The sequence below is a fragment of the Caretta caretta genome, chromosome 15 (genome assembly GCF_965140235.1).
Source record: "Caretta caretta isolate rCarCar2 chromosome 15, rCarCar1.hap1, whole genome shotgun sequence".
Classification (NCBI taxonomy): domain Eukaryota; kingdom Metazoa; phylum Chordata; order Testudines; family Cheloniidae; genus Caretta; species Caretta caretta.
In genome coordinates, this window is record NC_134220.1 from 29,153,099 (window position 1) to 29,283,391 (window position 130,293).

Here is a 130,293-nt window from a genome sequence, read left to right on the forward strand (position 1 = left end):
CAGCAGAGTTTAAAACACTCAAGTAAAATGGCAGTTTCCGGTGATCAAAGTAATTTCCTTAATTTAGCTCTATATAAAACTGAAAGAAATGTGATAATAGCCTTAAGACATGTGATTAGGTTGAGATAATCACACCCTGGAGGCAGAAAAGGCTGGAGACTGTATAACGTTCCAGGACTGAGACGAGTTAGCAACACAAGCTTCTACATTAGCCCCAGTTGTTCCAGCACATGAACGCTCTTATACACTGAGAGCCAGTGATTCGCGTCTGTGACGCTGGCAGGCCAGATGCCAGCTCTTGCCCGGCCTGCAGACATTAGCTAAGAACCGATAAACTCCTAGCTAGAGACCAGACCAGGTCACCTGGACGTTAGTTTTGCTCAAAATAGGTACTAGTCTTATAAGAATGTCTTTAGGGTTGTGAGTCTATGAAATTGTTGTATGCTGATGCATGCATTAATCTCACTTATCTATATGCCACTTTATCAGGTAATATTTAAGTGTTTGTAAAAATGTTTGCTCTGAAACTGTAAACCCCACCAGGCAGGAGAGAAGCATTCCCAAGTGTGAAATACCAGTTTGCCAGAGGTGGTGTCCTCTTCTGCCCAACAAAAAAAGGCCCATAGATACCAGACAGACCATCAGACTTTACTGATTACTACCCCCAACGATGAAGAGGAAACATGCATATGAACTTGTCCCATCCTCTTGATGGGAAAGGAATAAAAATCCCTGAGAAGAAGAAACTGCATCTTTTTGGCTGTTTGAACTCTGAAGAGCCAGTGACTCTAAACTAAAACCAGAGATCCCCAGGAGCTGCCTCCTGGTTCTGCTCTGAAAGACACTTTGAACTGACAGATCAGGACAACTCTGTCACTCTTAGGATTTAGATGTGTGTATATGTTTGCCTGCTTTAACCTGTAAATAACTCTTATTTCTTTTTCCTAATAAACTTTTAGATAGTTTATTACAGGATTGGCTACAGGCATTGTCTTTGGTGTAAGATCTAGGGTACCAATTGATCTGGGGTAAGTGACAGGTCTCTTCAGACTGGAAGCAACCTGAATGTGGTGTGATTTTTGGTGTAAGTGACTATTTATCACTAAGTCCAGTTTGTCTGGGTGGCAAGACCCTCAGGAGACTATCTCTGACTCCATGGTAAGACTGTTATAGTGATCCAGGAGTTCACAGTAGTTACTGGTTTGGTGAAATCTAATTATAGAACACATCGCCAATTTGGGATGTCTGCCCTGTTTTTGACCAGCTTGCCACATTAGCTGGAGTTAACACTCACTTTAATTCAAACACAGCACTTGTGATTGAGATTAATAGTAAAACAAATTTATTAACACTAGGACATAGGCTAAGTGAAGCCAAGTAAAAGGAATAAAGTTAGAAAGGGTTACAAGCAAATGAAAGTGAAAACAGGGATCTACTAAGACACAGGCTTGGTTCAAGATGGCTTCTCACCTATATTCAGTTTCTACAGATTTCAACCTCTCCCCAACCCTGGGGTTAAAGGACCCATCTTTCTCAGCTTGCAAGAGCTCTGTTCTCTTGTGTCTGTCTAGTGATGGATGTCAAAGATGGCTTCTGTCCTTGCTTATAGCCCCTGAAGTTTAATGACTTTGTTCCAAAAGGCAGGACACCCCCTATGCTGTTCTTCCCTTCCTGTACGCTTCCTGTCCCTCTGTACGCAAGTGGAGCTTCCATTGTTTTGATTCCACTGTATTTAATCTACCTATGAGACCAGTACATAGCTGCCTTCTCTCCTGTCTGGAAGTGACCATGTTTCTCCTTGTTTGGCCACAGACTTTAAACATAATATAATTGAGTATTCAGATTTCCTCATATCGAGTTTGTACAGACATTTCACAATGATGTTAATCACCAGTATGTCATGAGCATTCAGAAAAGACTTCACCTTATACACTTTGATCATACAGTAATATTGTATCCAATCAGTTGATTCAATTGTTTATCACTTGAGGTCCCCCCCATCTTTATAGACCAGTAAACCTTTGAAATGGATTCTTCAGAAGGTTACCCCTCAAAGTAAACTTTATTCAAGCTGTGAGGAAGGCAACATGTCTGGTGCTAAAGGAAACTCCATGCTCTTTCTTCCTGCGCTGGTGTTTGCTGACATGCAAATTCCTCTGTTTCCTGCCATCTCCTCCCCCTGCTGTCTTGATGGTCCTGTTAAATGGAGGTAAACACCTGTTCCTTTGTTTAGGCTAGAGCGGTTTAACAACTCCCCCACAACATGCGTAGTTTAAACACACTTTAGTCATAATTCTAGCATATATCCACAATGCTTAATACCCACCACATACATACATCACACAAGAATTAGTCTTCAAAAGATACCTCACCAGGCATATTTTGTACAACAATCATTACAGTCGTGTGTAGGGTGTGAACACAGGGATGCTTAGTGTCACACCATGTCTGCAGTTTTATAATTCACCAACCTCTGCAGCCTTTTAAAAAACCCTGTACTGGGAACATCTCTTCTCTTTGCCAGGCTTTCTTGAAGGATTAGAAGATTAACTCTTCAGTGCCTGGGGTTGCGATTCCTTAACACAGCCACTCTCAAACATTTATATTCCATGGGCTGCCTGGTATAGAGCCCCGCATAGACCCTACTGCCCTCCCACCACTTCAGTCTCAGTATCTTTCATTCACCAGCAGAAGGTTCCACTGAGATCACATAGCTACCCTCTGGGAACCACTCTCTGAGCACAACCAGCTATTTCATGGCTGCATCAGAGTTCAGAGCTGCCTGCCCCAGCCATTGAAGAACAGGATTATGAGTATTTAGGACAGGGATGGACAAAACACATCCCATAGGCCACTTGAGGCATGGAGATCTGCAGATATCCTCATCATCAACACAGTGGTGCAGATCCCAAAGACCACAGGTCCCCGCATTCTCAGCTACATCTTAGAGCTCAGCAGCCAGGCTGGGACCAGTAGCAAACATGAAGGCAGCTGCAATCTGCTCTACTTTTATACAGCACACCTTGGATTCTCAGGCAAGCAGCTAACGTGGCTGAAGTCCCCTGATCTAAGCCAAAACAAAATTGGACTTTCACGATCTCAACCTTTCTCTTTTCTTCCCTCTGATATTTAATGCCAGCTCCAAAGCCAAAGCGGTGGGAGGGTTGGGGAGGGCAGGAGGATGTTGATGTGAAAAGAAGGCAGTATGGCACTCAGCATTTTAGTATTAGTAGAGGGCAAGGTTATAACTGTTCTGTGACTGCCCTTCTCCTGTTGGCCACGAAGGGACAGATCTAGCTAGCCTCATACCCACAGTGTCTATCTCTCCGGACATTTATATTCCCTTCAACCATGATACCCGAGTGCCTTATGTTCCAACTCAGATCTAGAGAAAACAGATCCAACTCTACTGATTTCAGAGGACTTCCACCCCCTTACAAAAGATCTGAATAATGCTCAAAGTATCTAATTCCTACCTAACTCCTGGCCTGACCTTATCTTCCTGGCACTTATTCACGAGCAGGTTCTGCATGAACAATTAATTCCATGCAGAGATCATTTGAATGTTAAGTGACCTTTTTATTTCTTTTGCCCTTAAAGCAGAAGAAGAAATGACAGCCAAATGGGCAGACTGGCCACAGGGTGCTGCACAAAGGGCTTTTATTGCCTGCAGTGAACACAAACTGTAGCAAGTCTTTTGAAGCCGCCTTGAAGGAGAAATGACAGAGCAATAATACCTTAGAGCAAAGTAATGCTTTGTTGGGGGTTACACCTTATTCCTTGAGTGCTTTACAGCTGCTCCACAAAGGGTTGACTGTCTATTAATGCTGTCCCCAGCATCTATTAGGTTTGGCCCTCTTACAGCACAGTTTGGAAACCTTTAAATCTGTCAAGGAAGTTCAGTTTCCTTCTTTCTTTTTAATCCTTTCCAGATTGGATTAGAGCCTTTCAGACTGGAAGGAAATAGCCACAGATTTTAAGGGCATCTAATCTGAACCTTGTATATCACAGGCTGTAGAATGTCACCCCATCATCCGTGCACTGAGCCCAATGATGTGTGCTGGGTGAAAGCAGCTCTTCCAGAATGGCATTGTGATCTGAAGACTTTGAGAGATGGACAATCCACCACTCCCTTTGGAATTCCCTTGCTCCTGACGTTGACTTTTCCATTCATAAACAACATCTGGGGCTTCTACAGTGCATTCCATCCAAGGCACTCTAAAAACACGAGTTAATTAAGCACCACCACTCCTCTGTGTGGGAGGTCGCTATAATTTAGAGATGAGGAAACTGAGGCATGGGAGGTTAAATGACCTAGCCAAGGTCACAGTGCAAGTGAATGACAGAGCCAGTAATAGGACCCAGAAGTCCTGGTTCTCACATGACCCCTGAAATCTGCTCATCATTTTAATGCATTCCAGTAAAACTCATTCTCTCTCCTCTCAAAGGCTGCCTGAGTGGTGCCATTATGATGACATATTGTAGGTCCATGCAGCCGTCATCACCACTAGAGATAGACCTGAAAGGGGATGTTCAGTCCAAACTCCTGAGTTTTCGGGAAATTTGGCTCTGGGTCTAGATTCAGAGTTTGCAACTCAGCTTCATTTCTTACAGTGCGCCAAACTGGGGCAACAGATCCACTTCATCGCTCCCGACCACCTCTGCTCTGGCCACCACCAGAAAAACCCTGGGGACCCAGATTCCGAACCCAAACATTGCAAGATGGGCCCATCTCCACTCAGTCTTTTAGCAAGTGTACCCATAGGTGCCCTTAATAATGCTGTCGGAGGCCCAGGCAGAAAGCAACCTCAGCCCTTTATGGTGTTCAGCAGAGGCGAGAGCTCCATAAAGGATTTTAGTCATACTGCACTGCGCTCCCCAAAGCAGCCCGACACATTCGGGGAGAAAAAGCCATCAGAGCGGAGCGGACCTAGCAAGAAAAGCCTCGAGCCAGATACAAGTGATTGCCTTTTGCAAGCTCTGCTGAACTCTGGGAGTCCCTATGCGCTGAGCTAGCCATAGCCTTCAAGCAACTTGAAGCCAATGCAGATGCTCTGTGGCCCACACCAGAGGTTATGTTATTCTGCTACTGATCTGCATCCAGCATCGCACTGGGACACGAAAGGCCTGGTCTCCACACTCACTCCCTGCTCTTGGCAAAACAGTGTCTGAGGTCAGTCCTGAACGTCTGGCATGTTACATACACAGTGCAGGGTAGACCTGTTCCTGAATTCAAGCAACACCTCCGAGAAGTGTGTCTCAGGGAGCACAAGACACCTGGGTTCAGCGAGATTAAGGCAAGATGAGACCATTGGATGATCTGGTCTGAGCTCCTGCATAGCACAGGTATAGGGATCCAGGTCCAGTTCTGCCACTGACTCCCCGTGTGACCTCGGGTGAGCACGCACCTTCTCTGTGATGCAGTTTCGTCACTGCAGTATAGACATACCCTACATGTCCCCATCTGGAAAATGGAGGTAAAAATACCTGCCTCCAAAGGGGCCTCATGAAGCTCAATTATTGAATGTGTCTAATGCACTTTGAGCCCCCTGGATGAAAGTTCACGGGAAGTGCAACACATAGAGGAATAGGAACACAGGTAGTAAGGAAGGGGTGAGCCAGCTGTGCCTTTCCCCTCGTCAGCCCTCTAACATCCCATGTCAGTTGTTTGGGTTCTGACCCTCCCTGTGCCTCTTGTATTCTCATTGCATGTTGTAAGGGGCTAGCTCTGGCTACTGCTGTGAGCCTGCTTAACTGGATTTTCCCCACTGTTGAGTTCCCATTGCACGGATGAGTGACTGCACAGAGAAGCCATGTGCCTTGTTCAACATCACACAGCTAGTCAGTGGCAGAGCTGGGGAAAAGAACTGAGGAATTCCAGACACCCAGCAGCCGGCTCTAAACATTAGCCCAAATAAGCCACCAGCCCTATGGCACAGGACACAGCAGCTGCCATCCAGATTGCCATCCTAAGACAAAGTCAGCTTGAGAAGAGCATTCAGTTCCATCTTCCGCCTTATAGTATTGGCAGGAAACTTTAATTCAGAGACTCCCCTAGCCCCCACAAGCTCAGATCTGTCTCATACAGAATATGAACAGTCCAGCAGCTTTTCACTGGTTACAGTTATTAAATTCTCAACAAGCCCAGGAGATCACCGTGGAATAGCTGGTGAAGAACCTCCACACAATAATTTGTGATCCATTGAAAACACCACACTAATAGTATTTAGGGGGAAAGGAGCTAATAGTTGTATGAGATCAGACCCCATTCCATGTTCGGGTATGGGTCAGTGTCTTCAGGCAGGGGCCAGTGCTGTGTCAATCCTTGAAAAGGAAGAGGCACTGGCAAAAAATAAGGGGGAAATGCTACTGATCTGCAGGGCAGGCCATGACTGCGATATTGTCGCCAATTAGCTTAATTTCAGATCCTCCAAAGGTATTTAGGAGCTAATTCCGGAGATCGTTCAAATCCTGATATCTTTACTCAGTCCGTCCTCATGCAAACCTCCCCCTGTGCCATCTCTTGGGCCTTGAGTGACTTTAAGGGGAGTCTGAGCATGCAAAATCAGGGTATGAAGTGACTCGGGCTCTTAAGATTTGGCCCCCTGACTCCAATGGGATTTTTATTCAGTCGGAGTAACTGAGTCAGGGTCTCAGAATGAGTCAACATACACAGCCCTCCCGCTGGGGAGCAGCATCACACAGGCACTGAAGATTTCCTTCTGAGCTGAACAGGAGACCTGACCCGACATGTGGCTGGCTGAGAAAGGTGCCATGCTTTTACAGAAGTACTATACTGAGCTTGCAGGGGCACCGGCTCCCACAATTTTAATCACCAAGTTTTGCAACATTTGGTGTTTTTCTTAAAGCCCCTTTTCACGTGCCCGTGAGAGAATCTCTGCTTTCATTTTAAAACAAGGACCTTTCAAGCCCCGATGGTTGTAGAAAAAAAGCTAGAAAATCCAACCCGAGTGCAGCAACCAGAAGACAAATAAAATGAACTCAGGGTTCATTCATTTTTTAACTGCCCTGTGCCCACTGAAAAGCAAACCACGCCAAGTGGGTGAAAATAAACAACTGCTTCTAAGATGTGGGCCAAAACCAGCCCACAACAAATCAATTCATTAAATAAATTCCATGCAAGAACTTTAAAATAGAGCATGGGCAGATTCAGAGGAATCAGTTAACACAAGGTAGCATCTGGGCTAGCTGAGGATCAATGACTGCCATGGAAAATGTGTTTCTAAATGACTTACAATATGCAGTAGCTTTGTTACAAACAAAATACCCATCCCACTATTCTCTAATTCTGTCTCCACCAGGCTGATCAGAAGAGACAGAGCGAGAGGAACAAGGACATAAGAATGGCAGCTCGATTTCCTTGTATAAGTGTTTCTCGATTAGCAGACTCTAATATTAATTCCCTGCAATTCTCTGGTTCCTACATGTTTTGGAAACTTTCACAATAACTGTTTAAATGACTCATTTATCAATTAAATGTGCGATTTTGCAAGGTAAATTAAAACCCACATTCTTGTTTAATTAATAGGACTGCTTAATATTAGATAAATTAGGGATACTGTTGATGAGCTAATTTGTTAAAAGAAGAGCCCCAAGTCTTCCATTCGTTATTAAACTTTGACAAATTCTTTAATCTAAACGTGGAATTTTTCCTGCAGAAACACTAGCATTTTGCAAATTCACTGGGCTGATCTATGCCTGTAATGCACCTCATGAAGCCACTGCCATCAGCACAGAATCAGTGCTAAAAAATGGCAAACCATGACCTCTCCATTTGCTCACACTTATGGCAACGTTTTACATCCACTTGACCCTCACTTTGCAAAGAGGTAATTGGTGACACTCGGTGCAAAGCAGTGGGGAAATCAGTTCCCAAAGGTGCTTCACTCCCCCAGGGCAGCCAAGTATCACAAAGGCAACACAAAGCTGCAAAGGAGTCAGGTGGCTTGAAGAAGCCTGCTCCATTCTTGGAAGTGTTTTTCCCCAAGCTCACAATAAGCAAGCACAATCTGTGGCCACCCAGATGTCTGAAGTCACATGGATGGATCTGGTGAGTGAATTTAATGCTGGTGAAAAGTACCAGATTATCAGCCACTGGAGAGTTAAGTCCCATGTTTACTCACAGTACCCTGTTAGTATAGGAAATAGAAGGACAAGTTTCCCCATTATATCAGCTGCTAATGATCCTCGCACGTCTGTCCTGAACATACCCCCCTCCCTAGAGGCGTGGGTCATTCAGTCTCCATGACTTGTTTTCATTTCTAAGCTTTTTACAGACCTTCAGCATCCTTTGGAGTCTCCTAGTGAATGTTTTCATTAACTCCACTGCCCTGGTGTTCATCCACTGCCCACGCATCCTCTTCATTCAGTGATGCTGTCTCCACTGAGATCAGTCTGTTTCCAAATCACCCGTTGCCACAGCATCTAGGCACCAACATACGTTGCTTTAGCGTGCTAGCTTGTCACACAAGAGTGGTGTTGACCTGGTGAAAGTTATTCCATGAAGTTCACCCCTGAACTATTGCAGTTTCATTCCTGCTGCTCATGCACCCCTCAAATTTTGGTTTTCCACCAAATGCAACAAAAAATGGCTATTTTTGCATCAAAAATGTGCACAAATTCAAATGTTAAAGTTTAAATCGTGAAACGCCATCTGCTAAAAATGGTCCCGCTTTTGCTCTGACATTGGCCCATTTTAACTGGAAAAGGTACCGACTGAGTGATCTTTGGTGTCATCAGCTATTTTTGAGTTTCTAATGCTGGGCAAATGAACTCCAGTCATTTCACTTTTTCTTGTGAGTGTTTTGCTTGCTTACTCAGCACTTTCTTCTTAGCCATGTTTCTATTCACACTAGTCTGTTTTCTTGCTGCAATTCTACTGCCCTGTGTTTGACTCCTGGAGGTCCCAGTTTGAGCCTTGGCTGCAATGATGTGCAGTAAGTCCAGCCTCCATAAATTGTCTACGACCATTATAGTGCCTGGCCACCATAGGGCAGACATCATCATCCCCGTGGTCATAAATCTTTTCCTGTCTGATAAATCTTATGCACAGTGGCAGCTTGTGCTTGTCCTTGCATACAAGGGCGAGGACACCTAGATGGTAATCAATGGACTGAATTATATGGTGCATGTGACACCCATGAAAGGGTTAATCAGATATCAAGCCTCAGTGGATGGCAGCCTCCTGCCCTCCAGATTATTGATCAGATAATAGCAATATATTCTGATGATGTAATACTCCTAACTTTTGTTCCATTGGTCAAGCGTGCTATCAATTAATAGCCTGCCAGGGATTTGTCGGGGTCAATTTCTATGAACAATGGTTTGCTCTGCACAAGTGGAATTAGCTGGGGGCATGCGTGGCTCCCACTTAGTCTAGCTTGCCTGTGTATTTAAATTAGCCCCTCTCAAATTAAACAAGTTGTTTTTCTAACTTGCCACCAGACTCTCAAATAGGATAATCCAAAAAAAAAAAAAAAAAAAAAAAGTTTCTGAACTCTGATGTCCAGTCTTCAGTGGCAAGCAGAGACGATAACTTGGCCTCCTGACCCTGGAAGAGAAGCTCAGAGAGAAGATGACATTTTTAAAGATCCCATGCAGCTGCTAAGTGCATGGCTGGCTGTTGGGATGAACCACTGCCAATGAGCACAGAGCTCAGAATTCTGGCAGAGATCCTCGTCACAGCCAAGACCTGCAGGATTGTAATTTTGCTACACATTTGATGGGCAGTGGGGGACCGCATTAAGATGTAATTCTAGGCTCGGTTCCTCAGGGTATGTCTACACTGCAATGAAACACCATTGGCTGGCCCATGTCAGCTGACCTGGGTTCGCAGGGGCTGCTGGGCTACAAAATTGCAGTGTAGATGTCCTGGCTCAGACTGGAGCCTGGGCTCTGGGACCCATAGGGCATATCTGAACTGCAGTGTAAAACTAGAGTTTGAACTCAGGATCAAGCCTAATCCCCCTTCTGTCATTACACAAATCATGCTAACCCAAGAGCTTGGACCCAGAGTCCTAGGACCCCATGCAGGTGCAGGGTCAAAGCTTGAGTCACGCCAGGACCCAGGGTTCAAGCCCTGTTGCTTTCCAGTATAGACGCAGCCCCACTGGACTTGTGCTCTGGGAGTCAGCCAAAAGTATTCGACAATCCCAAGGGCTGACTTGCTTTGTCCTCTGGACAGTCAAGTTTCGTGGACCATCAAGTTTTCAGTACACTGCACCATGAACAAAGGGCTAGAGTGGCCACATTTCGGGAGGGCGCGAGGAAGTCTGGGATATGGGTGGTTGGATTCAGTGGCATGGGGGGAGGTACTAGTGCAATGTAGACACTGGAGCCCCAGGTTGGGGCCCAGTATTCAACAGTTCCTAACCTGGGATTACAAATGAGTGTAGCTCCTAAGGCTCAGGATCTGCTAACTCTGGGCTTGCGTTGCAGTGTAGCTGCAACCTGAGGGAAAGATCTTAAAATACTTGATGTGGCATTCAAGGTGGTTGCTTTAAATGCAACTTCAATCACAAGCTAACACAACTAGAAGGGTTCATTTTGCTAACAAAGCCACCCCACCCACATGCTGCTCTGCGTGCACCAGTCTGGAGAGCTGCCAACTGCAGGGTCTATGTAATTTTAAGACACCTGCAAACCATCAGGATCAGCAGTCACTGATGCCCATTTGACAGGGAACATAGTGGGTTGTGGTTTCCAAAGAAACTGGAACAGGAAAAGCAGCAGGGAGGAAAGAAGGTCTAGAAGCCGAAGCCCTAGATTGGAGCTCATGAGACCGAGGTTCATTTCCCAGCCCTGCTGCAGACTTTTTGGGTGAGTCACTTCCGGTGAGTTTCCGTTTCCCCCAACCTGAATCTGTAAAATGGGGATAACAATCCATCCATGCCTCACTGGAGCATTACAAAGATAAATTCATTCATGTTTGTGAGGCACACAGCTATAGGGTCATGGGGGCATTATAAATGTGATCGACCAATGAACCAACCTGAGGGCTTAAATGCTCTGTAGATCCTGCACTGGCCCTCTACCTGGAGTGAATTTCAGCCTTAAGAAATATCTCTATGGTGTCTTCAGAGGCTCCCTCTCTAAGACAGCACAGGGCAAAAAATTCTTCATGCATAGTTTATTCCCTAAATTTTATCTCTTTCCCTCTTTTCAAACTGTCCATAAGCAAACTGGGAAACTCCCTGGTGTTTTAGAATCATAGAATATAAGGGTTGGAAGGGACCCCAGAAGGTCATCTAGTCCAACCCCCTGCTCGAAGCAGGACCAATTCCCAGTTAAATCATCCCAGCCAGGGCTTTGTCAAGCCTGACCTTAAAAACCTCTAAGGAAGGAGATTCTACCACCTCCCTAGGTAACGCATTCCAGTGTTTCACCACCCTCTTAGTGAAAAAGTTTTTCCGAATATCCAATCTAAACCTCCCCCACTGCAACTTGAGACCATTACTCCTCGTTCTGTCATCTGCTACCATTGAGAACAGTCTAGAGCCATCCTCTTTGGAACCCCCTTTCAGGTAGTTGAAAGCAGCTATCAAATCCCCCCTCATTCTTCTCTTCTGCAGGCTAAACAATCCCAGCTCCCTCAGCCTCTCCTCATAAGTCATGTGTTCTAGACCCCTAATCATTTTTGTTGCCCTTCGCTGGACTCTCTCCAATTTATCCACATCCTTCTTGAAGTGTGGGGCCCAAAACTGGACACAGTACTCCAGATGAGGCCTCACCAATGTCGAATAGAGGGGAACGATCACGTCCCTCGATCTGCTCGCTATGCCCCTACTTATACATCCCAAAATGCCATTGGCCTTCTTGGCAACAAGGACACACTGCTGACTCATATCCAGCTTCTCGTCCACTGTCACCCCTAGGTCCTTTTCCGCAGAACTGCTGCCTAGCCATTCGGTCCCTAGTCTGTAGCTGTGCATTGGGTTCTTCCGTCCTAAGTGCAGGACCCTGCACTTATCCTTATTGAACCTCATCAGATTTCTTTTGGCCCAATCCTCCAATTTGTCTAGGTCCTTCTGTATCCTATCCCTCCCCTCCAGCGTATCTACCACTCCTCCCAGTTTAGTATCATCCGCAAATTTGCTGAGAGTGCAATCCACACCATCCTCCAGATCATTTATGAAGATATTGAACAAAACCGGCCCCAGGACCGACCCTTGGGGCACTCCACTTGATACCGGCTGCCAACTAGACATGGAGCCATTGATAACTACCCGTTGAGCCCGACAATCTAGCCAGCTTTCTACCCACCTTGTAGTGCATTCTTCCAGCCCATACTTCCTTAACTTGCTGACAAGAATACTGTGGGAGACCGTGTCAAAAGCTTTGCTAAAGTCAAGAAACAATACATCCACTGCTTTCCCTTCATCCACAGAACCAGTAATCTCATCATAAAAGGCGATTAGATTAGTCAGGCATGACCTTCCCTTGGTGAATCCATGCTGGCTGTTCCTGATCACTTTCCTCTCATGCAAGTGCTTCAGGATTGATTCTTTGAGGACCTGCTCCATGATTTTTCCAGGGACTGAGGTGAGGCTGACTGGCCTGTAGTTCCCAGGATCCTCCTTCTTCCCTTTTTTAAAGATTGGCACTACATTAGCCTTTTTCCAGTCATCCGGGACTTCCCCTGTTCGCCACGAGTTTTCAAAGATAATGGCCAATTTTCTTTAATCGAAATTCTTTCTGCATTTCCCAGCGAACAACATTTGGTTTTTAGTAGAGCTGTTTGAAAAAACAGGATTTCCAGCCCAAGGGAAATTCCCATATTTGTTTTTCAAAATATCAAAAATGTTCACAGAACAAAAATGTTCTCAAAAACATTGTAATTTGTAAGTGTCAAAAGGAACATTTTTGACATTTTCCAATCACAGCAAAATGTTCCTTTGAGAATTGTCCCATTGGGGGGAAAAAAACTGGAAAACTTGGTCAAAATTGATATTTTCCCCCAAAACCCGTTGATTTTGATGAGACTCCAGATTTCGTCAGGAACATTTTTTGACCAAAATATTTCAACCAGCTCTAGGGGGAGCTTTTCAGAGAGCAGTTAGGCTGCTAACTCCCATTGAAAGTCAACAGTTAGGTACCAGTCTGCCAAACGTAGCTTTGAAAATCTTCACCTGAGTCTCTAGATTGTTTGCCGATTGCAAAAATCTTAAATCCATCCTGTGCTTGTTAATTACATGAGATGCAGAATGTGGTTTCTTCTCGCTCTGTGGATGGTTTTTCCAAAGCCCCGGGCTGCGTTGACCCAGACATTGTTTCGGTGCCTTACCAACATTTCTTCCGACTTCTAGTATTTTGGCAGAGCTGCCAACAGAATTATGCCCCGACTATCGCATCTGAAGGCTACAAACATGCCGCTCTGTTTGCCAGCCCCTGAATTTATAGACAGTAGCTTGGCATGGAAATATTTCTCCACCATTTTCCTTCACAAAAATTTATTTCTGCTGCCTAGGAAGAGCATGAATTCTTAGCAACCGCTGTGCCAGCTCTGTCTTTTGCAGAACAACGTTCAGGCCTTTCTTCCAGGGAAAAGGGGAGGGGGGAAAAAAAGTCTATGGACACTGTTCAGAGAGAAACTTTAGGCACATTTCTTTAAAACGATGGAGGAGCTCATTGTACATGGAGGAGTTAAGTGAGCTAATTTGCTTTAATAAATGGGTTGTGTTAATTGAGCTCATTTGTGTAAATTAATAAAATTCTAGCAAATGGACAAAGCTAGCAGAGCTGTTCAGGGGGAGAGTTCAGGGGAAAAAGGATTTGTTCATGTTTGGAGGAAGATTCTTTTCGCAATGGCTTGTAAAAGGAATGGGTGCACTGAACAGCAGGAGTAGCTGGGACATGGGGGGGCAGGGTCCCCATTCAGCATGTGTTTAAGTGCTTTGCAGAATCAGGGATCTCCAAATATCTTAGGGGAAAAAACATTGATGTTAATATGGGCAAAATAGTGATAGAGATTAAAAGGTTTGGATCCTGTCCCAGCAACCTTCGCAATCCAGCTCCCCCCACACACACACACACCCCTACACCTTAGGGGCAGAATGGAAGCAGGGAGCTAGAGGGAAAAGATTCAGCCTGCTTTTGTCAAATTCCTCCGCGTGTTTGACTTAGAAATAAAAGGCTTTGTCTCTCATTCCCACACAACCCTAAGCCATGAAGTCCCCCCCTGCTCCAAGAGCTCTGACCTTTGACTGCTGTGCCTACAGGCAGGGTTTTCCCAGCCTGCGTTATGTAGCAGACTCTGCAATATAAAAAGATGAACCCATTTTTATTTTATTTTCTTGTCAATTGCACCTGGGTTCAGGACGGCATCTCAGAATGCTGCCCCCACCCCTTCTCTTGCACATCCTAATCTCTTTAAGTGCTAGCAGATAATCACTCTGGTAACCTTTGTTCCTTCCTACACTGATGTTGCCAACTACTACATCACGCTATTTCACGCTCTTTAGACTACACAGCACATTTCAACTAAGCCACTGCTTTATGGTCCTAATTTATATTCTGTAAAACAGCTCTGCTACTTCTGTTCAGGGCTGCTGCCTACCTGACTAATGCTACCCACTCCCAAAGACACATCATTGTCAGAAAGAGCGGCGAGAGAGAAGTGTAGTATGGGGACCGAAGACCGCAAGCAATTGATACCGCTCCAACCTTCATGGGACACCAACCCAATTGTCTGGGATGAGTCCAGGAGGAGAGGAATAGGGGCTTATAGCCAGGGTACCCCACAATCACCAAACCTGTCATGCTCATGTGTATCTAGGCCAATTTCCCCCCTGAGCCCACTAGGGGGAGCATTACACCCAGCAAGGTAAAAAACAGACCATGGGGCAAATTTTCTGCAGGTGGGAATTGTTGCAGTATGCTGAAGTCAATGGAGTTCTATGGAGAATTTGACCCCACCGTGTGAAAATATCACCAGGAAACCCCAAGCCTGTGGAGTTTATAACAGACCCAAGCACACTAGTCAGGCTGGGACATGTGCAGCTGGGTTGGAGAGGTCACTGAAATCAGTACAGGTTGAGGGACAGCACTGAAAGGCTAGCTTGGGATTCCAGTCAGGAAGGGGCGCGGGTCCCACTGGGTTATGGTCAGGAACAGCTGCCCTCTCTCTCTCTCTGGAGAGGATGCCCATTTTCCACTGAACAATTGGCGACATTCAGCAAGTGTTTCTGGAAAATGAGCCCCTTCCGAGCTCCACTGTCACGTGTGCCAACACACAGTGTGTTAACGGAGGGAAAACAGCTGGGTATCAGCTAGCTTTGCATTTCCTTGGGAACACGCCATTCACCTCTTGCCATAATCCCCAAGCCAGAAACCAGCAACCTGCTCCGATTCCCTCTTTTCCCTCTGCTGCTGAAATGGAGACACCCTGCCATTTGTGCTCAGAGCTTTCAAACCGACGCTGCTGCCGATCCTTTGCTGCCTCTTTACAAGCCCTGTGGTGCCTTAGAGCCTCCTGTCAAGTTCCTGGAATCAGTGCAAAGGATCTAGCTAGCTATTTATACCATGTTCGTTGCCCTGGTACCTGGCACAGTTACCAGGTGAACTGCATCTCTGATCCGTCCTGGTCTCTCCGAGACCACCCCTCTCGGCCTCAGGCTGTCATCTCTCATGTGGGATGGAATCACACAGGCTCCATGTATCAGCCATGACCACCTCACCACTTCTGACTTATGTCCAGACCCTGCAATTCTGGTCCCTCCAAAGCAATGACAGTGGTAACCAGAGACCAAACCGCCTCCTGAAAGCAAAAGTATCACTTATTCAGAACAAACATTTCAGAGAAAATAAATCTTAAAAACAATACACCAGCTGATACACATGCCTGCTTTTCCCTAAGGCTTACCATCCCCTGCGGCTGGGAAGGGCCAAGGCCTTCAGACTCCTTCCATAGTTAGCAGCTGCCTAGGCAGCTGCTAACAAGTGACAAACCCTGGTGTCTGATGAAGTGAGCTGTAGCTCACGAAAGCTTATGCTCAAATAAATTGGTTAGTCTCTAAGGTGCCACAGAAACCCTTCACAGGAACCAAGACACTTTTTAACTGTCTGTAGCCCTTTGATCTGGTAACTCCAGTTCTGGCCAAATTAGGTTGGAGACAGGATCTTTGAAGCCAGTAGCTTGGTCCATTGTCTTTCAAGTAATGTACTTATATGGTCTGATCTGGGAAGTCATTGTGTTGCCACACCCTTTGCTCTTCAGACAGCCCCCATTGAATTCAAGTGTTCTGCCTATGGAATAAACATTCTGCTACCCCAGTATAAGTTAACAGTCTCTCTCAGTAACTAGGTGACGTATCAGTGGTCTTAGATTCTTGTGCAGCAGTTCCTACAATAGTCATAACATTCTTACATATCAGCTCTCCTTCCGTCACAGTGCCTCTGCAGCTAAGGATTCTGGGTTGTGTCTGAGTAGGAGCTGAATGCAAAGTGATGGTGTGAAATTGCTTGAGAGACATGCCACTGTGGAATATCTCAGCAGGTCCCCAAAGTCCAATGCTGTGCATAGTGACGAATCTGCAGGCATTCAGGACGTCACGTTGCCACCGAGGATGGATGGACGGCAGCACCTTGAGATATGGGAAGAAGGTATTGACTGCAGTGAGCGAGACAGAACCTCCCCATACACACACACACACGCTAGAACCTAAATCTAATCAGCACAGGGAATGATCAGACTTGGGACTGCAGATGTGGGGAGAAATTGCTCACGCTTGGCAGAATATATGGAAAATAAACCACTGCGGAATGTGCTAAGTGATGAATATCTTCTTACTGGCTGCACTTTATTTATACAGGCCCACTACTGTAAATTGTGCATTACATTAAAAAAAAAGTCTAATTTACTCCAAATGGGCTGTGCACCATTTTGTCCTCCAAACCAGATCAACCTAGAGTCCAAGTCAATGGTGCCCTCATTTATTTTCGGATATTTGTGCCTACTGCACTAGCCATCACGTTATCAAGTAACGACAGAAAGCCAGGCAGCTGCCAGCAGAGAGGCTCTGAGAGCCTTTGTTTTAAATGGACTGTGTTCCTGGGATATATTTGCTTTCAGCCCTGGGGCGGGAACAGAAGCTTCACGTTACACTGCAGAAGTTTACCAAGTTTCTGGCTCTCCCAGCAAACTTGTTTCCTAGCAATAGTCCAAGATAATGCATAAGCACTCCAAGGAGGAACACAAAACTTGCAGTTGGAGTAGGAGATGATTGTAAAAATGAGCCAAATGGCAAGTTCCTTTCACAGTCTCCACAAGTATTTGGTCAAATACAAATTGAAATTTGTATTGCCTATGTTTGCACCCTTTTTCTGTAATATCGTTTACTTGCCATATATTATTTAGTCACTAGATGTCTGTGTGCTGTACAGAATTCCAGACAGGGTGTGGTCCGTGGTAAACAAAGGAGACAAAGCTGGAACTCAAGCTGTGTAGAAATCTTTGTTTGTGGATGCAGCTGTTTTCTTTAATAAAGACTTCCTCTTTAAGGTCTGTGATTCCATATATCATGCCATGCACTTGCCTTGAATACTTTGTTGAACATGTCTCCTGGCAGGAATGAAACAGTGAATTTTAAGCAATTATTAGAGAGTATTCACGGAAAGTGAATTCTGACCTCATGAGCTTGACTATTTTTTTGGAAACCTGATTCTAGGGGCTGCCTTCTCTGGCCCACTTTGCAATGGTCACCAAGCAGGGTGGGACCAAGTCCTGTCCCCTTTTCTCTGCTCAGGTGGGGTGGAGAACATGAGGCTTCAGAGTACAAATGGAGATCAGAAACTATCTACAGGCCAAGAAATGCTCACAGAAATTATCCAGTCAGTAATTTCTTATATGGAACAAGACTGAGAAAATGAAAGGCTGCTCAGAGGTATTCTTGAGCAGAAATGGAAGGATGCAGATAAAAGGGCTTGCTATGAGTTTTTTGCTCACTATAGTTTTTAAATTCAATTTTCACCAAGAAAATACTCACTGCAGCCAATATTAATTTAGACAATGCCACAGTATCATTCCAATTGCTGTTCTCTGCTATGGTATCCAAGCTTATAAAGGAAAGGGATCATTTGTATAAGGTTGTTGCTTCCCCAGCAGTTAAAAAACAGGGCTGTGGACCACCAATGAGAGTGTGTTCTGGTGATGACAAAAAGGATCTGATCCCTCTTCTCCTTGTTCAAGCAAACTCCCAGTGGAAGCTTTGTCTAAGGAATGCAGACTAAAACACTGCCACTTTGGACTCAGCCCTTAGCATCTTGACAGTGCTGCACACAGACATTAACGCGCAGTACATGTCCCCTAAGATCCTGCCAAGGAGCCCTGCTGGGCGAAGCTACGTGGAAACAGAGAGGACTGGAATTAGCTCTGACTTGTTTCAATTAAACTCAGTGGAAGCCATCTCTTCCTCTAGAAGTCAGAGATTGTTTTTTTTTCCCCTAATTCAGCTCCTGTTTCTCAACAGCTTTTGCTCAAAACAGGACAGGCAGCTTACAAACAAATACACTGCAATATACAGCAGGTAAAACTGAGTACTACAGAGACTTGGAATACAAGGCTGCCTGGGAACCACAAACAATACAAACACCACACAAGAAACTTAAACAAACTTGCTGAACCTCACAATTACATACCCCACAAGCATCACTTTGGTTCACAATACACTGAACGCTGTTCAGGAGATAGGGTCTTTTGTGAGTGCCTCTCCAAAACAGATGCAGTGTTTTTTGGATGAAAGTGACACCAAGCAGCATCTACAGGAGTTTCCTTATACCCGCCGGTCTCAGCATGAGGCATGCCTCTCCATTGTCATTGCCAATTACGAACATTTTTGTTTCCCACTGTGGATCAGCTACAGACCTGCACAGACCACAGGTGTGACACAGCTGCCTGCCTCGCCAGATCAATGAAGTCATTTGACTTTCTGCTCTGTAGTATTGTTTGCCAATACAGCAGTATGTTACTCCACTGAGCAATGCTCTTCAGAACCCACCTCGTCACCTCATGAAAGCCAGCCAACAAGCCAGCAGTTTGATGTCACCACTTGGGGACAAAACAGTAAGCTGCACCTATAATAATCTATAGGGGAGATGCCCAGGCACTAGCTGTGAGAGTGGAAACAACTATCTTAATGCTTCGTATAGCTAGACTGCAAACCCAGAGATCGAATGCCCCAGCTTCGACACCCCAGGAATGCTGGCACTAGTCATCCCACTTTCAGATGGCTTAACTGCCCAGCTGAATGATCATGTAGTTCTTTGACTGAAATCCCAGCATCTCCCGCCCAACAAGCTAACCATGCTGACCCCAGCCACGTGGAATGAGACAAAGAATGAGGCCATTCTGCTAAGTCTAGATATGGCCGATGAAGGGCTCTGGGGGCATTCCAGGACTGCCGAAAGCAGTAGTGTTGTATCAGAGGACACTGTTATGCTCTGCCCAACATCCACAATGTCTAAAAAGTACTGCCTGCCACACCAGCGTTCACAGCTTCACTTTGTTCACTTTCAGCAGTTTGAGGCATTTGAAGTGCTGCACCGTGATGGAGACACCTACCAGGGCTGGCACTGGTGAGCATCCACCATGATGTGGCCATTGAAAGCATTGCAAGACTTTGATGCAAGAGGAATGCAAAGAACACAGCTTCTCTTCCAGAACTGACCACAGTAAGTGCACCTTTAAAGTTTCACCTGTTTTTTAATGTTATCGGTACCTAGTATTAAAATGTCTGATATATTTTCTTGATTAACATTAAATGACAAGTTGTTTAATCAGCATCATCAGTTTGGTTTTTTAATTGCCTCTTTTGCTACTAAGTGTAAGATAAAAAAAAAAGGTCATCACCATGCTAAGTTAAAGTGAGAGGGGTTCAATTGTTCACATGTGAAAAATTTCTCAGGCCTCACCTCAGGGCTTGATCCATTATGCATAATGCTCATGTTCCTTGATGTTATCTCCCTGCATTCATTCAGCCTTGACCTAATGACTTTACCCTTCCATTTATCATTACAAGCTGCTCAGATCAAACAGGTCTCCCAAAACTTGCTACTTGATTTCCTTGTTTATTCAGTAAAAGAATTTTGGGTATTTTGAAATGCCATCAGTTATTCCCCCGCCATTTTCTAACACTCCAGCCTCAGATCAATAAATTAATTCAAAATTATCTAACAAGCACTCAGCCTGTAATTTATTTTTCATGAGTGTTAATCTAATTCCTCCTGTATGTTATGCCTTTGGGACTGTTGTGAATTAGGAAGCTATTCAAGACATTTCTCCAACATTACTTAGGCAGAAAACAACATCAGACTGAAAATAATAAGGTCAGGCTCTTTTGAAAGATGGTTTTCAGAGACGCAAAACATGTTTCACTTTAATTGATGTGTTGGGTTCTGTATTTGCCAGTTCACTCTGGAGCCCATCCCTTTGCAACTTACTTCTGTCTTTAATAACCGCTATAAAATAAAGCTACTAAAAGCCTTGACGTGATGTGGCTTTTATTGTAATCCAAAAATCATACTTATCCAGGGACCAACTTCTGTATTAGCTGCAGTAGACTCCTAAAATACCAACTTATTTCAATCTAGGGCTTTAGGCATTGGCAAAATGTCTCCTTGCAATTTCTGCTCTGGTCTGTGAAAGTTTAAGAGTTGCAATAAATAGTTAAAATCGGACAAGGACACCAAAGCTTGTGAGTTGCAGTTAGGCGTTGCATGGCAGGATTTTGCATGAAGGGAACATGGGACAATAATGTTTTTAGATTATAAAATCTGAAGTTCATAAAAGCTACAAACCAAGTCAGTCCAGATTGCTCCCTTCCTTTCACTGTCTTGGAAAGCGGTTATTAAATATGTATAAATATGATGATGCAAACTGCAAAAATCTCTATCGGTGCAACACTGAGAGCTGGATTGTAAAACAAGGCTCTGTCCTGAGTAAGGATTAGTGCAGCACAGATGGCTGATCTTTGGGTTAAATGGGTCGCTTAATACAGGGCTTTATCAAGCCTTTAGAGGGTGCAGCAGGAGTGGTAATGGTCTGTTTGCTTCCATAGGTAGAACCTGTGGGCAGCAGCTCTGTACCTAATAGATTATTTCAGCCAGAGAGATTCACAGTCTTTATGCTCATCTCTTTAAAAGGACTGCACGGCAATGGACAGCAAGCATTTCTCAAAGATCTACCTGACTATACAGACAGTTAAACAGAATTCATAAGACTGTCTGTAACAGTGGCACCTGGTGACTCCCAGTGATATTACCAACTCTACATATGTAATCATTTATCAATACATTGTTTTGGATTTTATTTTACTGTGGCAGAGCTCCGACCTCATCCCTGTGGGTCCCGTGCTTCCAGGCGGTTTATGCTAGCTTCAGAGGCTCACTGCAACCCTGCACATAGCCCTTCTCTCTAGGGCCAGGGATACAGTCTACTGAGCCCTTGTCATCATAAGCCAGCAATGGAGGTTGGAGAGAGAGAATTCCCAGTCTCTGCTGCTCCTACAGCCTTATGCCAAAACAGTTTAGTCTCCTGTCCTGACAGGCCTGTTTCCCCCCCCCCGGAGGTGTTTTTGTAGTGGTAGGTTGGGCGGGGGTCCAGCCCAGGGACCCTAATGGTAGCATCTGTTGGCAGCCAACCTTTCACTGCCAGAGTTGCTACATTTCCCTGAGCCACTGCCTCACAGCTCTCCTGCTTCTCCCCCCTTACCAATGACTTGAGGGTATCTTCATTAACCAGCCCTTCAGCTGCACTTCCTCTCCTCAGGCTCCCTAGCTCTCCTCTGCCTGACTGGAGTGAGCCCTTTTATAGTATCAGAGGGGCCTTAATTAGAGTCAGGTGGTCACAGTAGCTTAATGGCCTCACCTGGCTCTTTGCAGGTTAATTGGAGTCAGGTGTTCTCATTAGCCTGGAGCAGTCCCTGCTCTGGTCGGTCAGGGAACAGAAAACTGTTAATCCAGTAGCCGGTAATTACTTGGCTTCCAGGTCCTATGGACCCCCCCACACACCCCGCTTAGGCTGGGGGGGGATCCTATAGCAGTGGGCAGGCTTTGCCTGCCCACTTCCTGGATCCTAATATGGCTACTCTGCTGTACCCAACTGGTCTGGGTCTAGCACATTACATAGGGCTCAAATCCACTATCTCCAGGAAGGAACCCAGCAGCTGTTTAAGCATGCACAGTAAGTAACACTGTGCAAGGAGTGAAAAAAGTTTCTGAATCTAATTCGTTACCCACTATTTGCTCTGTTAAGTTCTGCACTTCGGTGGGACAGTCCGCTGGGACTATACAGGGAACCTGGGCGGGTCGCTTTCACTTTTCTTTCATGAATCCACATGCTGCCAAGCACCATCTAAACGCAGGAACAGATCCTCCTCTGCCGCCTGGAGGGATCACTCCACGGGTACTGACCAATGTCATCAAGGCCCTGCTCTCCTTTCCATTCTCTCCTCCAGTGCTGAGTAAACTGTGACCTGACTAAAGGCTGATAGAGCACAGGCCAGCGCTAAAGAACTCACAGACAGCCATGCCACCTACGCCACCTCTGCAGAGCAGCCAGACAATTTACTACCAGCTCTGGGAGAGCCATAGGCATGTCTCGTTGGTGCAGAACTGGAGAGAGCTCCAGCTTAGACAGTCCCAGACAAGCATGGAGAAATGAATCCCATCAGACTCTCTCCTGGCCGCTCCAGTGTATCCTGAGCACCAGGAAACTCCAGGAGCACAAATGCATCTGTGCCCTGTCCAAACCCAGAGGCACTGAAGCATTGGGGAGTGTGGGACTGTGGGTATAAAAAAAGGGAAGGGGACTTTTTCAAACCTCAAAACCAGTTTGGTGAGAACAGGGAGGGGAGGGGGAGTCAATACAAGTTAAAACTTGGGTGAAGGGTTTGGGCCGATTCTTCTTTTATCCAGAGAAGGTTCCCCATCCCTGGTCAGGGAGAAGGGCAGGGAAATCTGGCAGTGAGTGGGGGAAGGAGAGCAAGGGATTTTAAGGGCATCATGTAGAAGAGGGTTATTACTTTGTTAATACTTAGTGCTAATAGACCTCTCATGCACACGGAGAGGACCCAATGCAGGAAATGCAGGCCATCCCCTACACTAGCTGGCTAGTTAGCAGGTAACTGTGCCAAATATGGACAGATGCCCTGTAAATTTGCCATGCTTGGAAAACTCATCCTCTATCTGCAGAACGTGGCACATGCCGGGTGCTTTGCTGAGAGTGTCGGGGGCAGAGAGGAAGACGGGGACCAGAAAAACCCAGAGCAGGCGAAAGAGTCACAGCGGGTTGGAGGAAGACTCTCGCCAGCCAGACGCACTTTCCCCCTCATCATTTTGCTATAGACTTCCAATAAGCTTCCGCAAAGCCCCAGAGCTTGGCAGGCTGGCACTGTACACCGGGGGGGCTGTCCGGAGCTTGCGGCTGGCTCTGGAATCCTGGCACAGAGGCTGCAGGGTGTTGGTTTACGGTCTCCATCCCGTCAGTGCCTTCTGACTGTTGGATTTAGACAGGCGGCTGGGCCGGCGAACGGCCCGGCCAGGTGACAGAAAGGGGGGATCCGGTATGCCTGTGCCGAAACACAAGGGTACATACATAGGCAAAACTCCAGCAGCCACCTGCCCTGCCTGAGTTTTTAGTAATACGTGTCTCCCACTCTCAGTGGCGGCTGCCGTGGCAAGCACTGAGCAGACAGGCCCTGGGAAAGATCCTCCAAGGTCCCAGGAACAAACACTGAAGGGAAAAGATCCGAGAAGGAATTGGACAGGGGCCCTACTGACCCAGTTCAAGGACAGTGTTAAAATCTGGGAGCTGGGAGGATGGGGAATGAGCTATCAGGCCCTACTCCTCGAGCTCCCGAGGGTGAATCCAACCCAGCTTGGCCGAGACACAAGGTTGTCGGCCCCTCTCAGCTGTGGGAAATGAGCAAGGGAGGGGGCCCAGCGCCACTGGTGTCCACCCCCTGGCCCCAAAGCACCTTTCTGAGTCCTGCCCAGTATGAGCTGTGCACCAGAAACCACCTGCAGTGAAAAACACCTTTACTGAGCCTGCCTATAGCCCTCCCTACAGCCTGACGTGCCTTTCGTTGGGTCGCTATCTCCATCAGCCCCCAGCGCTCCCGGGGCAGCCCCCTGGAGGCCAGTCGCAGCAGAGCCAAGTGGGTCGGGGGGCCCAGGGTGCGGCGCCAGGATCTGAGCCGAGGAAGTTTGCTGCGATGCCCTAGTTCTCTTCACGCACACGTTGATCCAGCACGAAATTCACGTCACCGTGCTGTCTGTAGAGCGCAGGCGTAGCTAGGCCGCACCGTGGGCAGACAGAGCCGGCGAGTCGCCTCCCGGCAACGCAAGACCCTGCCCTCGCTGCCGCTCTGGGCGACAGGCTCCCCCGGCTCTGCGCCACGGGGCGCCATGAAGCAGCACGTCGGCAGGCTCACCGGGCTCCCTTCCGAGGGGGGTTATTTTCCAGAACAGCGTGGGAAGTGCTGACGCATCATCTGTGCTGCCATGGAAACCGGGACGTCGAGAACTTTGTGTGGGATCAACGCAACTTTCTTTATCTTGCCAGAGGAAAGAGAGGGCCCATCCACCTGAGAGGCGGAGAGAGATTCTGCTGCGGTTTGGGAACAAGGGGCCCAGAGCAGAGGGCTCAGGCCTGGATCCTGCCTTTCCCAAAGCTCTGTGGACAACGGACAGCTTTTTATCCCCCTCAAAAGGGCAGATATTAGCTTGATCAAAAACCCTCAGGGGTCCTGTTCCTATAGAGCCCTCCCCGGCCCTGCTGCAGAATTAATTCTGGATTAATTGCAAGCGAATACACAGCTTGACCTGTGTGGAGACCTCTCCCCTAGTAACGCTGATGCATGCGGGGCTTTGAGACTGGGTTTTCAATGAACTCGTGCCCGTGGTTTTCAGAAACCCCAAAGCTCTGATGGAACTAGCTGCAGGGCGGTGCAGGAAATCCCAGCGCAAGTGCCCAGGATGTTCCGCGGCGACTGCAAAAGCCAAGCCGTGCTGGGTCATGGAAACGCAACATCACCTGAAACCCAATCGCCACTACTTCGGGCCCAGATCTTCGCCCTTTGTTACACAGGTTTCATAAGAACTAAAGGGGAAGGAAAAGCTCGGCATCGGCCTTCAGAGCCCCAATAATAAAATCAGCCTCACTCTTCACAATTCTCTGGCCCCATTCAGCCAAAGATGTCCCAGTGCAATTTGTATACATTGGCTGAGCCCCACAGCCCTCCTGGGAGATAAGTCCCATTCTACCTATTTCACAGAAGGGAAAACACCGAGCCCTAAAGGACTTCCAAGGTGACAGAGCGTGACAGCAACAGACATGGAAGGAGGACCCAGGAGTCTTGGGCCCTAACCCACTAGATCTACTGGATTTTTTCCTCCTGCTTCAGTTTTCTTTCTGTTTATGCAGCTAGCCAGAGATGAGATCAGCTGCCCAATGGAGCTTCATTTTCTGATTTGGATCTACAGGCCCCAGGAAAGTCCAGGGCAATGCCAGGCTGCTGTAGCCAGGTTAGCCATCCTCTTCCAGCTCACAGAGGTGGGAGACCTTTCACTCAGTCACACACACCCTTCCCTTCCCCACTGGGTCAACTTCAGCCTGCATTGGCCAAGGCAGTGTTCCTCCAGCCTCTTCAGTTTGGTGAGCCCTTGTTCAAGATCAGAAAAGTTCACGGCCCCTTGGCATTTATTATAAAAGTCACAGCAGGGCATCACAGCCACACCTGGCTCCAGCAGAGCTCCCCTTCCAAAGCTGCCCCCACCAGGGTTGAGCCCTCCCTGGGTGCAGAGGGCTTTGCCAATGCAGGATGGGAATTATCAAGGCCAATCCAGCCCTGTTTCTTTGCTACGCAGTGCATCACACTTTCCTCCACTCCCCATGACCCTATAGCCCCACCCAGCTGCAGGCACCACCACGATGCCCAACCAGGAGATGCCAGGCAAAGGCAGTCAGCCATCTCTGAACATCCCTGCCATGAGTGCCCCAGTTCTCAGCCCGGCCCCTCCCAGCACACCGAAGGCAGGATGGTGACATGGAGGTAGGTTCCTGCAGGTTAGAACTCAGCGCAAGGGCCCCAATGTACCCACGTTGCTTCCGTGGCAGCAGCAGCCCGCACAGCAGAGCGGTGAGGGGCAGAGGCTCCATATCAGTCTCTGTTCACCATGCAGCCAGCGGGAGCAGAATCCATTCCCCCCAAGCCCACCCCTCCGTCTGAGCCTAGCCCCTCAGCCGTCCCCCGGGCCAGTGCAACACCACTAGCCAGTTCTATCACGCTGCTCGCCCCATAGTCGCGACCCCCCACTCCGAAGCTCCATTGCACCGAGAGCCAGGGCGACAGTCCCAGGAGCAGGGCCAGGCTAGGGGCTCTGCTCAGCACCAAAGGCAGCTTCCCACTTGAACAGCTCCCACCGTCTAGCTGCCACTGCAGCCACCAGAGACCCGGCCAAGCAGGAAACCACCGAACCGGCACCTTGTGTTAAACAAGAGGGGACCGAGGAAATGCTCACCCCAAACCTCCTAGGGTAAAGTAAAAGGAGCCAGAGCTCTGCAGCACGGCACAGGGGCAGGAGATCCATATGCCCATCACGCCACGGCACCGGCAAAGGTGACACGTACGCCCATCAGGCCACGGCACCAGACTAGGTGACGCGTACGCCCATCACGCCACGGCACCAGACTAGGTGACGCATACGCCCATCACGCCACGGCTCCGGCAAAGGTGACGCGTACGCCCATCAGGCCACGGCACCAGACTAGGTGACGCGTACGCCCATCACGCCACAGCACCGGCAAAGGTGACGCGTACGCCCATCAGGCCACGGCACCAGACTAGGTGACGCGTACGCCCATCACGCCACAGCACCGGCAAAGGTGACGCGTACGCCCATCAGGCCACGGCACCAGACTAGGTGACGCGTACGCCCATCATGCCACGGCACCAGACTAGGTGACGCATACGCCCATCACGCCACGGCACCGGCAAAGGTGACGCGTACGCCCATCAGGCCACGGCACCAGACTAGGTGACGTGTACGCCCATCAGGCCACGGCACCAGCAAAGGTGACACGTACGCTCATCAGGCCACGGCACCAGACTAGGTGACGCGTATGCCCATCACACCACGGCACCCAAGTAGGTGACGTGTACTCCATCACGCAGCAGTGCCAGGAAGGGTGACACATATGCCCAATCACATCACAGCATTAAGGAGGGTGACACATATACCCATCATCTGTGGCACCAAGGAGGGTGGAGTGTACATCTGTCAAGTCTCTGGAAAGCTCCTGTCTTGGCCCTGACGTGTCTTCGCAAAGGAATGAGACTGGCATGTATACGCTGTTTGCAGCACTGTTGTAGCCATTTCAGTCCCAGGATATCAGAGACGAGGCAGGGGAGGAAATATCTTTTATTGGACCAACTTCTGTTGGGGAGAGAGAAAAGCTTTCGACTTCCCCAAGCTCTTCTTCAGGAAGATCTGGGGAAGACCCGAGGCTCTGTTAAGCAAGAAAGCTCGTCCCTTCCACCAACAGGAATTGGTCCAATAGAAGATATTACCACACCCACCTTGTCTGGCTCTTATAGGCAGGAAGAGGGGTAACCAGGCAGATATAGGTCCAGGTTCGCCCCCCACTACTGGCAGTGAGTGATGGGGCTCTGACACCCTCCCCCCTTTTCTGTCTGTGCCATCTGTGTAGGGACGAATGCCCCTTCCAAAGCCAGAGCCTTTTTAATGAGAAGCTACAGTGCTAAATTGCATTCCTCTGTTCGCTGTCTCCTGACAGTCCAGGCTCTAATGAGATTCTCCCTGGCTAACGCATTTTAGCAGCAGCCGCGCTGAAAACTCATATTCTGATCCAGCAATGACTTAAGCTATGCAGAGGACGAGAGAAGGGATGGCCCCCAAGAGGACTGAGCTCCATTTTCCCAGCACCGTGGGGGAAAGCAGGTAATCTAATTGACGCAGGGACATTTCCCTAATGCCTGCTGCGAATGCAGCTGTCAAACACTTTTGCATTAGAATGATATTGATGATGGAGACACTGGCATGCCGCAAACAGCAGAAGGTCCTTGAAATGGGAAGAGGTAGCACGAGTCCCTCTTTGCTGCTGGATGAATTCCATCTAGCCTTTCTGAATAATGCACAGGATTCGGCATGGAGCGGTGCCTCTGAACAAAGCCTTCACTGGTCAGCGCAGTCAATATGGCAAGGTGAAAATCCTCGATAGCAAACCATCCCAATGCTGTTCACCTAGGAGCAGTCAGTTATGTCGTTCTGCACACAGTCACCTGACCTTTCAGACATTTCTCTGAGATGCTCTGGGTGCAGACGGGATCAGAACCTGGACTCCTGGGCTCAATTCCCAGCTCTGGCAGGGTCTTGCTCTGTCTCCTCGGACACGTCACTTTCCTACTCTGCATTTCAGTTTTCCCACCTGCGAAATGAGAATAATATTTACCCTACTTTATAAAGCGCTTTAAGATCTTTAGATAAGAGCCCTCACTAACCAAGACTGTGCTTACTTACTCCCAGGGCTGGAAAGGAAACAGTAGCAAGGTCAGCTCCAGCCCACAGGACTGAGCTAGGTACAAGGAAGGTACATGGTGACAAAGGGAAAGATCAGCCATTGCAAGAAGGGTCACACAGAGAGCAAAGCCAGAGCCAAGGGGCGGCAGTAAAGCTTACTAGGTAACTTTACTACCTAGTAGAGAGTTTGTGCCTTTCCCCACTGGGGTAAGGGTGGTGAAGGGCATCAGGCATCACCAGGGCTTGAGAAAAGCAACAGCCTGGAGAGTAAAAGGCTGATACTTCCTGGCACATGGATACTCGGAAGCCAGCAATGAGAGGGTTAAATGCACAGTGGTGCTAGAAAAATCCTGTTGGTTATTTTCTCCTGCCATGTAGTGTTTACTCTCAGAGGGGATGGCTACCACTGAAATAATGCACCCGCGGCTGGCCCAGGCCGCTGACTCGGGGCTCGGGTGTGGGGCTATAAAATTGCAGTGTGGATGTTCAGGCCCCGACCGGGAAGTTTACACTGCAATTCTATAGCCCCACGAGGCTGAGTCAGCCGATCCGGGCCAGCCACCGGCGTTTTATTGCAGTGCAGCCAGACCCAGACCCCAGCCACACAGAAGGGCCATGGCCTGGCATTAACATTCTGTGGTTCTACCTACATGTTGCATATCGGTTATGCAAAGTCCTTAGGAAATGCTTTGATCGCAACAACCTAAGCGCTGCTGTTTCTTCCCTGATTGGAGAGGAGGGAACACGGGGAGGTATTAGACTCTCAGAAGTGCCTATTTTCCATTGCCTCTCCAAGGCATTTAGGCTGGTTGTGCTGGGATGTGTGGGGGTGGCAGGAAATGTATGTGTTTTCCCCTCATAGCGCGTTTCTCCTTCCACTTTGCAGTTAATGATACTGTGCTCGGCACAAAGGAGAGACAAATTGCAGTGATACTTAAAGCTAATTAGTCTGAGAACTGACTTGGAAATTATTATTAGAATTACGGAAAACGCGGATTTGTTTGGAACTTCTTGTTGATTTTAATATGGAAATGAAGCCATTGGAAATTCAGCTATGAACGGGGTACAGATTATCTAGCTCTATTGCTCTCGCTCTCTCGCGCCCTTCAGAAAATGGACTTCCGATAGCTTACCATTAGGCCGACGAGTCTCTCCGCACGCACGCCCTCGCCTGTTCTCAGACAACCCTACGCCAGTCACAGGCTGGATTGTATTTTATGCTCTTGTATTTTATGCTGGAAAGATCTCAGCCAGTCACAAGGAGCTGATCGGGATGCCCTGTCCTGCAGAAGGAATTCCACTAGATAGCGTGGTGTTCTGGACACACCCTCGCTGCTGGGGAGGTGGAAATGTAAAAAGCCAGAGTAATTAAACATGTGGTGGTTTCAACACCCATACATTACGTAAAGCTCTGCAATCTGGCTGGTTCAATTGGGTCCATTTCCGCCCAGTCCGAACTGCTAATGCATATGGTCCCCCACATCTCAAATTCTCAGCTGAATAGTAAATATTATTTTAACTCAATTAGGCAAAGATATAGAGTCACTGGCCATTTCGATATAATAACCATGTGACGGTGCTTCCTGTTAACTCAGTAATCACCATATCACAGGTTAACGAGGCCCTCTGTCTCCAGGTGGATTTAGCTCAGAGTACATCCTAAGAAGGATGCTAAGCAGCCTCACCACGCTGATGGCTGTGGATCGGCCGGTGCTGTGAATTGGATTTCTGTGAGCAGCAGTGACCCCCTGTGGGCCTCTGAAACACTGCACACTTTTCCCAGCAGTAGGGCCCCGTGAACAATTCGCTCAGCAAAGGTCACCCTCTCTCCTCCTTGCAAGATTCTCAGCTGGCGTAAGTGGGCACGACGTCACCGGTGCTTTGTTGATTTACACCAGCGGAGGAGCCAGCCCTCTGACTTTCCCCAGCCAATTTGCTGTCAGCAACCCTCCGATACATGTTTCGTGCAAACCAATTGCAGCCCGTGAACTTTTCGCTGCGACGACTAATTTGAGTTCTCGCCAGCGACAAATTTGATAGTCTCACTGCCCTGTGGATCACATAAGTCACATGGCACATGCTCCCTGATTGGATGACCCAATCTTTCTAAACAGGCCGGATTAACTCAGTGAGAGGGTGGGACACACTGTAGAGGAGCAGGGCATTGTTAGAAGCCACAATAACGGGCGAGCAACAGGCTTAGAAACGTCAGGACACATCGAACCATTTCCATTCTTCACTTGCGTAAGGAAGAGTATTAGGCTTGGCTCCATCCCTGGATCTCAGACGTGAAGTAGCCAGGCCCGTTGCTGATTGAGGGAGACAGAAATTCAGTGGGCCTGTTTTACCCAACCCAGAACCCACACCCCTTATGGCCCCACAGTCCACACGGGAGCAAGCTAGAGCACCGAGTCTGTTGCACCCCCAGCTTAGGGGCTGGTTACTGGCCAAGGGGCAGGGTATAGATTGGACTGTTCCCCAGGGTTTTTCCTTCTCTAACAGCCACAATTAAACTGAAGCATCTCAGGGTCTTCCAGAGGAATGTTGCTCCACTAAGAAGTGTCATGCTGAGAGCCCTGGAGAAGGAAGCCCCCTCCCCACGCATTAGCCCCCTCCCCCTCCAACCTGGAACGACCCCTCTCCAAGGGCAGGTGAAGTCAGGTCTTCAGGACTCATTCCTTGGCCTCTCTGGGGAACTGCCCTTAGTACTGACAGAGAAGCTGTCACCTTCGCTGCTTTACAGACATTCCCGGCCATTCCCACACCCCGCAAGTAAATGTTATCAGCCTCCTTTTACAGACCAGAAAACGGAGGCAGAAAGGTTAAGTCATTGGCTTAAAGCCACGCAAAGAAGCAGGGTCGCAGCAAGCGTTAAAACAACCCATTCCTGGCTCCCAGGCCTGTGGTTAGACCACCCCTGTCCCTGCTGAATCTGCCAACAAGCAGGCCACTCACAGCTGAGGTTCGGGCGGCGTGGGAACCCGCCCACTAGGAAGTGTCTCCATAGACACCAAGCAGCCATTGGGGCAGGTGACACATAGGTAAAATCACCTGTACTCTGCCCGCCCTATCTGCTACTATCCCCAGTGGAGTTGCAATGGTGCTTATGAATTTTCCCATGGTGGATGCACCTCAGAGGACATATTCCAATGCTGAGAAGCTGTAACCACAAGCCCTTCAGCCCCCCATGTTAAAACATGGTTGCAGCCCAGTTGTGTTCTTCACAAGAACGACCACATCAAGGGCCCCAGGCACCTCCGTTCAACCTGGACATAGCGTAGCGGGGACTTAACCACGTCCGAAGCCCTGCCACAGCCTCAGCCAGACCGAACCAGACTACGCTGGAGAAATGAAGGGATAGGGACAGAACACGTGCAATGAACATGGCACAGGGCAATGTTTCAGCTGAGGTTTAATAAACAATAACAATAGATTTTAAGGCCTGAAGGAACCGTTATGATCATCTAGTCTCTCACCCTGCATAACACAGGCCATAGGTTTCACCCCTGAAAATTCCTGCATCTAGGTCAATGGTAAAAACGTACAACCTACAGGTTCTGGAAGGTCACAGAAAAACGTGTGTCTCTCTTGAGGCCCATGTCAGAGAAGCTGCTCGAAATGCAGGCCTAAAAATGAGAAACAATACTCCCAAATCAATAAAGTGTTGACCCTCTCTGAGCACCCTGTTTAAACCACTGTCATCATGCACCTTTCATACAAAAGCAAGGATGAAAATGGACTTGCTACATACACAGGCCCCAGGGTAAAGCTCTTCTTGCTGGTCTGATAAAATTCACTGAAATCCATAAATATTTCAAGGCAACTAGGTTTCATCTCCCCAGTTCAATAACCATAGCTCTTCATGCTGCAGCAAAGTTGGGGAGGATTAGAAAGAAGTTATCATTAAGGAACAGCAAATAATTTTGCTTCTATTGGACTTGAAGGGGAATATAGGGATTTCTATGGATTATTTGGCCCTATCTAGATTAAAAGCTTGTTAGAGTCAAAAATAATGTTAGCAAATAACACTGGCCTATTCCTCCCATTCATCTAGTAATGCTATTACCTTGGCAATCTCTTTGAAATTCATAGCAGATTACAATGTGTGTACAAGTTAATACTTCCAGTGCCTTACAGCTAGGATATACACCCGGTGACAGGGCATTTTATAGACACAGACATGCATCTTGCATTAGACTTCCCACCCCACAAAAGGCAATGGGGTTGATTTCACAGTCCTTGCACAGAACTGTCACCTTGCATGAGTGAGGATTGAAGATCCCATGCCCTGGTGTAAGGCGGCTGTATGAGATTTGCCATGGGTGGCTAATCAGATAGAAGATGTCAGTGCTTTAAAAATCACCAGTCGCCCACTTCTGTTTGGTTGTTATTGTGTTTTTAAAACTCCTGGGTTATGGCCACAAACGTATGGACGGATATCCGGTTACATGAACATACATTCATCTATGTGGCCATAAACTTACACCACACTTTACACTAAGATGTCCCAACTCTGATCAGCCTCCAGTCTAAAATGTATGGCCCAACCATTCACTGGGAACATGAGCCCTCCTGTCCCCTTGGCATTCCAGCTTGAGAGGTCCTCTGGGTGCTGCTATTCGCCAGGGGTGTTATCCTGGCCCAAAGTCCAAAGCTACCCAAGGGCTGTGGCTGGACTTCATGGTCCCAGAGGAAGACTGAAATCCAGTGCCATTGTCACGGCTGAGCGGGTGCTGAGTCCTGCCCCACTCCCCTGAGGGTGGAGTCTGAAACTCCACCCCTCCCGCCTCATAAGGGGATGGACATCAGGGGATGCTCTATATTTAAAGGGACAAAAGCGAATGAGATTGTCCCTTGCGGATCTGTGCTGGAAGGAGCCTTCCCCCCAAAACCTGCCCTCTCCCTCAGCCCTTCTTCTGGGGTGCCACAGGGATTCAGGGAGCAGGGCTTGCAGAACCTCATGCCACAGTGGAAATCAAGGAGCTGGGAGCTGTACTGACTCATTCTGGGGCCCCTCCACAGCCTGAGGGGGCCCCAGCCCATGGCAGCATGCTGCCTGAAGGGGCTGCCCATGTCTCCCCTGCTCTCGATGCACAGGGCTGGAGCTGCCTTTCTGAATCATGAGCTTCGATTTAAGTGACTCCAGCAAAGCCGCTTCTCCGATCTCCCTCGGGACTCTTCCCCCAGTGTAACACACTGCCCCCTCCTGCAGAACCACGGATGGTGCTCAGAGGCCTGTGACTGTCGTGTCGTCCCCCCCACCCCCCGGCAGCAGCTCTGTGGCTCATCCTGGAGTCTCTGGAGGAAACAGAACTGTCCCTATAGAAAGGGGCAGCCCATTAGCACAGAGAAATGCACAGAGTTTGCTCAGCTCAGCTGGAGAGCTCTTTTCAAGGGCACAACAAGGCATCAATCAATCACTGGCTTCAGCAGCTTGTGTTCTCAAGACATTACGGTCTCATAAATACAGGCAGCCGGCATAATTAGTGCGGAGTTAGAACGGGGAGAATTTTAATGTAGGTGTCGCCTGCCTGGAGGGTGCAGTAACCCCCCAACCCACACCAAATGCCATATATTTTTGCATGGCACAGAGATGGGGTCTCTGCAGCCTGCATCTCACTGCCAAGGACACCATGGACCCTGGCACTTTCATGTCCAGTTCATTTCAGTGTCTATCTGAACTTGGCATAGCCAGATAGTACACAGCTGTCGCTTTGCTCAGTCACGCTACTTCGGTAAATTCCACCACCGCCACCTGCTTGGAAAAGAAAAGAAGTGTGTCTACTCAGCTGCTTGGGTCTTCTCACTCCCTCCACCAGGCAAATGGAGCCCCTCTGGGGCATCAGCATTGGGATAGTCACCTGCCCTACAACCACAGAGTAAAATCCCCGAAAGGTGGACTCAACCTCTCACTTTTTAGCTTTTTGTGGTACGCATCTGTCTGGGCTCTCCAGTGCCCCCTTTCTCACATACTCACTCTCTTATACACACATACACACACACCCCATTCTCTGCGGCCTACCTGATGTTTCTATAGCCCTTTTTCTGGAAGGTAGCGCAGAGCTTTTCAGAATAATAGTTGGATGGAAATTATTCTATCCACCACTGAAGTGCAGCCTCCTCTGGGATGGACACAGCAGCACTATACAACAGGAAGCCAAGAAGAGCACATCCCCAAATGAAACTATTGAGTTTATCCATAAGTCTATAGAATTATTGTTGAGGAGAGCCTCTTCTTTCGCCCTAAAAGGAATTTCTTTGCCAGGAAATTAGAGAGAAATGAAAGCCATGCTTGCAAAATAATCATTGCATTTTATTTATATTTAACAGCACCCTTTGTACCAGTCTCAGCCAAACTGAGATTTACAATAATACATCCAATTTTATAGTACGTAAAACTCTACACACCTAATACAAAACTACAATGAGAAATCGCTCGCGCCTTCCATAAATTACTGCAGAATGGCACTACTTTTAGCCTCACCGTCAGAGGATTTCTGAGTGCACACCAAGCAGGTTTTAGCTCATTGTGCTAGAACTGAGGCAATGGTCCCAGTGACAGGGGGGAAGGCAGAGTTCCAGTTGGATATGTTATTCTAATGCCAATGCCTCCCGTGTTGGTCCGATGGGCACTAGGCCCAGATCCCTGGCTGCAGCCAAGAAACACACTGCACAGCTCAGGATGGGTGCAAAGTTGGCTTTAAGCCATCTTTGTGCTCCGTATCTTGGGCTGTTTGTGTCCATCTGATCTAAATTAGAGCAGTCGGCGCCAGCAGCCCCAATGGGCCAACACAACAGCTAGGAGACAGCAGAGTGCAGAGAAACTCCAGCCTCACCTTCCCTGGCCAGCAACCCCTATCCCAGGAGAGGGACTGACAAGAGACCCCATCTCTGTGCCGCGTGAGGATAAGGTGGGCTAACCCTCGCTGGCCCTCCTGGCACGAGGGCTGCTTTGTACTGTGAATGTAGTGTACAAGTGGCAGTAGACTTGGCCAGGAACTGGGCCAGACGTACTGCAATTTTAAAACTTGGTTTTCACCGTGCTTGGTCTTTAGGGAGATAGTCAATTTCTTCCTCCACCCCGAGGGGGGATATGGCCTGGAATTCTGTGTCCGGTTCTGGGCCCCACCTTTCAAGAAAGTTATAACTTGGTGAAAAGTCAACCACAGGATCACTTGTGGGAGACATGATCAGACTTGACAAATATGCAAGATGCAACTATCCAAGATGCAAACCCCACGGAAGGAGAAGAGTTGTTTAGCAGAGCCGGAGGGAGAATAACTAGAAGTAATGGGATGAAATGTTATAAGTAGGGCTGTCAATTAATCGCAGTTAACTCACACAATTAACTCAAAAAAATGAATGGCAATTAATCGCATTTATAACAATAGAATACCAATTGAAATGTATGAAATATTTTTGGATGTTTTTCTACATTTTCAATATTGATTTCAATTACAACATAAGAATACAACGTGCACACTGCTCACTTTACATTATTATTTTTGATTACAAATATTTGCACTGTAAAAATGATAAACAAAAGAAATAGTATTTTTCAGTTCACCTCATACAAGTACTGTAGTGCAATCTCTTCATCGTGAAAGCATAACTTACAAATGCAGATTTTTTTTGGTTACATAACTGCACTCAAAAACAAAACAGAGTAAAACTTTAGAGCCTACAAGTCCACTCAGTCCTACTTCTTATTCTGCCAATCGTTAAGACAAATAAGTTTCTTTACATTTACAGAAGATACTGCCTCCTGCTTCTTATTTACAATGTCACCTGAAAGTGAGAACAGGCGTCCGCATGGCACTTCTGTAGCCAGCGTTGCAAGATATTTACATGCCACATATGCTAAACATTCATATGCCCCTTCCATGCTTCGGCCACCATTCCAGAGGACATGCTTCCATGCTGATGCTGCTCATTAAAAAAATAATGTGGCAATTAAATTTGTGACTGTACTCCTTGGGGGGAGAATTTTATGTCTCCTGCTCTGTTTTACCCGCATTCTGCATATCTTTCATCTTCAGCAGCCGCACATGATGACCCAGCACATGTTCATTTTAAGAACACTTTCACAGCAGATTTGACAAAACACACCTACCGATGTGAGATTTCTAAAAATAACTACAGCACTCGACCCAAGGTTTAAAAATCTGAAGTACAGTCCAAAATCTGAGAGGGATGAGGTGTGGAGTTTGCTTTTAGAAGTCTTAAAAGAGCAATGCTCTGATGCGGAAACTACAGAACCCAACCACCAAAAAAGAAACTGCTAGTGGCATCTGACTCGGATGATGAAACTGAACATGCGTCAGTCCGCACTGCTTTGGATCATTATCAAGCAGAACTCGTCATCAGCATGGAAGCATGTCCTCTGGAATGGTGGTTGAAGCATGAAGAGGCATAGGAATCCTTAGCACATCTGGCATGTAAATATCTTGCAACGCCAGCTACAGCAGAGCTATGAGAACATCTGTTCTCACTTTCAAGTGACAATGTAAACAAGAAGCGGGCAGCATTATCTCCTGAAAATTGTAAACCAAACCTTGTTTGTCTGAGCGATTGGCTGACCAAGAAGTAGGACTGTGTGGACTTGTGGGCTCTAAAGTTTTACATTGTTTTATTTTTGAATGCAGTTTTTTTGTACATAATTCTACATTTTTAAGTTCAACTTTCATGATAAAGAGATTGTACTACAGTACTTGTATGAGGTGAAATGAAAAATAAATTTTGTTTTTTACAGTGCAAATATTTGTAATCAAAAAGAAATATAAAGTGAGCACTGTGCACTTTGTATTCTGTGTTGTAATTGAAATCAATAGATTTGAAAATGTAATAAACATCCAAAAATATTTAAAATAAATGGTATTCTATTGTTGTTTAACAGCGCAATTAATTGCAATTAATTTTTTTAATCGCATGACAGCCCTAGTGATAAGGGGAAATTTAGGCTGAATACTCGGAAAAGCTTCCGGGCACTGAAATGTATTAGATTGGGGTCTCCCAAAGGAAACCTCATTGCTCGGGGAGTTTAAAACAATGCCGGATGAGACGCTTGGAAATGTGCCCTAAGCACCCATGCATTAGGTGACCTACCAGGTCTTGTCCGTTTCTAACGTCGGTGAGACGGGAAAGCAAAGTGCAAGGGGCAGGAAATAAAATGGGGGCGGGGAACTCAGAGGACAGAATGCAGGAGCAGCATTTATGTGGTCTAGCGAGAGGGATTCCAGGGAGCATGGTCAGAATCTGAGTAGAAAATAGCCTCTGGGGGCAATGGAAATGAAGGAAGGGAACTCTGCACAGCCTCAGCAGTGGGCAGGAGCAGGAGCCTCAAGCAAAAGGAAGGAAAAGATTTGGGGCCAAATCCAACTTCCTTTGAAGTCAAGGGGAGTCTTCCCTTTGCAACTCAAGGCCCTGTGTTAGACATCGGGGGAGAAAGCCACCCCTCTCCCAAGCACAAGGTGCACCACACCGGTGCCTATTTTGAGGGTCTGAGTGGTGCATAGACCTTCACCCAGGGGGAATGTCACCCAGAAAATCTAAACCCCCCTGGGGAGGTGGCAGAGGTTCCAGAATGCATTCACCTGAGCAGTCACAAGAACCGGCATGGGAACGGTGCTCCCCCCAGAGTGCAGGCGGATCAGACTGCTACATCAAATGGCTTGTCCAGGCTCTGCTCTGTACATGCCTGTGATTATTCACGGCACTCAGATAGATACGCTCTCGGTCCATTGCCGGGGTCTGGGTTTGCACTGGAAATGGATCCAAATGCACCTTCCTTGGGGGAACTGGGGGTGGAACATTCCAGCTCAGGTAGTTACCTTAACAGGATGTCCAAGCCTTGCCGTTGGCCACTCAGTTTTGCACTGGGGTGCAGACCTGCCTATTTCGCATCAATACGAGAAAACATATGCAAGATCCAGACCTTCCACCTTTGAAAAGCCATATTCCCTTCAGACACCCCATTTGAAAGCAATAAGGAAGCTCAGTGCTTGTTTGACACCAGAAAACAAGTGCGGTAGTCCAGAAGGAAGCACTTTCCAAAGCAATAAGGAAAGGCAGCACTAGAATTTGAACTGCTGGGACACAAATGAGCACGATTCCACTGAGCCGGCTGGGAGGTCTATGCCAGCAGCTCTGATTTACAGTTTGTCAGGCAGTGGAAGTGCTCCATGCCAACAGATCATTGCACCCTTCACTGACCCAGTTATCCAACAGAGAGCAGCTCACTTTCAGAGCGGCAGTCCCCTGTCACTCGCGAAATATAAATCTGCTCAGCAGAGTCACGGGAAATCATTGGTGGTTTGCTGCTTGGGCCTCAGAAATTCAAAACCCAAAATGAGGTCGGTTGGTTTGCTTTAGATCATGGATTTTTCCTCCTTGCTGAAGAAGGGAGGAAAATTTTGAGTTCCTCAACCCACCCACCTCCCCGGGCTGTAGAGGAAGAAGAAACAATAGGTTTCCATGCCTGTGCTGGTGTTAAAGGGAGTAAACTCGGGTTTTGATGGAAGAATTATAACCCCAAGCAGCCTGGCTGCAGTATAGGCTCAGTGTAAGGAAAAGATTGGATAGGACTTTAACCTGGGACACGAGCCTCATGTAGGGCCAAAATGTAGGGATTTTTTTTGTTCAAAAGGAGGTGGATTTACAGATTCTAATGAGTAAAATTCATCCCTGAGGGACTTCAATGATACCTAGATCTGTCAGGGGCGCTGGAAGGGGTGGGTCCAGGGGTCCATGCCCCCCCCCACACTTTTAAAAGAGGGAGGGCTATGCCTTCCACTTTTTATCCACCCTAAGGATGAGCAGGGGGTGGGGTCTTGGGGGGAAAGGGCAGTGCAGGGGCAGGGGATCAGGGAGAAGGGGCAGTGAGAGGGTAGGGGCTCGAGGGCAAAGGGCAATGCAGAGTGTGGGCCACGGTTCGGGCTCCAGGGCCCCCCCCAACACACACACACACACACTGTTAGGAAGCTTCCGCCAACCCGAGATCTGCTGTCCCTTTGCACAAGGTGCGAATTTCACTCTGGATTAAATGGTTCCTTGAATGTATCAAATACAATTAAACCACGATGTTTGTTTAATTCAATCATTCCTTCGCAGCCTTGGGAACCCAAATGCACCAGCATGGGAACCAGGAAGTGAAACTGACGGCAAAGAAAAGTATCCCTCTCCAAGGGGCAGAAAAGGACAAGAAGTAAATGAGCACGCAGCAGAAATGGTGCAAATATAAGGGAGCACCTCTCCGATCATTTCTCATGCCAAGGAGCCGTTAGAAGCAGCAGTGAGGAAAAGAGATTGCAATCAGCTGGCAAGAGTGTAGGTAGCTGCTTCCCTCTTTGCTAGGTGGAATGAGAACATCTCGAGTGTGTGTGTCAGAGATGCTGCACTGCTAGACATTTAGGAAGATTCTCCTTTCGTTCCAGTGACAGGGGCCTATGAGTTTTGGAGCAGAAGGACGTGACTTCTATCTCTAGTGTCACTGCAGCATGAAGCAGAGTGACAGGAAGGAGGTTCCCAGGAGGTCACAGATTTGTTGCCATGTGAGATTTGCCTTGGCACTCTCTTTTTCAGTAAGAGAGGGGAGGATTGGAGACGGGGTAGAAGAGGGTGATGAGCAGAAGCAAAGGGAAAGGAAGAGAAAGAATGCATCTGTGTTTGGATGCTTCCCTTCTCAGCAGAGGAATGGGAGGGCAGGGAGAGAAATGTGGGACACGTTACGACTCTTTAGACACCAAGATTTACGGTGCCGTGCAAATGCCTTTGCTTTTTGCTCCCATATTGCACCTCAATTTAATTAAATTTAATTGAATTGATTTCTTGGAAGAAGATGCAGCCAAGCAGAGAGTTTATTTACAGCAGAGTATTTCAAACAGCTGCACTAATAAAAGCCAGCAAAAAGAACACGAAGGTGATCTAGACAGCACCTGGTGCAGGGAAAGAATGGCCCAGTTTGGGTTGGAACTGACACTACTTGCTTGCCTTCCATGCCCAGGATTTACCTTCCTCTGAAACACCCCCAGTCATATCCACCAGCCATTGCTAGCACCAGCCCACACTCACTGGCATTATTGTGCACTGCTGATTTGCTGCAAGCCCAGATGCGTCTGTCTGGTGCAGAATTGAGCCCTGCCCAGCTTTAAGTGTCTGGCACGACAAGCTTTGGCCCTTGCCCAGCACTGGGGCCTGGGGAGATACACCGCCATGGTGAAGCGAAGTGCATTTCGTGCTCGCGACAGGAGTCGCATTGAATTGGATCGTTAGAGAGCAGAGTTCTCTTTTCCCCCCGAAAAGGCACAGCATGCGCACAGTCCATGCAAGTGTCCCCTGCTCTGCCCCGCTCTGTGCATCATCCCTGACCGGCAGGGGCTGCCCTTGAGGGAGTTCAGCCTCGGAGTCCTTGGCTTCTCTGTGGAGACGGACAGCCCGGGAAGGGCCATGCTGTGTTTGTGCAACGCAGGCCCCTGGGCTGAGATCAACAATTCCAGCACACAGCAACCAGAGGGCACAAACCCTTTGGTCCTTCCAGGCCTTTCCTGCAGCGTGCTGAGAGTAACCCCTGGGAGTGCAGAGCTCCTTCCTCTGCCTTTGATTTCAGTTGCAGCTGAGGATATCAGCACCATGCAGGTTGAGCCCAAGCTCAGGTCCTGACCCTACTCCCCATGCAGACAAAGCAACGCTGCCATGGACATAGCAAAACTGAGCCCCACGGGGAGCACCATGCAAAAGGCCAGATCCCCAGCAGGTGTAAACCAGCGCAGCTCCTGAAAGCTCATAATGCACTGCAAAGCTTTCTTCTGCTTCTCAGTTGGGCAGCTAGTGTATTCCTAGTCTAGTCTCGAAATGTCCTTCCTGCTAAACGGAACGAAGACAGTGGGCTTAAAGCAGAAAATCACCCTGTATTCCAGATGGTCTGAAAACCCCTGTCATTTGGCAGCTAATCATGGATTTTGCTTTCACCGCACTGAGTTTCAAACGCCGAGAGGTCAGGCTCGGTTTAGAGAAAGCAGCAATGTGTTCTAGGTTTTTATCTCTGCTAGACTGACAGCGGAGATGTGCCAGGCTCAGAATTCCAAAGCATTAGATAGATGCAAGAATGTTGTGCGGTTTGTGTCAAGAATAACAGTCTTTGTGCTGAGACGTGTCTCATTTCCACCCTCTTGCCCCTCAAATCACTGCTCCCCAGTTCTGGTTTCTTGCTATAATCAGACACAAATCAGACACGGGCAATGTTTACGTTTTTAGGCTCACTTCCATTCTGCAAAAGCAAGGCAGTACAGTCATGCAGTGGTTAGAGCAGGGTGATCAAGACGGCTAGAGTCTAACCCTGGCTCTGCCACTGGCTTTGCTGGGAGACCTTGGGCAAGTCATGGCACCACTCTATGCCTCAGTTTCCCCATCTGTAAAATAGGCAAAATCTGTACTTACCTCACTGGGAGGTTTGTGGGATTTTGTTAATCAAGGTCTGTACAGCCCTTTAAGATCCTTGGTGAAAGATGACAGAAAAGGACAGCTTCTTAGTATTTAGTATTCATTACAATCATGCCATTAAATATTCATGTTGCCGGAAAGAATCTGCTGGGTCACATCTAACCCCTCCCACTCCAGCAGCAATGAAGTGTCCTCTGCATTAGGTCCCCCATTGTTCAGATCTGCCCTGATACACAGCTTCAAAATATTGGTGGATTTTGTGTGTAATGAGGGCACCGGTCATTTGTGGTGGATTCCACCCTTTCGTCTTCATGGACCTGTAGGTGAGGAAGGGGGACTCCAGATCTGCACTTCTCTACAGGTCCATACAAGGCCATGCCCATGTTTCTGATGGAGGAACTTCAACATGTTCAGGAGTTTGACTGGGTAAGTTTAGATACTCACAGGAGGGCTTCGGTCTGAAGACAGAGTTGGATGCCCCAGGAGCATGGGCTTCCTGGTGAGATTTGGGGTGTTTCTTGGTTCCATTGTGACAGAAATATTGCAAGAACCTCCTTTCCTGTGCTCTTTAGATATTTGCACTCCTTGACGGAGTGAGGACGTAGAAATGCCTGTGAAAATGGGAGAAACAACAAAAAGTGAGCTTTTTAGACACTTGAAGAAGATTCAAGGCTTGGGTGAAGATTCTGACCGGCTGCCCCATTCTTTATACTTCCCCTCCCACCATCTTGTCCCTGGAACGGGGCTTGTTTGGTCTTCTGGGCACCAAAGGTGTGCATATGCTACACGGCAAGTGTGAGCAAACTGGCCCGCTCAACCCCCTCTTGTGTGAAGAACTGGATTTTCACACATCAGACCTACCATTTGTACTCACAGGGAGGAAGCACAGGAAAGCTGCCTAGAAGAGATTGCACACTCAGAACCATGCCCGTGCAATGGAGGGCCCTTTGAAAACACCGTGCAGAATGGAAGCCCTGAGCTCTTCTTCCCTAATGTCAAATAAACCAACGGGTGACCGGGGTACTGCCACGTCTGAAGCTCATCCACATGGATTCGGATACTTGTTAGCCAGGGAGGCACCAGGGTTTGCGTAAGGTGTGAGATGTTCTGCACCGGAATGACAGAGCGTCCTGCGGCTTGCAAGCTTTACTGAGACCAGACGCTGTCTGGACAGAGACAGTAGTTTTATTGTATGGCAGCACAGCGCCTACTACAGCAGAGCCTGGAGCCCTGACTGGGGCCGCTCCACGTTACGGCAAACAAAATAATAATCATTCCATAAGTATCCTGTAGTTTGATTAAGACTGTGGTAAAAATGCTGGAAGCTGCGGGAACCTCACCACTCTAGGGTTCCCTGCACTTCACCATTAGGAATGTCTGCCCCCGGCCGCTGCCCATTCTGTCCCCAGTCTGCGGATAAAATATGGGGTTGCTGTCCCCGGCCCGGTTCACAAGCAGCGAATGAGAGGAGGAAGTAAATCAAAATAACGTAACCCACTTCTGAAGCCAACTTTCTCCTTTGAGGGCAAAGACAGGCTTAGAAATACCTGGTGCACACCTGAGGGAAGCTGACCAAAGAGGAGTTCTCTGAAAGGAGCCAGTTTGCTGCTGGTGTTGTATAATCCCAGCACGCAACACTGCACGTGCTGTCATAACAAGGCCTAAAGAGGGTTTCATGGCAGAACGCTCCTCCGGCGGGCCCAGCACAAAGGAGGCAAGCACTGAGAACCAGCCGACAACCTCCTGTAGGCAAAACTCTGCCTACAAACGCCACAGACTCCCAAGTGCTGGCGTTAAACCACTTAAGAGGCACGGCAAAGATCTCCTGCACTGATTGCTCATGCCAGAGAAAAATGGGGAAAATCAACTTTTAGAAATGAGAGGCTAAGGCGAGAAGCAGATGTGCCGGCAACACTGAGGCAAAACGAGGCTTTTAGAAACCAAACTTGAGCTTTGTGCAGATTAGACATTAAAATGAACTCAATTTCACGCCCCATGCAAATCTTTGCCAGCTGTCAGCTCTGTAATTGCTGGAGACTAGGTGCAATAACTAAACAAGAACAGAAATACAGCAAGTCCATTTATTAGGAGTTTATTGTTCTGGGACTTTAGCAAGCATGCCTAGCCTTTACCATAGACATCCAATGCCAGCAAAACCCTTTTCAATACAACATCTGCAAACAAAGGAAATACGGGACTAGGCCATTATTTATTCCTGACATTCAAGGAATCCCAGTTCAGCCACAGTTACTAGGTTTCTGTATGGCCCCACCTTCCTTAATCTCCCAGCTGGCTGAGCGGGTCTCAGGGAGGTCACATTTCCCCAGAACAGAGCATGAGCTAGGTGGTCACGATGGACTCTCTTGGCCCACTAGCTGATGTTCCCAACACTACACCAACCCACTGCCTCCGTCCACAACCTGTCCACTTCCTTTCCTATCTTCACCCCAACCTCTGGGGTGTACAACGTGGAGCGACACACTCAGTGGCTTCATTCCCGAGTGAAACACACGGAGAAGAACACTAGACCTGACCGAGATCAAGAATCCTTCCGCTTTTCATTGCCATCGGTAACCAGGCTGCGTCAGGTGGCACATTAGAGCTATATGAGGCCCCAATCCCTGATGTAAGCAGCGGAGCTGTGCTGAATTATGCAGCAACGCTGGCTGCTTATGAACTTGTTTGTCAAGCCTCCGGTTTACCAGAATGACTCTATAAATGTCGCGCAGAGTAAAAATCTGTAACTCCTGCCTGCAATCATTTGCTCTGCACCAGGGGACTGGCACTCAACAACTTCCAACGTTTCCACAGCATTTCTTCCGGTCCTCCAAGGAAAACAAAATCCCTGTCTGAGGAAAGCATTCTCTCAATCTGCAGCATGGCTAGGATGCTTGTCCACACAGCAAAATGCCATGTGGGCCTAACTGGTTTCAGGAACCAAGCCAGGTGCAGGGCTAAGCAGTCAGCACCGCGTAGAACATGATGAAGATTCACGTGGTTGAGCGGATCGTTAGCCAGGAACGGTACAGAGGCAAACTGTGTTTTTAGCCGACCAGCGAGAGCGTGGGAAAAAGCGGCCGTATGGGAAGGAACAGACAGCAGCAGCAGTCCACCTGCCACAGGCTGCAAGCCATTTCACAACTGAAGAGACTCACAGAGAGAGACACACACAAACAGCGTGGTGAGAAGATGCTCAGAACAAATTTGCTAGGAAGGAGCAGGTGATAATAATAACGCTCCAACAGAGTCGCTTCTTAGAGCTAAGACATCAAAGCAGGCGTTGGCAATCCCTTTGGCTTCCAGGCTTGACGTGTGTATATGAGCAGAGGTGCGTCCCTCTGCTCTGCTGTGTAACTGCCTATATCTCTCTGGTGTTTGCTTTAAATCCCTGGGTAAAATACCTCATTGTGGACAGAATGTGAATGTGGAGGAGGCTTGGATTTACTTTAAGTCAAAGTTGCAGAAACTTGTCTGCATCCCAAGCAAGGGGGAAAACTCATAGGGAAGTGTTGCAGGCCAAATTGGATGAATAAGTATTACCGACCAGTTATTAAGTGAAAGCAGAAAGCCTACAAGGAAATGGAAGAAGGGCTGAATCAGCAAGGAAAGCTTCCTCTTGGAGGTCAGAAAGTGTAGGGATAAAGTGAGAACTGCCAAAAGCCAAGCAAAGTTGGACCTCGCAATGGAAAGTAAATCCAACAGTAAAAGCTTCTTTAGCCATATAAATAAAAAGAAAACAAGGAAAGAAGAAGTGGGATCCCTAAACACTGAAGAGGGGATGGAGATTAAAGATAATCTAGACAGGGCCCAACAACTAAATGAATACTTTGCCTTGGTTTTTAGTAAGGGTAATGAGGAGCTTGGGGACAGTGGGACGGTGGCTGATGGAAGTAGAAATTACCGCATCAGAGGTGGAAGCCAAATTCAAACTTATTTATGCCCAGATGTGGCTGCTGAGGAAACAGTGGAAGAGCCTCCTGGGGTACCTGCTCTCATTGGCATGAGGTCAGATCTCCATTTAAATGGGACCAGCTGCTGAGATGCTTTGCGGCTCATGGGGTCAATGTAAACAGTTTTTAAAACTGTTTAGCAGGGAAGATAAAAGCCAGGTGAATATTCCAGCTTCCCAAACCTGAGCACCTTCCAGGACCTCTTTTACCTTTTGACACTGAAACGGACAGAAGAGTAAAACTGGACTGAATGGACTGGGAGTAAAATGACAGCTGATCGGGTGTTACCCTACAAATGCAACTCGAATCATGCTTTGCCATTAGAGTGAGACTTTCATCAGAAAAGGGCCCCAATTCACTTTACTAACTCCAGCCCAGAACCTGCATTCCCAGGACTGCCACCAACTTCCTCAAGGTTTGGGGTCATGGCAGCAGGGAAGCCAGTCCCATAGAGTTTGCAGACACAGGACTGGATTCTCACCAGGTGCAAATCAGCATCGTTCCATTGACTCTGCCGACCCTCCCCATGCTGCTGGACTACAATACATCCGGGTATAACGGGATCCTCTGGCCACAAGAGAGTTTTTTCCCAAACACCAGGGCCTATCTTCATCAATGCTTCCTCCGCCCACATCAGAGTGAGTGGCGCTTTATTCGGTTTTAAGCTCCAGAGTGTCAGTTTCACTTCACTGGGATTTTGATGTTTAAATGGCTTTTAAACACCGTGTTTATGGAAGTTTGCCATTATCAAGCAGCGCTCGTGGGGTGGGAGGGCCGGATTAACAAGAGCATTGGCAAGCAGCCCAAGGTGATCAAAAGATTGAGGAGTCAGGATTCTGAAATGTCAGAACTTTAAAAAAATTAAAAACCTCCTGAGTAAGTCCCAGTGCATCCCAACAATAATCGAGGCCCTGGTGGCTGCTGATGAAAGGGACGGGGGCTGCAGAGCGACTGATAGCATATGTGGTGGGGTATGGCTCTCTGACAGCATGTGCATGACTGTGGTGGGGATATACACCCAGCAGGGTTGGGAAAGGCCTTGTCTGCTCTGTGTATCCCCCCAGATCCCAAGATTTAGAAAGAGGGGAACGAAGTGGCGAGTACTCAGATACAATCCTGATCTGCCCCAAGCATGCTGGCGTGACACAGAAAAAGTGGGCATTGCCATTCCAATGGAGCTGCGCTCCGGCTCGCCCAATATCTTGTCTTGGGCAGGAACCACCGCCAGATGCTTCACAGAGAGTCAGGAGCAACCTGGCATTGGGCAGATCCACCTTAGGTCTCCGGCTAATTCCTAATAGCCAGAGATTGTCTTAAACCCTGAGGCCTGGGCTTTCATCGAGCCTCCCAAGTGTGGGTGACCATGAACCATGGTAACTCTGGATATCTGTGCTGTCCAGATGAAGATGTGGGGCCGTGGGGAATCTTGGGCCTTAGCAACGTCCTGGAGCAAGGATGACCATGTGGCCAACGGCAGGGACTGAAATGGGGAATATCTACAACATGAGCTAAAGAAGCAGCGTCCCTGGCATGTAATAGACTTGCACCCCTTGTGGATCAGGCCGGGCACCCAGGGGAACACACAACACAGACCAGCTGGTTACGCTGGCACCCGCAGTCTAAGGGCTTGAGGCCTTGTCTACATTGGGGGTCCAAGCACCCGTGTAACTGAGCTGATGCAAACCACTCATTGCGCCAGTGTAAACTGTGACATGCACCCTGGGGTGGAGGGACACCAGTGTAATATGGGAGCAACATGTGGGAATTCAGGCCCCGGGGGATCAGCTGATTGCAATTTGGTATGGCACTCCCCGATTCAGCCTTTCACCTCACAGCCTGGAATGCCCTGAAGGTATCTCCCTGCATATCCCTGGCTGTGCTACGGTTACCATGCTAGAACCTAGAGCCCCAGCACACTGAGAGATGGCCCTGCCCTGGAGAGCTTAGCCAGGTTCTTTAGCATGGGCCTGTATGTTCCTCCACATACACACATTCAACATATAATGGGTGAGAAGAGAAGCCAGGGTGTTAATAGGCATGACGGAGGAAGGCACGAGACACTGAGGTGAGTGAGGACAGGAGATAGGAAGGCAAGTGGAGTGTAGAAGGCAAGGATTGTTCCCATTTATTATCTGGTTGGAGCCTACGGGTGCTTGGTGCTGGAGTGAATTCCCTCTAGGGCTGGGCCAGACCAGTGCTGTGTTTATCTCTGGGCAGGGCAGACAGGAGCCATGAAACCAGCAGTTTCCCATTTCACCATGAAGCCTTGGGGGTCTTTGATTACAGAGCTCCCGGCGACCCGGGACGCGCCCCAGCCAGAACGGTGACCAGCAGCCGTTGCCGGAGGCTGTTTGGTAGCAGTCTGGAAGGCTGCTCGAGGCTCAGAGTGAAATGATATGGGGCATCTGGCCTGCACCGCAGCAAGCTACCGTTCAGTGGCCACTTTTCAGCCATCTCAGCAGAGAGGCCAAGGACAGAATGGGCATGCGGGCAGACCAGCCCTTCACGGGGGGCCCTCCAGAGCTAGGCTGGGGAAAGCCGGCAGGGGGGGAAAGCCTGCAGTGCTACTGAGCGTGCTCACTGGAGAGAGGCCGTTGTGTCCCCGGCTGTCAATCACCAGTCCTAACTGCCTTCTAAGAGTACAGGGGTGCTGGGAGCAACACCCAAAGCCTTTGATCTCCACCATAGTTTTCCTTTAGAGAGTCCCAGTGGGCTGAGCCTATGAACTCGCCCGCTTGGACTGACATTGGACTGTGTGTTTGCTTATTCCCCCCCTCCCCGCCCCCATTAGAACAACAGGGAGAGAACAAGGGTGGGGGGATCTGCTTTTCTCCGCAGCATCTTTGCTCATTTCCATTTTTCACGGTTGCTATGGGAACCAAGGATCATACTTTCAACAGACACCATTTGTTTTTCTTTTTTTGGTGCTCCAAACGCCTTTCCGATCCAGCCGGCAGCTCTAGACCCCACCTCATTAAGTAGCTGCCTCCGTGCTGCCAGGCCTAACAGGTTCAATCATTTCAGCTCCATCCCTCCCTGTCGCTGGGCCCCCCAGCCTGCCGGGAACCCCTGCGCACCAGGCTCTAGTGGAAATCTACAACAACCAGAAAGTCAGAATTTCCAAATGTGGGGGGAAGACCCTTTGAAATTGACACAAACTTCCCAGAGGGAAAGGAGAGGGACAGTCCCTGCTGAAGCAGAGAAATAGCTCCCTTTGAAACAAAGAGGGCCCCATTCTCCAGATGCCAAAACCCTCACAAATTAATAAAATACAATCCACAGTATCTGATATTAATCAGAGCTGGGAATAGTCCACCCTGAGGAGGGATCAGGGGAGGAGGCAGATTGAATCTGGATTAGAGCCGACTCCTTCGGCTCAGATGTAGAAGGAGCTCTCTGCTCCTGTCCTTGCCACCTGGAGATTGGCCAGCATGGGATGAATCTCATGGGCCCGATTCTGATCTCATGCTGGGTTAAAATTGGGAGCATCTCCCTGGAGCTCCAGGAAGCTCTACTGGTACACAAGGCGTGAGAGTGAGAGCTGCTCCATGCCGTACAAATGCAGCATTTGTCCCCCTCCCTCTGGCTGAAACCACGTCCGTGTAAAGGGACTAACTTCAACTCTGGAGTAAGTCGAGCCCGCTGTATTGCTGTATGAGTGGGAAAAACTGCCTGTCAAAGTCTGTACAGCCACCACCATGTTGTCCTGGGACTCTCCACTGCTGTGACGCCTGCCAAGCACCGCCAGCTGCCAAGGCCTCAGCTAACGGCCAGATGAGCATGCAAACAGTGCTAGTTTTACGCCGATCTTTTCCTCCCGGCTCAGTTGCTTCTTTCTTCGCCCTCTTGTCATGAGCCTAGATGGCGTGCATGCTGGGGCAGGGACCCTTTGATCGGTTTGCACTGCACCATGCACAATGAATCTCCAACCCTCAGGGAGAGCCTTTAGTTGCTACTGTAAGACCCATTGTGTAAACACCCTGGGTGCACAGCAAACCGTTTGCTGGTACCGGAGGAGACTGGTCTCTGCCAAGACAGACTGGCAGATCCATGCAGCAAGCAGTGCCAGAGTCTGAAGCTCCTTTGGGTGACAGTCTGCTAGTCTCTTTCACCAGCAGCATCCAAACCTCTTTCTGCCACAGGCTGTCTCTGATCCATGGGCTTCAGAGGGTCTGATGTGGAATCATTGTGAATGAGCACCAGCTCTCTGCATTAACAGCCACACCCTCCTCACTCGGTCAAACTACCACAGTCAGCAATGGGGGGAAAGTGAGTAAGAGTCTGAGTCTCTATCTCTACGAACCTGCTCATCCCACAAGGTGCTGATCACCTCTTGGACTTGATTAAGTTAATAGGAGCTGTGGGTGTTCAGCTCTTCCCAGGATCAGAGCCCTTAGAAAGGAAATTGGTGAAGGCAATTTCCCTACCTTTATTGACATGCAAATCATCAGCACTAAAGGTAGCTCGCAGGATTAATATATTTCCAAATTGCCTGGCATGGAATCACATTAGTCAAGTATATGTGGCAGTCCGTCCAAAATGTCTAGTTATTATACAGTCAGCAATTCTGCACTAGTTTCAAGGACAGCCCAGAACCAAATGCTCAGGGAAAGTCACTTGGTAGTTCGTTCTGTTAAGGCCCGTTGGATGCAGAGTCCCCAGTGACCTAGTTTTCTAAGCCACACGAAAGTGACAACGAACGCCGTCGCGAAATGCTGGGCAAAAGCATTTGTCAAACCCAAACATTTCGGGGGAGCCGTGTACCATGTCTGAGAACACCCACTTTCTGACCCTGGGAAGCTAACAGAATTGGGGCACTTCCTGAGCAAAGCAAGTTCTGAAATTTTAACATTTTTTACTTCAAAACAAATTCCTGAGGGTGAAGAGGGTCTTTCACTCAAACACAAGGTCCGGCTGTCAGGCAAAACACTGACATCTCAGTGGTGCTTCTCCCCACGCAAAGTTCCATCTGTCAAGGGTTTGAATCAGATTAGACTTTTCATGCCCCTTTGGGTACATCTACACTGCAGTGTAAACCCAAGTCGGTGGGACCCAGGGTTGTGGACTCAGTGATTCCAAGCCTGAACTTGCGTGTCCACACTGCCTTGTAAGCCTGGGTTTCCAATTGCAGGATCCGGGTCTCATGGCCGTGCTAACGCCTCCACACTGCACGAGGAGACCCTGCGACCAGGGTCTGCAACCCGAGCTGTATCGTGCCAACACTGTGGAATGCCAGGGCTGGGGCCTGAGCCACAGCAGGACTTGGGCTCTGACCCACCCCCCTACCAGGACCCTGAAACCCAGGGTCCAGATGCTTGTTGACCTGAGTCCGACTGATGTGTGGGTGGATGGAAGAGGAGCTTGGGTTCAAACCTGAGTCAGAACCTGGGGTTAGTGTGCAGTGTAGGACATACCCTTTGTGTCTTATTGCTTTTTGAGCACTTGCCAAACCAGCATCAGCCTGCAGCCAACCGGCAAACCGGGCAGACAGCAAGCACAAGAAATAAAGGGAGTCTCTTCCACCCCACCTGGGACTTCCTGTCCCACTCTCTCAAGCTCTGCTGAGCGGGATCTATCCTTAGATGTTCCAGTGTGGCTTGTCACTTGGGAAACAAGCCCAGCTTCCTGATGTTAAAATTAGACGTCGCTGAAGGTTCTGTACATGTGTGATGTGATTACACAGCATGCAGCTCCAGAAGGGCTTTTCAAGTTCCCTTTTTGTCCATTTATTCCCAGTGTTACAAACCAATCTGCTACAAAACCTTGCTTTGAGCATTTATTAAGAGAGCCAACAAAGGCCTCTGTTTCTGTCTCATCCTCATCAGAGCTTTGTTCCCTAGCCACATATGCATGCATGTTTTTTGCTTTTGTATTTCTTTGGCATTTGTATGTGGAGCAACACACTTTGTCAAAATTGTTGCTTTCATTGCATGCAAAGCACAGCACCCCTGGTACTGGGTGTCTTTGCATTGTGTTGTAAATGTCTCCATGTACAGCCAACAAATCTGGCCTCTGCCTTTTATTTACCTTTGTCCTGTCTTGCATATCAAGGCGCTTCAAATATTTCACTGCTTGCTAATGCTTTTATCTGGGAAGCACCGTCTTCACTAGCCTGCCAAATATTCACTGTACTTTGTGATATCTACTCCATTTCTCACAATAACCTTCCTCTGACCTGGTCATCAGCTACATACCACAGATAATTTGGTCTCTCCTTAGACCATCTTCTAACTGTTCAAAATCACATGACTTAGCTTTGGTATGTAGGTCTCTAACTGCAGTCAATGGTGTCTCTGGCAGCTGGATTCTTGCCAAGAAAAAGTGTTTTTTCCCAAGTGTTATTCTGACATGGATCATAGTATTCTGGACAGTTTTGCCTGCAAGTTTGAAATCCCCTTCACCCTAGCACTGAGCTGCATCCTAGCTCTCCAAAGCCTCCAGGCCTGATTTCACCCTCTGCAACACTGAGAAATTCAAGGGGCATCATTTCCTCCATTTTTGCAAAGATTTAATTTCCTTCGACACCACATAATAAAAGTGTGATGCCCAGGAGAGCCTGTAAGAGATGGCTGCTTTAGTTCCTGATACAGGTTATGAAAGATTAACACCATCACAAAATTGATTCTAGTGGCAAAACCGCACACGCTGCTAACAGATACAATATAACAAGGACGGCTCATCAGGAAGAGATTTCAAATATGCTCATTGCAAACAGCATCAAGGCAACTTTCAGCCAATGCTAACAGTCCCCAAGGCCATTCTGGTGCCCTTCTCAGCCTTAAACTCTGTTTTTCATGCTCACTGCATCTAAATGCAGAAACGCAGACTGAGTCCAAAGGGAAAAAAAATTGCAATATTTTCTTACAGGGAGAAGAAAAGCAGAATGAATTACTGCCATCTAGTGACTGCAAAGGACATTTTCTCTGTTGGATAAACAGTTGAGCATGGTACTGAGACAGGGATGAAGGAACAAAATGCTCCACCATGTAAAACTCCATTGGTGCCTATGATAATAATGATCAAGCCTTTGCAATTCTGTTAATGGGACATGGTCTTAATGCTTCTAGTCTACGCATCTGTAATTATATGACCATCATGACGTGAGCAACAGAGTCATCATGGGAGTCAATGGTGAAACGTTCAGACCCACTTTTGGCTACTTCCTATCTAGAGAACCCGAGTAAAGGGCACGGCAAGGAAAGTAACCTCTGGGCTACATAAATGTACAAACATACAGCCCTAGACAATGAAGTGTAATGTTATTTTTAATGAACTGGAGAGCGTGCATGGGTATATCATGGGCCTCCGAATCAGAACAGTTCAGAAGCATCTTAGGCCCTATAGTGCTAATGGTGATCCTCCTTTAGTTCATGTCACAGTGGCCTGGGCTTCTGGAATTCTTTCTCTGCTACCCCTTGTGAAGCTGTGAATAATGATGGTGTGCAACCTATCAACAACTGCAGTCCTTAAGCTGCCATGGATTTGTCATTATACTTGGCATGTACACAGCACTTTATGAAACACTGACTAATTAACCCTCACCACACTCTTGAGGGATGGGTCGGTATTTTCATCCCTGTATTACACATATGGCAACTGAGTCACAAAAGGAGCACTTTTCAAAGAAGTTGATATCAAAGCCAAGAATAGATCCCAAGCATTCCTGGCTACTGGTGATGTGTTCGTACCATTAGATCAAATCTAACTGGATCACCAATGACAGATTATAAATGTGCTTCTTAGAATGTAGCATGGAACTGTCTGAATTTAAAAAAAAATACAGCATGTACTGAGGTGCAATTGTTTTCTAATCCTCAATCATTAATTCCCCAGTTAGGTTTGAGTGCAACGGAATTAAGGACAATGCATTTGGTGTTTGTATTACAGCTTCTTTGAAGAAATGTTTCACTGATCTCTCAAAGGCTATTTGATTGTTCCAAAACTTGTTCCTCCACATTTTGTCATAAAGGACATTGGCATGTTCAAAATTAATAGACTACATGGTAATTTCCTGCTGTAGGGATTGCCTTGGGCTCAGTTTGATGCTGAGCGGTCTCCAAGCTGAGATGCTGTCAGGCTACCTTTAGGGATGCAGATCTGATTGAGCTGATCAAGCTTCTTTTGTCAATCCCAATAAGTCAAAAAGCACATGGAGAAGTCCCAGTACTGAGAATGTGGATACTGCATTTCGTATTTCTGATCTAAAACGAACCAAAAAGAAGTGGGTAGACTTTCTATGAGCACCCACCTCCGTATAATGTCAACACCAGAGAGCTCTGCCCTCCCTGGAATCCTTAGGAGGACAGCAGTGGCCTAGCTCTGAGCTGCAGCTGAGCAGGGTCAGCGCAGCTCTGGAGCAGTGGAAGACAGGTGAAAAATAGCCCAGAATCCAGGTCAGGTGTGTAAATCATTACCTCCTGCTAAGAGTAGATTTCCCTGTTAATAATGCTTTTACTTAAGTGTTTATTGTTTGTTTTGTAATATTCAGGACACAGAAGGCAGCACTGTATCCCCGCTTCCCCCCAGCTTATCACCCAAAGAGAAAACACCACACAATGTCCTTGAAAAAGGTTGCAAGTATCAGGGGGTAGCCATGTTAGTCTGTATCGACAAAAGCAACAAGGAGTCTGGTGGCACCTTAAAAACTAATAGATTTATTTGAGCATAAACTTTCATGGGCAAAAACCCCACTTCTTCAGCTGCGTGGGGAAAAAGTGGTGTCTTGGACCATTACTTGGGCTCCAAGTACAATAATGGAGGAACTGGACTTATGCTTCTGGCACTGACAGAAAACTCAGATCTAAATTATCTTCCTGATTCCGCCACCGCACCCCGGCGTGACCCGGGAGTGAAGTCACACTCTCTGCCTCAGTTCCCCATCTGTAACAAGGGGAAACAACCCTTCCCTACCACACTGGGTTTGTTGTAAAGGCAAATGCTTTAACGTCTGTGAGGCACTGTGATGGGGGAAGGGAGTTCCAGCCATAAGGGGCAGCAAGGAAAACGGTGAACGAGACAAGTAGGGAAGTTTTTCAAATGAGACTTGCAGCCTGCGCATTGCCAGCAGTCCAAGGCTTTTCTTCTGCTTTGCTAGGATACTTCGCTCTTGTAAAGAGCATTAAAAAACACTTGAGATGCACGTAATTAACCCCATTTTACAGCTCAGGAGACTCCAACGGTTCTGTTGTGGCCCATAACCTTTCTGTGGCAGAGATGGTAACAAGGACCGAGCCTAGCACTTCCTTGCTCCCTCACCTGTGGTGTATCACACCCCTCTGCAGGAGTTTGTTTAGTGGCAGTGGGCTGTGCATTGCAGGTGCCAATAGATGCTCTGAAAAAGGTCACTGCAGGACACTGCTGCGAGGCCTTTATAGATTCCAAGGCCAAAAGGGACTATTGATAACCCAGGCCAGAGACCTGCCCCACAATGATCCCTAGAGCAGATCTTTAAAAATAAAATAAAATCCACCTTAAAAACTTGATTTTAAAATTGCCAGTGATGAAAAATCCACCACAACCCTTGGTCAATTGTTCCATTAGTTAATTACCCTCCCTGCTAAAACTTCACACCTTATTCCCAGTCTGAATTTGTCTAGCTTCAGCTTGCAGCCCTGAGATCCCATTGTATTTTTCGCTGCGAGAGCAGAGAACCCTTCGTCAAATTTTTGTTCCCTAAGCAGCCACTCCCGTAATCAAGTCACCCCAGGCCCTTCGGCCAGCCACAGAGCCAGAGAACAGCTCAGGAGACCCTGTCGCAGCAGGAGAGGCCCAGGTAACTCCATCCCCACGCACGTCCAAGCGGCTCCAGCATGCAGCACTACACCCCCTCCCGCCCATCAGCCCTGAGCACCCCAGGAAGGGCTTATCTGAAGCCCCAGCTCCTGGAGTCCCAGGATGAAGGAAGAACCTGGGCATTCATTTCCCCACAGATTTCTAGCCCCAGGGGGATGCAGACAGCAGCTTGGAAACAGGCCCCTAAAGGCAGCGGCTGCCTACCCAACACTGATGGGCTACCCCCTCAGCACCCAGCCCCAGGCAGCTGGGCGGCCCCCTGGCTTTTAAATAGAAGCTCCCGCCCTTCACGATCGAACGGCCTTCTCATTGGCTGCTAGCGCTCAGACTGGCGTGAGCGCCCCGCCTATCGCGGCTCTCCACGAGCCTCTCCGGCGCCGGAGACGTGGAGCTGAACGGGGAACACGGCCGGAAGAGGGGGCGGGGCGAGGGGAGACGGATAGGCCGGAAGGCCAATGAGAAGGAGAGGCCGGGGGCGGACCAGCCAATGGTGGTGATCGGGGGCGGGGCAGGGCGGAGCGCGGAGACCTGTCTGGCCCGGGTGGGGACAGTAGCCGGCAGCCGGCGTGTGTGGGGCGGCCGCTAGGTGAGGCCTCGGGAAGCCCCGGGGGGCGCGGGCTGAGCTCTGGGGACAGTGGGCGGGCCATGAGGCCAGAGGAGCGGGGGGGTCCGGGAGGGGGCGCCCCGAGGGGGACGGGCCCCAGCAGAGGGGCGGCCCGAGGGGGGGGGACACCGGACCCAGCCTGGGGGCGCCCCGAGGGGGGGGGACACGGGACCCAGCCTGGGGGCGCCCCGAGGGGGGGGGACACGGGACCCAGCCTGGGGGCGCCCCGAGGGGGGGGGACACCGGACCCAGCCGGGGGGCGGCCCGAGGCCCGGGGGGGGGACACGGGACCCAGCGGGGGGACGGGGCCCCAGGAGGGGGCGCCCCGAGGTCCGAGGGGGGGGGACACGGGACCCAGGAGGGGGGCGCCCCGAGGGGGGGGACACGGGACCCAGCCGTGGGGCGCCCCGAGGCCCGGGGATGGGCACGGGACCCAGCGGGGGGATGGGGCCCCAGGAGGGGGGCGCCCCGAGGTCGGAGGGGGGGGACACGGGACCCAGCCGTGGGGCGCCCCGAGGCCCGGGGATGGGCACGGGCCCCAGCCGGGGGACGCGGCCCCAGGAGGGGGGCGCCCCGAGGTCCGGGGGGGGCTCCAGCAGGCGGCGCTCCGAGGGGGTGCCCCAGCCGGGGGGCGTCCCAAGGCCAGGCACCACCCAGCTGCCTGCAGGGAGCCCTGTGGGGAGCAGGCTGCTGGGGCCAGGGGCACCGCAGAGTCGCTGGGTGCTTTGCTGCCCCAGGTCCCCAGTCAGGCCACCCCCTGGGATCTTGCAGCCCGGGGATGGGTGGCGCGCCGTAGATGGCCCATCCCCACCCTGGAGCCCTTCTCTTGATATTTGCATTGGGGGTCTGGTTGGGGGGCCCTGCCCCCAGGAGCTCACAGCCAGAGCAGATAAGACAGACCCAGGTGGGGTGGGAAACAGCAGCACCCTAGAGGGCTAGTGACTTGCCCAGATCGCCCAGCAGGTTGGTGTTAGAGCCAGGAATAGAGCCCCGTTCTCATGAGTCCCAGACCGCGGCCTTTGCATCATACCGGCATGGCTACAACTCCTGTGCTAACGCAATTCCTGTTCCCAGGTCTGGCCCGGCCCATGAGAGATGCTCTTTGTGCCCACCCCTGGGGCCAGATGAATCTCTTGTCGATGGCTGTGGTGGTGGATCCTGAGCTGAAATGGATGAGTCTGTGGCTCCGTGTCAGATGGGCAGCAGTGCTAATGCTCCTGGTGGGCTCTCTGTTGGTGCTGTTGCTCCCACTGGCTGCGGTAGAAGAGCAGTGTCAGGCAGTGCTCAAAGGACTCTCCTTCCTGAAAACTAAATTGGGAGTAGGCTATGTAGGGATTACTAGGCACACAGGGCAGACAACTGGACTCAGCGTGACTTCAGGTGGATTAGAGCTGCTGGTGCTGAAATCCAAACCCTCCCCAGGTAAGAAATGGGCTTTCTGCACTTGAGAGACTAGGGAAATTTTGTGGGAGCATGTGCTGCAGACACAGGTTACTGCATGACTGACTGTGTAACTCTCTGCATTTGTAGAGAGTCCTTATCCAAGGATCTCCAAGCACTCTATAAACGTTAATAAACCCCCACAACACCCTTGCAAGTGAGAGAAGTTGTCCCCATTTTACAGAAGAATTAAACCTAGGTCACACAAGTCAGTAGCAAAGCTGAAAATAAAAGCTAAGACTCCTGATGTGTAGTCCATAACTGGGCTAGCATGCATTGATTTGAACCACGAAAGGAGTGTGTGCTGGTATTTTACTAGCCCTGTTGGTCCTTTCAGAGGTTCCTCCCACTTTTTCTCTGTTCCAGTGAAGCTTCATTAAAATTTCAGGATCTTGAACACAGTATTTTGGACTGCCATTGTAGTGCACTAGAAAGGTATTAAATATTTCAATAAAGAAACTGCAGAAATGCTTCTTCATACTGATCCCATTACCTACCTTGCATAACTGACTACATGCATCGTATGAACCATCTGCCATTTCTGAAAACTGGATCCTAGGCAAGACCAGTCATCTGATTGTAATAGCAACACCTGTGCTAGTTGTATGCAGTTGGAGCAAGAGGCCTTCTCCACCAGCAAGCTGTGCAGGCAGGGCTGGTCCTGATCTACCTACCTTTCTCTTTAGGCTAAGGTCAGGTGTACCCTTGGAAGGCTTTGCTGGTACAGCTGGAGCAGTATACTATAGTGGCAAAGCCCTCCAAGTGTGAATGGAGTTTGTCAGCAAAACTCTGTTTCTTCCAGTATTCCAGCCCACTCACCTTCCCAAGTGAAAGAAGCTATTCCTGCTACAGTGCAGTTTTGCTAGTGTAAGTGCATCTACACCGTAGGGTGGGCCTGCCTGAGTTTCTGGTATTTGCAACCCACAGTAAAGTCTGGAACATGAATTCTTTATATCGCTCTTGGCTTGATTAATTTCATTTTAATATGTATTAAAGGAACACTCTTAGTACCCATCGCTGTGGTGTCTAAGTACTGTTGTTGTGCATTTCAGAAATCAAATTGGAAGCCAAAGCAGCTTTGAATCAAGCCCTTGAAATGAAACGGCAGGGGAAGCGTGAGAAAGCCCATAAACTCTTCATGTATGCCCTCAAAATGAATCCAGATTACGTGGATGCTCTGAATGAGTTTGGCATCTTTTCTGAAGAGGAGAAAGACATCATTCAAGCAGACTACTTGTACTCCAAAGCACTGACCATTTCTCCTTGTCATGAAAAAGCTCTGATCAATCGGGACCGAACTCTGCCCCTGGTTGAAGAGATAGACCAGAGATACTTTAGCATTATTGACAGCAAAGTTAAAAAAGTGATGTCAATCCCCAAAGGCAATTCAGCCCTGCGTCGAGTGATGGAAGAGTCTTATTACCACCATATTTATCACACCGTTGCCATTGAAGGGAATACATTAACACTCTCTGAAATACGGCATATCATTGAGACCAGATATGCTGTTCCTGGGAAAAGTCTCGTGGAGCAGAATGAAGTCATCGGTATGCATGCTGCTATGAAATACGTAAATACCACACTGGTATCCCGAATAGGCACTGTAACCATCAGCGACATTTTGGAGATACACAGGAGAGTGCTGGGCTATGTAGACCCTGTGGAAGCTGGGAGGTTTCGGACTACCCAGGTGTTTGTAGGACATCATATCCCACCCCATCCTCAAGATGTTGAGAAACAGATGCAGGAGTTTGTACAGTGGATCAACTCCGAAGATGCCATGAGCTTACACCCTGTGGAATTTGGGGCCTTAGCCCATTACAAACTGGTATATATACACCCATTTGTAGATGGCAATGGAAGGACCTCACGCCTGTTAATGAATCTCATACTAATGCAGGCAGGCTATCCACCCATCACAATCCGTAAGGAGCAAAGGGCGGAGTATTATCATGTCTTAGAAGCAGCCAATGAAGGAGATGTGAGACCTTTCATACGTTTCATTGCAAAATGTACTGAGACCACGTTAGATATGCTGCTTATTGCCACAACAGAATATTCAGTTGGTTTACCTGAGGCTGATGGCAGCACTGCTAGATACAAGCAAACTATTCCAGTCAAAACTTGAATGTTATGACGATCCAATGACAAAACGAATGTGTGGAGTAACAAAGCTACTCAACATTCCTGTTGAGAAACAACTCCACAAGAGGAGAAAAATCACTCTTAGCATTTCATTTATTTAATGTTTAGTAAATTAATATACTTTTTTATATCCATTATCCTTAGGCCAAGCTAAACTGTGAAGCATTAGTGTTGAATGTGCACTAGGTCCAGCTTGTGTTACTGGAGGGGAAAGGAGAGAGAAATCCAAAGTGAGGCCACTTTGCAAGTGGGATCCAAGCTGTAGTAAAACTTATTGAATTACTTCCTACAATCCTATATGGGATGGCTTCCTAAAGCCAGCACCTTGTAATTGCCTTGATGCCATGTGTATCTTAATTTGTATTGTACAGGGAAGGCACAAGCACCCTTTCTAAAAGTCACAAGGTATTTTATTGTATTGCTACCATTGCCTTATTTTGCTTTCCAACAAAAACCCCTTCAGCCAGTGTTGTAGCACTTTATTTAAAAGCTCGTTAGTGGGATTATTTTACAATTGTCCAAAGGCTAGAGATCTCCTTTCTGCCCTCGCCCCATTGCTCATGTGCCATACTGCTCTTTTGGTAGCTAATCTATTTTTGTTAAAGGTAAACATCTAAAATTAGGGCTTATTTTGTTTTTTCAAACTTTGTATGTGCAGCCATACTTCGTATGGTGTCAGTTCCCTCTATTTGGGTGAGTTTTATGCAGCAACTGGGGGGGAAAAGGTTTAAAGTTGGTTTGAGACCACTGTCCAGGGGATTGAGGAGCAACTGAACAACCCATCTGTCCAAATTTAATTCAACTGGATTGCAAGTTGATTTCTTACATTGTGTGTAAGGACCCTATACTGCCTCCTGCAGCTTAGTAAGGATAACAGCTTACCTAATTCTGTCAGCAGAAGTTGTCATGCCATAGAAAGTGCCTCTTGCAATGAACACTCCAGTTACATGTTTGAAAACAGTTAGCTTCTGCAAAACCCTGGGAAGTACGTGTTCCTATACATGATAGGATTCAAGATCCAACCCCACCATTTCAGTAGAGATAGCAAATTTGAATACTAGATACTCTACATCCCAGTTAATGCATTTTCAGCCTCAACTGATACAAGAGGCTACTAGCCCTGACTGATGGCTTTAACAATTTCTAGATTTTCTGACTGCTAATGTGGTTGAGCTATATATGTCATCTCAACAGTATGGAGAGGGCCTTTCTGATGCTATAATTTTGCAAGTACTCAGAAGCACATCAGTTTCTTGCATTCTAATACTAGAGTCCAGTTACTGTTTGTAATGCTTAAATTGGCAATATCTAATGAAACAATGTCAGTATGCTGCCATGTGCTCTTGCTTTGATAAAAATGCATTTGAAGCTCATGACAGTAGCTCCTCAGACCCCTTCCCTGCTAGTTAGGTGATAGTATGACAAAAAACTGTAGCAAACTGAAAATATAACAGCCCAAGGCATCCTAGTTAGATTACCTACAGCAGCATCCTGAATCTGAGAATGCAGTAAGATCTTTCCATAGCTCATTAACTGACCGGTATCAGCCACTCCATTTCTGAAGTCACAAGTAGCAGCTTGTAATTGTTATGCTGCCTCGTTTACTATGCACAATAATTTCCCCCACCCTCTGACAAGTATTTCTCACTAGAGGCCTGGCATGAATCCCATTTAATAGCAAGTTTCATAATAAAATCAGGAGACCAATAAAGTATCAAGATATGGTGTTGCCTGTTCGTACGTGCTAGCTCATGTTCATGTCATGTATCATGACTCAATGCACTAAACATCACTGCCTGGGACAGTAAACAATGGGGATTGTTTTTAAAAGCATGCTTATTTTAGTACAAGATGTGTATATGGATTCTGCACTTTAGCTATTTGTGGAAAATGTTATTTTAGTAACAGATTAATAAAGTATTTTACTATGTAAATCTTTGTTTTGGGATAATATCACTTAGCACAAGTTTAATACACTAAATTTTAAATTTTACATAGTAGAGCCTGGTTCCCTGAAATTGGTGTGCTAGATGTCATTACCAGTTATTGTTACATTTTTTTTTTTCCATTCAGGCAGATGTGGATTATTGTGCTTAGTTACAGCAAGAATTCCTGACTCCACTCATTATGTCCTTGCAGCATGACTGAGCCACTGATAACTACTCTCTGGGAATAGTTTTCTAACCAGTTTTGCACCCACCTTATAGTAGCTCCATCTAGGTTGCATATCCCTAGTTTATTTATGAGAAGGTCATGTGGGACAGTGTCAAAAGCTTTACTAAAATGTACAGTAAATGAAGATCTTGTGAGAAAAGCTAGGTATCAATATCATACTGCTACCGTACGCAATTCAGACACCACATCTAAACAAAAGCGACAGTATTTTAAAAAACCTTTGAGAACTTTAGTTTAATAAAGCAATAACTCGCACTTCACATTGTGTACAAAACAAAATTCAAGCAGCAAACCATACAGAAAGCAACTGTCAAGCCATGGAATAGTCATTTAGCAAACAAAAGGTAAAATGGTCCGCAGTACCATATACAGCTTTTACATGAAACAAAGGTACCAGCTCTAATATTGTTTATGAAGCTTAAAAATAATAGTTTGAATGTCATTTACAAATACACAATATAAAACCAGAGCAACTCGAGCGGAACATCCATTGAATACATTTTTATAGAATTCCCTCCCCTCTCAATATTAAAATAGGCCATTGTGGTGAAGTTACTAGCATCTGTCATATGAACTTTTTAAATGGAAGGAGGTGTACGGGCCCAGGACTTCTGAAATAAGTCTGTATGTGTGTAAGATGGGTTGTATGTTGCCACAGAGGCTGTTTACCATCACCAACCAAACCCTTGTGACCAGTGGGGCTCTAAATCACAGCATTAAGCTTTTACTCAACCATCTCATTCTTTAAAAAAGTAAAAAAGAATACTCCATAAAACTTCATCTTGTACCCAATCTGTAAAGTGAAGATTTCCCCCCCATTACCCTCAATATGAGGAATCATTTAAAGCCATTTTACCGGAACAAGAAACATACCTTTTTGCTCTCAGAAAAATAAAACAACTGGATTTGTACAGCCCCGTTCTGGATCTCGGTGAATGCAACAGTCCAGAGAAGTATTTACACATGAGTGCGACTGGCTGTTTCTCTTGCTAGCATAAATAAGGACACAACATGGCTTCCAAAAAGGCATTTCTCATTTTACTCTTGCTCACTTTTCCAGTAGCATCCTGGCAAAATCAGCATTGGACATCTTTTTAGGCTCCTCAGTGGATGCAGATGAAGTTGCTGGTGAATTCTGGACCATCCCATTCTCGGCCTTTGTCACAAGATTGCTCTGGCGCTGTAATGCACGAGGCACCATTGAGAGCTGAGTTCTGCCCTTCCCCCGTCTAAAAAAACCAAAAGGCATGTTTGAGAATATTAAGTAGTTTTGAGGGGGAGGTTTTGGTACATTAATTTGAATCAAGAGGAAAGAAACAAAGGTTTGTTTGCCACAAGGAACACCCATTTAACTACTGTTCCTTTCTCGCTTATTAACAGGCAATGCAGTGTTTATGTTGCTTTCATTTTGTTGCCCTTTGAAAAAGTGTATTTTAGTGCTGGCAAAAGGCACCAACCCTGACAGCCCTGGAGACCGAAGTCTCCTGTTTATCCACTGAACAGATACACAGCAGCAGCACAACCCTGGTCTACTAGCGTGCCTTAAACCCGTATCTGTGGGAGTACCTTTGCAAGATGAAAGGAGAGCTCTGCCTTCCTACCCATTTCAAACCCTAGCCAACTTGCCAAGACTGCCAATAGCAGATAATTCAGGCCAGTTTTATGCTCAAATGTTCACATCAGAAATCATCATCAAAACAGCCAACACCACCATGGTACCTTTCAGTCACTGCTGTGCTGGGCTGGATTTGAACTAGCAATCTAGAAGTGGGAAGCGTCTACATCCCATTACCAACCCTGTGAATTCGCCACTCCCTAAACCATAACAGTAAGGCACTTCTATAGCACCTTTCAAACATTATCCACACCTGTCCTTGGTGCGGTTCCTAAGTATCCCTGTGTTGCAGACCTGATGTTTTCTAAGCATCCACAAGCAATACATGCCATGAATACTTACGCTCCATAAATCTGTCGTGGTACCATAGATTGCGAGGTTCTCCCTGCCTCAGGTTTGTCTGGGAATTTTCGGAGAGGTGGATTACTGATTGCCACCTTGATGACATTTTCCTTAATTGTCAGGCCATCCATTTTCAATACAGCCTGCGAGGCCTGCGCTTCATTTTCGTACTCTACATAGGCCAGGCCCTGAAGACAAATTAGGTAAGTGTCAGTGTATATTTTCTGCATGACAGCTTCTGCACAGAACTTACTCAACTGAGATGACTGAAGTGACAATGGTAGGTTATAGACATGACATACGGCTGAGATGAAGTCCCACACTTCACAGTGAAACTGCAGGTGTGCTGAAAAATTCAAAGCTATATGGCTGTTTAGAGACCAGAATTTGCTACCTGCTCCTCATGAGACCCCTTTTAATTGAAAATGTATTCTGTACATTAGCAAGTAGGTAAACAGTCACTCAAGCGCTACACCACAGAATGCGGTCTTCATGGTGAGACCTCACTGCAGCTCTCGAGTATCTGAAACCAGGCTGAGACCATAGGGTTGGAAAGAATCATCAGATTTACAGGTTAGCCCAGTGAAAGTTAGTGAGAGTCTATGCAGCATCATCTAGCAGCTACAAGGGCAAGATCCCCCTGGAATCTGCTGCAATTCTTTACTAGGTTAAAACATCCATTACCCTATGGCATAAGCAGTTACTTTAGTTTCAAGAGCAGCCAATATATTTTAGGCAACATCATCAACACTGAATGGTAGAAGTGGTCTCTGAAGGATTGGAGAAATTTGTCCCACAAACCACATGGGAATACTTTTAAGTCATCAGTAACAAAGCATTCCCCAAAGGCAATGGTTCTCTCTTCAGGTTTCACTGTACAGCAGCTGCTAACCACACTGCTGATGGTCCACGTGGGTGAGAATTTCCCCACTCATTTCAAATTAAACATGGATAAGGAGAGGCTGCATGGAGGCACTTCCTCCCACACAACACAGGAGATTTCTAGCAGCTGTCACTGCACAGCAGGCCAGTGATACTGGCAGCGACTTCACGAAGTGCAAAACTATGCCCTTCTAATTGTGTTACCGTTGCTCTTCGGGCCCCATAGTTTGTATGCACTCTTAAGGCTGGATAATCTCTGAAGACACATCATTCTGGACCATAAAAATATATCCAGTTTTAAATGTGACCTTGTTTAAGCTATGAATGATTTAATAAATTCTATGGCTTTTAAGTAGGAATCCCAGCTCAAGCCAAGCTCTGAACATACTATTTAGGCTAAGTGAAGCATGTGGAGAGCATCGATTACAAGACCTACAGTGGGAACCATTTTTGAAAGGTTATATTGCTTTAAAATGGATCTGCAAGCTCTTAGTACACGCAACTTACACATGATTAGCAGGATGACAGCTGTTAGAGTGACTACCACTTAATCATGTCTATTTGAGTAAAATGTGGAAGGGCAACATTTTCAGGGAACAGCAGCTGATTTAATGAATGTCCTTAATTTTATACAGGTGTAAATCTAACAAAATCTGTCATGAGATGAGGTGGCTAATTCCTTACTGCCACATCCATTGCTGGAAGACATATTGAGATCACTAGAGTCAAAGAATTAAAAACAACTGAAGTAGTTTTAAAACTAGTTATGATCACAGCTGTATTTCCATAGACCTATATCAGAAGGATACTGTCAGGTGAGATCAATTTAAAAAATACATATTCTTCACAGACTACCAGTGCCTATTACTAAAATTGAAAGTTCTACAGAACATCTTTTTCTCCTATTTATACCCATACTTTTTGCATTTCACTTAATTTGGACAAGACAGACGGACTCAGTTTCACTTTTTGGTGCTCATGCACTAACACAATGCTGAAAAGTTTGGGTTACAGATACCGCAAAAGATATAAATCTGGTTTTGGATTAAGAATAGCTTGTGAAAACATTCCAACTCCCTTGTTTGATTTTAAACACAAAAATCTATCTTTTGGACCCAAAATATCCAAGAGATTCCTTTTGAAGTTTATTTTAGAATTTAGATTAACGTTAACATTAGATTAACATGGGAGCTGGACACTTACCTTAGGTTTCCCAGCTCGATTAGTGACTAGCCTAATGTCTTTCACATTTCCATGTGCTTTACACATCTCCTCCAGCTCTTCTTTAGTGCAGGAAAATGGCAAACCAGAAATAAATAGTTTATGCTTCTCTAGTGCAGTGCTGTACCTGAACACCTGGGGTAAAAAAGGGACATTAATTCCTGTCCAGTTGCAGACATTCAGAGAACCTATGTCCAGTTTACGCCATAACTTCAGACTATTAAATATTAGTATGAGACTGGGGTTGTGTCTTGTGTGATTAGAACAGCACTTAACACAATAGGGCCTCTGGCCTGCTTGGAGCTCTTAGGCACTGCAACAATACCCCTACCAGGTACGCACTTCTAGGAATTCAGTCTGAGCTCTAAGCAAGCAAAGGTTTCACCCCAATGAGTCTCTACAATAGTATAGGTCTGCTCCAAGTTCAGGAATAGCTTCCCTAACTGTGTCTTCATGCTATACTTGGAGTGTTAAAATAATATACGATATCTAGCTAGCGTAGCAAGTTGCGTGCGCGTACACACCCCCTCTGCATCTAACACAGAAACATTAGCAAGACTTTCAGGATAGTGACTATACTTCCACGGCTGTCAATTGAAGTGCTGATGTGCTTCACAAACACTGCACTTTGGGATCATGAGTGGATAAAAGTTCACTATATACAATACCTGCAAATGGTTACTTCTGCCGTATTTGGCGCAAACCTTTCCCTGTATTACTAGTTATGTACCTCGCACTAGCTGCAGCCTCTTGAAAAGCATATTACAGATTATTTGAAAAATATACAGCTGGGAGCTTTTTGAGAAGTACAGTTACTACACTGAGTACACAAATGATGGAGGATTTATTCAAATGTAGACAGTCAGAGATACACTGATCACTGCAGAAGTCAGCTCTAGCGTGTGGCTCAGCTACCTGAAAAGATGCAAGAATTCTGAAGGGCTTCAAACGCTTTGGAGGCTCAACCAGTCAAGTGCCTTTCACTTTATCTAGCACCATCCAAAGAGATCACAGTGTGGGTTTCTCAATCAACAAGGCAGCACAATTACCCTCCCTTATTTATGGCTAAATTGCAAAGGGCGGGCGGGGGAGAGGGAAGAGGAGTGATTTTTTTTCCTGTAGTAACAGGAGAGTACAGAAAAGGTTGAGAACCACTGCACTAAGGTACCAATCAAGCTATTTATTGATAATCTATTGTGTCAAAAAATGTCACCGACATGCACCAAGCGTATCTAGTGCAGATATTTCTCAACATAAATTCTGGATTGCTAGTATGAAGAGGTTAGCGCAGGGATGATCACTTGGAAGATTACTGGAGACTAGACATGCTGCTAGTTTTCCTATACAATCTCATCAATAAGGTTATTTATTGAATGATTAAGAAGTAGTGTACCTTAAAATCTGGATTCTTGTTCTTGTCAACACAGGGAGAAACAAACATTGGCCTCCCCTCCACAATCCTGCGATCCAATCCCAGGGCCTGTAGAGCTGATTTTTCATCAATAAATTCTACATAGCAGTAGCCCCGGAAAGTCCCCCTGTTAGAAAATATGGGACGGATTTCCACCACTTCCCCACAGCTCTCAAAGAGCTCTTTCAGTTTCACTTCAGGGTCTGCCATGCTATAAGAAAGATTGCTGACAAAAACGGTGACATTATCTTTAGCACTGTCATGGAGAACTCTGGGAGCTTCTTTTCGGCTTGCAGGTGCCTTTTCCTTTTGTTTAGAGGAAACAGCTGGTCTCGCAGGTGTACTTCTCCCAAACAGGCCAGTTTCTATCTCCATATCTTCCACCTCTTCTTCAGCATGCGTACTGTCACCATCACCCTTGTGTCTCTTGCTGGGCTGCTCTGCTGTTTAGTGAAACAAAAGCTTTAAATGACCTAGATGTTCTAGCAAACAGCAGGGTTTTATTTACATATATATTAAGGGAAAGGCTGCCTTTCTCTAACAGCCTGATCTAGGGAAGTGCTCAGCACCTGGAACTGCAGGTGCAAAATAAAATCCTAACACAAAGAAGAGCAATCCTTTTCGAGTTGGAGAGATAAGGACTGCATGCCTAGGACAGTGAAGGCTTTAAAGGGAAACAAGGTTAGCAGGCAAATTTTTCCACTTCCTATCTCATCGCACACATTGTAACTATATGCATGATCAGGTGTTTTTCCCTCCCCACAAACAAGTGGGTAATAGCATTCTTTCCAAAAATGAGCAGTCTTCTCAAACCAGCCTGAGTAAGGCTGTGTGCATGTTCCTCCCTCTGGGGGACATTCCACGAGAAACTTTTGTTTCAACCTTCTGAGATGCTGTTATAAATACAGGAAAATGCAAATTGTTTGAATAGCTTGGAGGACATACATAGAGTCAGGGGGAAAATAGGGAGATTTCAGCTAATTGGGGTTTAGATAATACGTAAGAATGGGTCAGACCAAAGGTCCATCCAATCCAGTATCCTGTCTACCGACAGTGGCCAATGCCAGGTTTCCCAGAGGGAGTGAACCTAACGGGTAATGATCAAGTGATCTCTCTCCTGCCATCCATCTCCACCCCCTGACAAACAGAGGCTAGGGACACCATTCCTTACCCATCCTAGCTAAAAGCCATTAATGGACTTAACCTCTATGAATTTATCCAGTTCTCTTTTAAACCCTGCTATTGTCCTAGCCTTCACAACCTCCTCAGGCAAGGAGTTCCACAGGTTGACTGTGAGCTGAGGGAAGAAGAACTTCCTTTTATTTGTTTTAAACCTGCTGCCCATTAATTTCATTTGGTGGCTCCAGTTCTTATATTATGGGAACAAGTAAATAACTTTTCCTTATTCACTTTCTCCACACCACTCATGATTTTATAGACCTCTATCATATCCCCCCTTAGTCTCCTCTTTTCCAAGCTGAAAAGTCCTAGCCTCTTTAATCTCTCCTCATATGGGACCCGTTCTAAACCCCTAATCATTTTAGTTACCCTTTTCTGAACCGTTCCAAACCCCTAATTATTTTAGTTACCCTTTTCTGAACCTTTTCTAATCTTTTTTGAGATGAGGGGACCACATGCATACACACTATTCAAGATGTGGGCGTACCATGGATTTATAAAAGGGCAATAAGATATTCTCCATCTTATTCTCTATCCCTTTTTTAATGATTCCTAACATCCCGTTTGCTTTTTTGACTGTCGCTGCACACTGCATGGATGTCTTCAGAGAACTATCCACAGTGACTCCAAGATCTTTCTCCTGATTAGCTGTAGCTAAATTTGCCCCCATCACACGGTATGTATAGTTGGGGTTATTTTTTCCAATGTGCATTACTTTACATTTATCCACATTAAATTTCATTTGCCATTTTGTTGCCCAATCACTTAATTTTGTGAGGTTTTTTTGAAGTTCTTCACAGTCTGCTTTGGTCTTAACTATCTTGAGCAGTTTAGTATCATCTGGAAACTTTGCCACCTCATTCAATTTATGTTTATATGCAATGAAATAATTGTGTAAGCCAGGAGACGTATCTAATGAGCATTCTTTTAAACTTATTTCAATTATTAAGGTAATTTAAGTCTTCACTCACTATTTCATTTTATGATCACTGATGACCAAAAAATGCAACAGAGGCAGTTTTGTGATTGACAGGTGGAGATAAATTAAGATCCCTTTGGAACACACAGCTACAAGGAGACCCCAACAAGACTTCCTTGACCTGTGCTGACTGCAGAAAGGCAACTAAGAGTCCTGCTGTCTTAAGTGGTGAAAAATGTTAAGCTACAGTTTATACCTTCCTCCTCTTGCCCCCACTCTCCATCGTCATCATCTTCTACTTTGCGTTTGTCTCCAGGTTTCATTTTTTTAGCCTTTTTGGAAGCTTTTTTCTCAGCCCGAGCCTGCTTTCGTTGTTCAGCTTTTTCTTCTTCCTGCTTCACAAGAGCAGCTTCCTTCTCAGCAGCCTGGAAACATTGAGGAGTTTTGTCAGTCACTGCAAACTGAAGCAGATTTTTTCTGAGGCACTTCTTTTTAGAAGTATGTTGCTTGTATCTATAGCAATGAGATATAGATTCGTCCCCTAAGCTTTATACACACAGCCCAAGCGGGAGGATCACTTAACACATAGATTTTAGTTGGTCATTTCCATAGTTTTAATTGTCATGTTAATTTTACCTCTTCATAAGGATCAACTAGACGTCTGCTACAGAAGAAACTAGTTATATCAATACACTAGGAAGTTAGCAATTTTTAGGATAGGTCTACACTAGCAAATTTCTGCACAACAAGTTATACCACTTCTATTAAAGCACTGGAATTAAACCGCTGCTGCATGTCCACACTGTGCTCGTGACAGTGGAGTGCATCCACATTAGCAGCTCTTGCAATGGCAGAGAGCAGTGCACTGTGGTAGGTATCCCACTGTGCAACTGGCCGCAGGGTGCTTTGGGAAGGGTTTGCAATGCCTTATAGGGCAGGCACAGCATCACATGATGATCGCAGGTTTCCCAATCCCATTGCTCCATGGGCATTCTACTACATTGACAACTGCTTTTCAACTGATGGGGGAGGGCAGAGTGGGGGGGGCGGGGGAGTGACAGTGTGTTTTGGGGGACAGAGACTGTGTCAGCATGCTGTCTTGTAAGTTCAGTCAGTCAGTGGTGGGAAGCAACTAGTCCTGAGGGAGCGGGAAACCCCGACATCAACCCCCGCCCCATCTCCCTCTCCAGCTCTCTGCACAGCAATCTGTCTCTCTCTCTCTCATACACACATCTGCCTCTGTGTTCAACAGCAGGAGCATTCCACATTAAAGGTTTGCTTTGTGTCCCAGAGCAGATCAGCACAGCATGCAAGGGCTGTCAGAAACAGTGCTTTGAAAGGGGAGAGGAGCATGTCTCCAGGGCAGCTGAATTCAAAACAATGAGCACAGTGAACATGTGAGGGATTATGGGACACTTCCGGAGGCCAGTTGATTGCTTTCTGTGCTGTAATGTGTTTACACTGCCAATACAGCGCTGGAGCCTCTGCGCTTTAAGTGGTTTTTTGTAACACTGCAACTGAGGAGTTTCTGCACACTAGTGGCTTGGCAGTGTGTACACCTCAGGAGTAACACAGCAGAAAGCTGCTTTTCTGAGCAGCAACTTGCCAGTGTAGACAAGGCCTTAGTCTTGAAGATATTTCAAGATCATCTGTGGGGCTTGACAGAAGAAGCTTAAGTCAAAACACTCCTGTAAAGATGACCTTGGAATAACAGTTTCCTACTGACTTCTCGGATAGTTCATATAAAGAAATTCTGACCTTTACTCTTTGTTCATTAACTCGAGCTAGTCTATTTTCCGTTTTTTGAACAGCTGCATCCCAGTCTTCTAAAGTGCCTATAGGATACAAAAAATGATTTTTACTCTTCCCATAATTTGGGGGAAAAAAACATGTTTACTAAAGAAAAAGAAACTTTTAGAAATATCCCTCAATATTACCTATCATTAGACACAATGCAAAAACAAAGTCCTAATCTACCTAGTGGTCTTTAAAAGGATTAGAATAAAATCAAATTCAATGGAAGCCTTTTATAGGGTGTGATGCAAAGTGCACTGAAGTCAACTGAAAGAATCCCATCGACTTCAATGGGCTCTGGATCAGAACCCAGTAAAGAATTTTTCCTGCCCAGAACTTCCCTGAAAGTAGAGGTTTCTTGAGAAAATGCACTGTGTACCAGAACAATTCAGGACTACCATTCTACTTCACCAGAAGCACAGCCTCACTAACTTAGAGTTCACGACACAGGAGTTCCGCTGGGCAATAACTTTGGACTTAATAAACCAAGAAAGTGACACGATAGTGGGCTACAGAAGTTACCTTCTATCCTCTCAAGAGATAGCAGCACCTCACAGACATGCTCTGGGTAGTCACTTGTACACTGCACAGCTCGATGCAAGGCCTTCCTACAGTGCTGGGTATCTCCATGGGCCCTGAATTGGGGAAATGTGACAATAAGGAGCAATTATATTTGCTGCTTTCACTCCCAGATAACATGCATAACCCATTATTATAAAACTTAGCGATTCTACAGCAGCTTTCCCTAGAAGATCTCAAAAGCACTTAAACATCAAACAAACATGACCCAGTGAACCACATTGGACCCATCTTGCAAATGGAGAAACTGACGCAGAAATTAAATCATTGCTTCATTAAGCCAAGTCCTTACCGTTCCAAGTTATAGTATTCTAACCACATATTGGCATATTTGGCATTCCCTTTAGTCATAATGCTGTCCCAGAGCTCTCTGGCCTTCTGCATATTGTTACACAGGCGAGCCTAAAAAGGCAACATTAAAAAAATTCAATACAAGTAAGAATCACCCACACAGAGGAAACCAGAAAGGCACATTCATCACACTTTGCAAACCTTTAAAGTGACATGCAAGAAATGTCAGAATAAACTATTGCTATCGAAAGCTAACTTCTCCACAGTTAGAGCTCTTCTCATCCCAATGTTGACCGCTGGTTGCCAGACATATTTCAGTTTATACATTATATAACATCTTATTTAAATATTTCTGAATGTCTTTAATTTCAGATATTATTTGTGACTGAACACCTTTAAAAATAATGAGACATTAAAACATCTTTCTTCATATTTATAGATACAACAGATGCCCTATTTAAATAGGAAAGTTTTACAGCCAGTACTACTGAAATGATCTTCATTAGCACCTTTGAGGAAACCAAAGCATGTTGTGATTATAATATCTGTGCAAGTTAGGCATATATCCCCTTTTATACGTGTAAAAAAATGAAAGAGGTGACTTATCCAACGTTGAACAAGATTGTGGCAAAGCAAGGAACAGATACCATGAGTCTTGTTTCTAATCTGAATCAGACTGCTGCCTACTCAAGGGTCTTTGAACTCATGCCTTCAGGTACACCATGAGTGGTTGATCAGTTTGGAGTGGTTGTGGTGGAACAGGGAGAAAGCCTCAGCTATACAGAACACTGACACAAGGGCCCAATGGTTCAGAGGAAGGAGTATGTACACAACTATAAACACAATTTAAATACAACTGATTGAAGAAAATATTACCTCAATCCTTGCCCAGTTCTGCATTATAGTGCAGGATGGATCCCCACTTTCACTAAAACCTTCAGATTAAAAAAAAAAAAAGCAGAGTTGTTTGACACATGTTTAAAAGCAGTGATTCACAAGCAAAGTATTTGTAACACTATAGCAAAAGACTTGCATTACAGATTTACCACATTTGTGGTCCAAGCTTAGAACATTATCAGAAAATGAATATACCTCAGCCTCAACGTAACACACACAGAATAGAAAAGAAGCCATTTTGGAATGAAAAGAATGAGAATATTTCAAAGCTCTGACTTACGTTCTTCCACTTCTTGTTTTAAATATTCCACTGCACGTGCAAATGCAGACCTCAGCTCTTCTAGTTCTTTACTTGAGTCTTTAGAAAAAGAGAGAAATATATCTGCACCTTAAAATAATGATTTCCGTTTCCTTTAGCCTACTATGGTTTCTTCACGAATGTCCAGCGTAAAGAAGAAATCCACTTTCACCTTTCAAACTGCAGCAGACTTTATATACACACAGAGAATATGAAACAATACCTCCTCCCACCCCACTGTCCTGCCAGTAATACGGGGTGGGAGGAGGTATTGTTTCATATTCTCTGTGTGTATATAAAGTCTGCTGCAGTTTCCACGGTATGCATCCGATGAAGTGAGCTGTAGCTCACGAAAGCTCATGCTCAAATAAATTGGTTAGTCTCTAAGGTGCCACAAGTACTCCTTTTCTTTTTACAATTAACTTAGGCTTGAATAAAGACTGAGTGGATGGGTCATTACACAAAGTACAACTTTTCCCATGTTTATTTCCTCCCCACCCCCCTTCCTCAGACGTTCTTGTCAACTGCTGGAAATGGCCCACCTTGATTATCACTACAGAAGGTTTCTCTTCCCACCCTCCCCCCGCTTGCTGGTAATAGCTCACCTTACCTGATCACTCTCGCTATAGTGTGTATGGTAACACCCATTGTTTCATGTTCTCTATGTATATAAATCTCCCCACTGTATTTTCCACTGAATGCATCCGATGAAGTGAGCTGTAGCTCATGAAAGCTTATGCTCAAATAAATTTGTTAGTCTCTAAACTAAGGAGAGTTATTCTCATAAGTTTATATATAGTTACCTTGTGTAAAATCCACCCTTCTTCTTAGATAATCAAGATATGCCTGCCAGATCTCTACATAATCCGTAGCCTGAATAAAACCAGCATTCAGAGCCTTTTCAAAGTTTTCTAGGGAGAAAAATAAAACCAAACATGTATTTGCTTTTGTTCCCTTTGCCAATAACTGGAATTAGTAGATTGGGGGATGGGAGGGAGCTATTTCTGTGGTTTTATGAATCAAAAGTTACACTTCAAAAAACTGAATGATGCAGTGGAACCTGTATATAATATATTCTGATTTGGCAAATTAGTATGAAAACTGCAAATTTGTTTCAACTCAGTAATGTGCAATTATGGTTATAATGAAACCTCTGCTTAAACGTGAAATTGTTGCAGGAAAAAGACTTTACAGTAAAATGGTTCCACTGTGTTTCCATTAATCCAACCTAGTTCTAGTGATATTTCAGAATGGGTTCCATTCCTTGTTCAATACTATGCACATCATCATTCGTCTACAAGAAAACATCCTGGTCCAAACACTTTGGAAGCTAGCTCTGTACAGGGTAAATAACTAATGACAGCAGTATTTCGTTACCAGAAACAATCTGATGATCAACTCTGTGCCTCTCCATTGCTAAAAGATACCGATTCCACAGCCCGACAGTCCAGGGACAATTCCTAACAGCTCGATCATGTGCTGAGAGCACCAATTCTTTCACTTTCAACTGCCGGTCCTAAAATAACCACACGATTAATTAAAAGATGCAAAACAGCCCACTGCTCCTCTCATTAGACAGGCCCCCAACACAGACATATACATTACCAAAAAAAAAAAAAAAAAGCTGCCTTCAAAAAAAAAAAAGCAGGTTTTGATTTCAGATAAATTTTGAGAATTGTAGTTTCAAGTTGACCACCTCAAAAGGGAGAGGAGATGTTACACCCTGTTACAGTGTAGCATATTAGTCCCACTTTCAATGGGCACAAACCACAAGCAATTAACCCATTCTGCTATGCTACCAGATGTACTGAGACAGATGTCAATAAAAGCACTGAATGAATCCCCAATAACCTCTTAGTCGCTTAGAGCGCAAAAAAGAAAAAATAATTTAGCATCACAGCATAAGACACCCCCTTTAAGGGACCTAGGTATAGCACCTGCGCCTAACTCAATACTTTCCAGGAGGTAAGATAGGAGACTAGGAAGCAGCTCAGTATGGCTATGTCCTCACTGCAGAGTTAACCTGGGCTCTTACTTGGGTGTTGGCTCTAACCGCCTTCCCATCCACACACAAAACACATTGGGATCGACCAGAGGGCAGGACCCAATTTACCTGTTCTGATCAATGTCAAAGTGTGTCTGTGTTTGAACAATAAATGCATCCCTGAGAAAAAGGAGAGAGATACTGGTGAAAACTTAATTGACACAGTTTAGGATGACTAAATAGCAAGTGTGAAAAATCAGGACCGGGGCGGGGGGAGAATAGGCACCTCCGTAAGACAAAGTCCCAAATATCAGGACTGTCCCTATAAAATCAGAACATCTGGTCACCTGTCACAGCTGTCTGATTAGTTGGCCTGACTGCTTACATGAAAGTGGGGAAACTGAGGCAGAATCCAACACTGAGTCTGAGGAGACACGTATGGCTACAAAATAGGGTAAAGATAATATTCTTTTGCTTTCCTTACCAGATACTGATTGTAACGTGCCCACAGATCAGGCACAAGGCAGTTCTCAGCCAGAGCACGCTCATAGATTAACTGAATGCGAGCTGGATCCCCTGCTTTCATCTCAAAATCAATATAGGCTTGATATTCTGCTAGCTTTGGTGTTTCAGCAACCAACTAGAACACAAATATGAGTACAAAAAGGAAACAGAGTCAGGAAGATACACAGATCAACCTTGAATCAAAATGTGTAATTTTACAGAACAAGAACAATCTTCTGAAGAACAAGAGTTTAGCCCCAAAAACATCAGCAGATCTGGGAGAACTCTAAGCAGTGGACCTGGATTATGGCCTTTGATTTTCACCAATCTCTGAATATAGGTCAGGCTCTGAGAAGGTTCAAATATACACTTCTATCCCTAAGAGGTCAAAACGTCTGGAAGGTCTGGAAAACTAACAAGAATTCTAATGGGCACCACAGGGATATTGTAGAATGATTCTTGATGTAGGAGTCACTGTATAGACAGTACTATTTCAAGCTGCTATAAAATTCTCAACAGTGTCTATAATAATAATTCAGACAACTGGAAAGTTTCCTCTATGTTGCTTACTGCTGAAAAGGGTTTTCAAAGTCACTGGTTTACTTCTGAGGTTGTTTAGAAAAATCAGGTTGCTTAGTCTCACAACACATGGTTAAAATAGTTACCAGTGCCTCTTCATATGGTTTATTCTTTTCCATCTGCTGCAGTGCTTTCTTGTAGTTCTTTATTACTGCTTCGGGTATAGGATCCTCTGACCATTCTTCATATTCAGCATATGTGGTTTCCATGTCTATTAATATATATCAAGAACCAAAGTAACTGAAACAATTATTTTACTAAGTAATCTGAACTCAGCATCATGAGTTTTGATGCGGTCATGTTTGTATACTGAGTTGTATAGCTTGGCCACTTGGTTAAAGGGCTGAGGTAACGGTTCCTACATAGTACAATCTAATTCAAACTCAAGACGAACTGTTTTTAAAACGTCAATGGTTTTGAACAAAAACACAGCAGGGTTACTCTAAGGCTTCAGGGAAGAGAGAGAACAAGCCAAACCATTTTCATGTGCAAGTCAAAAAAAGTGAGAGAACTGTGTTTATCTGGGTTTGGTTAGACTCTTAAAGGAAGGGGACACAGAGGAAAGTGAAAGCATGATGGAGCTGGCAACCTTATTGGGCATTAGGGGTGAAAACACCAAAAGCTAAGATAATGGTGTGCGCCCTAACCAGCAGGCTATTGGCTAGTTTGGGGTGTAGGCTCTTCTTTTATATTTTTTCCCCCTGGAAAAAACCTCAGGAGGTCTCGGTTTTATCCTGATGGGGAATGGAAAAAATGGCTGAAATCTCAAAAGCTTTAGTGGGACAAGAAAACCATTTCCCACCCAGATCTACTCTTATACCATGCCTATAGCCATGGCATCTTCATGCCTTACTGTCTTCTGTTTAAAAGTTCCTAGTTTAAATTGTAAGACACATTACACCAAAGTATGTAAATCACTAAAAGATTTTTGGCAATATCTATTTCCTTAAGAGTTGCAAAATCAAGTTATCAATTAGTAAGCAAAATATTTCCAAACAAAGCAGAGGCACAGAAAGTCTCTGAAGCCCTCAGAATGACACATCCATGACTTATCACTTCAAAAATACACAACCCTTGCAGCAGTATTTTCTGTGGCATGACCGAAAGGAGAACTCAGTGGCATAATCATTGCCCAACTCAAAGGAGGACTTATAGCCTTATTAATGCAGTCTTCTCAAGTTCATAGACTCTTACCTAGCAGCGGGATCCCCAGCTGGCGCCTAAACAACGTGTGGATCTTCTCAAGCTGCGCACAGAGTGTCTGCTGCTGTTCAGGGGAGGGAATACTGCCAGCAGCTGGCTACAAACAAAGACATACTGAGCATTACCCAACTCCCTTGTGTCCTGGGTTGACAAACAATACACCCAAGTGCAATTTTACATGACAAACCTCAGATCCAAATGACAATCTTTAAAAAGCAGACATGGAAAACAAGCGGCTCATGTGACAGAGCTGTACAAGCTCCCAGCAGGAAAGCTGCTCAGTCTGGAGGTCTAAGGCATGCAAGTAGCATTTCTCACCAAGAACTGAGATGTACATACATTTGTAAATTATGTTTAAGATCACAACAAGCCTATTACAGTTCTTGATGAAGACAGTGACATGTGATAATAGCAATTCACAAGCTCAATGTCAGTAACTGCAAGACAGTTTCTAACCTAATTTAATAAATCCCTGAAGTTCATACACAAAATGTATCCTCTAAGACTTCCAGGTACCCTAACAACCCTGACTAAAGACTGGATTCCTTAATACCATGATCTCCAATTACCCCTATTTAAATAGTTATTAGCATTCTGAAAGTGGCTCCTTCAATGTCTTATTTTGTAAAATACCAAGAAACAGGAGTTGTAATGTTATCGGCCAGGTTGTGGGACTATTTTTTTAGGCTTTGTGCTTGCATATTTCAAAGAGAAAATATGCTCTGGAAATTTTGTCTGGAATCCAACACTCATTCACACAGAAGAAGAAAATGAAAGAATTCTGAGGAAAGGTAGAAAATCTCCAAAGACAGAAAACAAATATGGGTGAGTTTTGTTGATAAATATTTACTGAGAAAAAAACAAGTGTTTAATAATGAAATATTTGGTTTAATTTAAAGCTATTTTTCTGAGTGCCAAGCCAATGCAAAAGCAGGAAGGAAACTAATATCTGGACTGAGGTTCCTCACTGCATGCATCACAAATGACACCACTCCACAGCAATGGAACAGATGCATTGATTGTTGAGAAGCCTATTGGAACTGTCACCACCAATTGCTCACTCCTGAGATAACAGAAAAATCTGAACATTACCTGTACTGTTTCCAAGATGGCATTTTCAAACTCACGGTAAGCTTCCCAGATTGCTGTTCCTTTTGTCACATGTAAGCCGACTGCAGTCAGCGCTCTTTCGAAAATTGAGCGAACTTTCTCAATCCCGCCTTCCTGACCAATGCCACCAATCGAATACTGAGCATACTCCAGCCAGATTTCAGGACCTAAACAAAAGTCACGAGAAACAGTGAAGTAAAGTCTTCTCCAAGGGAAAAAAGTCTCCCTTCTACTTCCCAAATCATCTAGTGTTTATAGTATATACACAGCATCTAATATATACTAACAATATACTTTCCTTGCACCCTACACTTGAACAAAGAAAAAGAGAAACTAAAATATTATTTCATGATGCACTCTTGCCCCAATACAATTTGACTGGGTTACTGTCCTAGTGGATAGGGGAGCAGCAATAGACAATATCTTTATTTTAGTAAGGCTTTTGACGCAGTCCCACATGACATCCTCATAAACAAATCAGGGAAATGTGGTCTAGATGAAATTACTATAAGGCAGGTGCACAACCGGTTGAAAAACTGTTCTCAAAGAAGTTATCAATGCTTTGCTGTCAAACTGGGAGGTTGTATCTAGTGAGGTCCCACAGGAGTCCGTCCTGGGTTCAGTACTATTCAACAGTTTCATTAATGACTTGGATAATGGAGCAGAGAGTATGTTTATAAAATCTTCAGATGACATCAAGCTGGGAGGGGTTGCAAGCATTTTGAAGGCCAGGATTAGAATTCAAAACAATCCTGACAAATTAGAGAAATGGTCTGAAATCAACAAGATGAAATTTAATAAAAAACAAGTGCAAATTATTTCACATAGGAAGAAAAATCAAATGCACAATTACACAACAGGGAATAACAGGATAAGTGGTAGTTTTGCAGAAAAGGATCTGGGGGTCATAGCAGATCATAAATTGAATGAGTCAAAAAAGTGATGCAATTGCAAAAAAGGCTAATATTCTAGGGTATATTAACAGGATGGTCATATGTAAGACAGGGGAGGTAACAGTCCCACTCAGCACTGCTGAAGCCTCATATTAAGGTCTCTTATAAAGAGGATGATGATCAGTTGTTCTCCCTGTCCAACGAACGTAGGACAAGAAATGATGGGCTTAATCTGCAACAAGGGAGATTTAGGTTAGATATAAGGAAAAACTTTCTAGCTATAAGGGTAGCTGATCTCTGGAACAGGCTTCCAAGGGATGTTGTAGAAACCCCATCATTGGAGGTTTATAAAAACAGACTGGACAAACACCCATCAGGAATGGTCTAGTATACCTGGTCCAGCCTCAGCAAAGGGGGCCGGACTTGACTTTTTGAGGTCCCTTCCAGCCCGACACTTCCATTATTCTAATTTCTCTGCCAATTAAGGGCACGGATGCCCTGGCAATGGGCAAGGTATAGAGATCAAAGGATATGAGACTGCATAACTTTTCATCACATACCCTAAAAAGCAAGTCACTCAAAACCCTAAGTGTAATCCACTCACCAGTTCCCCTGCAACCTCAACTTCTGTACCTCCTCCTTCCCATAGTTAACATATTTCTATCTGACCTACCAACAGGCATCCTTAAATGCCAGCCATGTTAACTATTACACTCATGTCTTTCAATGAGTAGTGGGTTTGTTTGGATTTCTTAAGTTTCTCTGTATGTCATTCCGCATGTAGTTCCATACCAGTATGTGTAAGTAAAGTAAAGTATATCAGGCTGAAAATGGTGGATGCAAAGATTTTCTGTAACAGGTGGTCAAAAAAATTCTATGAAAACAGGTTTCCGTCAGAAAATGCTGCTTTGGCAAAACCAATTATTCTGCAAAATTGGACAGACTGGCACATTTTGTTTCTAAACAAAACTGGAAAAACACGTTTAGAATGGAATGTTTTGATTTTGTTTCTAAATTTACTTTATTCATATTAAAATATATATAAAGTATGGATGAAATCAAAATAAAACATTCCAAATGTCCCAAAACAAAGCTTTTTTCAGAACTTCATTTAGCCAAAAAAAAAAAAAATTGGCTTTTTGTCCCGAATCAAGACAAAAACACTTTAGACATCTCAAAAAATTTTCATGGAATGGAAAATCCATTTTCCAACCTGCTCTATTCTGTAATGTTTATGAAAACTCCAAACTCTTAATGCATTCAGGGAAGGGTGGGAAGGAAGATGAGCTGGACATTGATAGGGACAGCAGAGACGAGCAAGAAAGGACAAAGAAGTTGGCAGAAGAGCTGCAAAGCAGAGCCAGACAGCAGGGCGGAGCACCAGAGCTCCCATGTGACTCTACAGCCCTCCACTATGTTCCCAGCTCCACAACAAAACTCAATGGGCCATTCATCTCCCAAGTCCCATACATCCCACTCCCCCACATGCCATTGCAAATTAGAAAACTAGCACACTCTCTTTCCCTTTAGCTTTAAGTGTTTATTTTTATTGCTCTAATCAAACTATCATAAAACAGTGTAAAAAAAATAAAGAAAAACAAAAAGTAATGGTCTGTTGGAAATAGAGATAAGAAGCGCTGGGTGAGCAATTCCATCACTTTTCTTGGAGATCAATTCAATTATGACAGGTGAGGGAATAATTCCTTTTTACATGGTTTTTAGACGTTCAAGAGTGGCTTTGCCTGCAGATCTGAAGAATTAACTATGAAGCCACTACTGATACCTCCATAATATCTGCCAATTCATTTCACAGCTAGCTCTACCACCATAATACATTAAGCGAACCTGGTTGTTCAGCGCAATAATTAGGTATTTAGCAGCAGCCATCGCCTGGTGAACAGGTGTAAACAAGTACCAGATATTTGTCTCTCTTTAATGAGAGTCCCCATGGTCCAGCGCTGTAAAGTGTAGGCTGGCTGAGGTACTTAGCAGGTTGGTTAATAAAGGATGGTGTCTTTGTGGTAATAATGGCAACCCACTCTGAAAAAGCTTTCATGGACAGTGAGCACAATGAAATACATTAAAGACAGCAAGAACTAACAAAATAAGGGCTACAGAAAAAATGCAAGGCACTGAAAATAAGCCTTTTAAAAACACTTTCTAAACACAAGAATAGAAGCATTCACTATGGGATACAGGATTCAATAGCTTTAGGGAAATACTCCTCATCAGGTAACAGCATGATACAAAACCAGAAAATGTAGTGTTCACCATCTGCTGCCCGCTGAAATAAATGAAATGATACAATCTATCTGAATCATTCAACGACTTCTCTCCAATTTGCACAAACTTGAAATTTCCAACTATATGTCACCAACAGATTGTGAGTTATTACTTTTAAACAAAAAGAACAGGAATACTTGTGGCACCTTAGAGACTAACAAATTTATTTCAGCATAAGCTTTCGTGAGCTACAGCGATGAAGTGAGCTGTAGCTCACGAAAGCTTATGCTCAAATAAATTTGTTAGTCTCTAAGGTACCACAAGTACTCCTGTTCCTTTTGCGGATACACACTAACACGGCTGCTACTCTGAAACCTACCTTTAAACAGCTATTCTTTTCCTCACAGATCCAAAAAAAGCTTTGGGGGAGTATTTTTCATACTAATACTTCTGATCCAGTTTCAGTATTAACCATAAGAAAAGACCTTCTTAGGAAAAAAGAAAGCAATGATTTGAATGCAAAGCTACAAATGTTTATTTTGTAGGATGTGTTTGCAACTTACAGATATAGTCTTTCACAGCTCTCTCAAACAGCTCATAAACCTTCTCGCGATCGGTACCTTCAGAAGCCATTCTTATCTCATCCTTCAACCAGTCAAGCCAAATTTCTGTAAAACAGCAGGAACTTTAGAGGTACATTACCAAGAATATTCAAGAGAGTCCAAAAGATAAGAAATTAGTTTAACCTGGCATCACTAAACAGAATTGTTTGAAAATGAGATTTTTTTTTGTTACACTTTTTTTAACCTTTACAGTTAGCTACAGTTAATTTCACTAAAGCTTTGGCCAATTTTTACCACCATGGCACCAAATATATAGGCAAATTTCTATTTGTGAAGGCAGAATGTTACCATGATGCCTATTTGAAAAGAGTATAATTGGTGTCAGGTTCAATTCGCGGTGAACAATGGTCCATAGCACAAGGGATCACCAGCACAAACGATACCCTTCTGAACACACTGCCGATACCAATCACTGAATAGCCACAGAGACTGTTCTCCCCCTCTCTTCTGGAACAGATCCTTCCATATCAGGGCCAAGGCACATCAGCCAGGCAGTGTAGGGAAGCTTACTCAGCTGCTGTCTGTACCATCAATAAATAAATAAAAAACTTCTGGCTCAAGGGCTATCTGCAACTTTCAACAGCATCATTTTCAGACGTTTACAAAATATTAACCTTTTGGCAGGAGTTTGTACGCTCAACACTGGACATTATAGCCAGAATCATCCACATAACAGTAATCCCCAAAGATGTCTGATTTGGTCTCATGGACTTCATGTTAACATTCAATGCAAATATTTTACAAAATGTCCAGTTTAGCTGCTAAAAACGGGGGAGGGGGTTCACAAGGATAACACTGAAATTATCCTGTACCTTCAGTAAGTGGAAAGAGTTCACTCATCTTCTGGCGGGCTCTTCTAAGCTTTACCAGCTCTCCTTCCTGGCGGAGCAGTTTTATCAGGTCCAAGTGACAGTTATAGTCAAATGCATTGATGGAAAGCTTTAAAAATGAGATTTAAAGAAATGTAAGACAGAGTATATCTAGCAGCTGGGGCAGGAAACTAGAATACAGAACTCCAGAGTTCTATTTTGCACTGTGCCATCGACTCCATGAACTTCAGCGTCTCAGGTTATGGCTACACTAGAGATCTTACAGCAACGCAGCCGCTCTCGGCCAACAGAAGAGAGCTCTCCATCAATTTAATTAATCCACCTGCAACGAGCAGCAGCAGCTGGTGCTTAGGTCGTCGCTCAGGAGGTGGTTTATTCACATCCCTGAGCAACATACATTATACCGACCTAAATGGTAGTGTAGACATAGCCTCAGTCTGTTCATGTGAGATGAATACAATACATACCTCCCACTGTCCCTCATGGGGTAGTGCATTCGTTATCATTTGTAAAACACATTCAGGGCACAAAATGAAATATATACATATAACAGAAGTATTCAGATATCAGAAAATGTCAGAAGTATTCTTTATAAACCTGATACAGATGATTGAATTAGGCTCTCAGAGCAAGAAACCACTGTTTAATAGTGTGGAACCTCAGGTGATAAGCATAATAAGCGAATGCCTGCAAGCCTCACTTAGTTGTGCATGTTGACCAAGTCATCATTTCAATGGTAAAAATGATGGTATGTATCCAAACTGGGTTAATCTCCACTTTTCAATAACATTGTTTAAAAAAACTAAGAATTTGCTCTAGTAAACTAATATAAAAACCTAAAGAGTTTCAGCTTCCGCTACAGTAACTGGAAATAGCTAACAAACGCAGTTCTCATCTACAAAATACACTAGTTCTGAGCTGTCAGAAGACTGAAGTTCTCTTCTCATTAAGGTTCTGCCTCCCTTTTCTCAAGCTCAGAAAAATTCCTAGACTTGTTACTGTAGGGTCCACCTTGCAGTCCATTTCAGCACCAGACAGTCATGCTCTCAAACTATACCAGTCCTCAAAAAGTGCTGCTCGTGGCCACAGCCATCAACTATTTCAGTAATCAGTGCATAAAGAAAACCCTCTGAAGTTAGCATATAGCTTGCCATAGCAATTAAATTGCTGAAGAATTACACAATAGTAGGTCTCCTTTACACAGGTATAACATTTTCATAATTACCACTCTGAAACTCAGAGCAATTAGCACACTTTTGTAGAAATACTGAGTGTCTCTCCAACTGAAAGGGCTCTGTAGCAAGATGCCCAAAGAAGGTACACATTTCAATTCTCAAATTAATAGACAAGATTAGGAACAGTGTAACTTACATACATTTCATGATTATAAAACTTGGAATTTGAAAGTTGGTTGTTTGAAAGCAGTTCCAGGGTATGATCAAAGAATTTGAAACTATATATAAACGCAAAGGATTAAGAAATCATTTCAAACAGACAGCAGAGTTATACAATCCTGGACTAACCCTACAAAATGGATATACATGAAAGAATTCCCCACGCCTAAAAGTGTAATCCAGTACATAGATTCATAGAAGGTTAGGGTTGGAAGGGACCTCAGGAGGTCATCTAGTCCAACCCCCTGCTTGAAGCAGGACCAATCCCCAATTTTTGCTCCAGATCCCTAAACGGCCCCCTCAAGGATTGAACTCACAACACTGGGTTTAGCAGGCCAATGCTCAAACCACTGAGCTATCCCTCCTCCCCCACTCACTTTCTTCCACAAATTCACCCATCAATAGTACCACATTCCTAGTCCACTGGTTCACAAAAATCCCACCCTGTCTTCACATGCTAACTATGCCCCAATATTTAATGAGGGACTATAATAAAGACTCCCTCACATATTTATTCATTTGCTCTATAGAGATATCTATACTTCATTAATCATTTGTAGCCCAGTAGCACCCACAACATGCAAGGACACTGTTGTGTGTGTGTATATATAGATATATATACACACATACACACAGACACAGACAGTCCCTGCCCTAAAGATCCTTACAGATGAAGGCAACTAGAGCGACAAATGATACTACCAGTTTATGTACATTACAGAAAGTGTCTTTTCTCGTTAACAATACTGACGAGCCCCCCGCCTGGACACCACGGCGATGGGGGCCGCAGAGCGGCGGGCGAGGTGGCAGCCGGCCCTCGGGAGCCAGGCTCTCCCCCCCCCGCCCCCGGTCCCAGAGGGGCTGAAAGCCTGGCAGCAACGCCGCAGCCCTGGACCGCCTGCTCAGCGAGCACGTGGCACGGAGACCTGGAGCTGCGGACGCGGTTTCCACCTAAACCCTTCCAAGCCCAGGAGCGGCCGTGCAGCGCCACTGGTCCTCCGGGAGAGCCGGGAGCAGCTGCCAGAGGGGCAGGCGCAGCTCCCGCCCCGGGCAAGGGGGGGGACACCCCCCGCCCCGCCCCCGGGCACGATGTTACACGCGCCAGGCCCCCCGGGCGGCGGGCCGGGAACGAGGGGCTCCCTCCCGCGCACCCCGAACCTGGCCCCGCCGCCTCCTTAGCGCCTCAGCCGCGGAACAGAGAGCGCGGACCCCCCCGCGATCCCGACGGCCGCGGCAAGCCTCTGTGCGCGGGGCCCTGGGGGCCCGACCGGGAGACCCGGGGACGGGGCCCGCTGAGGGAGGCTCCGCGCGGGGCTGGAGGGACACACGCTGCTCCCCGCCCCCTACCTGCTCCTCCAGCCGCTGGATCTCGGCCTCGTTCTCCTTCTCCTCATCCTCGCCGTCCGCCGAGGAGTCCGAGTCGCCCTCGTCCCCGCACTCCCCTTCCGACTCGCGAGCCCCCTCCCGCCGCCGCTCTTCCTCCTCCGCCGCTGCCGCCGCCGCCGCCTCCTCCTCGGCCCCGGCCGCCGCCGCCGCCGCCATCTTGTGCAGCTACCTCAGTTGCGCAGCCTGCCGAGCTCGGCCAAGCAGTGGGGCGGCCGCTGGCGCGCCTGACCGAACCGCCCCCGTAGACCAGAGCGAACACTTGCCAGGAGCTCGCTCCACACAGCTCCGCGGCAACGGCCGTTTCCGAGTAGGCATTCACGGCCTGCTCGTGCACGTGCTCCTACAGGCACCTGTGTAGCCGCCTCGGGCCCTGAGCACGTTGGGGCCTTAGGGAAGGTCCCCTTAGCTTGGCGAGAGGGGAAGGACCCAGGCTCGGCCGCCATGTTGTGCGTGGCAACAGGCGCTCGAGCTTGGTTGGGCTTTCCGAACAGCTCGGTCCATAGCAAGTGGGTCCGGTCCTGGTGCTGCGTCCGCTGCGGAGTTCATTGTAATAACTGAAAATGGAGTAAACCCGGTACGGGTACCATGGCGCGGGGCCCCTGCACAGGGAATTAAATACTCATGACTGTATTTATAAAGCCAGGTCTCAGAGTAGCAGCCCTGCTCGCCTGTATTCGCTGAAAGACAAGGAGGGCTTGTGGCACCTTGGAGACTAACACATTTTTTTGAGCATGCTCCAAAAAATGCGTTAGTCTCTACGGTGCCACAAGTCCTCCTTTTTATTTTATTTTATTTTATTTTTTGGTATTTATAAAGTTCCCGCAGCTGCAACACTGGCGTTACGGCATGGCAATTAAATGTAGTCATGTTTACTGTGTTTGCAAAGCTCCCCCTTGCCCACTTGGCCCCTGGCTGGGGACGCTGCACGAGAAAGTAAAATAATAACTCTTTGCGAAACTCTCCCCGTCCTGTCCAACCACGGGTGTTCAGGATGCTGTCTAAAAAACGGATACAATAGTAATGCATCATACGATAGCACGGTCCTAGAGATGTTGGGAATGGGAACATTAATTCATCAAAAAGCTTGAGGCCGCTGTTTGCACTCACTCCCACCGAAGCCAAATGAGACAGCAAGTAATGGTCAAAACAGACCAGCAAGCGAGCTATTGCATTTAGCTTTCTGCTCCTCGGACGTTCCTGTTAACTGCTGGAAATGGCCCACCTTGATTATCACGACAAAAGGTTTTCTCCCCTCCGTCTCCTGCTGCTAATAGCTCATCTTAAGTGATCGCTCTCCTTACAGTGCGCATGATAAACACCCATTTTTTCATGTTCTGTGTGTATATAAATCTCACTGTATTTTCCACTGCATGCATCCGATGAAATGAGCTGTAAGTCACGAAAGCTTACGCTCAAATAAATTGGTTAGTCTCGAAGGTGCCACTAGTCCTCTTTTTCTTTAGGGCTGCTGCTCTGAAAGCTTTCTGAGAGTGAATCATCACTAGCTAGGTGTCAAACTGCAACCCTTTAAAGCAAATTCAGGGGGGACAAATTCAGGCTTGGGCTAAACAGCATGAGAGGCAATCCTCTGTCAGGCAGCTGTTAGGGTGAGTCCTGTAGACGGCTCTGAACAGTAGGACAGAGACTGAAGTGAGCTCTGAAGTCACCGGGGAGGCAGTGCCAAAAACAGGCACCGGATAAATGTCAGCACGTGTACCAACTGGAGCTTTTGCAGGGTTTGTGGCCTCAGTCCTAAATATAGTCCTCTAGCCGCCGAATACAGCCCTAATTTACATGCGTCTAGGGTGACCAGGCAGCAAGTGTGAAAAGTCGGGATAGGGGGCGGAGGGCAACAGGCACCCATATAAGACAACGCCCCCCCCCCAGAAAACCGGGACGGTCCCTCTACCATCAGGAGACCAGGTCTCCCCACATGCATCCCTCTCTGGCGGACTGAGGCGACAGTGCATCGCCGTAGTAATCAAGCCTGGGGGGCACGAACACATGGCTCGACGGGGTGGCGGGCGGCCCGCAGATGGACGCGGGTGTCTGGAGGGCGCTGGCCAGGCGGGGGGGGAGGGGCCCTGCAGAGCCCTCGGTTGGTGCCTGGGTTTATCTCGTGCAGGCTTTGGGGGGGGGGGGGGTCGCGCACGGCTCGAACCCCCCCCCGGGGCAGCCAGGCCCTGAGCCGGGGTGGAGGGGCCACGTCCCCGGCTCCGGGCTGCGAACCCGGGCCCCGCGCGGCACAACGAGGCCAGGGGGCGGTGCCAGCGCCCGTGTCGGGTCACGTGGGGGCAGGGGCGTGATGTAACGCTCGCCTAACAGTGCGCGGGGGGAGAGGGGGGGGCGTCTCGCGCTGCCCCGTGACGAGAAGATGGCGGCGCTGTGGGCGACGGGGGGCCGGGCCGCTGCCGCTGCTCTGCTGAGACCCGGGCCCATGGGGCTGGCGGGCCCCACCGCGGGGTATCACAAGAAGGTCGGGCAGGGGGGCAGCACTGGGGCGGGGCGGGGCGGAGGGAGGGGGAGCAGCAGCATTGGGAGGGGGAGCAGCATGGGGGGGAGGAAGAGGGGGCGCGACTGGGGGGCAGGCAGTGGGAGCAGCATTGGGCGGGAGAAAGGGGGCTGGGACTGGGGGGAAGGGAGTGGGAGCAGCATTGGGGAGAGAAAGGGGGGTGGGACTGGGGGGAAGGGAGTGGGAGCAGCATTGGGGAGAGAAAGGGGGGTGGGACTGGGGGGAAGGGAGTGGGAGCAGCATTGGGGAGAGAAAGGGGGGTGGGACTGGGGAGAAGGGAGTGGGAGCAGCATTGGGCGGGAGAAAGGGGGTGGGACTGGGGGGAAGGCAGTGGGAGCAGCATTGGGCGGGAGGAAGGGGGGTGGGAGCAGCATTGGGGAGAGAAAGGGGGGTGGGACTGGGGAGAAGGCAGTGGGAGCAGCATTGGGGAGAGAAAGGGGGGCGGGACTGGGGGGAAGGGAGTGGGAGCAGCATTGGGCAGGAGGAAGGGGGCGGGACTGGGGGGAAGGGAGTGGGAGCAGCATTGGGCAGGAGGAAGGGGGCGGGACTGGGGGGAAGGGAGTGGGAGCAGCATTGGGCGGGAGGAAGGGGGGTGGGAGCAGCATTGGGGAGAGAAAGGGGGGTGGGACTGGGGAGAAGGCAGTGGGAGCAGCATTGGGGAGAGGAAGGGGGCAGGACTGGGGGGAAGGCAGTGGGAGCAGCATTGGGTGGGAGGAAGAGGGGGCGGGACTGGGGGAAGGGAGTGGGAGCGGGATTGGGGGGGAGGAAGGGGCTGGGGTTGGGATCCTGGGAGTTGTATGGGGACCATGCAGGTGGGAGGCAAGAAGAGGGTCTGGCTGTTGGGGGACAAGGGTGCTTACGAACCCCCCATGCACTGGTTGAGAGCTCCTGTCCTTGAGCCTGGGTCAGCTGTGGGGGTTATCAGCTGCATATCTGGTCATGCGCTGGGCTTTGACTGATGCATGTTTTAAACCACGCGGGCTGTATGAGTACTTTCCCAGCCGGGACCCTAGACACAATAGGCATTGCAGGTAAAATTCCCTTGTAGGTGGTGGATCACTATGAGAATCCTAGAAACGTGGGCTCTCTTGATAAGAGTGCAAAGAACGTTGGCACTGGATTAGTGGGCGCTCCTGCCTGTGGAGATGTGATGAAACTACAGGTGAGCTTTCAAATACATAACAATGTCCTGCTTATTTCTGTGTGGCTAAAAAATAAAATGCTTATTTTGCTATCTAGTGACTTGAAGTTAAGCTGTATATATTTATAGCTCTAGTCACTGAGAGAGAATTCTAGTATAATTAATATTATGAATTGACCACACTGATTATGTTGACAGTCATAAGTTGTTTGCAAGAAAGAATACCTGATGAGACAAAGTAACATTACAAAATGGAAAGCTATGGAATATGAGCTTGTTAGTCTTAAATGGAAGCCACCTAAACATGACACTTCTGTCCGAGAATTCTTATCTAATGGTATTACAAGTGGTGCCTTCTGCTAAAGAGAGGTTTCTGTCTTGTTTATGCATCTGATAGCACTTCGTGAATGTTCACCGTTTCCCCTGTATTGTCGTTTTTCCCCATTGTTGTTTTTGTGGGTTCTTCACACAACATAAGGCAGGGGGAAAAAGTTAAAAAAGGAAAATGTTCTGGTAAAACCACAAAGAATAAAAGAAGGGTTCAGGGGCAGGTGTCAGACCTGCAGACTGCTTTTAACTCGCCTTTTGCAATTAAGTAGATTTTAAGTGGATTATGTTATCTGAAGACTACCAGTAATGGCAGGCTTAAACCATTAGTAAAATGACTTCCTATTTCTAGAACTAAAACATAAATGTTTTACAATATTCCTTGCCTCAGTCATAGGCCCTATCTATCCTGCTTCACTGGACAGAAATGAGAAGGGAATCTTGCCCCTGACTTCTACATGACTAGGCTCAAATTAAACCATTATCCAGTTGAGTCCTCTTCGGTGTTATGAGTACAAGGATGTGATATAAACAGAACTGACATCATTGAAACTCTTGCAGGTTGAAGTGGATAAAAATGGAAAAATTATTGATGCAAGATTCAAAACATTTGGCTGTGGATCAGCAATTGCCTCAAGCTCATTGGCCACAGAATGGATTAAAGGAAAAACGGTAAAACTGACTTCACACCTATGAAAGAGCATATTACACAGGAGCTGGCAGCAGTTTCTAGAGGTTGCTGTTAATGCTACACCATCCATTATCAGAGACCATATGTGGAACAGTAGTCTGAAAAGCATAGTATGGAGTTTACATTTTACCTAGTGTGAATTTTTTTTCTAGAATGAGGGAGATTAAGTTCCATTTCTGGAAAGGCAGATCTTGCTTGGGTAGCTAGCTTGGGTAGCTTCAGAATGGCTATGGCTTACATTTATGCATATTCTCTTCCGCACGAGCACCATGACTTCTTCCAACAAATAAGAAGCTCTTGTGAGATTTAGGTTTCTACCTATCCTTTTCCCATCAGTCTAAAACATCAAGTTGTCAGTCTTATACACACAGTGCCGTACAGATTTAAATGCACAAACTGCCAATATAGGTTCCTTGTAGGGTCACAGCCTAGAACACTGTGTGTGCCTTGCCTTGGGTCATCTGCGACTGTTCATTTGAAAACCTTCTCCCTAAATCTGGTATTTTGGGATGGAAGGAGAATGGGAAAGATGTTGACAGGAGTGGTTGTGTCAATTTGTTTATACACCATCCTTTAAAATACTTCTGCACTATCATGGAGTATAACGAAATAATTCTTCCTACATTTCTCTGAACCCCCATCCTGAAGGCTAGTCCTCAAAACACCCCTTTCACAAATCTGTGGAGTATGTACACTTCCTCAGATGGTTGGGTGTTTGGTGACAAGCAGTCAATCTTATATTAACAGGTTTATAAATTTCAGGTTGATGAAGCCTTGAAGATCAGAAATACTGATATTGCTAAAGAACTCTGCCTTCCTCCAGTTAAACTACACTGTTCTAGTAAGTCACAAGTTAAATACAGGTTGTTTAAACACTGAACTATTCTAAAAATCTGTGTTGTCTGACAAAGCCCGGAAACATGGTACAACTTACTGCAATTTGACTCTAGCTCTTATTATTGAGGTTTCTAGGTATTTGCAGAGGACTTACATGGGTGCATCAGGATGTACATAGTGTTACTTGTCTTTTGAGTCTGCCATAAGTTCTCCCAAGTCAAGTGCCCAGTTCTAATGATCTCTTTTTAAAGGTGACCTGCAAAAGAAACAAATCAGAGTTTGGCTGCTTTAGGATGTTCCATGAAGGCCTAGAAGACATTCTGCTTTTATTTTTACATTAGAAACCAGCTCTTTCATCTAGAGGAGTCTCTGGTGACTAGAGAACTAGTGAAGTAACATCAAAGAGCCAAAATTGAAACCTGAGCCTTTAATCAGAAGGAGTCTTGTCTGACCAGTTTTCCTTTCTCCAAAATATTAGTCATGGACTTAAAACATTCAGTACCCCTTCCCCCTCAATGTAAGTGTAAGTTCAGAAACAAATGATTACCAGAGTTGACATTTCTGATGCTGGTATGGCAAAGCAGAAAAGATGGCATAGGCTCTGTTTTAAAAAAAACTCCTTTGTTGGCTCCCTTGAAAGGAACATAACACAGATTAAGGATGTTGAATGAGATACATGGGCAGTTGGTTGGCAAATGGGGGAAAGGGGAGTGTCTGTCTAAAACTTCAGTTAATTCCTCAGAAAATGAAGAGCATTTCCTCAGCTAGGGAATAGTGCAGGCAGGAGCCAGGGCAAGCTTCGCTGTAGAAACACTTCTCATGTATCTCAGTTGTGACCTGCAAGAAGATCTAGCCCTCTCTATTGTACTAGTGTCCCTGCTGTATAGTCTTACAGTGTATCTGACCCTCCTTCCCCCCCCAAAAAAAAATTTAAGAAAGTGGATCATTCCACCCCTCCCCCCCCCACACTTACAAACAGGTTTCAAAGTGCTTGTTCTCTCTTTTGCTTTTCAGTGCTAGCTGAAGATGCAATCAAGGCTGCTCTGGCAGATTACAAGTTGAAACAGAATCCTAAGAAAGAGCCAGAGAAGAAAGCAGCCAAAGCCTAAAACTGTGTGAGACTGTAAAGCTTGCTTTCATTCCACTTAAATTTACAGTGCAATTAGTTGAGATGTTAGAGATGAGAACCAGTGCAGTACTAAATGAAGCTGTAAGATACGCACATAAGAGACGCACAACGTTCACTGTTCCACGTGTATTAAGCCACCGTTGTGGTGCTCTAATTACTGGAATTTTGAGCTTAATATGAAGTCATCTCTGCTGAAATAAGTGTACAGGTGAGGGAGACAGAGTTCTGAGTGTGACAGTTGAGTTTTCAGCAATGAAAATCCTGGGATTTCAAATGTTGGAAGGGCTAAAATGCATAAACTAAATTTATAGTTTTGCTTAAAGTTTTGTATAGAGATGGGTTATATTGGAAAGTGTTTTGCCTTGATCTAAATATTTAATATACTATGTACCGCATATGCAATAAAACTGATCTGCAATTTCCTGCGTAAACAATCTATGACAATTCCTGTTGGGTACAGTTGTGTTGGAAGTCCATTTCATTCTGACTCTTCGGGGCATTCATATGCATCCACCCTGCAATTCGGTTCCTAGCATTTCAAAACTTGGAACATATCTGTTTAGAGGCTACTTTAAAAACACCCCTGTTTCATCCTATAGCATTTAACAACCGAAAACTAAATTGAAAGAGCAGGTAATGGCCACTAGAAGGCAGTACGTTCATGAGCTGTTAAGAATAGGCAGGTACAATATACTGATTTTCCAGCTCAAGTACCACTTTCACCATCAGCCTATGCAGTAGTTTAAATAAGGGGTACCAAATGTGACAGAGGTGGACCTTTCAACACTAGGTCACTACCAAGTTTGGGTCCCTCCTATTAATGTGGATTCATGTCTGAGTTTGTGAGACATTCTTGTTTGGGATCATAGGGCTGTTGCTTCTAGCCTATAATGTTTCCTGATCTAAATGTAGGGAATAAACAGAACTCTCCATATTGTTCCCATTTCCTATCATTAAAGTTCTCAAAGGGCTTGATAAAGTCCAATTGAAACCGACAGGTTTCAGAAACAGGGTACTACAACTGACTTCAAGAAAACACTTAACTATCTAGGTTTCAGAGTAGCAGCCGTGTTAATCTGTATCTGCAAAAAGAAAAGGAGTACTTGTGGCACCTTAGCGACTAACAAATTTGTTAGTCTCTAAGGTGCCACAAGTACTCCTTTTCTTTTTGCAGATACAGACTATCTAGGACTTTCATAGCTTCTGACTCTCAAAGGGAAAGCTAGCCACCCTGCCCCTTTGCACCTTCCTTCTTGGATGAAAATCTGATGGAGGAAAAGCAGTCTAGTTTGTAAAGGCTGGACTTTGCTATATACACAATGAGTGTCTCCTGCTGGTATCAGTGGCCACAGTACAATGTCCGTTTGTGTAAAACTGGCTTGCATGCGGTGAGTTCCTTAATGCTGCCTTTCATACTGGATACAGGAAGGGATCCTACATTAACTATTTGTTTATTACAATGGGACCCAGGACCCCATTTTGCTAGGCTCTGTACAAACTTCAGTTTTGCCCGCAAAGTATTGGATGGACAACAAAGGGATATAGTTAGGGGGAAACAAGCAAACAGTGAGACAGTAGTGGTCAACATGATTTGCAGTGGTACCGGTGAGTTGAGCGGTTTTTTTTTTACATAGGCGTTATGGCTGAGGAGGGAGTTGAAGAATGAAGTACTTGTGTGGAGGTTTAGAGGGAGTTGTTCCCACACACAAGGGCCAGTATGGAAGAAAGCATGAAGGTGCTTGTTTGGAAAACTTAACAAGTGGGCAAAGGGGACAGGAGTTGACATTTTGATAGCAAATGAGAGAGAGTAGCTGGGAGCAGGAGGGGAGACTATAATAGAGCAAGGGGAGAGCAGTATTTTGAAAGGCTTAGCAATGGGCTGGGAGAATGATCTTATGCAGTGTACAACATATAGCTATATTATACAATCTCTACAAAATGGGAACATCTTTCCTCTTCTAAAACAAACTCACTGGCAAAGATGCACTTTTTGATAGGCTTTTAACTTGCATTAGATAGCACTGTTCATCTTGTAGGATACCATAGAGCTTCAGCGTAACTAGTCCAGAAACTTATAGAAGGTGCTGTTTCATCCCCTGCAAGTCTTCATTTTCAGAGTGACACCTAATTATAGAATTCCTGCTCACTGGTCTTAGAGATCTGCTCAACTAGATCTTGTATTGTTTTAAAACCCCAACTCCTAGAAATCTATTACATGTAAAACAACTACATTAATGTTGCAAAGTCCACCAATCAAAAGATAGGAAATGCCAGAGTTAAAGTTGCCTATAGAATCTTAATTCATCCCCCATAGGCGTTACAGCCTAATTACATTATCACTCAAGTCCTAGGTAACTCACACTGGACACTCAAAATTAGCAGATACTTTTAACTTTATTCTTTTTGCCTCTGTTCCCCTACTGTAAAACTGGCACAACGCCCCCTCTTACAGAGTGGTGTGACAATAAATTTGTATTTGCAAAGCACTCAACTACTAGAGTGATGAGGCTGTAGGAAAGCCCATAATAAAGTTGATTCTCTGCAGAGCAGGGTGGGAACAGTGAGCAGTAAGTAAAGCATGAGGCCGCACCCTGACCAACAAAATATTGAATAGATGCTCATTAAGTGAGCACCATCCATCCCATGCACTGAATGAGGCAAGGGGCTTGTAGGGGAAAAAAGTCTGTGATCGTGTAGTAAAATGTATCATCATGCGTCAGCACAAGGAGGCTGAATTAAGGTTGCAGAGGCTCTGCAGCAGCCCACCTGGTTGGGAGCTTGGGAATGGGGACTCCCAGGCTTCTCAGCCTCTGGGTGGTGGGCTGCTGGTTACCTAGGACTCTCCCACCTGGTGGGGAAGTGGGCAGACCAGTTCCCCAGCTGCCTCCCTCTGCAGGCTGCCCTGCACCCTGGGCCGACAGATGGGGCCGTGAAACTGGCCAGCCCAGCCCTGGGCTCTAGGGTTTGCTGGCTGGCTGTTGACATGGCACCTGACATTTTTCCAGAAATGTCCTTTGGGGTTGTTTGTTAGTTTTTTTAAAAAGTTTCCTTCCCTCAGAAGATGTTGAGTTTCTAACTTTTCATTCAGATTTAGAAATGCAAAATTTTTCACAGGAAGGAAGTTCTGGTTCCCTCCCATCTGAAAAATGCAAATTAAAAACACATTAATAACTCCTTGTTTGGTGGGGTCTTGTCTCATGAGTTTTGAGTACTGGAAGCTGGCGTTACTCCATCCGCTTTGTAAGCCTGTGTTAGGAGGGGAACAATATGTTTGTCTATAGCAGTGATTCCCAAACTTTAACAGCCTGCTAACCCCTTTCGCTAAATTGTGAAATCTCATGAACCCCCTCCTAAAATGAATATTTCCAGGGATTTAAGTTTAAATTCACTCCACACTCTGTGGGGTTCCTGCTGCTGGACCCCATTGACCGCTCCAGTCAACTGAGCTCGGGCTGCAGGTCCCGCTGACCGTCTGGGCTCAGGCTGTCCAACTGTCCAGCCCCGCTCTCCCTGGGGCTCAGGCTGCGAGCCCCATGCAGAGCCCCGGGGTTCGGGCGGGCAGCTCCCCCGCTGACGATAGGGCTCAGGCTGCAAACCAACTCCCCTGCCCCGCTCTCCCTGGGGCTCGGGCTGTCTGCCCTGCAATCAGGTCCCACCTGCTGTCTCCAATGCCCGGGGTCCTCTGGCCATCAGTGAATTTTTTCTGGCAAATCCCAGTTTGGGAACCACTGGTCTATCGGCAGCGTTACATCAAGAAAAAGGTGGGCTTTAGTATCAAATATTACACATCCCCTCCTTTCCGTACGAAGGGAGCGGGGCACTGGGCCGTTCCTTCTCCGGGCTAATGCAGAAGAAGGTGCTGGCCCTTTAGTCCTGCAGGGGCTGAGGCTTTTCATGGGGGAAAACGGGAGAGAAAGCCGCTTAGAGGGAGGACCCTAGGAGGCGAGATCCACCCAACCCACCCCAGCTCCAGTAGACTGGTGTTGACTAGGTCAGAGTCTGCACCACTGGTCCTGCCCACATGAGGGAGGCATGTGCAGGATTCCAGCATGTGGGGGCTCCACACCGAGCCCACCCATGGCTCCGGCATGGGAGGGGTGTGGCCTGCCTCTGCTAGCCTGGATATCAGTGATGCTGGAACAATTTTTATAGGGTCCTGAAGGGTGGAAACCATGTATTTGGGTTATTACTGCTTCAAGCCAGGAGGTGCAGCACCACGCTCAGCATCTCTAGTTCCAGCACTTATAGTGGCTGGGCCCCTGGCTGGGCTATGTTAGCGCTGGCAGGGTGTGCACTGGGGTCCCTCCCACCCAGACCCAGTCGGTTGTACCTCTGCGTGGCACAGCCAGGGCCTGGCCACAGACAGCTCTCCCAGGGCCTGTTCCTTTGAGGGGGCAGGGACCTCCAGAGTCTCTCAAGCTGCAAATGCACCGCACACACTATTTAAACAGCCTGGCCTCCTGACTTCCCCCTCTGGCTTCCGCTTGGTGCAGTGGTTTGCAGCGTGTGGCTGAAGAAAGCTGTAGCCAATGGAGTATCATAGCAAACACTGCCACATGGCTTCCCTGAGCCCTTCTGTTGATTCACTTTTCCCGACCTCCCTATGAAATAAGCACATGGGAATTATTTGGCAGGTTTTTGGGGGTGGGTGTGCAGTATTGGCAGCCCCAGCTGTTCAGAAATCGTGCGTCATCCCCAAATTCATAAAATTGGCTCCAAAAAAATCAAATGTTTAAATGTTCTGTTGAGTTTTTCAGCCTGCCTTTTGATTATTTAACTCCCCCTGCCATCCACCACCCCAACTATGTGTATGACTGACAATCTGCATCGTCAACTCTTCCAAATGTACGGGGAACGGGGATTTTGGCCCCTGGTTCGGGAGCTCCTAGTGCTGCCTGACGGCACAGAGCATCCAGCTTACCCCAAAATTCCAATTAATTGTATGCCTCCTACCCCCACATCTGCCCATCCCCCAGCCCAGCAAATAATTCTGCTGCCCTCACACCCCTAATATTGGTTCTTCCCCTGCCTCAGTTCTCCACATCATTCTGCCCTCAGCCCCCATTCTCCCACTCATCACTTCTCCCCCCAACATCAATTCTGCCCCCTAGCCCCTTATCCGCCCTTCACCCACATCAGTTCTCACCCCAGTGTCAATTCTGGTCCCCAGCCCCCGACATCAGTTCTCCCAATAGGGTTGCCAACCCTCCAGGATTGGCCTGGAGCCTCCCAGAATCAGCATCGATCCGCTGGTGATTGACTAGTGAAAGCAATCCAAGAGATTTTAATAGGAGATTTTAAGAAAATGACATTACGTCGTGGGGGGGGGGGGGGGGGAGAGTCTCCCAGAATAACTTCAGTCAGAGTTGGCAATCCTATCCCCTACACACACCCAGCCCACTACATCAATTCTGCCTCCCCGCACCAAGCCCAACAGATCAATTCGTCTCCTATACATCAATACCATCCCCGCAGGCACCATTTAAATTTGCCCCCATGCCCCACATCTGACTCTCCTCCAGGCTCCAAGGTCAATTCTGCCCCACATCAATTCGCCTCTCTCCCAGATCTGCCATCTGCCTGTCCCTCCAACCCCCAACGTTAGTCCTGCCCTCTCCTCCCAGTCTCCCAAGTGCAACCAGCTCTGGGGGGTGAGTGCCCTAAGCCAGCCCAGGGGCAGTACTTTCCTCAGCTCAGTTGAGCAACACCTTAAAGCTGAACGGGGCTGACGTCCAAGGTTTGAATGCTGAGGATCCCAACCTACGCTCTGGGAGGGAAGAGCTGTCTTCACCCCACCCACAGGGGCAGGCCAGACCCATGCGGATAATCTCCAAATCGGCTCCAATTAATTCTGTGGGGCGCCATCCGTTGGCAGCACAACTGGGCCAATCCCATTTATACCGGCTGGCAGAGGTGCTCCAGCAGGTGTGTCCATGGCTCCCCCTCGGCATGGCAGCACACGCAGGGATCGCACTGCAGGGGACTGGAATAGCAACATACAGGCTTCACCCTCGAACACATGTAAGGGAAGCTGGGAGCCAGCAGACAGACATTTTCAAGCACCTTCATGCTATCAACTGAGGCTGCCCTGGGGGTAGGGGCAAAACTCTGAAGCAGGCTCAGCAAATCCCCCATCCCCCTGTTGCATTCACGGTACAGACAGCCCAAAGGTGTTTCCCCTACCATCCATCCCTGCGTGAGTTTCCCTGTGACCTTAGCAAGTCAGTTTGGTGCAGGTTTGGGGACGGGAACGGGCTGGGGACGATGGAGCACTTTCAGGCCCAGTGCCGTAGCTACAGGTCCCCTCACTTCCCCTCCCCAGGACCAGCTGGCCCCTTCCCCCCTTGTATGTGACAACACTCCCCAATGTATCATGGTGATTCTGGCCCCTGTTGCAGGCGCTCTCAGCCCCAACTGACCATGCCCCATTCTGCTCCCAGTTTCCTATGGAGTCTGACCCTTTCCCTCCACCTCTGCTCCCCTTTTAGCTCTTGGGGCTCTTTATCCCCCTCCCCACCTTCCCAGGCTGGGTGTTGCAGGGAGGCAGGGGAAGGGCCAGAGGAAATGTCCTGTCCACATTGCTCACAGGCGGGGTAGAGACTGGCAGCAGCTATGATTGGTTGCTCTTTCCGAGGAGGCGGGGAATTGGGAAAAGCAGCCAATCAGAGGAGACTGAATTACCAGCCTGCATCGCATGACTGGCATAGAAATCGCAAGAGCTGACAGCACTGCACCTGTGTTGTATTTTAAAAGACCGGTTGCAGGTGTGAGATGCACATGGGCCCTGCAGCACTTGAAATAATTCATTGCTAGCTCCAGTTTCCAATAGAAAAGTCTTTACAGATACTACAGAGCAGGTCACTTCTCAGGGTCTAGTGACAGTATCACCTGCAAGTCAAAACATAGTTCCCATTGCAAGAGGATCTGGCGCTGTCACCTCGCACGGTTTTATCTCCAGCTGTGTAATAATTGGTGTTTTGCTTAAATCCCCAGTTCCTGGAATCATGAGAATCTCAGTTTCATTTTTTTCAAAGTCAAGATTCTAGCCCGCGAGGTTGCAGAGAAGAGCTTCATAATCATGAAGCAAGTGCACCATAAAGGTTTGAAAACCAGAAGGCAATTTAAAAAGCCCAGTTAGTATTGGGTGCCTTAGGGGTGCCTGACTCATGATATTTGAATGGTTGGGGTTTGCAGTATTATAAAACCCTCCTGACAATAATAATAATAATAAAATAATAATAATAATAATAAATGTAAATCCCTTCTAAGAAATAAACCCACAAAAGCAAAGAGATTCTGAGCTAAAAGTCTCTGTAGCCTCCAGAACTTGGGCCTAGTGAAGGAAGCATGATATGTGTCTAGAGATCCCACGTTTGTTCATTCTCCCCTTCGCTCTCCTGCCAATGCCCTGCAAAGTCCTGGGACAGGCCAAGCCTCCTCTAACTGAGCATACACAAGCTTTGGCCAGAGGGAGTCACTCACTGCTCCCTGTACCTCCTTCCTTCAGCATTCAACGAGCTGCCTCCACAGTGCTCCTAACCCGTGGTGACTCGCAGAAGGGACTGGGCTTAGAATCAAACTCGGTTCTGGTCAGGGGCAGGTGTCCCATTACCACGACTCTGCTGTGGTGTCTGTCGTACGCAACATTTGCCCCTTATCATTGGAGATTTCTTGTGGGCAGTATAGCAGTGAGGCAGCTAGCAGTGTAGATGGGACGTATTAGCAGTGCTGGGACTCCTTCCTCCTGAGTCTCTGTCCTGACAGTTTCCTAAAGCTCTGGCAGATGGTTTAAAACACCCTGCTGAGAGCTCCTTTACCCACCCTGAAGGGGCCTGTCCTTCCTCTGGTTCAGTTGTTATGTAGGCACAGCATTATTCTGATCGTGACTCCATAGTTTGGGTTGTGTTCTAAAATGGAGCATAAATGCCTGCTTCTCTCTGACAGCAGGAGGACACTGGTGTGGAATTTCACATAGGGTTAGTTTTTATCCCCTTTGGCGTTTCTGAGGAGTTTTCAGTTTGGTTTCTCTTCATACATTTTTTAAAAGAAAGTCTTTGAAATTGGTCCCTGGCTCAGATTTTTGCTTTGCAGCCCCACTTTTCATTGTTGACTGCCATCCCTTTAAAAAACTTCCTCTCTCCAAACAAAATTTAGCAGAAAGGTGGATCCTGAGTAGTTTTGTTTGTATGTTTGCACTGTGGGATTTAGGGTCATTTTTAGCCGCTATCTATATTATAACCGAAAGCATATGCCTTGTGCTTGTTAGGAACCAGGTATGCATGAACTTGAGTGACTGGTGCTGGATTCATCAAACCTGACTGTGACTGATGGGGGCTCTCTATTCATTTCTGTGCATCATGGAGAGGGCTGTTTATCTTGCCCCATACCTACAAGGTCCAGGAATTTGGGGGTCACCAACCCATCTAGTGGACCCCTCTAGCCACTGAAAGGGACAGTAGGTCCATCCAGCAAAGACGATGGAGAGGGAAACCACCAGGTGGGAATGGAGAAGGATTTTATGAGGACACAGCCCTGTGAAACCTGGTGGATCCTCTGAAGGTTCGGATAATCATCTAAGCTCTGAATCTCCTGGGATTCTTCCACTACTGGAATTATATGGAATCTGGTTCTGAAGAAGGGGTTTGGGTTGCTAGTTTTACACGTAGTGTGCCGTAGAATTTTGCCATTTACTTTAGTAGGAGAAGGAACAGGCCCTTACTGAAGACGGGTGCTGTATGAATTGCAGAGAGGTGCAAGATGCAAAGGCACTAGCCGGGGTTACAGTGAAACTAAGCCTTGTCTCAACGCATTTATCAAAGCCCTCCAGTTCCAACGCAGGGGGAAACCACACATAAATATCGAGCAATGGCCATTAATCCGTATCCCAGAGCACATAAAACTTACCGAAAAGCTGAGTGCAGCTCCGTTGCCTTTTGCCAGACCTTGTTTATATGCTGTGTCCATTAGCAAATGTTTCATCTTTCACTTCCACTCTGTGTCATCAAAGCAGTGAGCTGATATATGGAACTGAACTGCATTCTGTACTGCCAGATTTCCTCAAGGTAACTGGTTAATTAAAACAAAAAACAAAACAAAAAAAAACAAAAAACGAGGCACTTTATGTGCAAAGGGCTGCTGGGTTTCTTTGCAGTTTATCTGGTCCCCCTTGATGTGTCATCAGCCTTTGATCATTTCTACAAGATCGAACACCGTGCCCTGGGCACAGGTTCCAATCCTTTCCTTCTCTCACGCGCACGTATTGCCTCATAGCGTTTGATGCTGGGGTGTGCTTTCTATTGTGAAGGGTTCAAATTGCTTAAAGCCAGCTTTTCCCTCTCTTGTCTAGGTCACCAGCGTCCAGGGGGTCACAGCCCAAATCCCCCCTGGACAAAAAATAAATAAATCAGCTAGTGGCTTATAACACCCAAGACCCACATCTAACCCTCCCTCAATCCAAACTCCCAGCATTCTGCCAGCCTCACCCAAAATCCATCTCCCACTCACTCCTCACACATTCAGAACCAAGCAGGTGAAAAGGATTGTAGGTTATGGGTGCAAATTGTTGTGGGATCTGACCACAAAGAATTGTGGGAGTGGGGTAATCAGGTCACTAAACCGAGACCAGGTTTAGGGTCACTGGAGGGGAGAGTCTGAGCGCTCCCATATTAGAGGGGAAGCGACTGTGAACTAATGATAGAAATGCACTGAAAGGAGCGAGGCCTATGGCAGAACTGAGCGTTGAATGGTGGGGGAGAACTCCGAGTTGTAGCAAAGGCCTTGGAATAAAACACAGAGAATGTAGAGAGGCAGGGAAGGTGGGTCAGTGGAGGGAGCGTGTGGAAGTGGCCCTGTTCTGGTTCCGTTGGCTGGGCACACAGGAGGTGTATTAAGAGCATTTTGACTATTAATTTGATTGTGTTGCAGCTGTTTATTAAAGTGACCACAATTGCTTCAGAATGGCTCTATTTAAACCACAGTGTGACAGGGAATGTTTAAAACCAAGGGAATGCTTCAGAAAGCCATGTCATCCCAGCTGGGAGAGAGGTTCTGATGCGATGGTTCAATCCAGCAAGGAGGAACAACGGGAAAGGTTTGTGCGTGCCCCCGCAAACGTGCCTAGCCACATGCACGTGCCCCTACAGGCACAGCCTCACACACAGGCATGTACACATGGCCCACGTGCCAGCATGCACTTCCCCCATACCTACACACATTCACAGATGTGTCCACCCCTCATACGCTGCCCCCACCCCACACTCTCCTAGCGAGGGGCCAACCAGGGGAGCTTCTGAGTTTTGCAACAGCTTGGTTAAGACTCCAGGGTTTAGTAAGGAGCTACTTCTTTGCAGAGCTAAAAGGACTTTAAAAAACTCCCCTGTATTTATAACACCTTAGTTGACTCATGAATATCCCCTACCTCTTTTGTGCTTTTCCATGTGACAAAGATTGCAGTTGCCTTCCAGCTACACACACACACGCTTTGGATAGAGCAGGAACTGCTGGGCTCAGGTGTGGATTATGTTCTTGTTTTGCCCCCTTGACCAGCTCTGCTGAGGTCTTATTTGCATTCATTATTGTCCACAGCTGAAGACTATAGTAATTAGAGGTGGAAAAGGCTTATTACATCCCATCTAGCCCACCTCCTGGAGAGAGGGTGGGAACTCGGGATGTCCCTTACTCTCCAGGGATCTGTGCAATCTAGTTCAGACATTCAAAGCATCGGAGCTCCCCCTCTTCTTCACTTGAGAGATGATCCCACTGTCCATGGAGTTCATCCTGATCTTTCCATCCAAGGTTTTAGTCATTTCATCCACTACACTTAGGGGTACAACCCTCAATAAATTTCCCCTTCCCTTATCCTTCCTCTGAGATTTACACCATACTCCAGCTGACAGGGTACTCCAAACTCTGTATGTTTTGAATCCAGCTCCAGACATCCTTGCTGATTTCCATCTCTGCAGTGAGGCCAAAGAAAGCCCCAGCTCCAGATACTCCTGCAAGCCACAAAGGGAGGTGTTTGGATCCAGCTCTGAACGTTTGACATCAGCTGGTGGAATGCTTGGCCCTGGGGTAGAGCCTGAGGCCCAGATCCCCTAACCTATGGAAGCCAGGCACCTAAATACCTCTGAGGATCTGGGCCTGAGCCCTTAAGGTCCAGTCCTGCCATGCTCTCCCCATTCATAGCTCACTGTAGGATCAGGGAGTTGGATCATCAGGTCAGGAGTGGTTGCAGCAAAACTGCAGGTGAAGGAGGCTGTAGGTGTGGGCTGAGAGGGGGCCCTGACCGCAGGGGTCCCCCAGGAACACAATAAACTTGCGGAGGGCCAATCTCTGCTGTTCTACAGCTGTGAATCCCTCATACCAGCGAAGCCAGTGGGGGATTCACACAGGTGAAATGGAGAGCAAAACATTGCCCAAAATCTGGAGAGTAGAAAAAGTGCTGATTTGCTTGTACCCTTTATCTCAGCCTTGCTGGCTCACTCTTTAATTGGGCAGCTGCTGCAGCGACACCGGGACTGAAATAGAGAGAAATCCATTTGAAAATCTCTCTAAGGTGCCATAAGTCCTCCTGTTCTTTTTGCAAATACAGACTAACACGGCTGCTCCTCTGAAACCTGTTGTCTTCCAGGAACGAGTCCTGTCTTACTGCAGTGACTAATCCCCATTCACGCTCCCCTTACCCTCCAGCATTACTAGCCTGCAGAGAACCAGGCTAAAAGCAAAGGAAATCAGTCCTAAGGCCTTTCAGCTGTTCCCACTCAGCTCTTTCCTATGGCCAGAGCTATGCCAGCTATTTCCTGTTTTAATCCCAAGGGAGAAACATATTTAAGGCGGCTTTTTCCAGACGTGGCACTGAGACATTCTGAGGTTTAAGCAGAAGTCGCCACTAAAATTGTTTGCTACTATTTAGGATGTCTGGACAGATAATGAATCACAAGGGATGGGTGGGGTGGCAGTTGGTAGGCAGATTGCCTGATGTGGTGTAGCCAGGCATATATTTGTATGCAATGTATGCACAAAATCTTGAGCCTTGCTCTTGGTTGGGACTGTGACACTAGTAAACCAAGTGCCAGCTTTGGCCAAGGGCATAGGCATTAGCTAAGAACTGGCAAACTCATAGCTGGAAACCAAACCAGCTCACCTCTAGATTAGTTTTGTTCAAAATAGGTGTTAGTCTTATGAGAAAGTATTTAGACTCTATGAAATGTGTGTAAATTGCTGCGTGCATTAATCTCACTTGTAATGCCTATATTCCACGCTATAAGGAAATATGTTGGTTTTGATTTATAACTTTGAAAATGTTTGCTCTGCACTTGTGAATCCAGGAATGGGAATTACCCCTTTCCCCCCCATCATAAAACAAAAACTTTGTTAATTGCCCCATCCACCCATGGAGAAGTATGTGCAGAAGGCCTTGTCCTATTGATCTGACTGCCAGAAGAGGGACATAAAAATAGTTGACATGAAGATTTTTCCTCTCTATACTGTTTGAACTCTCACAGGGCCAGAGATATTGAACTAAGGCAGAGAACTCCTGGGGTTACCCATGGGTCTGTCCTGAAAGACATTTTGAATTGACAGATTACCATGTCTCTGTCATCTTTAGGAACCTTAGATGGTAACTCCTTTGTGTATATGTTTGCTACTTTAACCTGTAAAAAACTCTCATTTCTTTTTCCTAGTTAGTAACCCTTTAGATAGTTTATTACAGGATTGGCTTGTTGTCTTTGGTGTAAGATCTAGGGTACCAATTGGTCTGGGTAAGTGACTGGTCTCCTGGGACTGGAAGCAATCTGAATATTTAGTGATTTTTGGTGTAAGTGACCAATTAGGCTTGAATAAAGACTGGGAGTGGATGTGTCATTACACAAAGTAAAACTATTTCCCCATGTTTATTCCCCCCCCCCCCCCCCCCCCGTTCCTCACACATTCTTGTCAACTGCTGGAAATGGCCAACTTTGATTATCACTACAAAAGGTTGTTTGGTTTTTTTGTTTGTTTCCTCTCTCCTGCTGGTAATGCTCACCTTACCTGATCGCTCTCATTACAGTGTGTATGGTAACACCCATTGTTTCATGTTCTCTATGTATATAAATCTCCCCCTGTATTTTCCACTGAATGCATCCGATGAAGTGAGCTGTAGCTCATGAAAGCTTATGCTCAAAAAAATTTGTTAGTCTCTAAGGTGCCACAAGTCCTCCTGTTCTATTTGTCACTAAGTCCAGCGTGCCTGGGTGGCAAGATAGACTGGAGAGTCTAAGGGAACGGTCTGCGACTCCCTGGTAGGACTGTTATGTGTACGACTGGAGCGCTTTACTGGCTTGGTGAAATTTCACTACAGAACATACTGCCAGTGGAGGTGTCTGCCCTGTTTCTGACCGTCCGCCCTGAGGTAGGCACTCATGGTTGTGAACTACTCCAGACAGCATGACAAGGGCTCTTAGCAGCCCCATAAAACAAACATACAATTACCAAACTAACAAGTCACCCTCCTCATCTTCAAGGCCACAGAAACAAAACAAATCTGCATAGAAAATTTCTTTATTAATAATGGTAGAAAAGGGAGGTAAGAAAAAAAACAAATAAAATTGCAAACAGGAATTTTCTTGTTTAAGAAATCAGTGGAATGTTGGCATAAAAATTAAACGCTAACTTCTTAGCATTAGATTTCGCTTTCTCCGCCCTCCATTACCTAGTATCTTTAGTCAAGTTGTTATGATTGTGTTGTTTTTTTAAATGGAAACCCTGAGTAAAATATATTTCTTTGAGTCATATTAACATCTTTATGGAACAGTTAATCAGTGGATATAAAGAAGCTTACTCTTTTTAATCTATACTTAATTATTATTATTATACACTGCAACAAAATATGGAGGCCAAAGAAAACAACTGTAAAAGTCTATCAGTTGTGGAAGTCTACAAAGAGCTGCAGGTTCCATCTTATAGTTCTTTGAAGATCAGGATGTTTGGGGAAAAAAATATCACAGGTGGTCATAAATATTGGTAAAGCCTTTACGATGCCAGACAAAAAGTCTGAAGTTATGTTTGAAAACAAGATTCTTCACACTAGATGGAATTACATGGTCCAGTTGCCCCTTGTATGAAGCACCCCCCTCTTTTCAGACTAGTCGAGAGGGTGAGATCCGAAAATCCCATCTAGAGTCACTCTCTCCACACACACAATTTCTTTTCCACCCAAAGTCCTCCATCGAATAGTATAAAAATGAATTAGAAAAATAACATTTGCAAGAAAGCCAGCAACAGCTTATTTTACAGAGAACAAAGAATTGCCTGGAAATTCTTCTGGAACTATATGTTGACCCTAATGGATAAAAGCCCTAGATTTCCCACCAAGTAGAGTTCAAATCCATAGATGCTCACACAGTTTTTATTCAGGCAAAACTCCCATTGATTTCCCCTAGATACCTGGGTAAGGACCTGTAGGATTTGTGCCATATAAATGGCTGGTCATACCATCTATAATTAAAGGCCACTATTCAAGACAGGCTTAAGCCCCAACATTTCATTCTGGATCTGTCACTCACCCTGAAAGCTAGGTCATGGATTCTGATCACGCCCACCTCTAACCCCTGCATATGTACTTACTGAAAGTGAGAGCTACTGAGCAATTACACAGTAACGGAACGGTCTGTTAATGTAAAATACAGTGTACTAAATCGAATCTGTTTTGATATTCAGCTGGGCACCATGGCTGGTATAATGACAGGGGTATCTATTGTGCCCACTTAATAGAAAAATAGTCTGTCGCGTGTTGAATCAATTTCCAAATCAATAACGTGGTCTGCTGATGAATGGTGATTGTCCGCTGCTTTAGCATTGTTCAAGAACGAAGGTCCGTTTTTCTAGCGCCCGAGTTCCTGTGTTAGACACCGGCAACACTGGTATCGGGAGCCGCCGGAACAGACACATCTTGCTTCTCACCTTCAGGGGTTTGCACGATGGGATCGGCAGCCACGGGGCATTCTTTGGGCTCTTCTGGCGAGGACTCATTGGCCTGCTGAACTTCCTCAGTGGAGGGAGGTTCTTCTCCTTTGGTCTCCGTTTCTGCTGCGCAACTTGGAGCTGGCATCTCTTTTGCTGGTTCAGCTTTCTCCTGGGGAGCCACCTGTTCTTTGGAAACACACTCAGCTGTTTGTCTGTTGTCCTCCACTTTGGTCCCTTCCTCCTGTTCTTTTTGGGGCTTATCCTCTATTTTGGTCCCATCTCCATTTGCCATGGAGACCTTGGCTGGGGATTTCAAGTTCTGGGCAGCAGCCAAAATATCAGCTTGCAGCTGTTTGGATGAGTCCACGGGCTCCTCCGGGTGGGTCTCGGGAGCCTTTTCAGGAACTTCGTTGAAAGCTTTGGCACCCCCTGATCTGTCATTCTGGTCCACGTACTTTTTCTTAGGAAATGACGATGGGTAATAGGCAGAGGCCTTGTGTTTCTGCCGGACGATGACGGCGGCACATATAATGAAGAGCAGCACAAAAACTAAGGACCCCACCACAATGATTAGCAGCATGTACTCTTTAAAGAAATTCACAATCCTATTGAAGATGTTGACTGAAGTCAAGGTGCCATTGACAGAATTCACAGCAATAGTCCCGGATGTAGGACTCACCCCCAAATTCGCGCTCGCAGAGGGGGGGATGGAGGTACCTGGATTGTCTCCACTCCCACCGTTATCATCCAGGACAGTCGCCTGGATGCGTGTCGATCGCGTGGTGCACAGAGGTGCCATGAGCATAAGGAGCACACAGACAATAGCTGAAGCAGCCATTTCCCAGACCGGAATCTGCCACAAAACAGAGAGAAAACAGGGACAAGTTAGTATCTGTCCTGGGCAAAGTTCCAGTACCTGGGAGTTGTGACAATGGTATGGCGTGTGCTTCTGGGTAAAAGAATGAAGGGTGCGACGTGGCAGGTAGCTTCACTTTTCATGCCCTTGATTTTGTGGTTTGTGCCAGGTAGGTTGCTTGTGTAGCCATCCTGGCTGCTTCTCAGCAACCATTCGGGTGTATTCATTTCCTAGGTTTATTTTGATGCTTTAATTGGGGGTGGGTGGTTTGGGGGAGGGGCGCAGTAGGTTCATCCCTCTGCTACGTTTTATGTAGCTGGAGTATGGTGGGGGGTTTATTTGGGGGGCATGGGTCTTTAAGACATAGGAGGGCTTCCAAGGAGAAATTTCAGCCACAGCCCCATTTCAGAGACTTTCTATTAAACATTTATGATGAGAAACCAAAGAAAACCCTGGCCAGAAAACTCAAAGGACCCAGAGTGAAATTTCACATGGATTGGCCTCAGGCTTTCGGAGAGAAACAGGAATTCATAAATCATGATCAACCCACATTAAAACGTAACTTTAACTATAGAATGGCTATCAGGTACCGCTATAATAAATTACAGAGAAAGGGTGGGAAAAGCAGCTCTCGGGACATTATTGCTTTAAACATCAGCCAGAGCTTCAGGAAACGGTGAGGACAGAGAAGCAGGAGGAAGAAGTGGCACTTTCTAGAGCTGTGCGTCTCAGCCCCTGGGCCCTCAGCACCTGCTCATCCCGAGTGAAATTTTCATGATCTTGCAGAAAGCACATGGCTACTGTTGATATTTCAACCCCAAACCCCCCCCCCCATGACCTCTACACCGCTAGCTACATCACAAGCTTTTCATTATTCATGTTGCATAGATGTATTGCCCATAGGAAATCTCCAGCAATAAAGGGCAAACACTGCGTATGACAGACGCCACAGTCGAGTCATGGCAATGGGACACCTGCCCCTCGCCAGAACTGAGTTCCGATCCTAAGCCTGGTCCCTTCGGTGGCTCACCACGGCCTAGGAGCACTGTGGAGACAGCTCGCTGAATGCCGAGGAAGGGAGGTGCAGGGAGTGACTCCCTCTGGTCAGTTTCCTCAGTTTGGGGATGGGAGAAGACTATGAGAACCAACCCCCCGCCCCCCTTGTACATGTGCATTCCCACACAACCAGACACAGGTGGACATGCATCCAAAAATCTCCTACCCAACAAGCTCCAAACCCTCTACTTCGTTTTGCTTCCTTTTTCCGTAAGGGAGGACGATTGGGGCCAATTTTCAGGAGCGCAGCTCCGATTTGCACCTCCAAGAAAGCGGGGCTGGGCTTCCACCCTTCAGCCCATTGACCAAGTTGTCTGGAACTTCCCCAGCCACTGTTTCCTCCCCTCACTGACGAGCAACGACATTCAGCCAGTGGCAGGGTGCGACTGTCAGAAGGTGCATCACCACCGCCACGCCCACGGAATCTCGCAATGGAGACCACCACAGCAGCATTAACTCAGCCCCGCGTGTTTTCTAACCACGGGGACCTCTGCTAGGAGGAAGCCTCCCAGGCCAACCAGAAAACAGGGTGCTCAGTTTAAGCAGTGGTTTGACACAAGACCTCCAAACACAGTGTATCCTGCTTCCTTGATGAGGCCCCTGTTCTGGAGGCTACAACCCCCTGGAACTCCCAGCGACCAGACTTTGCTTGTGCCGGGCTATTTCTCAAACCCACCTTTAACGAGGGGAAGGGCTGGGAGGCTGATGCTGTGTAGCTTGCACTAGACCCTGGGAAGCTCTGTGCGTTCTCGCAGCTATAAAGATACTTCTGGTGGAAACCAGACCTGGCAATAAATTACTTTAAGCGCCGTGAGGCCTGGGCATGTCTCACAACAGAAAGTGCATTTGCAAAAGATAACACACAGGCACACCCCAGGAAACTGACAAATCATTCCCGCTTACTTATTTTTATGGGGAAGAAGCGTACGCTGTGCTCCCCTGTCGATTACAGTTCTTCCCAGCCATGCACTGCAAACTCCCTTACCAAGCAGAAGCCAGATGGGGAAGCCAGGAGGCCGGGCTCTTTAAATAGTAGCCTGTGTAGTGCGTTTGCAGCTTGAGGGACTCTGGGGGTCCCTGGGCCTTGAAAGGATCGGGCCCTGGGAGAGCTGTCTGTGGCCAGGGTTGGGGGGGTCCCTGGGCCTTGAAAGGATCGGGCCCTGGGAGAGCTGTCTGTGGCCAGGGTTGGGGGGGTCCCTGGGCCTTGAAAGGATCGGGCCCTGGGAGAGCTGTCTGTGGCCAGGGGTTGGGGGGGGTCCCTGGGCCTTGAAAGGATCGGGCCCTGGGAGAGCTGTCTGTGGCCAGGGTTGGGAGCGTGCCACACTGCGCGATGTGAATGTGTGTCGGGGGGGGGGGGGGGGGCCAGTGCACACCTGCCCAGCCATGGTTTTAGCCCTTTAACTAATCCCTCGACTGTTGGTGGCAGCAGGCCACGCCCTTCCAGGTACAGCCCCTTGCTCGCAGGCCTTGATAAAGGGGTGTCCCGACCTCCAGGCTGCCAGACTAAAGTATGCTTGACTGGTTGCTCTTGCCATACAATTGGGCAGAACACACGGTTGGGCAGACCACCAGCGGATGGCACCGAAAGACTGGATTTATCACCCACCGTAGAGGTCTTTAAGTGGTCCTTATCTTAATCTGGGAGCAGCACTGCACCCTACAGCAACCCAGCTCAATAGGAAACACCCTTTTTATTGCCAGGTCTGCAACCCCTTAGGGACTCCCCTCTCCACCCCCACAACACACACGCACACACACACACACACACAGAGAGCACTGCCACCCCACCCTGCCGTAGGACTCTCTTTCCCGGGACAATTTTCAATAACAACATCCAAGAGTCACAACATGCCGCTTGCACAGCGTTGGCTGGTCACATCAATCATCGAATCAGGAGCCACAAGCAAATGCCAATGACTAATAATGTATTAATAATAAACTCCAGCATTCACACAGCCCTGGCTGGCTCAGAAACCTTTCAATCAGGGAACATGGACACCATTTCCCCAACATGGAGTAAGCTGCACATTTTGAATATTTGCAATGCACTGTTGGAGAGCTGTTCGCTTTGGCCTAGCACAGAGCCGAGGGCTCCTTTAAGATCTGCAAGGGGCATTGTGCTGGAGTGTATTTCACCGAGAGCATCCGATTCTGCTACCCCTGCTCATTGCTGACTAGCACCTTACTCTGTGAAAAGAAAAGGAGGACTTGTGGCACCTTAGAGACTAACAAATTTATTTGAGCATAAGCTTTCGTGGGCTACAGCTCACTTCATCGGATGCATAGAATGGAACATCTAGTAAGAGAAGCTCACCTGAAATCAGTGCGTCAACAGGCAGCAAAAATAGAGGGAATTTCACTCAGAAATTCCTGAATATTTGCAAATGACCAATACAAGAATTTTGCAATCTGTTTACCTATCACATCGGTTATAGGGATACTGAACCAATAAGATCAGAACATTTCGATGGAGATGGAGTCTAATCTAGCCATTAAAGACACGTTTTTAAAAATGTTATTTATTCAATAAACCCCAATGGAGTGAAAATTAGGGCGTTTTCTTTTAAATCATGTCTGAGACAAAACTACATTTACTTAAATAAATTTGCTATTAAAAAGGAGGACGCATACATTATCCTATTCAAAGCAGACACGATAGCTACCAAGCAGCCCCTTTGAAAAGTTTAATGGCATTGCTTTTGCCATTTGTTTCCAAAATAACAAAAGCCTGTTGATTATTTTAGGCACCGAGTTACTTGCCAAGTTACATTTCTTAAAGAAAAACTAGCCTGAACTTTGATTTCATTTTTGTGATTGCAAAGAAACATCGTAAAGTGCAACATTCCATTTGTTTTACGCTGACATACTTGAAAACCAGATGAAAAACAGATGAAACGATTTCCCCCCCTAAGTTTAGTGTTCTTTATAAATGCACTGCTGGGGTGGGAGTGCTGCCTGCCAAGATTCTGGCGCAAGCAAAATTAGTTTGGCTGATTAATAAATTCCTGAAACCTGAGATTGACAATGGAAACTTCGAACAGACTTAACTGCAGAAGGGCAAACGTGCAGCTCCACTGATCCGTTCCACACTTTGTTCTAGCTATACACGTGGCTCTGACAATTAGTAAACAATGGTGCAATGATCATCAGCCTCATGCATGGTTAGAAATAGATTCAGACAATGATTGAACTCCCCACGAACATTATTGCTGTAAATAGTCCCAGAATGGCACCACTCGGAGAACATCCACGGCACAGGTACCAGGGCAAGTTTCTGATGCTGCACTGCCCCTCATCCCTTAGCTAGAGACAGTACTACATCTGTAGCTCATTCAAGTTTGCAAGGCCATGTGCTAAGGTTCATACCTATTCAGGAGAGCACTTAAACACGTGCTTAACTTTAATATGCACTTAAGTCCCATTGAATTCAATTGTGCTGCACTGGATGGGGATGTTTTCCTGAACTGAGGCCACTAGGAGCTAACCAGCTCACGTCACGTATTCTATCATTTATTACATTTTACACAAATGGGTATGAAAAACACATTTCAGCTCTAGGGCTAGGAGAAACAGCAAGTCAGAAGCTTTTCGGGCTAAGAGCTCACATTTCTGGAAGCGCTTGTTGAATTGCTGCCTGAGTGACCTCTTGCATGCCGATAGAGAGCCAGAGCCCACTCCAGAGTAGCTCTGGGTTTGAAGCATGGCTTTCTGGGAGTTTGGAAAGCATGAGAAGAGCAACAAAAGAAACAGGGCGGACAAAACCACAGCAGTAATTTTAAGCGGAGTGTAACGTGGGCGCTGGAAGATGTGAGCTGCACATATGAGCATGGTCAGCTTCAGATAACTCATTGGTGGAAGACAGATCACAGACCGCCAAAACTCCAGACTACGAGAAGAAGCTCTCAGTTTTACCAGGGGCAGAAATGGGACTTCAGGTACCTCCTCCCAATCTAAAATTGTGCAGATGGCCCTTTTCAAATTGGCTGCAATTGACGCCCCAGCCAATGCGAAGTGTTCTCATTTCCTATTAGATCGTTACTGAAATCTGGGGGGTGATTTGTTCCATCTGAGCATGCCAGGCTTCAAACCTGGGATGGAATTAGTGGAAGCGATTCTGCCTGCAGCTCCTTGCAAAGTCACTCTCACAGCTCATGGGAGAGCTGGTTTGCTTTAATAAGAACCCAGTGGAAGCTTGGAGTCATCGTGGCTAGTTCTCTGAAGACATCCACGCAGTGTGCAGCAGCAGTCAAAAAAGCAAACGGGACGTTAGGAATCATTAAAAAAGGGATAGAGAATAAGACGGAGAATATCTTATTGCCCTTATACAAATCCATGGTACACCCACATCATGAATACTGCATACAGATGTGGTCCCCTCATCTCAGCTGGCATTAGAAAAGGTTCAGAAAAGGGCAACTAAAATGATTAGGGGTTTGGAACGGGTCCCATATGAGGAGAGATTAAAGAGGCTAGGACTTTTCAGCTTGGAAAAGAGGAGACTAAGGGGGGATATGATAGAGGTCTATAAAATCATGAGTGGTGTGGAGAAAATGAATAAGGAAAAGTTATTTATTTGTTCCCATAATGTAAGAACTAGGGGCCACCAAATGAAATTAATGGGTAGCAGGTTTAAAGCAAATAAAAGGAACTTCTTCTTCACTGAGTGCACAGTCAACCTATGGAACTCCTTGCCTCAGGAGGTTGTGAAGGCTAGGACTATAACAGGGTTTAAAAGAGAACTGGATAAATTCATAGAGGTTAAGTCCATTAATGGCTTTTAGCTAGGATGGGTAAGGAATGGCGTCCCTAGCCTCTAGGTGCTAATCTGAAGGTGTTGGTCATTGGGAGGGTCTTGGTGGTGGAGCTGGTAGCGGGGAGCCTGCAAACATCTCTCTGTCCCTCTTAGGTACCAATCTGGGTTGTGCTGACCACAGTGCTCTGAAGAGCTGGGCAATCCTAAATGCATGAGAATCTCTCCTTCTAGCCCTGCAAAGCCTGCTAATTTAGGAGAGAGATTGAGTGTGGGGAGGGGAAACCTTTGTGTAAATTGTCCCTGTCCTTTAATGTGGATCAACTCAAAGAATTGGTGAAGCTCACGAACATAAGAACATAACAATGGCCATACTGGGTCAGACCAAAGGTCCATCCAGCCCAGTATCCTGTCTACCGACAGTGGCCAATGCCAGGTGCCCCAGAGGGAGTGAACCTAACAGGTAACAATCAAGTGATCTCTCTCCTGCCATCCATCTCCACCCCCTGACAAACACTTCAGATTAGCACCTAGTGGGCCAGGAGAATATCCTCAGACACCCCTACAATGCCTCAGTTGCCAGGATCCTTGCTACGAACAGCATTTCAGACAGCCCCGGACGGCACTTACACCAGCAGCCGTGAAACAAACTGCCAGCAGGACCACTTAAGTATATTACATCTTTTGATCCGGTGGAGGACAAGAGGGTAATGTTTGCCAGGTGCCTATGAGAGCAGTGACTTTTGCTGTCTTGACCCCGTGTGGCTTGAACAGAGGCATTACAGGAAGACCTGGCGTGTTCAGCGAACAAAGGCTGCCAGTGCCCCCACACTCTTCATCAGGAATGATGTAAAATAAGATGTAAGATGCACTTATGTTTTTCCATTTGTCTGGAGGAAACGGGGCTGTGCCCAGCAGAGAAGGACATTACACGTGACCTTTGGCAGTTCTTTGTACAAGTTATGTTTCCCTGTGGGCACTGGGGGTATATTAAAGCGATAACAAAGGCCGTTTCCCAGCTTCCTTGCTGCCCTGTCGAATGTCTGCATTACATCAGTAGAAGTGGTGCAACAGGGACGGGATGGCGTCGGGTACCGGGGCACAGACAGTAACCAAATGCTGCCGCATCGGCTGGCCCTTGAACAAGCCTTTGTGAAGTGAGTTGTGGGTCCCCGTTCCATTACCGGAGTGACGAGTGCAAACGGCCTTTTCGTTGGTAAATGGGTGCAGAAGGCAAAAACCGCCACCAGAAGCTGCTGGAGCCTTGTCTGCACTACCCCGATCCTGGGTGTGAGCTCTCCCTGGCCAATAGCGCGGGAGCTGTACTGGCAGAATCATTCAATTCTCCCAGCTGCTGTTGAATGGGATTAGCCCCTTCATGCTAGAGGCAAGGTTAGCCTGGGGGGGGACGCCTGCCCTGCCAGCAAACCCGGATTTCCCTGCAATCACAGAGCCAGATATTTTGGCTCACCAGGCAACGTGCAGTGGTGCTTGGTGAGCGGGGATGCATGTGCATTACCCTGCAGGAGGCAGGAACAGCTCTCGAGATGTGTGGAGTGTGACCTCAGATCTCCATGTTCTGCCAAGGCTGTTTCATGGCCTGACCCTGCTGCAGGTCATCGCAACAAACAGCATTTCCCCTTTTGCCCACTCCCGAATTGCATGGGGGTCACTGCACCCTGCCAGTTCATATGGGAGGATCTGGGATGGCAGGACCAGCGTAAAACAGTTGGCTTGGCAACTTCAAGGTCCATATTTGCTGTCCCCACACCTCCCAGGCAACCAGCTTTAACCCTCAACAGGAAAGACACAGGCAGCTTCTTGCTCTCCAAGCTGCATGGGCCGCAAGCCACCGAGGGATGATCAGAGACACGGATAGACCAGAATGGACACCTGTAGCTTCCCTCAAGCAAACTACACAAGGAAGAGGTATTTCTCCCCGACTGGGAGCGCACTCCACCTCTGATCTCACCTCTCCCCTAGGCAGGACAGGAGGGAATGCTGAGACCAGCCGGTCTCAGATAGCTAAATGCTCACAAGTATTGACCCAAGGATGGGCACCTAGGTGTATCTAGACCAACCCAGCTAGCTGATTAATTTAGGGAGGGGTTTCCCCTCCATTGTTTCAGCCCTTTTGTGTTATCCTCCCCCATTCTCTTTGCTGGGATGGATTTAACCTGGGATCAGTGTAATCTAGACAGAGCTATGCAAACAGACATGCCAATCCACACCTCAGCCCTGCTGTGTTGTCACTCCCCCCACACCACCCTGATCTGCATAGCTCTCATGTGGTCAGGCAGGGTGTAACCTAGCATCCTCACAGCCGAGTCAGCTTTCAGCCAACACCTCACCCAGCTCTCGCCACTGTCCCGCTCCTAAAGGAGAAGCGATTATAAGCCTGAACTCACCTCCATTGATCACCAGCTGGCTCAGTGAAAGAGCTCAGAGGAAAGATGGCCCTGTGGTTAGGGTGCTGGCCCGTGGCGCAGGAGATGAGGGTTCATTTCCCAGATCTCTTGTGCCAATTTAGGCCACTCTCTAGCTTTATTTTACAGATGGGGAAACTGAGGCAGTGTCCTCCCTCACAGGGGTGCGTGTTTTGAGGATAAAGATCTTGAGGTGCCAGAGAAATAGCTAAAGAACCAACAGCCTTGCTCTGGGTTAGTTTAGCCATTAGCGGTTCTATTTTTCCCTCTCTACATGCGATGGGCTACAAAGAACAGTCACCCGGCCACCCTGGAGCGTGTCCACGTTCCATAGACGGGCAGCAGCAGGAGAGTCCCCTGCCTTCCTTGCCCCAGCAGTCAGCCCACAGGGAACCCCCAGGACCTAGCTGCTCTCCATTCCCAGTGTGCCCATCCCCAGTTTCAATGCCCCCCACCCCACCCCACCCTCATCTTCTTTTTTAAAAAAAAGCTGATTTTAAACAAAAGAAAACATATTTTGAAAAAAATTAAAAGAAAACAGAAGCTGCACTTTAAAAACACACCACAGTAACTCCCCCCAAAATCCAGTTCCCATTCAAACATAGAAAAAAGGACCAGAGTCTCTCCTCTCCCATCTTTGCAAAGAGGCTTGCAGCTAGCAAGGAGGAAAGGAGCACCTGATGCTGTGGTCACCCAGGTGCGTGCTTGAGACCAGCTCAAGCTGCAAACTTTGAATCCAGATCCCAACTTCTCCAAAGTGAGCCAGAGGAGCCAGGGTTTTGTTATGAAGGCCAGAGTCATGGCAACCAGCAAAGCAAGCAGCCGCTCTCAGGGGCGCTAGGGTCCTTCTTACCTGCTATTACTGGCATTTTTTTAAATCAGATTTGTTTATTTTGTGAACACGTGTTTGTTTTGTAACTCCCATTTAGTCGCCTTGTCCCCCAGCCCCACCTTCTTCTCCTGGACCCAGGAGCTGCATTGCGACCCTTAACTACATAGCAAAAAAAGCCACGAGCACGGACCAACAGGAGAAATGAGGAGACGAATCATGATTACCACTTAGCCTTCGTTCACACAGCATTATAAAGCACTGAACAAAAACGGAATTAAGGAACTAGACCTGGGCCCAGATCAACATGATGAAACCACCCACGCCCTAAATTCGGGGGGGGGCGGGGAAGCTTCAGATCTGGAGCTAAACTTTATGGCTTGCCCCACTTCCGCCAAGATAAGGGATATTATACTTCCAGCCTGCAGTCGTTATTCAGGCAAAACTCCCACTGGCTTCACCAGGAGTCTGCATTGACGCCACATTCATCTCAGAGCCAGTTTTGCTGCAGCAGACCCGAAGCCCTGAATGGCTTCAGTACCACTTGGATTACGTTGTAAGCTCCGTTTGCAGTGAAGTTTTCCCCCCTTTTTTTTTTTTGTGTTATTTAGTTCAGTGTTGGCTTCCCCCCCAAAGTTTCCGTTGGTGCAGCAGTGAGAAGGCGGCACAGAAAGCCGACCGGGACTTTTCTGGCCCTCCTGGCTTCAACAAAATTAAGAAGCCATCTAGTAGCCTTGAGCTATGAAGGGAGCCGCAGCAGGTTTCAGCCACTGAAGCTTAACGCAAAGAGAAGGCCAAGCCCCACTTCTCTTCCCCCCACCTTTAAAATGTTCAACTCTGTTCAACGGTTTGCCACGTGCAGCTTGGGCAAAAAGAGAACAGGGGGAAGCTGCAAATTTTCACTCTCTTCCCCTGCCACCCAAAACCTGCCTGCACCCAAATTACTCCCCGTTAGGTGGGTCGGTCCTACCCAGCCGTCGTACCCCTCAGCACACGCTGCTTGGGCCATGTTCCTTGGACTACAAGAAAGAACGGAGACGTGGAACGCTGAGCGCCCGCTGTCCAGGCAGCTCATTTCTCCGCCACATTGCCTATCCAAAAGCCAGAGTGCGTTCCCTCCCCCAGCCCTCCTGCACAAATCCCCAGCATATTGCCCCCAAACTCCTGTCCAATCACACCCTATATATCCCCAAGCCCCTCCCTGAGTCCCATCGTATCCACTTCCAAACTCCTCCCCAGTAGCATAATGTACCCCCCCCAAATTTCCCCCTGAGCCCCCAGCACACTCCTCTCCCCGCAAATGCCTGCTTCGATCCACAGCAGAGATTTTTAACTGCAAAGCAAAGGAAGCAAATCTAACACAATTTTCCTCTTTTTGGCAACCCCCTTTTTTCCCCCCCACAACCCACTGAGTTCTGCTACCTTCATGCAAATGCATATCTGGCCTCTCACACAGGCACCCTGCTTTGCCCAGCAAGCTTAGTTGGCTCATTTCAGTGGCACTTGAGAACTTCTTGGAAGGGTCCAAAGCGAAGCATCTGGCTCCCTTTGTCTTTCACTGGTATTCTGTAAGCAACTCCAATATGAAATCTATGCACCATACTGAACAATTATTCCAAACAGAACTCCGCCAACATGCCTGTCTAGCTGAGCACACTCAACTTGGTTCACAGATGAGCATGAAATCCTAACATCAACACACTGGGAAAAATAAATATCTAGATCTATGGCAAAGAAACAGTAAAATCAGCCCAGGACTGTGCTGCGGTGAGGAGTTCAAAAAAGGAAAAGAGAAGGTTGCTGGGGGGAGGGGGGAATCCAATGCAATTTTGTTTGTAGATTAAATATTGTAAAGCGAAGTGAAGGATCTGAAAGATGGGGGCATTGCATGTACTCACCAGCTGTAGGTTAAAGTCTCCCAGCACCCTCCTGCCGGGGGGCAGGGGGGGGTGTCCGTCTGCAGGGCCTGAAAGAATGTAAAAGCAAAGGGGAAAAGTTTGCTTGTCCTGCACTCCTAGCCCAGTTTCTTCTGGCTCCTTGGGATGGTGTCTATCTGAGCCCAGCCTGGAGCCCTCCTCCTCTGCAGCCTTGAGCTCACTGGCTAGGATCGCATTGGAGCAGCTTGTTTTCATTAAGGCTAGGCTGGTTTCATGTGGGGACAAGGGAGGGAGAGAAGGGGGGGCGGGGAGACCCTCAGTGTCTCCCCCGCCTGCTGGCAGCTCCCTCCAATCTTGGGAAGCCCTGAGCTTTCACTCCCACATCTGCAAAGGGGGAGCTAGGGGGGCGGGCAGAGAACCAGGCAGAGGCAAGGAGCTTGTTCTTTACTGGAGATCTGTCAAAGGCAAAGCCCGAGCCCCATCAAAGCTGCAGCCCCAGACAAAAGCAATCTGGGGAAAGTTTTGTCTTTAATTCCTTCCAGCAAATCTCTCTCGCTCGTAGTTCCCCTTCATTAACCACCACGATAGAACAGAAATCAAACGCCCTTCACAGCACCACTATTGAATTACTCTAGGGGTGACGATGGGGGCTGGAGGGTCTAACAAAGGCTTTATTACATACTCTGATGGAAAGTGTGGGGAGGGGGGAGGAATAAAACCCTGGCTTGGCACGCCTGGCCATCCCTCACAGCTGTTCTTCACCTTGTCCACGTGGGCTAATTGGCTCCAGCCAAGATACCAGTAGCAGAAGGCTATGGATTTTCTGACATACTCCCAAGAAAGCCAAGCACATTAGGAGAGCTGCCCGTGGGTCCCCTAGCTGCAAGGAGAGCTCAGCGGCCAGGAACGTGCCCAGCATGATGCTCCCATGTGGTCCCTCGTGGCTGGACATTCCTGAGCCCCCACTGTCAGGATAGGACTCCCCATACAGAGGGGAACCCCCTCCCAAGAAAATGCTGAGGGGAGGTTATCTTCAGAGGGGGTTGGTCACCTCCAGCATACAGGCAAGGTATTTTAACCCACACATGCTCTAGTCACCATCCCACCTCCGTTCCTCCCAGTCCTGGCCTAGAGGAGCCCACGTCTGCCAGGGCACCTGTTCTCAGAGAAAGGAGGGCAGCATGCTGGGGACATGCACCTCCTCTGCTCTCCTATCCACCCCCTTGGTTCCCCTGAATGCAAAGCAATGGCTTTAAAAACCAGGTACAGTATTACTATCTTCTCCCCAGCCCCCGAAGCACATGTGGCCCCGTACGGTAGAAGCGCCCCTGGGACTGGTCACCTCTGCAGGCCGACACTCTGCAATCCAGGGGAGGCCGGCTGCCAACTGCTCCTTTTGATGCACGTTCGCTCCACCCCCGAGGGTGCCCAGCAAGCTGCCAGTGCAGCCCTCAACTGGGCAAAATCTGGGCCTTGCTAGCCTGCTCAGAGTCTCAGCCACTTCTGGGCATCCATACTTTTATAACATTACCTGGAAGCAGCAGATGCTTTGCACTCCTTCCACGCTTCCTCCCTCCAGGGGACCCCCCCACTCCTCCCCCAGGACGCTTCCCACAATCCTCCCCCACCAGCCATTGGCTCTGCAAGTAGCTGCTCTGCTCCCCACTCCCTTGGGGTGGCTCTGGCCTCCTCTAGGGCCCTCCGCAAGGCCTCTGGAGAAGAGGCTGCCAGGCTCAGGGCAACTGGTGGGCAGCCCCAGAAAGGCCCCAGTGCACCCTCGCGCTCTTGCTGAAATCAACAGAAGTTCGCCAGCAGGAGGCTCTTCAGGATACAGCCCCCGTGAAACCCCTCTCAGGAGCTGGTCCCTTGCTAATTAAACCACTGCTTAACAGAGACCGAACGGAGGTCAGACATCTGGCTTGAGAACTAAGGGTGGATTTGATCCAAAATTCCAGAAGCAAAAGGTCAGCCTTTGACCTGCTAACCCTGGGGCTGCTTCCATCAGTCCGTTTCCCTTGCTTTTGGTTTCCCCATTGCTGTTGGACTTGCCAATCACCTGCAGAAGAGTTTAGCATCGAGCCACTGACAGAGTTCAGCAAAGTGTATCTCTAGTTAGCTCGATGTTCTGCAGGCCACCCAGCGCTGCTCCCAATGGAGACAGAGCGGTACAGAACATGGGGGAAGGGGAATCGCTCTCCAGAGCCAGGCTTGCATTCAGAACCAGTGATTTGCAAGGCTCACGAAGGAGAAATAAAGAGTTAAAAAGTTACCTTCCTGGCCGTAACCCAAGGCAGCGCCGTTAAACTCATGAAGGGGAGGGGTGTCTGGATTTCTTCTGGAAGCATTGCTGGAAAAGTCACTCCTGTATGACACAGTTTAACAGGCACCGAACTCCTTGTTTCCGAGAGGCCATTTCCCAAAAGCTCGAGCCAGAAAGCACCCTGTACTAAGAAGAATGCATTTCTCTCCCCACTGGCAAAACTGGTATAGATTAGGGCCCATATGATGCTCTCTCTTTTTATACGGACCAAGGGTATTTTCCCCACAGCCCCTCCGTGGCATCCTTCTCAGCTAAGCTCATCCAAGCTGGGTGTTTCCTGTATTCGTCGTTGGGATCAGTGGGCAAAAAATCCACGTCGTTTTGCCCCCACACATGCTGGTATTGTGCATGTGAAACTGACGTGTTTGCACATTTTGCACACTCAGTGAAAGCAGCCCTGGATTTATTAGAAATTGGAGTGTCCTCACTCCTGTTCTGGAGTTTATCTGGGCAGATCGCCTATTAGCTTTGAACAGGCTGCTGTGTCATGAAGGCACATCGAGGCCTTTCAGGCTCAGGTCACTGAGCCCTGAATAAAAAAGCCAAAATAGTAATAAACCCTGGGGTGTGTAAATACTAGGCACAACCTGAACAAAGTTACAGCTATAATAGAAGAGACAGTTATAGTGTAAGGCTAAGAAGTGCCCTGGTTACTTTGGGCTTTAACAATGGGTGATTGTAGGTTCCTAACACTTTTTCCCCAAACAAGACCATAACATTGCATGGAAAATTGAAAAAGTATGTGGTTCACTGGAACGAGCGAAACTGTTTAGGACACACATTAACTGTCCTTGCCACACTATCAGAGGCTCGTTCACCTGCACATCCACCAATGTGATATATGCCATCATGTGCCAGCAATGCCCCTCTGCCATTTACATTGGTCAAACTGGACAGTCTCTACGTAAAAGAATAAATGGACACAAATCAGATGTCAAGAATTATAACATTCATAAACCAGTCGGAGAACACTTCAATCTCTCTGGTCACGCAATCACAGACATGAAGGTCGCTATCTTAAAACAAAAAACTTCAAATCCAGACTCCAGTGAGAAACTGCTGAATTGGAATTCATTTGCAAATTGGATACTATTAATTTAGGCTTAAATAGAGACTGGGAGTGGCTAAGTCATTATGCAAGGTAGCCTATTTCCCCTTGTTTTTTCCTACCCCCCCCCCCCAGATGTTCTGGTTTAACTTGGATTTAAACTTGGAGAGTGGTCAGTTTGGATGAGCTATTACCAGCAGGAGAGTGAGTTTGTGTGTGTGGTTTTTGGGAGGGGGGTGAGAGAACCTGGATTTGTGCAGGAAATGGCCCAACTTGATTATCATGCACATTGTGTAAAGAGTTGTCACTTTGGATGGGCTATCACCAGCAGGAGAGTGAATTTGTGTGTGGGGGGGTGGAGGGTGAGAAAACCTGGATTTGTGCTGGAAATGGCCCACCTGTTGATCACTTTAGATAAGCTATTACCAGCAGGACAGTGGGGTGGGAGGAGGTATTGTTTCATATTCTCTGTGTGTATATAAAGTCTGCTGCAGTTTCGGTATGCATCCGATGAAGTGAGCTGTAGCTCACGAAAGCTCATGCTCAAATAAATTGGTTAGTCTCTAAGGTGCCACAAGTACTCCTTTTCTTTTTGTCCTTGGGTGAGTTCATCGACTTGGTATTTTATTTCTGAGCTTTTTCCCAGCATTGTTTAAATAACCCCCTAAAAAGCTTGTGATAAAAACACTTTCTTCACTTCATTCCCCTTTTGTTTTCCCAAAGGAATGGAGCGAACATGCCTCCTTGAGGGGATCTAGGTTGTGAGAATATTGCACCCGGGACATTTATTGCACTGCTAGGATGATTTGGGATGGAAATATGAGCCCTGTGATCCTTGACCCTCCCTGCTGGAATTTTTCCAGTACTATACTTGGGTCCCAGGGCAATTCAAAGGAAAGCCATTGGGTTTCAGATTTCATCCATGTTGCCAAACTGAATCAAATTAATTTCTTTCAGAAATAATTAGTCTTATGCGTTGTCTGATTATTGCATCCAGCAGCATAATTTACCCCAGCTGCTGGGAACGCTCTTCTGTGCGTCAAATCACTGGGCCCAACCCTTCCAGGAAAACAGAAAAGGAGAAAGAAAGATGGGGAAAAGGAAGAGAGCTGTGGAGAGTCTTCTGTTTCTCTGAACTAATTTGGCTGCACTCCAAAGATTTCAAGACTCTGCTTCCAGAAATGTATGGTTAGGAATCTGGGATAGAATGGGGAAATGGGTCAGCTTGGCTAGAGCTCCAGGGATACCTGGCACTGTTGGGAGACTTCCTGCCTGTCCTCAATTTCCAGGCTGAGCTGCCGGGTGCCTCTGTGACAACACCTCCGGACAGCAGCCCCAGAGACAGCAACTAATTCCGCCCTGCACCCAACGCACCGCTTGGAGAGATGTTATAATTCAGGTCCCTCAGGTCTGGTCCATCATTAACCCGTAGTGACCAATCCCAACACGAGAACAGGTTCTGTGGTTTCGGTCAGTCCGTACTGCAAAGTTTTCCAGATGGCAGAGATGCTTTGGGTGAAGCTGAGTTGTCAGTTTCTTTAATAAAAAAAAAACAAACAAAAAAAAACCACCTCAGGAACAGAAAACCTCAGCATTTAACTAGCCTGGAAAAGGGCCATCTCTGAAGGTGGTCGCTCTCCCTTGCCTTTGGCGTGAGGATCTAAACGCATGGAGTGGAGCTGGGTGCTACAGCAACCCACCCTGAAACACACTGGAGTGACACCATGATGACAGGGAACAGCAGCTCCCATCCCAGCCCATCTGAACAGGAATGCCAGTTTCAGTTTGGTGAATGTTGCGTTCCCTCACGGGAAGAAAGGAAAGGATGGTCTTGTGGCTAAGACGTGGACTGACAGTCAAGACATCTTGCTTCAAGTCCTAGTTCTGCCACGGATTTACCATGATACGTTGGGGGGAGCCATGTGACCGCTCTCTGCCTCAGTTTCCCCCTTATAAAATTGGGACAAAAATAACTACCTCTTTCACAGGAGCATTACAAGACTTAATTTATAGATCTAAAGTGCTTAAGATCTTGTGAAAGGCACTAGAGAAGTGCTAAATATTTTTAATGTGTGCCCTCCCAGTTCTGGTCTGCTGCGCCATTACCCTTTCTCCAGTCAAGTCCGTTCTTCTGATTCTAACCAAGTCTGTTTCTAGCCGCTTAGAAATAAAACCATTGATCCTTTTATGCCTGCACAGGGAGGTCATGGCTTGCACTGTACATGGCAGAGGCTAGGGAGCTCAACTGGATGGTCCTGCAGCTGCCACAGGCAAAAGCTCCCATCAGCTTCAGAGCCTGGGGCACTGAGCTTATAATTTTGGTAAAGTCTGAACAGCAGAGATTTCCATTGCAGAATGTTATCACCCTGGCTTCCTCCTGGCTCCTTTTTAGTCTGAAGTCTGTCCTCTTTGCTTGTTAATAATGCAACAACTTTCTCTAGGCATTAGATCTAGAATTAATCTAGGTTACAACTGAGAACTAACTTGTAATCCCTTCCTGAAAGTGATCAGAACAAAGAGTGAAATTTGCGCTATTTGTATTGCAGAAACTATTTGGGTCCAGAGGTTTGGATCAAATTCACCAGTGACTGAATTAAGTGGCCAGCTCTCTGTATTCAAAATGTTTAGGCAGGGCTGTCACCCATCATTTCTAACTATAATAAGTAGGGCTGTCAAGCGATTAAAAAAAATTAAGCCCGATTAATCATGCAATTAAACAAGAGAATACCCTTTATTTAAATATTTTTGGATATTTTCTACATTTTCAAATATATTGATTTCAGTTACACACAGAATACAAAGTGCACAGTGCTCACTTTATTTTTGATTACAAATATTTGCACTGTAAAAAAAACAAAAAAAGTATTTTTCAATTCACCTAATAAGAGTATTGTAGCGCAATCTCTGTCATGAAAGTTGAATTTACAAATGTCAAATTATGTACCAAAAAATAACTGCATTCAAAAATAAAATATAAAACTTTGGAGCCTACAAGTCCACTCAGTCCTACTTCAGCCAATCGCTCAGACGAACAAGTTTGGTTACATTTGCAGGAGACAATGCTGCCCGCTTCTTGTTCACAATGTCACCTGAAAGTGAGAACAGGCATTCACATGGCACTGTTGTAACCAGTGTCGCAAGATATTCCAGACAATATGCATCCATGCTGATGACTGGTTCTGCTCAATAACAATCCAAAGCAGGGCGGACCGATGCATGTTCATTTTCATCATCTGAGTCAGATGCCACCAGCAGAAGGTTGGGGTTTTTTTGTTTTTTTTTTTATGGTTCTGTAGTTTCCGCATTGGAGAGTTGGTTTTTTAAGACTTCCAAAAGCATGCTACACACCTCCTCCCTCTCAGATTTTGGAAGGCACTTCAGATTCTTAAACCTTGGGTCAAGTGCTGTAGCTATTTTTAGAAATCTCACATTGGTACCTTCTTTGCATTTTATCAAATCTGCAGTGACAGTGTTCGTAAATCAAACAACATGTGCTGGGTCATCATCCGAGAATAGCATGAAATATATGGCAGAATGCGGGTAAAACAGAGCAGGGGACATACAAGTCTCCCCCAAAGAGTTCAATCACAAATTTAATTAACACACTATTTTTTAACGATCAGCAGCAGCATGGATGCATACCCTCTGGAATGATGGTTGAAGCATGAAGGGACATATGAATCTTAAGTGCATCTGGCACGTAAATATCTTGCGACACTGGTTACAACAGTGTCATGCAAACGCCTGTTCTCACTTTCAGGTGACTTTGTAAACAAGAAGTGGGCAGCATTATCTCCTGCAAATGTAAACAAACTTGTTTGTCTGAGCTATTGGTTGTCTGAGCTAGTAGGACTGAGTGGACTTGTAGGCTCTAAAGTTTTACATTGTTTTGTTTTGGAGTGCAGTTATGTAACAAAAAATCTACATTTGTAAATTACACTTTCACAATAGAGACTGCACTACAGTACTTGCATGAGGTGAATTGAAAAATACTATTTCTTTTGTTTATCATTTTTTACAGTGCAAATATTTGTAATCAAAAATAATAGAAAGTGAGCATTGTACACTTTGTATTGTGTTGTAATAGAAATCAATAGATTTGAAAATGTAGAAAAACATCCAAAAATATTTAATAAATTTCAATTGGTATTCTCTTGTTTAACAGTGCAATTAATCTGGATTAATTTTTTTAATCTCAGTTAATTTTTTTTGAGTTAATCACATGAGTTATCTGCGATTTATCAACAGCCCTGCCAATAAGCTGTCACTCCTCTGCTGACGGGGATTTCTAAGGCAGTTCTCAGTCAGCAAGGGGAATTCTCCTTGTCCCTTAGAACAGGAATCATGCTGTTCTTCACTTTAGTCTCCAAAGTCAAAAGCCGCCTTTGTCTGCTACTCTGATACCAAGAGCAGCTGACTTTTAGACTTCAGAGGCTGGGCATGAGGGACTTGTACCAGCAAAGCTAACTGTTTTTTTTAATTATTTTTTAAAAGACGGTGGTGTCCCTGTCAGTAGAGGTGAAGTGACCCCAGTGCAATTCTACAGAATTGGAAAGACTCTGGTTTGAGAGCGACAAGCCAAAGGGACCTCCAGGCTTTAAAATCACAGGCTGGTCACTGGAGGCTGTTTGCCTCGCCTTTGTTTGGTCTCACCCTGGAGAAAGCAAGATATTTCTGCAGCAAAGAGCAAGTCCCTTTAAGCTAAGTTCCATGCTTTATCATCCAAGCGGCGTGTTTTGCTGTCTGAACAACATAGCAGTGAAGTATTTGCATGCTTATCAGCCTGAGCAAAGTGTTTCAGTAGCTGAATTTTCTTATGCTATCCCTAAGCTGCATTCTTTGCCAGGCACAGGGGCTGCATCATGCACCTGATTTGTGCTTGTTTCCATAACTTGCTGATTAAGCTACATGTTTCACCTACTGACCTGCACTCTTTGCTAGTTCCCACTTTGACAAAGGTGCTTTCATAATCAAGCTTCCCACATCCTTGCCTGGAATTTGGAGCTGACGAGGTTTCCAAAGCGTACTGCACTTGGAAAGCACGGCTCTCACTCTCGCTCTCTCTCTCTCGGGATTTGATGCAGATTTTTCCCTTTCTGCGCAAATGGAGTTGGTTTTATATTGACAGGCATTACAGCATGAATTTTAATTTGGCTTCTTCACTCTCTTGGTTTTACCTTTAACACAGAACAAGGAAAACAAGTGCTGGAAGCCCGTTAACTCCTGCTTGGTGGAGTTACACACTCACCTGTGTGAAGCTGTGTATGTTGCAAGTTAAGTTGCATTTTCCACTATTTGGGGTGTACATGTTACTCACTGAGGGCAACATCCTGAGGTCCTTCCTGAGGCAAACTACAATGGGTGTTTAGGCTGAGTAAGGATTATACCATTTGCCCATTAAGTAGTAGATTATCCAATCCTTGTTGGTCATTCTGGTGTGGACAATGTTTGGGGTTAAAAAAAGAGAGAGAGAGAGAGAGAGACAAACAGCTGGACCAATGGAGTATATTAAAACTCAGCAACTGCCATAAAGCACACAGTTCAGGCAATTTTCAGAGTAACAGCCGTGTTAGTCTGTATTCGCAAAAAGAAAAGGAGGACTTGTGGCACCTTAGAGACTAATCAATTTATTTGAGCACAAGCTTTCGTGAGCTACAGCTCACTTCATCGGATGCAATGAAGCTTAATATGCTGCATACAATTTCAGCCACTAAAATGAAGTCCTCGTAGTTTATTAATGGAGCTCTTGATGGTTGGGTGGCAAAACAGCTATCAACTCGCTATCCACGACATGCTGCAGGATCATCAAACCAGGCATCTGAAGCAGTTGAATATACAACTGAGTCGTCAAAGCATCGTGGAGCATACACATCTCCGAGTACTAAAACACACATCTGAACTGGTCAAGGAGCCAGGGCACAGCTGAGAAAGGGCCCTACAGTTGAACCATCCAGGTTTGATCTAGAAACAATCACTAGGTTCTGCTGAGCCAGTCATGCTCCATCCATCATCTCTTCTCACAGCTAAAGAGTCTCCTTGCCTCAAATCTACAGGTGTCCCAGCTTCTACCTCCCGGAGCTCACCGGGATGCACTATCCCTTGGAATAACTTTATTTTCATTTCCCTTCCCTAGGGATCCAGACCTTTTACAATAGGAACAGAACAGGAGGTATCAGATAAATGACAAATAAAGACCTTCAGACAAAGAAGACATCTTCCACCCTGCCCCAAAAAAGAAGCAGGGAGAAAAGCAAGATCGATTTGTGGGGTTTAAAAAAAACAAATACAAAAAAAAAACAAAACACTGTTGTCAGAAGAGGCTGAATTTGAAACTCCCCAGACTGCCCCCCGTGACCATTAAAGGGTTTGGAATCAGCACAGGGATCTGGATCTGAATTTTGCAGCTTGGGCCTCTCTCAGGATAGCACCAGTTGGCCCAGATGGGGGTCAGCCCAGAGGCAGAGGGATTGCTTGAGGGCAGGGAGACAAAGCTCCAGCCCAGATGAGGCTGCGAATTCCAGGAAGAAAAGGCATATGCGGGGAAGCTCATTGGGCTGCTGCTGTCCAGTCCACAGTTAGGAGATTCCAGCCCCCAGAGCCCTTTCCCTACCACTAAAGTTCACTTCTTTCCTGTCTTTAATAAAGAGAAGCTGTGTTGAATGCTGAAGGACCATTTCAGCCAGGGCAGCGTCAACAACAGCCTGGCCAGATGCTTAGCCAGCCTGCACACATGCCATATTGATGCCACATGCAAACCAGCCAAACCACACGCCCAAAGAATGCTGGGAAGCCAGGCCACAAAGCACGACAGCGGGAAATCTCCAGTGGCTCCTTCCTCCCCATCAGTAAGATCTGCAAAAACTCCAAGGCTTCGACAGTCCCACTGACACAACTCGATTTCTCCACTGCTTGAGTCAAATATTCTTTGTTGTAAGGCATGTCCCATATCATTGACTCCTCCCCCAGTTTTCTGACTATAAAAAAAACCTTGTAAAGGTAAAAGTAGACAAGTGTGACACTGTGTCCAACTCCTCCATCCTCCATGTGGGGGACATGAGGGAGAGACTGAGGGAACTGGGATTATTTAGTCTGCAGAAGAGAAGAGTGAGAGGAGATTTGATAGCAGCCTTCAACTATCTGAAGGGGGGTTCCAAAGAGGATGGAGCTCAGCTATTCTCAGTGGTGGCAGATGACAGAACGAGGAGTAATGGTCTCAAGTTGCAGTGGGGGAGGTCTAGTTTGGATATTAGGAAACACTATTTCACTAAGAGGGTGGTGAAGCACTGGAATGGGT

The 130,293-nt window shown here is 46.8% G+C and overlaps 4 protein-coding genes across 4 annotated transcripts; 2 read left to right on the forward strand and 2 right to left on the reverse strand.

Annotated features, from left to right (window-relative positions):
- Positions 1-56,251: 56,251 nt before the first annotated feature.
- FICD (FIC domain protein adenylyltransferase) lies at positions 56,252-61,856 on the forward strand. The gene is made up of 3 exons (XM_048821808.2): positions 56,252-56,319; positions 57,412-57,759; positions 58,830-61,856. The coding sequence occupies exons 2-3, from the start codon at positions 57,426-57,428 to the stop codon at positions 59,903-59,905; spliced, it is 1,410 nt and encodes a 469-aa protein (XP_048677765.1). The 5' UTR covers positions 56,252-56,319; positions 57,412-57,425; the 3' UTR covers positions 59,906-61,856.
- A 456-nt stretch (positions 61,857-62,312) lies between these two features.
- SART3 (spliceosome associated factor 3, U4/U6 recycling protein) lies at positions 62,313-86,425 on the reverse strand. Its single transcript, XM_048821215.2, has 19 exons — positions 86,216-86,425; positions 83,457-83,583; positions 82,585-82,689; positions 78,888-79,072; positions 77,787-77,892; positions 76,679-76,803; positions 75,994-76,149; positions 74,903-75,041; positions 74,329-74,436; positions 73,508-73,585; positions 73,207-73,265; positions 72,332-72,441; positions 71,983-72,095; positions 71,425-71,501; positions 69,923-70,091; positions 67,551-68,011; positions 66,140-66,292; positions 64,055-64,242; positions 62,313-63,326 (listed from the first exon to the last, which is right to left on the reverse strand). The coding sequence occupies exons 1-19, from the start codon at positions 86,408-86,410 to the stop codon at positions 63,146-63,148; spliced, it is 2,835 nt and encodes a 944-aa protein (XP_048677172.2). The 5' UTR covers positions 86,411-86,425; the 3' UTR covers positions 62,313-63,145.
- Positions 86,426-88,579: 2,154 nt separating this feature from the next.
- Positions 88,580-93,325, forward strand: ISCU (iron-sulfur cluster assembly enzyme). The gene is made up of 5 exons (XM_048821218.2): positions 88,580-88,730; positions 89,815-89,928; positions 90,796-90,906; positions 91,688-91,766; positions 92,777-93,325. The coding sequence occupies exons 1-5, from the start codon at positions 88,629-88,631 to the stop codon at positions 92,869-92,871; spliced, it is 501 nt and encodes a 166-aa protein (XP_048677175.1). The 5' UTR covers positions 88,580-88,628; the 3' UTR covers positions 92,872-93,325.
- Positions 93,326-106,417: 13,092 nt separating this feature from the next.
- On the reverse strand, positions 106,418-119,927 carry TMEM119 (transmembrane protein 119). Its single transcript, XM_048821579.2, has 2 exons — positions 119,653-119,927; positions 106,418-108,690 (listed from the first exon to the last, which is right to left on the reverse strand). The coding sequence occupies exons 1-2, from the start codon at positions 119,884-119,886 to the stop codon at positions 107,776-107,778; spliced, it is 1,149 nt and encodes a 382-aa protein (XP_048677536.2). The 5' UTR covers positions 119,887-119,927; the 3' UTR covers positions 106,418-107,775.
- Between the last annotated feature and the right edge of the window lie 10,366 nt (positions 119,928-130,293).

What these genes read in the sequence shown, in the direction of transcription:
- FICD (XM_048821808.2), top strand. Translation starts at nt 57,426, where the DNA reads ATGAGAGATGCTCTTTGTGCCCACCCCTGGGGCCAGATGAATCTCTTG. An exon ending in GAAATCCAAACCCTCCCCAG is followed by an intron (nt 57,760 to 58,829) that starts GTAAGAAATGGG and finishes TGTGCATTTCAG; the next exon opens with AAATCAAATTGGAAGCCAAA.
- SART3 (XM_048821215.2), bottom strand. Translation starts at nt 86,410, where the DNA reads ATGGCGGCGGCGGCGGCGGCCGGGGCCGAGGAGGAGGCGGCGGCGGCG. An exon ending in CCATCTTGGAAACAGTACAG is followed by an intron (nt 77,893 to 78,887) that starts GTAATGTTCAGA and finishes CTTTGTTTGTAG; the next exon opens with CCAGCTGCTGGCAGTATTCC. An exon ending in GCTGGGGATCCCGCTGCTAG is followed by an intron (nt 76,804 to 77,786) that starts GTAAGAGTCTAT and finishes ATATATTAATAG; the next exon opens with ACATGGAAACCACATATGCT.
- ISCU (XM_048821218.2), top strand. Translation starts at nt 88,629, where the DNA reads ATGGCGGCGCTGTGGGCGACGGGGGGCCGGGCCGCTGCCGCTGCTCTG. An exon ending in AATGGATTAAAGGAAAAACG is followed by an intron (nt 90,907 to 91,687) that starts GTAAAACTGACT and finishes TATAAATTTCAG; the next exon opens with GTTGATGAAGCCTTGAAGAT. An exon ending in AGTTAAACTACACTGTTCTA is followed by an intron (nt 91,767 to 92,776) that starts GTAAGTCACAAG and finishes TTTGCTTTTCAG; the next exon opens with TGCTAGCTGAAGATGCAATC.
- TMEM119 (XM_048821579.2), bottom strand. Translation starts at nt 119,886, where the DNA reads ATGAAAACAAGCTGCTCCAATGCGATCCTAGCCAGTGAGCTCAAGGCT. An exon ending in GAGACTTTAACCTACAGCTG is followed by an intron (nt 108,691 to 119,652) that starts GTGAGTACATGC and finishes GTTTTGTGGCAG; the next exon opens with ATTCCGGTCTGGGAAATGGC.